General features: G+C 35.5%; 9 protein-coding genes, 1 long non-coding RNA gene and 3 pseudogenes across 10 annotated transcripts; 6 read left to right on the plus strand and 7 right to left on the minus strand.

The window, feature by feature from the left end:
* Positions 1 to 21,452: 21,452 nt before the first annotated feature.
* On the plus strand, positions 21,453 to 26,352 carry LOC125477359 (gibberellin 2-beta-dioxygenase 2-like). Its single transcript, XM_048584372.1, has 3 exons — positions 21,453 to 22,014; positions 23,791 to 24,175; positions 25,833 to 26,352. The coding sequence occupies exons 1-3, from the start codon at positions 21,629 to 21,631 to the stop codon at positions 26,097 to 26,099; spliced, it is 1,038 nt and encodes a 345-aa protein (XP_048440329.1). The 5' UTR covers positions 21,453 to 21,628; the 3' UTR covers positions 26,100 to 26,352.
* Positions 26,353 to 28,231: 1,879 nt separating this feature from the next.
* On the minus strand, positions 28,232 to 32,376 carry LOC125477374 (alkaline/neutral invertase A, mitochondrial-like). Its single transcript, XM_048584397.1, has 6 exons — positions 31,493 to 32,376; positions 30,511 to 30,676; positions 30,020 to 30,231; positions 29,237 to 29,730; positions 29,064 to 29,112; positions 28,232 to 28,881 (listed from the first exon to the last, which is right to left on the minus strand). Exons 1-6 carry the CDS (start codon positions 32,291 to 32,293, stop codon positions 28,555 to 28,557), a joined length of 2,049 nt encoding a protein of 682 aa, XP_048440354.1. The 5' UTR covers positions 32,294 to 32,376; the 3' UTR covers positions 28,232 to 28,554.
* A 7,788-nt stretch (positions 32,377 to 40,164) lies between these two features.
* Positions 40,165 to 42,663, minus strand: LOC125477375 (transcription factor MYB108-like). The gene is made up of 3 exons (XM_048584399.1): positions 42,275 to 42,663; positions 41,357 to 41,486; positions 40,165 to 41,166 (listed from the first exon to the last, which is right to left on the minus strand). Exons 1-3 carry the CDS (start codon positions 42,489 to 42,491, stop codon positions 40,461 to 40,463), a joined length of 1,053 nt encoding a protein of 350 aa, XP_048440356.1. The 5' UTR covers positions 42,492 to 42,663; the 3' UTR covers positions 40,165 to 40,460.
* Positions 42,664 to 45,257: 2,594 nt separating this feature from the next.
* On the minus strand, positions 45,258 to 45,660 carry LOC125477400. The gene is made up of 2 exons (XR_007258488.1): positions 45,498 to 45,660; positions 45,258 to 45,403 (listed from the first exon to the last, which is right to left on the minus strand). It is a non-coding gene; the product is annotated as an uncharacterized LOC125477400 (long non-coding RNA).
* Positions 45,661 to 62,089: 16,429 nt separating this feature from the next.
* LOC125477399 (E3 ubiquitin-protein ligase UPL6-like) lies at positions 62,090 to 74,382 on the plus strand. The gene is made up of 26 exons (XM_048584427.1): positions 62,090 to 62,558; positions 63,946 to 64,043; positions 64,156 to 64,283; positions 65,089 to 65,200; positions 65,785 to 65,965; positions 67,064 to 67,246; positions 67,382 to 67,564; positions 67,905 to 67,986; positions 68,135 to 68,250; positions 68,366 to 68,670; positions 68,829 to 68,925; positions 69,156 to 69,296; positions 69,483 to 69,566; positions 69,627 to 69,713; positions 69,818 to 69,958; positions 70,223 to 70,348; positions 70,976 to 71,074; positions 71,148 to 71,215; positions 71,312 to 71,378; positions 72,041 to 72,211; positions 72,295 to 72,384; positions 72,983 to 73,063; positions 73,230 to 73,303; positions 73,437 to 73,508; positions 73,631 to 73,720; positions 73,819 to 74,382. The coding sequence occupies exons 1-26, from the start codon at positions 62,400 to 62,402 to the stop codon at positions 73,883 to 73,885; spliced, it is 3,102 nt and encodes a 1,033-aa protein (XP_048440384.1). The 5' UTR covers positions 62,090 to 62,399; the 3' UTR covers positions 73,886 to 74,382.
* Positions 74,383 to 90,992: 16,610 nt separating this feature from the next.
* Positions 90,993 to 97,315, plus strand: LOC125477329 (annotated as a pseudogene).
* A 312-nt stretch (positions 97,316 to 97,627) lies between these two features.
* On the minus strand, positions 97,628 to 100,474 carry LOC103961261 (30S ribosomal protein S1, chloroplastic). Its single transcript, XM_048584297.1, has 7 exons — positions 100,094 to 100,474; positions 99,386 to 99,661; positions 99,095 to 99,175; positions 98,548 to 98,829; positions 98,349 to 98,459; positions 98,046 to 98,132; positions 97,628 to 97,924 (listed from the first exon to the last, which is right to left on the minus strand). The coding sequence occupies exons 1-7, from the start codon at positions 100,385 to 100,387 to the stop codon at positions 97,817 to 97,819; spliced, it is 1,239 nt and encodes a 412-aa protein (XP_048440254.1). The 5' UTR covers positions 100,388 to 100,474; the 3' UTR covers positions 97,628 to 97,816.
* A 6,211-nt stretch (positions 100,475 to 106,685) lies between these two features.
* LOC125477473 (galactinol synthase 2-like) lies at positions 106,686 to 109,175 on the plus strand. The gene is made up of 4 exons (XM_048584620.1): positions 106,686 to 107,011; positions 107,755 to 108,075; positions 108,225 to 108,359; positions 108,786 to 109,175. Exons 1-4 carry the CDS (start codon positions 106,721 to 106,723, stop codon positions 109,008 to 109,010), a joined length of 972 nt encoding a protein of 323 aa, XP_048440577.1. The 5' UTR covers positions 106,686 to 106,720; the 3' UTR covers positions 109,011 to 109,175.
* A 184-nt stretch (positions 109,176 to 109,359) lies between these two features.
* On the plus strand, positions 109,360 to 110,364 carry LOC125477367 (annotated as a pseudogene).
* Positions 110,365 to 110,992: 628 nt separating this feature from the next.
* On the plus strand, positions 110,993 to 112,191 carry LOC125477344 (stress-response A/B barrel domain-containing protein HS1-like). Its single transcript, XM_048584353.1, has 2 exons — positions 110,993 to 111,158; positions 111,846 to 112,191. Exons 1-2 carry the CDS (start codon positions 111,019 to 111,021, stop codon positions 112,033 to 112,035), a joined length of 330 nt encoding a protein of 109 aa, XP_048440310.1. The 5' UTR covers positions 110,993 to 111,018; the 3' UTR covers positions 112,036 to 112,191.
* Positions 112,192 to 112,878: 687 nt separating this feature from the next.
* On the minus strand, positions 112,879 to 114,179 carry LOC125477343 (pectinesterase inhibitor). Its single transcript, XM_048584352.1, has one exon. It carries the CDS (start codon positions 113,493 to 113,495, stop codon positions 112,956 to 112,958), a length of 540 nt encoding a protein of 179 aa, XP_048440309.1. The 5' UTR covers positions 113,496 to 114,179; the 3' UTR covers positions 112,879 to 112,955.
* Positions 114,180 to 117,194: 3,015 nt separating this feature from the next.
* On the minus strand, positions 117,195 to 118,605 carry LOC125477390 (annotated as a pseudogene).
* A 193-nt stretch (positions 118,606 to 118,798) lies between these two features.
* Positions 118,799 to 121,481, minus strand: LOC103938691 (laccase-7). Its single transcript, XM_009348720.3, has 6 exons — positions 121,255 to 121,481; positions 120,863 to 121,014; positions 120,525 to 120,769; positions 120,284 to 120,412; positions 119,230 to 120,183; positions 118,799 to 119,130 (listed from the first exon to the last, which is right to left on the minus strand). The coding sequence occupies exons 1-6, from the start codon at positions 121,342 to 121,344 to the stop codon at positions 119,000 to 119,002; spliced, it is 1,701 nt and encodes a 566-aa protein (XP_009346995.2). The 5' UTR covers positions 121,345 to 121,481; the 3' UTR covers positions 118,799 to 118,999.
* Between the last annotated feature and the right edge of the window lie 415 nt (positions 121,482 to 121,896).

The raw sequence follows: 121,896 nt of genomic DNA on the forward strand, positions 1-121,896 counted from the left end.
CATGGTTTACTTTTGGCATCTAATTTGGATGTGATATAAGGTTTTAACCAAGGATAGCAACTGTAACCAAAAACTCTAAGCTAACTGTAATTTGGAGGTTTTCTAAAAAACTGTTCCCATGGAGATGGTTTTGAAATGGGTGGCAACCTATTAATGAGGTAAGTTGCAGTGAGAAAAGCTTCGACCTAAAACTGATAGGGCACCTTAGAAGCTATCAATAATGTCCTGGCAATTTCGACAACATGTCGGTGCTTCCTTTCCGCACAACCGTTTTGCTGTGGTGTGTGAGGACAACTGAGATTTTGTTGAATGCCACAAAAAGCAAGATGTTTTTGAAAAGTAGAGCTAAGAAATTCACCCCCTGAGTCTATTCTTAAAGTACCAATCTTGAAACTAGAGACATTTTCAACCAAAGCTTGAAATTGGACAAATGTAACAAACATATCTGATTTATTCTTGAAAGGATACAACCAAGTATATTTGGTGAAATCATCAACAAACAGAACATAGAACTTTTAACCACTAAAAGATAACAATGGTGCTAGTCCCTAAACATCAGCATGAACAAGTTCTAGTGGTCTAGATGTAATACTAACAGAATCATGAAATGGCAATTTGGAACACTTGCCTAAGATACAATTTGAACAAAACAGCTCATCAACAGAAGTAGTAATAGGCAAGGAAGACTTAGAGATAACAGATCTAAAAGTCTTGAACGTTGGATGTCCCAAGCATTGATGCCAAATATGAGGAGAAGTCCTTATTGCAATAGTTGCAAGATACCTTCTGGAAGGATAAGGAGATGCATAGAAGGGATAAAGATCTTGGCGAACAGGACTTCTAAAAAGCATCTTCCCCATAGTAAGATCCTTGACATTGAAGTCAAAAGGATTTAGAGTCAAAGAACACCACTTATCCAAAGAAAACATATTGGCAGAGAGCAGATCATGTTTCAATTAAGGAACATGTAAAACATTCTTTAATTGAAAAGTAGCAGAAGGAGTGCGAATTAACGAAAAGCTAGAGTGATGAATTGGCAAACCTTGGCCATCTCCAATGTAAACCTTGTCGGGTCCATGATATGGTTGTGGATTCTGCAAATTCTAAATGTTATTTGTCATGTGTGAACTTGCTCCAGAGTCAATGAGCCATGGAGGAGATGAATTAACTAGAGGATTAGCATACATGGCAAGCTTAGCAGGAGGAACACGACCTTGAAAATTAGGATTCATACGATTGTTGCAATCAATGGCTTGATGGCCTGCTTCTTCACAGATTTGATAGGGAGTAGGCTTAGAATTGTTGTAAAAATGATTTCCTCCACGATTTCCACCGTGATTATGAGAATTGTTATTGTAGCGATTGAATCAATTTTGATTATTGTTGTTGTTGTAATTTCGCTGATTGTTATTAGAGCACTGAGAATTGCTGCGATTAAAATTAGGGAACTGTTGAGGATGAACACTGTAGCTTGATGTTGAGGTGGAATAGCAATGTAGGGAGCAAATGAGCATTGGTGGATGATGCTTGAACATTAAACGCCTGAAAAGGTTCAGTAGACGAGCCTTTAGTATGCTGCTTTCTTGCAAGCGCTATTTTTTTTCTGAGCAAGAAACCATGAAGATCATCAACAATTGTATCAGCAAGATGGAATTGCACAAAATCAACAAAGGAATCATAATCATCAGGTATTCCACTGAGGATTATCAGAAAAAGATCATGATCATCGACTGGTGCGCTAGAGCAGCAGCAAGAGCATCTGTAACTTCCTTGATTCACTGGAGATACTTAGAGATAGAAGAATTTCCTTTTGTCATAGATTGAAGATTTGACCTAAGTTGATGAATATGAGATCGCGAGACACCGCCAAATCGCCGTTCAAGATTCTGCCATAACTCCCGAGCAGATTGAACACTAACAGTGAAAGGAATCAAATCCTCAAAGAGTGTAGAGTTGATCTAGATGATGATATTATGATCTTTCTTATACCATAACTTGAAGGCAGGATTAGGAACGGAGGTCAAATTTCCTAAAGAATCATTGCGAAATTGACGCGATGCTGGTTCAAATCCATTAACAATTCCAACGAGCTTGTAGCGGCGGAAAATCGGATCAAAGAGAGACTTCCAGACAAGATAATTGTGGCGTTTCGGTTTTGTCTGGACCATGCTTCCAATATTTTGGATCGTGATGGAGTTGATCAAGGCCTAAGTAGAAGAAAGAAGTGGTGTAGCGCAGAAGGAGGATGCGCAATCACCAGAGAGGAAGAATGGGAAGAGTTAGCCGCCATTGATGCTCAAGATCAGAAAAGAAAATAACGGAAGAGATATGTTTGTGTACTGAGAAAATAACAAAAATGGAGAGCAAAAGCTAAAAGATCGAAGTCGGTAGACTTCTGGCGGAAGATACCATATTGTGAATAATGTTTTCTATCTTTTCTCATTAATCTCAAAGATAATATTACACATGTATATATAGTTACACTTTGGGTAAAAGTAAAAATAATATACCCTACAGTAACTATCTAACTGAATTGGTAACTATCATGAGTTACTATTGCAATGAGTCACTATTTTATCCTTATCATCAACCTCCCACGACCATCATAGTGCAATTCACCTGCGTTAGGAATTAAAATTATGACATATCCGTGTGAATACGGGCTTGAAATTCATTTCCAATCACTGGACGCCTGTAGTGGTTGAATATAACTCAACTCAACTACTATTATTTATCTTAAAATATTTATACATGCATGCATGTGGAATACATACATACGTAGGTAGCATGGATGGAGCCAATGAAGGCTCACTGGGGGCAGATGCCCCCACTCAAGTAATTTCATACCACTTATATATACGCCAGGTCAAATATTATATGAGCAAAAGTGCTCTTACTCTGTCATTCAAACTGAAAAACTCCTCTCCCGCTCATCATGTATTAATATTTTTCTCATCACTTTTCCACTTTACACTACTATACTGAAATTTTTGTAATATGGAATTGTGCTACATCATCATTTGAAAGCATCCCTATTATTATATTGAGTGTAAGTCATACTATAATAAGGTTTTCTTAGTTAATTTTCGGGATGTCCCCACTAAAAGAAATTTGTAACTCCGTCCCTACTAGGTAGAACACATTTTCTTCTTATTTTGCTTGCTTACCATACAGGAAAAAAACTCATCTTTTGACGTCCATAGATGATGAAGTTAAAGATATTATGCAAAGCATATATACATATGATATGTATTAAGTACGATATAGATATAAACTAGGAAATTTTTATACAGTTAGGATGTGCCGTCCATGAAATTGTCAAATATTTGCCTTTATTACTCGTCTTTTTTTATATGGTCTATCCGGGGATACTAAGTCTAGAATAAGTTTCAATCTATGGAAATTTCTCTGTAGTGGCCAGTTAAAGCTATCAGATATAAGAGAGACTACCTACTTCAAGTTCAAGACAGGTTAGCTCAGTTCACAAGTCCCTTCCTTTAATGTGCAATTCCCGTCATATAATCATTGAGATAGTAATTATATTGAATATGTTATAAATATTGTAGCCAAATTCATATAATTATATACAAAATGTGCCATGCCTTTCACTCACAATCAGATTGACGGAGACTCTCACCATATGCATATATGCATTAAATCTTTAGTCATTTGACTTATAGAATTGGGTGTCACAATTTTTTAGTTGGTCATAAATTAATGGGCAGCCAATAGCATACCTGCATGCTTTTGTTCATGTCAACAAATGCTCATAGTGCCATTACATTGGGTGTCACTAATAAACTTTAGCATCACCTCAAAATGAAATCAATGTATTATGTACATCAATGTTAAGGAAGTGTTATTGACACTCCAAAAATCTCATTTTACACTCCTCATAAGTGTATTTTTCTTTCCTAATATAAAAAATTTAGAGTGTAGAATGAGATTTTTGGAATACCAATAACAATTCCCCAATGCCAAGTTATACAAATAAAGTTTGTGCGTGGGTTTGGAATGGAATATGACATTATAGCCCCTGTTGGACCGTTGAAAATGACTGTTAATTTATATCAATGTCTAAATAGGTGGGCTCACATCAATATGCATAATCAGCATTATCTGTTGAGTCACGCGTTCATTAATTTATATTAAAGGAAAATTAATGAAAAATGCTTGAAAACTTTGAGTTTTAATGATAAGGACAAAATAAATGGTAAAATGAATAGTATCAGAATTGACTTTTTAGTGTAAAAATATGGGTTTTCGTTAAAATGAACTGTACCGTGGATTTTTCGTTAAAACTTCCTTATATCAATTTATTACTGTTGAATCTCTCATCTATAGTTATTTACATTTAATTATGTTTCATTCTCTTTTTTTACCGTGTCCCTCATCTTAATGATCCGCTCTGGTTTAGACTTTCGCCGAATTTGGTAGTTAAAAGATAGTCTAATAACCATCTTCAGGGCTGCTTTGGTATTATTTTAAGAGTATAAGAAGAATAATACATGATTTCCATGGCTACAATATAATATACACAACTGTGAAAATTGAATGAATAACCAAAGCACCATAGCAGTTATGGTGAGTTCTATGGCGCACGAAGCTTTGTGCGGAGAAAAAGGGTTCAGGAAGCAATAAGTGAATGAAATAAAAAAGGCGTGACAATAAAAATAAGGAAATCTTAACGAAACACTCATGTGTTGTTTACTTTTAACGAAAATAACATTTTTATTTTGAAAAGTCACTTCTGATACTATTCACTTACATCTTTATTTTGTCATTTTCATTAAAACTAAAATTTTTAAAGACTTTTCATTAGTTTTCCTTAAAAATAAGAGCATAAATTATCTACTGTCAAAGGAATGCATGTAGCCCAGTTATTTGATTGGTGCAATTGACAGGATATATATACGAACATCAAGTTGGAGATAAGTTTCAGATTAGAAAAGTTCATAAGAGAGGATGAAGACGAAAAGATCGGAAGTAAGGGGATTGTTTTTGGAAATGGTGATATCTTGTATAGTTCTGTTAATAGATGGATCTCTAAAGAATAATAGATTAGTCGCATCCTTGCCTGATAAGATCTTATTAATTGCCAGTTGAAAACATAAATATATTGATGAGAACGACTGCAAATCGAAGATGAAGATGGTTTTTGAGGCTTTGACCATAAAATAATCTTTTGTTGCATATCTTAATTATGTTTACACATTACATTTTAATATTTGTATATTTAAAAATAAATTATAGAAGTATAATAACAGGGCCATGAGGTCAACAATATCAGTATATCATGCAAATAATAAAATTATTAAATCACATTTAACGAGCGTCTAAATCAAACGCAAAAGAAAATAGTAACTTGAAGAAGAGTTGGATTGAGACATTGAGTAGGGTTTCCAATTTGATACGTAGGTCATTGCCATCAAATTATTAAAGTCAGTGCATTTGACGCTGACATATTTCATTTAGCCTTTTCAGGCCTACTATAACTAGTTATTTCAGTTTTCTACTAGCATCTTTGACTAAGAGGTAGATTGTCTGCCTTCTATTTGGATGTCCTTCCTATTTCTTTCTATTTTGAGCAGTCACGATTAAACTACATCAATATTTTATATTGATTTTTTTTATAGAAATAATAAGACAAAAAACAATAGGAATATAAAATGTTGACGTGATTTAACCGTGATCGCACAAATAAAAAAAAAGGATGAAAATGACACCTAAAAAGGAGGATAGACAATCTGCTTCCCTTTGACTATAACCTCAGCTCTATTTATCAGTTTGAGCAAGATACGATTTATTTGAAATTAATTAAACGAACAATTTATAAAAATATCTTTCTATGATAGTTCATGCATTCCCCAGTCCCTTACCAATTCTTGGTCATTGGGATGTATAGTCAATACAAAATTAATATTTAAAGAATGCAGATTATTGCTGATATCCTAAGGTTGAATCAATCACCTGATGTAATTCAAGTAGCATTAGTTCATTAATTTACCTGTAGTTTAATTTTAGTTTTGGAACTCTTATATTAGTTTTTTTTAGTTCTTAAATTTAATAATGTGTCGCACCACTAGTCTTGTCCTTTATTTAAATTTAGGGTATGCTAGGAACTTCATCCCACATTACTAAAAATGAATTTAAAAATAGAAATGGGAAAGAAAAAGAAAAAAAATCCCCCCCCCCCCCTTTTTTTTGTAAGAAAAATTGAATATATAGGAATTTTTTTCATAGTTCACTATGTGATCTAGTTGTTTAAGTCCAACCATAATTCGACCTCCTACCAACTTTGAAATCACATTACCTAATATTTACAAGTCACTAAAATCTAATCATTTTCGTTTTATATATTTATAGTTCAAATTTCATTTATATTTAAGTTTGAGATACTAATTTATAAATTTTTATTTATTTTTTAGCTTATTCTATTGTTTTTTGAAGTTTTGAGTTGAAGTTCCTAATACACTCCTAGAGTTAATAAAAGCAATAAGGTGTTCGAAAAATGTCCAAGGATGCAACACATTGTTAAGTTCAAAAACTAAAGAAATTAATATGAGAGTTCATGAACTATAATTAAAGTAATAGTAAAGTTCAAATGTCACATCCCGGCCCAGGGCGGATCACTTCCCGGGCCCGCTTCACCACCGTAGCACGATATTGTTCCCTTTGGGCCCCGACTACGCCCTAACGGTTTTGTTTCTGGGAACTCACACGAGAACTTCCCGATGGGTCACCCATCCTAGGAGTGCTCTCGTGCGCTACTCGCTTAACTTCGGAGTTCCCATGGAACCCGAAGCCAATGAGCTCCCAAAAGGCCTCGTGCTAGGTAGAGATGAGAATATACATATAAGGATCACTCCTCTGGGCGATGTGGGATGTTACAATCCACCCCCCTTAGGGGCCCGACGTCCTCGTCGGCACACCACGACCAGGGTTAAGCTCCGATACCAATTGTCAACTCCCGGCCCGGGGCGGATCACTTCCCGGCCCCGCTCCACCACCGTAGCACGATTTTGTCCGCTTTGGGCTTACCATTCCCTCACGGTTTTGTTTTTGGGAACTCAAGAACAACTTCCCAGTGGGTCACCCATCATGGGATTGCTCTAGCCCCCTTCTCGCTTAACTTCGGAGTTCCTACGGAACCCGAAGCCAGTGAGCTCCCAAAAGGCCTCGTGCTAGGTAGGGATGAGAATATACATTTAAGGATCACTTCCCTAGGCGATATGGAATGTCACATCAAAGACCAGTATTATAATTAACCTTATTAAAAAAAAGTCATGGGTAATCTTGACCTAATAAACTTATGAAGTGACTCATAATGATACACCAATGATTCCATTTTGTACACAATGGCAGAGTTGAGCATAGAGTGATGCGAGAATTACTTGACACTCAAATTAAACCCTCGTTTGACAATTGTAGTAGAATGGATAAGTGAGGGATCGTTCTAGACCGGGGATTAGGAGGGCTTGCTAAAACCTTCTAAATTGACTTAAAAACATAAAAACACAATATAAAACACTATTTAATGCTCGAAGAAAACAAAATTAAAAATAAGAAAGATTAAGACTAAGACTTCAACGAAATAGGGGGGAATTGGATTTGGACGAATTTAAACTAAAATGGATACTTGGAAGCAAAACAAATTGTAAATATGGATTTGACGGAAATGAATGGATGGGAAGCTAGCTAAGGGTTCTTTCTCCACACATGATATTTATGCATATGAATTAATTTCCAGTTATTCCTTCATTGAATTATGAACGACAATGCCCCAAATTAACCGTGACATCACTAGTTAACCCTCAGATTTTCCTTATATTATTGGATTGGATGGCATCATTCGACAACCCAAAATATTCTCAAAAGTTCCCTACATGTCATCATAATAGAGATACAATCGAAGATCATTAAGAATAATGAAAACCATAAGCATTGACAAAGCATTTGCAACTATGACATCATGTTACTCATGCTAAGAATTAAACTTAACGCGATCGTGACAAGCGACCTTCACTACTTTCAAGTATAAGTTAGTAACGATTATGTGAAACCTTCTTAAACTTTAGCCACATATTCATGCATGCTAATTAAGTGTCGACCCTCAATCAACAAACACAAATAAGTTAATCATCAAATAGTTAAGCCAATTGCATTCACGAATCAAGAGTTCATAACCGGAATTCATCAATTCATATTACATAAATAATCATGGTATTGAAATCACCCCTAGCCAAAAAGGGTTTAGTTCCTCATAACTTTGAAATCAAAGAAACACCTAAACATTCCAACAACTCAAACTTGAATTGTATGAACGTTTAGGCACTCTTCTCTTCCATTCCTCCTATTACAAAACAAAGAGAATTGAATTTAAACATTGAAATCAAAGAAACGCGTAAACATTCCAACAACTCAAACGTGAATTGTATGAACGTTTAGGCCCTCTTATCTTTCTCTTTATTGTGGCACAAGGACTAAGGGATGTTGTTGGTGTGTTGAATGGATTGGGGGATTATGGAAATGGAAGAAATGGAGGAGAAATGGAAGGGAAATGGAGAGAAACTCACGGCTAGGGAGAAGATGGAAGTGTTTGTGGTGTGTTGTGTATGAAATGAGATGATTTTTGAATGAATGAATGCAAGGGTATTTATAGGAGGAGTGGAGATGTATATGGCTATTTGTTTAAGGTGTTTGTGGTTGCAATGATGAAGAATTGCATGTGGAAATAAAAGGGAAAATGTGGTGAAATGATGAAGTAGGAAGGTGGAAATGCATGTGAGATGTTGGAAAGGAAATGGGAATATGAGTAGGCCATGGCATGCGAGTTGTTTTGTTGGTGTAAATGTGCCATGGTTGCAATGATGAAGAATAAAGGGTGCATGTGGGGTGGAATTGAATGAATGCAAAGTGAATGAATAATGAAATGAGTTAAAGAGGGAGAATGTGGTGAAATGATGAAGTAGGAAGGTGGAAATGCATGTGACTTGTTTGTGGAATAAAGAATGAATGGTGGAATGATGAAGAGTTGCATAAAGAATGCATGTAGGGTTAGCTAGGTTGGCTTTGTTTGGGTGCATGTGTGTTAATGGTGGTTTTGCATGTGAATTGATGGATTGTTTTTTATGGAATGGATGGTTCTTTGCATGGCTTTTGAAGTGATTGTGGGCTTTGGAATTGGAAGGAAATGCATGGCCTTGGGGTTGGTTTAAGAGAGAATGGGCTAGGCCCTTTGTTTTATGTCCAAAATGAATACAAGGCCTTCAAATTCGTCTAACACTTTGGCTCCAATCATATGCTATCCATTCCAAGCCCAATTTTGCTCCAAAATGCTCCAAAATGCATCTTTTTGCTTCCTTAGCCATATGAACCTAAAAACACACGAAAATGGCTTAAACTACTAAAACAACTATGAATTAACAACATAGATGCACGAAAACAAGCTAAGTAAGTCGCCTAAATATGCTCCTATCATAGAGCACAAGCCCTGACTATCTCATCCACTTCTTTTTATCCCTTTTAGTTCATATATATAATGTATAAGCACAAATGTGAAGATGGGATCTTCCTTGTCTCTGGTTGGAAAATGACTCTTTTAGTGTTTTTTTCGTTGTCAAATTGACTGATTTTGATTCTTCCTTGCCTCTTTGTACACAACGATCTATTTGTTTGGACCACATTCAAAAGATGACTTTCTATGCTTCTCACGTACATCGCGAAAGAAATGTCACGGACAATTTCGTTAACGTGGGCTTATTTTCTCCAACTTTGGTATGGCAAGATTCTCTTGCGCCGATGGTTCGTGCTTTGTTTTAGGACTATGTTGGCTGCCTAGCTTCTGCTTCTCAAATTAATGTGTATGTCGGTATATAGTTTGTCTTAATTTTTTTTTTTTAATCTTGTGGTGTTGTTCGACTTGTTTTGCATATTTAGACCTTTTAGGTTTAGGTTTAGAGGGGCTAGATTTTATGTCCCCCCTCCCCCTCTCTTGTATCTTTTTTTATTTCGTTTCTAGAGGGGTAATTATGGTTTATGTCCCCCTTCTTTTTCTTCCTTTTTTCTTGTATTATGATGGGTAATATTTATATCCCCTGCCCCTTCTCGACTAGCTAGGTGTAATTTTTTTTTTCGTTATCAATAAAATTCCCACGGATTGCTGAAGTTTTCCTAAAAAGAAAAAAGAAAAAAGAAAAAAACAAATGTGAGGATGGGAAGCTTTTAGTTAAGCTAATGTCCCTTCATTATGTACGGTCTAAAATCACATATTTCAATACTATATGTAGTACCTGCAAAAAAAAATTTTATATGTAGTAAATGAAAGAATAAAAAAAGAAAGAGATAACCATTCTAAACTTAATACTTTTGTAACTAATATATATATATATATATATATATATATATATAGATGTATATATCAACTTTGTATCTTATATTTGGCCCCTACTTTTGTAACTAATATATATATATATATATATATATATATATATATAGATGTGTATATCAACTTTGTATCTTATATTTGGCCCCCGAATATTAAGTATATGGCTCCACCCTTGAATTTGAACGTGTACAAACTAAGAGACTACTATAAACTGTTGAGATAATTTTTTTTCCTATTTTTTAATATTAGATATAAGTTAAAATCACCTATAAGTGAGGTTTAAGTAAAAAACAACAAAATTTGGTTTTGTGAAATTATATTATTGCTCCTAATTTTTTTGTTGTGACAGAAGATTAAACTTTTTTGGTTGATAAAGATAATTTTGCTAATAAGTAGCTTACATATATAAGTATTGTAGTTAAATTCATATAACTATATGCAAAACGTGACATGCCTTTCACTCACTATCAAATTGATGAAGACTCTTTCAATAAAAATAATTGATGAAGACTCTCACCATATGCATATATGCATTGAATCTTTAGTTATTTGACTTATACACAATTTTTTAGCTGGTCACAAATTGGGCAGCCAATAGCATACCTGCGTGCTTTTGTTCATGTCAAAATGCTCATATTCCCAATACGTTGTCACATTCCAGCTAATTTTCTACAACATTAGCATCACTACCCCAAAATCAAATCAATGTATTATTTATATCAATGTCAAGTTTTACAAATAAAGTTTGTGCGTGGGTTTGGAATAGAATATGACATTAGCCCCTGTTGGACCGTTGAAAATGACTGTTAATTTATATCAATGTCTAAATGGATGGATTCACATCGATGTGCATAATCATCGTCATCTGTTGAGTCACTTGTTTATTGATTTATATCAATTTATTATTAGTGATTTAGAATGTTTTTTTTGGTGCAACGATATATTTTACATTAAGAGAAGGGAGAGTTCGGCTAAGCTACACAATAGACAACATAATTTGGTATCGAATTTGCCATCCACGAGATTCGAACATAAGATCTTTCACTTACAAGTGAGGGGAATACCACCAGATCGTAGTGTTGAGTGGATAGTGACTTAAAATGTTAGAGGTATAATTTTATGTTTTCATAATTAAATTAAGAAACATAACTTTCCTCACACGAATATTTTTAATCAATTGATATAATATATGTACGTACACACACACACACACACACACATATTCCGAGTCAAATGTTAGATATGATACCTTGTATAGTTCTGTTAATACACGGACCTCTAAAGCATAAAAGAATAGTCGCATCTTTGTCTAATAAGATCTTATTAATTCCAGTTGAAAACATCAATATATTGCTGAGAACGACTGTAAATCGAAGATGGAGATGGTTTTTGAGGCTATAACCATAAATTATCTTTTCTTGCTTAATTTAAATTATGTTCACATTAAATTATATTATTGTGTAATTAAAAATAAATTATAGAAATAAATTATATAATAACAGGACGTGAGGTCAACAATATCCGTATATCATGGAAACAATAAAATTATTAACTCATATTCAACAAGCGTCTAAATCAAGCACAAAAGAAAATAATAACTTGAAGAAGAGTTGGATTGAGACATTGAGTAGGGCTTCCAATTTAATAAGTAGGTATCGGACTATCGAGGTCAGTGCATGTGGCGTTGACGACTGCATGGGACTGCAGATTAACACTGCTATTCTACTGTTGAATCAATGAATCAGCATTGTACATAATGGCAGAGTTATGCATAGACCACAAGTAACCCCGACTCCCTCACCACTATTTTTATCCATTTTAATTCGTAGATATAATGTCAGTCCTGCTCTCAGGTCCTCATTTTGAGGATTTGTGAGGACTAATTGTAAATTAATTGTAAAATTATAGTAGTTCATATTAAAAGTTCAATATATTAGTTTAAGTTCAAAGAATTATATAAGCACAAATGTGAAGATGGGTAGCTTTTAGTTAAGGTTATGGCCTTTCATTAAGTACGGGATACACACAAACACACACCCTTTAAGAGAAGCGAATCCTATTTTTTTTTCAAAAAATGGAGATTAGTTGTAAGATTCACTCTACATCGAATTTCAATGGTCCGAATCATCTATTTCGTAAGTCTTGATTCATAGATCATCTTTGCAAAAATTCAATTTAATCCGAAACAATTTGCTTATTCAATTTTCATAATGAAATTTCATTATTTCTTATAGTATAATGTGTTCGTCAATTTCTTTAAACTCAATTAGATATCTCAAATATTTTTGATTTGGTTGATATGTTGCAAAGATAATCTAACAGATGCAATTTAAAAAATAGGTGGTTCGGGTCTTTTATAAATATATATATATATATATATTAATCTTTGTATCTTATGTTTACCCCCTTAAACATTAAGTTATATAAGGCTTCACCCTTGAATTGTTGAGGGAAAAGAGAGGAAGGGGAAGAGATAGCAGCGAAAAGAAAGAGAAAGACATGAAATTAATTCGGCTATTGGATTTGTATCAATGGGTGAGATCAAAAGATTCTTATAGGATTGATCCGGAGAGGATCTTTTTTGAACAAACGATACTAAGAGGGTTGGAGAGTGAGTTAAGCCTAATAATGAGTTAGTAATAATGTGGTTCAAAATTGCTTATAGTGAGAATCGAACCCCTGTCACTTATAAGTGGAAAAAAATAATATCACTAGATCGTAGTACTAAATGCATTCAAAGAAAATAATCCTTTGAATTTGAACATATCACTCGTGATGTGACTCGACAATGAGAGAATGCTAAGGTTAAATCACTTGGTTATTCGGAAACCACCTATATCCGTTGATTTATGAAACTTATGAAGCGACTCATCAATCAATTTTGTATGTGAAGCTCGTGACGATAAACATTATCGTGAAGACTTTTTCTTTATTGTATAGTGACTTTCCTTTTCTTAATAGTAAACATCTTAACCTTGTAATGTGTATATTGGCGTGGCCACATCAAGTTATATAAAGTAATTCATGTACGAATTAGGATGTGTTTGATGCTTCATGTTAACAACTTCATATTATGCCTATATCTAGAGATGGATAATGATTTGCTAACCGTACTCACCTAGCTAGAGAAGCTACTATGAACTTTAACAAATCAAAAGATTCATTCTTTGGCCAAGTTTGGTATTGCTTTGTTCTACCAAAAATTGCTTCATTTTAAAATTAAGCAATAAAAAAGTGTTCGTTAAAATAAAATATCATGATTATTTTAAAAATTGTTTTAGTAAAAAGTGAAGTTGAGCCTTTAACGAATACTTTTAATTCTTGTAATACGCCCATTAATTTAAAAAATGACATTACTTATCATTCTAGACACATTTTATCCTTGAAGAACAAAGTGACCACCATCACTTACCACTACAAACCCTAACCTCTTACATGATGACTATTGCCATCACCACCACACCCCTTTTTTGGCACCATCACCACCACCACCACCATCACAACCATTGCCCTTGCCGCTGTTGTCGTCATCATCACCTACACTATCATATCTATTTTTGTCATTATATACAATTATCACTTTTACATTAAAATTGATCACACGTTTTTTCATTGTTTTTCATACTCACAACACTTTTAAAGTACAGTTATCAAAAAACACTCAACTGCTTTATTCCCCAACTGATTATTCTTAAAGTATAACAAAAGAATTTTTTTTAAGGCATGGTAGTTCCAAATTGGCCCTTAATAAAAATAAAGAACTTTCTCTACCACGTATGTAAGAAGGCCATACCTTTTTTGGCAAATAAGAATGCCAAATTTGTGACCACTTCATACCGATCATTACTCTCTCTCTCTCTCTCTCTCTCTCTCTCTTTTCAACTGATTATTCTTAGTATAAAAAAAGCATTTTTTTTAAGGGGTATTTAGATCCAAGTCCAAAAAATTGAGCTACTTTCCAATTGAGTCCAATTCCATGTGCCTTATCAGTTTAGGTTCAACTAATCTTTTTTATGTCTATTTTACCCTTCTATAATCTAAATGAAAATATATTTAAATTTCTTGATTTATCCAAATTTTGAATCATTAAAGCCTTTAATCTATTCAATATCCAAGGAAAAAAATTAAAATTAAAATTCATGGCATGTTTATCAACAACAAAATCTACTGTGATATACATTTTTGATAAAAGTAGATTACAAAAAGAAAAAAACCTATGATATAGGTACATAAATACAAAATATGTCATGAAGATATATTTAAATAATATCTAATTAAACTATGGTGTAGGTAGATAATGCAACTAATCTGTGTTGCAGGTATGCAATGCAATCAATTTGCGATGCAGGTAGTTAATTTACAAACAAAAAAACATATGACACATATGCAATTAATCTCTAATATGGGTAGAGTATTATAAAAAAATCTTGTGGTACAGGTAGATAAACACAATTAATCTTAAATTATCAACAGAATATAATATATATATATAGGTAGATAAATACAATTATTCATGATACATGTACATTATAATATAAAAACATAAAAAAAGGACAAGTGATATATGTGACATCTCACATCGCCCAGGGGAGTGATCCTTAAATGTATATTCTCATCCCTACTTAGCACGAGGCCTTTTGGGAGCTCACTGGCTTCGGGTTCCATAGGAACTCCGAAGTTAAGTGAGAAGAGGGCTAGAGCAATCCCATGATGGGTGACCCACTGGGAAGTTGCTCGTGAGTTCCCAAAAACAAAACCGTGAAGGAATGGTAAGCCCAAAGCGGACAATATCGTGCTACGGTGGTGGAGCGGGCCCGGGGAGTGATCCGCCCCGGGCCGGGATGTGACAATTTGGTATCAGAGCCTAACCCTGGTCGCGAGTGTGCCGACGAGGACGTCGGGCCCCTAAGGGGGGTGGATTGTGACATCTCACATCGCCCAGGGGAGTGATCCTTAAATGTATATTCCCATCCCTACTTAGCACGAGGCCTTTTGGGAGCTCACTGGCTTCGGGTTCCATAGGAACTCCGAAGTTAAGCGAGAAGAGGGCTAGAGCAATCCCATGATGGGTGACCCACTGGGAAGTTGCTCATGAGTTCCCAAAAACAAAACCGTGAGGGAATGGTAAGCCCAAAGCGGACAATATCGTGCTACGGTGGTGGAGCGGGCCCGGGGAGTGATCCGCCCCGGGCCAGGATGTGACATATAGGTAGATAAAACAAAACAAAAAAATGGGGAAGAAAAATGATATTGAGGGAGGAAACACTAGAGAAAATGCTAATTCGATAGAACTTCAAAAAAAAAAAAACATATATATATATATATATAAAAGAAAAAGAAGCAAAAAAAAAAAAAAAAAAAAAAAAGACGAAGAATCCAAAACACTAATGCAATTTTTTTTTTTTTTTAACCAATCAAATGTATCTTCATCATTCTTATGGAAGATGAGGAGAAGAGGAATATTATGGAAGAAGATTACTGAGCAAAATAACACAGGAAGAGAAAGATATTGTGAGGGAGAAACAAGAAAAGAGAAATTAACGGTTGGGGAAATGAGAAGAAAAAAAGAGATTTCAACCCCTAATCCTATAATTAAGGATAAGATTAACATTAATCATAAATTAAAAAAACAGTAATTACTTAATTAGTCAATTTGAGGGTAAATTTGCCAAGAAAATACAAATAAGCTTAAGTGGATAATAAATCACTGGACCTAACCCAAAATTTAAAATAAAATTGGACTATAACTAATAATGGCTCATAAAATTAGACTCATATTAAGTTTTCCCTTTTTTTAAAGCATGGTAGTTTCAAATTGGCCCTTAATAAAAATAAAGAACTTTCTCTACCACGTATGTAAGAAGGCCATACCTTTTTTGGCAAATAAGAATGCCAAATTTGTGACCACCACTTCATACCGATCATTACTCTCTCTCTCTCTCTCTCTCTCTCTCTCTCTCTCTCTCTCTCTCTCTCTAAAATACAAATTTAATCTAATACGATCATTGTTTGGATTGGCATTGGTGCATATATAATCTAATGAATTTTAGATTAATACGTAATGAGAAATTTGTGACCACTTCATGCGATATTGTAAGACATTCACATGCTATGAACTTTCACTCATGTTTAAAAATGCGCATTGGTTATCGCATGTTGTGTTATATTGCTTGTTGTGTTCTGGTATACGTACGAAACTATAATTTTTTCAGAAAAAGGAGTACAGTTCATCTTTTAATTCTTTTCAAGTAAGTCTCTTATATTAGAGATGTGATATGATAATGTGGCTTATTAACATTTTTCAAATTTAAAACAACAAACCGATTATAATTTGATTAGTTGAGAACTCATCCAAAATTTTCGACTATAATCACGACTAAATTCCTAATCAACCACTGACCACGTACATATCGGCTCTGTGCACTTTAATTCTGGAGCTTTCACAGTAATGAATGTATGAGAGTAACTAAAGTTACCATTATTCTCTATTATCTATGATAAAACACAAAATACAAAATTTAATACTGCAAGAAATTGGTATTCCATCTCTACTCAGATATGACCAACAGTGGATGAATGATGAATCATGAGATTCCTTGAACCCAAATCAAAACCCCAGAAAAACTAGATCATACCAAATTGTCATGGCCAATTAAAGAGAGTGAATTACCACAAATACGGACCAACACCATCCATTAGTACTGTCTTTATCACGTACCATACGATTGGACGTAGGATCTATATATGAGCTGAAGTTGGTACCTTTCGGGTAAGAATTGTTACCCAACAACATGTTGAGTTTGATGATCACAATCTGTGGAATGTCATGCTCATGTAAACCTAGCTCATCAAACCCTCGACTTCCAGAATAACTTACCTACACGGGAGAAGTATGTTCATATCCCTACACATATTAAGTGATACATAATATGTCATACGACGAGTGAAATAATGAGAATGTGAACATAACATCGTAGTATAAAATTTTTCTTGTTGATATTATCTGTAAATGCATCAATAAAATAGTCAACAATATTTAAAGGTGGTGTATTTTTAGTTTTGTTTATTTTGTATTTCTAATTAAAGGCATTGCTAAAACGCGTAGATGGTTATAAGATCAAAATCAAATTATACAAAAAGGTGTGCAAAATCGAAAAGATCACGAAAACACATGGGAGGGAGATGACTTAAATTGGTAAAGCTATAAGACCCAATTCATGAGCCAAGATCATGAACTCCATGATTTTCACAAACGAATGTGGAAAACATGAATCACATTCTTTAATAATTAACTGTTAAATGTCATCTACAATTTTTATCTTGATCGATCTGTAGATGAGGTGCTGGTGTGGTGAAAACTAGGTTTCTCTCTCTAGACTTGTTTGCACGTTTAAACTCTAATACGTGTTTTTTATTTATTAATCTACACATTAGATAGGTATGTGCACTATTATAAGCAAAAAGAAACACGTTTCTTAATGAATCATATAATTAATTACCATCCATCAATGTATTAAATAAGAAATCAAATCTCATAACTTGACCTAAGATTGTTTCCAAACAATAGTTCTTAAATCGACTATAGTATACTTAGACAATATCATGTAGGCCACAGAAATATAAAGAGAAGTCAGTTCCATGTGTGTGGAAAAATGAAGACATTAAGTCTGAAAGGAAAGTTTGACGTCCTGGCACCATAAAACGCATTAGACTCTCTCTCTTGTTTTTCAACCTTGCAAACATTTTTGCCGCTGGCCCTAACCTATGGCTTGGGTGCTTGTGGTTATACTTGTCCAAGTTCTTTGTTCTCTTCTTTCTCTCTTTTTCCTAATCCTCTTCTCTCTTTTTCAATTTTTTCCTGAGAATTTTCTTAGTTTCTTATAGGTATTTTTACCACATGCAAAAGTAGGGATAAAAACACTTAAAAATACTTGCAAGAGAACAAGGTAGTTGTAGTATAAAGGGCTCAAGCAAGGTCGTTTTCCGCAATGATTGAATGAATAATTTATGTAAACTAATTCTTAGCTAATTATTTGAAAACAAAGATTGGAAAATGTTGATTTTATGACCTAAAATATTAAAAACGAATTTAATTAAAAACAATTAAATAAATAGGAAAAGTAAAGAAAACAAAAGAAAATAGTTTGAAAACCAAATTGTAAAAGCCTAGGGTTCCGCCGTTCCCTTAACAATCCTATGTAGATTTATCAATTACTTATGAATTACCCATGCAACTTTGAAGGTTAGGTTTTCCTAATACATATTCTACTCGTGGTATTCAAGTTAGAACGTATATCAAACAAGCAATCCGTTCGTGGTATTCAGATCAAATATAAACATGCATGACTCATTACGCTTTGTGAAAACCCTTTGAAAAACCATGCAACCCCTAAGACGTGGTATTCATCCTAGGTGAAATTACAACTATCAACCACAAGAAGCAATACTCAATCCCCCGGTGGTATTCCGACCAAATTGCATCCAATTACTTATCTAAACATCATAATGGTAGCTAAGCATTAAGATATAGAGACAGTTTAAAGCACAGTGATTAATAATTCAAAGCATGCATGCATAATATTATAAGCAATTAAATAAAAACTACATATTCATGCTAAGACTCAAGGCATCGCCCTAGCAAACAAAAATTAGCTACTAGCAACCATAAAACAAAAGGAATTTATTGAAATAGAAAAAGGATAGAAAACACCTTCAAAATACAAAGCGTCAAAGTCAAGCTAAATTCTCCACGTACATTCCCCCCAATGTTGCGTTCTCCTCCTCTTCTAATTGCTAAAAGTCTTATTTATACTACTAGAAAATAAAACCCTACCTTGAAAAGGTCTTAGAATAAAACTAGGAAACATAATTAAATCATAAAACAGAAAATAAAAAGGTTTCCTATTTGAACTAAAATTCAGAGTTCTTAGAAAATTAGTCTTTTGACTGACCAAATCAACTCCGAATTGGTCCCAAAAAGTCTTTTTTAAAAGTTGAAGACGTCCCCTACAAATCCTCAGAAGGAATCTTCCTCAAAATGTGCCATCTTAACCTTCAAAATACTCAAAACGTCCAGAAATGTCAATCTGGGAAAGCTGCGCGCTGAGCCTTAATTTCATTGTCACGGTCAAACGACTTGGTAGAAAAAACTAGAATTTTGATACAATCATCTTGAAAGACTCACGAACATCCTCTAATTGGAATCACTCCAAAATTCATCCGTTTGATCACTTTTTGCTTCAGAGGAATTCGAATGTCCTACATTGAAAATATAAAACAAAGTATAAAAATTCTACCAAAATAATTACCAAAATATACTAAGAATAGGGTAAAATATATAATATGAAATCGACTCATTAGTTTCCTTGAGCTTTGTCTCAAATTTTTCTATGAGTTTGTCTCACTTTCGGACTTCATGCCCCACCTCTCCACCCATCCCTCTCCTCTAGTAGTTCTTTTCCAAACCCAAACTCCATCTCTTCCCCATAAATCATCCCCACCCCATCCTTTGCTCTGATATGCAATCTCCGGACCAAATATGGTTGCCAGCTTTATTTCCTTCCTTCACTGCCCCCCGCCCCCAAAACGCTTGCCGGATTTCCATTGAGGCCAAGTGTAATGTGACTTCGGCTGAAGTAAGGGTATTTTACATACCCCCTTAGCCTCACCTTCTATCCATGTGTTACTGTGTTTGTATATATTTGCTAGGATTCGTGAATGGGATTTAGATTTGGTGACTATCTTTTGGTTCTGCGTCTTTGGTGAAGAAATCTGGATGTGGTGTGCTTCTTGTTGTGGGTTTGGTACTTTTGTGCTGCAATGTCTTGTTCATTTTCACCACTCGGTCATTTTCTCTAGTGTTGCTACTAGTAAGGCTTTCATGGCGGTGACGGCGGCGAACGCTGCTTTTTGCGGTCGAAAATTAGGGATTTGGATTCCCGTTTTAGTTTATTTAATTGGGTTGAGCTTTTATGCATCTATTTCCACACCCCCCACCCCCCCCCCCCCCCCCCCACCCCCAATGTATTTAGGTTATTATAGGTCAAAAACTCTACTTTCTTTTTAATAAATGATATTGTCTACACTAAGAAGGTGGATGAGTGACCTAAACTTCACAATAAACTAACAATAATGTGATTTAAAGTGGAATATTGTAGTAGAAAGTTGTATTGTTTACCGGCGCCTCTTACACGACCGCGCCTCCTGATATGAATATTAATAAAATATTTTGACCATATAATAGATGCACACCAGAATTCATGCAATTTAAGTAAGAAATCAAGACATCCACAAAAAGGAGAAAGAAGAGGAAAATTTGTATAGAGCAATCAAATTGTCAGCTTTTAGATTTTTAAACCAAAACTATCAATAAACGCAAAATTAGACACCTACACGTTCATATAAAAAGAGCAATTAAATTCTTCAATTCACACAATTCAACGGCCAAAATTGAGAGTGATGTATGAGAAGTAAAATTAAGTGTGTGGATAGCATCACCCAATAAAAGTTCATAAGAGATCGTTAGATTATTTCTCTTTGACTAAAAAAAGATAATCACGCTTTCAATATTATGATGCAAAATATACATTCTCGTGTATGTTGTGAATCATATTTAATACCTCTGAGTAAAATTGATCCTACAAACCGAATAAGGTAATGCTATGGAGATTAAATTTCGAGACAAAATATGTAAACTAAATGATGTATCACTAATAGAAATGAGCGTGTTTATCAACGTTTAAGTAATAAACCAATCATCAACTTTTATGTCTTTTAATTTCCAATATTTTGTCTACAAATATAATCTTCTTAACATTACCCAACCTAATAAATTAAATAAAAGAAAAAAAGAAAAAAAGAAAACCTAGTCAAGGAAGAGTGCACAATAAGTAACTTAAGTTAACCTTCTTGTGTGACAGAAATTTGCTAGGTGTAAACGACCAGAGAAATTTGCTGGTTGTACTTCACCCAAAAGTCTATGGTTCCTGAATCCCCAAGTAATCCTTTTGTTTAAGGATAATCCCCAACCGCTTGCATAGATCCTCTCTCTCTCTCTCTCTCTCTCTCATAAATACCCCATTACATCTCACTTCCTCTCCAAACTTCCCTTGAACAAAAAACTCCTTCTTCTTTCTTTTTTTCTCTTTTTTTCCTTACACATAAAAACACTACAGATACACTTAGTTATTCACCATCTTCTCTTCTTAGTTTTCTGCACCCACATCTCTTAGATTATTAACCATGGTGGTGGTGGTGGCACCTCCAAACCCAATTCGCAACGAAAAGATCCAGGCCGTTGATCTCCCCATCATAGACCTCTCAGCCGAGAGGTTTCAAGTGAGAAAACTCATTGTCAAAGCTTGTGAGGACTATGGTTTCTTCAAGGTCATCAACCACGGCGTCCCAAAAGATATTATATCCACAGTGGAGGAGCAAAGCCTCAGCTTCTTTGCCAAACCAGTGTCCGAGAAGCAAAGAGCAGGACCTTCCGATCCCTTTGGCTATGGCTGTAAGAACATAGGCTTCAGTGGTGATATGGGAGAGGTTGAGTACCTTATTTTCGACACAAACCCAATTTCTATAGCTCAAAGATCCAAATCTATCTCAAATGAGCCTACAAAATTCAGGTACTTGTTCTTATTTTGTTGTTTTTACAAATTTTCACATTTTATTTTGTTATTTTTGCATGTTTTTAGTTTTTATATTTTTATTATTTACCCTCCTCTTGTATGTATGATTGTATATATCTAGGATTCTCTAGCTATTTCAGTAGTTATTATCGGGTTTCCATTTTATGGTTTTTAGTTAATTTTTCTTTAGGTAGGTGGTACCTGACCCGTAAAATTTAGCTAGAATATATCAAATGAAAGACGGTCGCAGGAACCGGTAACGATTTTGTGTAGGTTTAGGGATGAACTGTTCATTAACTAGCAATTTACTTTGTTTTTTTTTTTTTTTTCAAAGAAAATTATAACATATGCAATATTTTCTTTTTACGCAATTCTGTTTAACTATTATTGGGTTAACTTTATTTTTTTTGTTGGTTGCAAATGTGGATTTCGAACCTTGATTTTTTAAGCCTACTCCTGCTCATATCTCTATCACATAAACTAATTTAAAAGAAGATAAACTGATCAGCTGCAAAGTTGATTCAAATTCAAACTAACTTGATGATTTTAGTTTATCTAACAACCTCATCTTGTTTTTTTCTCATAATGTCCTAATTTTCCAATTTATTTTATGATTCGAATTCATTTCAAATACATTTTTTTTACACAAATCTTAAAGCAATGATTTTTTAGAGTCATCAATGACACTTTATAATAATAAGTTCTACAGAATAAAAAGTGTAAATAACCATTTAGAATGTTAATAACAATTTCTCCATTTTATATATATGGAAAATCAAAATTAAAATTAAATTGAAAAGTAAGAAATAGAAGAAACCATTTGGTTGTTCACGTGACTCGTTAAAATCAAAACAAACACTAAAAAAAACAAGGGAACAAAGGGACCTCTTCTCGACTCCTAGATGGTGGGATAAGCTGTCAGTGACACACTTACTCACTGAGTCATTCACTCCTCTTCCTCCTCTGCTTCTCTGTCGATTACCAAGATTGTACACATGTTAGAGAGCTAGCATGTTTTCCATTACTGAACTGGGAAGTCGGAAAGTCGAAAGATGGAATACAAATTTGTTGTTCCATTATTGTAATGAAAATTGGGGAATCAGAATGACAAGTCAGAAGCAGTGGCACATCAAGAGCGCCTAATCATATCATATAAAATAAAATATAAATAAATAAATAACTAATAATTAAGCAGTTCATTTGGGTGTTGAAAAATAACTCAAATAATTAAATAAATAGAGCAGAAGAAAACAGCTTCCAGAATTAAGGGAGAACTTGTCGTATAACTGTTTGTATAACTCCTTATATTTACCTGTTATTATCGTGTATATTTCATACCCAATTCCTAAAGAAATTTTAAGTTATATTAGATGCCTGTTTTTATCTATTTTCTTGGTTATCTTTATTTTATACATCGTAGTTAGAATATCTGGATGGGATTAGAAAGTGACTAGTTTTTAGACTTTGTGTTACTAACAAGCTAAGAAAACAAAGGTAACGGAAATTTGGTGTCAAGTCGGGAAATGAACTTTCATAAAACAAGTTTACACTACTATAATTTTTCGAGTGAAATAAACTTTCATGAAACAGTCCTTAATACTTAGCATCAAGTCATGTCGAAAGAATCTTATACAATGTCGTGTTTTAGTAATCTAAAACGCTATGATAGAGGTGAATCTGTTCCATGATCTGTCGGTTTCATGCAACAAGCGAAAGTGTTGCAAGCTAGTTTGTGGGTTCTGAATATCCTGATGAGTGGTATTGTCTAAACAGTTCTGCAGTGAGTGGATACATTGCAGCAGCAAGGGATTTGGCATGTGAGCTTTTGGATCTGATTGGTGAGGGACTGTGGGTCCCTGACACATCAGTATTCAGTAGGCTGATCAGGGGTGTCGACAGTGACTCCGTCTTCAGGCTCAATCACTACCCGCATCTGCAAAACAAGCAGGACTTCTGCAAGGATAAGGACACGTCATCCTCCTCCTTCAGCAGTGACATCAGCAAGGTAGGGTTTGGGGAGCATTCTGACCCTCAGATCCTCACCCTCCTCAGATCCAACGACGTGGGCGGCCTCCAAATCTCTCCACAAGATGGGGTTTGGGTCCCTGTGCCCTCTGACCCCACGGCCCTTTGGGTTAATGTGGGTGACGTGTTGCAGGTTGGTCTATTCTCTCTCTCTCTCTCTCGTTTTTCTCTCTCTAGATATTCATATGTCATGGTAATCACAATCTTAAAAAAGAAGACTTTGAATTGATCGAGTCTGACTTGGGAATTTAGGGCGCTTTGCACGTAGCTTTTGAGACTGACTTTGAGTAATCTATGCAATTTTGACTGCACGTTGCTTTTGCATAATCGGTAAGTAACAAGAGATTTTTTAATATAATCGATACACGAGATAGTACATTACGTGTCACTATACTAATGGTGTGACATGTGTGCTAAAAAGTTAATAACTTAAAAATAAAATTTTCCACTACTTCTATTAAAACACATGCTGTACCATTTATATTCTCGTCACAACTAAAAATTTCTTGTAAGGCCCCAGTATATCAGTTCTTAACCAATCAGAGTGTGACTTTAGTTAGGGAGGCTGGCCCATTGGGTAATTGATGACTAACCATGTTTGAAGCATATTGAAACTGAAAAGTGCTTCGTTAGTTGGACCGCATGCCATTTACGGTGTGTTGGGACAACCTCACAAAAACAAGGTGAATTTTCCTATCAACTTAATTTAATTTCTCCAAGAAAAGTCAAAGAAAAACTAATGAAAATAATTTGAAAATTTGAAGTTTTAATGATAAAGACAAAATAAAGGGTAAAATGAATAGTATCAGGATTGACTTTTTAGTGTAAAAATGTGGTTTTTCGTTAAAGTGAACAGTACCACGACTTTTTCGTTAAAACTCCCAAAAATCAAAGTAATAACACACCTAGTCCCTTTATGTTCCCTTTGAGTTGGTTGCCCTTGTATAGGGTAGTCCTAGTACTTCCTTTGCAAATGAGTTTTGTGGGATAAATCTTGACTGTTTTGAAAGTTGTTAAAGCATGCGGTTGATTGTGAGTCCTTGATAATCTCACAGTTCATCAATAATTGACAATTGTATTGTGTGATTGTTAGTCACTGATGGAAGTGAATCCTACAACTTATCAATAGTTTACAGTGGCATCGCATGTTGTGTTTGATATAGTGTATTGATATCTATACACCTATTTTTACTTCTCACACATCCCTCTCAATTTTCGATCATCAAATCAAATTGAAAAAGATCAATGACCAAGAATTAACAAAATTGTGTGTGAGGTAAAAAAGTAAGTGTGTAAATAGCATCATCCTTGATATATATACATATATATATATATGTTGTAGAACAACTAATGTATCTATCCGTAGAACAAAAGAGGGCATGAAGAATGATAAACCTTACCTTAAGAGTAGTCATGCTTCTTAAAAATTTAAATGTAGGTTTCCATACCTTCTTAAAGAACCCAATTCAACCTAAGAAAAGTTCTCATTAATTATTCACGTCTCAAGATATTCTTTTTGGTTGGATAAAAGTGCAATGAAAACAACTTGTCATACAGAATTGAAGCTTCTTGTTGGGTTGAGTAACTTCATGCTTTTCCAAGTACAAATTTCTTAAAGGTGATAAAAAAAGTTTGTTGATTCATAGATATCAATACAACTGTTTTTAACACACTTTTACACGAACTTCTGAATCATATCGATAATAAAGGTGAGACAAACAGACTTATATAAGTTCTTAATGTGTTTTAGTTGAATTGTGTTTTAACTAATTTCTCCCTTAATTTTGAAGGCCATGACAAATGGAAGATTTGTGAGCGTTAGACATAGAGCCTTAGCCAATTCATCGAAGTCTAGATTGTCAATGGCGTATTTTGCAGCTCCCTCCCTAAACGCATGTTTGAGTGCTCTTCCAGAAATGGTCACACCGGAGAAGCCTCGGCTCTACAAACCCTTCACTTGGGCTGAGTACAAGAAAACCACGTTCTCTCTAAGCCTCGGCGAAAACCGTCTTAATCTTTTCAGAATTTCTTCAAATGATGAATGCTTCATGGATTAAGGAGCAGCAATGAAAAGTTACAGAAAAAAAAAAAAAAAACATAGGATAGTGAAAATTCTGAAGTTAAGCAGCTTATTCCACTCAAGAACTTTTTCCTTTCTTTCTTTCTTGTTTTTCATGAATGCAGTTTTTCTTACTCATAGTGAAAGTCGTAGACTTTGTACCTATAAACGGGGGAAATGTTTAGTACTTAATTAGGTCATTAATGAAAAGAAAAATTATGCTCAATAAATTTACAGGCTTTATTTATTTATTTATTTTTTTTTTTTAAACAAGAAGAAAATCGAGATAAAGAATCAAACTCTTGTCGTGAATGTGTTTTTCGATATCATTTTTCTTTTGTTTAATTGAAAGACAAGATAAACATCAAACTTTTATAGCGAATGTGAGCCGATGTATGCTCTATTATTTGAGATTGAAACCCCACCATGAAAATGATTGTGGAGATCGAGACCTTAGGTTTCAAGCTGTGTACGTATTCGTTTATCTTCCAAAAAAAAAAAGTTGAAATATCTTTCTTGGTCCAAAATGTCCACTACGGAGAATTTGTGCTGCATGCAAGTGGGATTCTGTGTACAGAGTCCAGCTCATGGTCCATTTTATTTTGGTGCAAGAGTCCAGCTCACGGCATCGAATGATAATCTTTGGTAGGTAACCTACTCAAGATTGTTTTTCCTCTCCTACCTTACAAAGTGGACCAGACTGCACCGTACTATTCTTCACTTCAAATATGGCTATGTGTTGGGATTCTGATGTATCACTGAGATATATCCTCAGTGAGTTTACGACTATATATAGGGCACACGGTGATTTTTTTCAAGGATCGGTTGTCTAGGTTTTAATTCACTATTCATATATAAATATTGGACCAATACAAAATGACTAAAACATTAATTTGTAGTTGAAGAAAATGGATAAACACAGTTTTGTGAGGAAACTCTAAAATAGGTATCATTTAATCCGACTGTGATATGATTATGGATTTGAAGGGTTTTTAGTAGACATAATATTTGAGGAAAAAAACGTAAAAAATATACAGATGGATTATTGAAATACATTACAAAATAAGCTCTACATAATATATATTTAGATGTTATATCGACAATTATAGGTAAAAAATTTCCCGCTTGACTGGAGTGAGCTTAGTATCGTTACAGATATAGGACCAAAGACTGATGTGAATAAGGTGGGCGGAAGAATCCAACCCAAAACCATCAAAATCAATTTCTAGGTTTGTGGGAATATGGAAATAATTGAAATAGGTAAAAACCAGTGTGGGAGTGTGCCCCTACAGAAGGGATTTGGATCCTCTTCTGAGCCCAAGGAGAGGATTCTCCTGACTAAGACACGTGGGCTGTTGGATTTTATCCAACAGCTACAAACAAGGGATTTCTTTAAAGTTATAATAATTATAGACATTGGATAAAAATCCAACGGTCTACATGTCTTGGTCAGGAGGATCCTCTCCTTGGGCTCAGGAGAGGATCCAAATCCCTACAGAAGGTGAGTGGACCCCAACTGCATCCTCCAATCTAATTAAAATTACATAGAAAGTTGCGATGTTCATAGGAGTAGGATTCTCTCTCCTCCTATTCCCATCTATTTCCCTCCCTTCCTCTCACATTGTTTTTTGCCTTATTGTCTCTATAAAAAAATCAATATGAGATGTTGACGTGGCTTAACCATAATCGTTTAAGTGGGAGGGAAGGGAATGAGAGAGAGATTAGCAGAAGAGAAAATCTTCCTCCATGTTCATCAGCAAAACAAAAACTACTCTAATTTCTGGAAAATCATTTTTTTTATTTTTTTATATTTTATATGTTTAGCTTTCCTAAAGTTTCAAGCTAAAAATCAACTTTTCATATAAAATTTGAATAATGTTGAATCAAGTTTTTTTTTACAAAATAAATCAAGTTAGGTTCGTAAAAAAAAAGAAAACAACTCCTATAAACTCCGGTCATTGTAAAAATCTGAAGTCTTAATGCAATACTATTGTAAAATTGCAATACCGGTGAGGATTTCTTCCTCTTTCAAAAGTTTCATTTTTCATTTGATTTGCAATGATATTAATAATTGTCATGGTAATAGGAAATCTACTCGATCGGATAAAATCTAATTTCGACGCGTAAAAATTAAACGAGAAAATTAAGTTGCTAAATCAAGTAAATGGCTAAACGCCGTTCAAATTGGTTACATTTTCACCGACGTAATACATGTAAATTTTCAACAACATACAATGAGACATGAGTTAAAAGGCTCTCCTAAAACTCAGCCTTTTAACTACAATCAGTCTGTACTTCGATTAATGTTCGACAGAATATGCATTTCACACCTGCTGGCTGTTAGAGAAATTCTAATGCCAATTATATTAGATTGAATCATCTTCCAGGGTTTCGTTAGTTACCCACGCTCACCGCCTTGCCCACAAGCACCGAGCACAAAGACATCCTTGTCACTAGACCGCAACCTGAGATTTTGCAGCAGAGCGTGAACACTTCTTTCGACTAGTTTTATTGAGAGCACAAACGCAAGTTTCCAGAAGTTCATAATCCTCCTCCCAAAACAACAATGATGCCTTGTCGGGGTTCTCCAAAAGCATCTTCGAGGTTAGGTAACCAGCAATTGTCCATGTCTGGTGAAGCCGGGATTGCTTGCCTATAAATCTCCCGCTTTTTGTGTCATAGTATTCGGGCCAGTTATCCATAGAAAGCCTCTTCTCTGCCAAAGCAACTGCCTTTCGCGCTAATTCTGTCCTCCCCATCTTGATGCAAGCCAATGTGAACTAGGATAATTATAGAAGACACAGTTACAGAAATCAGATAATCGGTTGCAGCACATGCTATACAGAATATATAAAACCAAGGACAATCGATAGGTGCACAGAATAACCCTCTGGACCACCTTTGCAACATAAACCCAAAAAGAAAGCAGAAAAATTCAAAGAAAGTACTTTTATGACATTACCTGCCACAGGAGGGTTGGCCAAGATCCGCCATTATGATATGACCAAGGCCTACAAGTGGAGACAATAAGTGCATAAGCAATAAATTCAACCGGGAGAAGAGCTTGTAGTCAGAAGATTTGCAGAACAATGAGGTACATGAGTAACAAAGAGAATAAAATTTAGCGAGCCTCACGTGTTTTTTGGGTCACCACCAGTAATTATTCGCCATTCTTCATACTCCAGAGCAGGGTAGCAAATTTTAAGGGGCATTTGAGCTACGAAATCATCCCATTTGGCCTCAATCAAATTCAAGATGCCCTCATTCTGTTTTTGGGTACCGAGGGATGATACAATGGACCAAAGATTTCCAAGAGTGAAGAACCTAAAATCCATATGTGCAGGTTGCAGATTGCCAATGAGGTAACCACCTTCCTCAGGAATCCAATCAACCAACCAAGATGGAATTTGATCTGGATAGATATTGAATTTGTTGACGGCATCTGTGGAATATTCCTCCGTTTTGTAACGATAAATCTCATTAATCTTCTTCATATCCGCCCAATAATACTCTCTGATATGAAACGAGAGTGCACTAAGTCGGTTATTGACTGCAGCCACCAAATCTTTGGTCCCGTCATTGACAATGAGCATTTCACGGGAGCATCGTAGAGCTGAATAAAACAAAGCCTGTATAACCAGATTTGTTAAGTAAAGTATAAACCAGAGAAGCAAGCAAAATAAGGGGGCAAGCAGAGGGCTAGTATTCTATCTTATTTATTAATTAACCAATATAAGCCACTGTTCCCTGAGGGGACACTATGACAGTTAGGAGTTCAGTTTTCTCCTAAGAAATATTGGACTCAACCGATGGTGTGACTCTTGTATAGAAAGGAACAATGTAGAAGAGAACCCAGCTAGAAGCCTAGGATATGACATGTATAAAGGAACTAAAACATTTGTACATTTTCAAACGTACTTGGATTTCAAGAGGGTGTCCATGAATACCCATCCGTCTATCAATCATACAGGACCCATCAGTGACCAACAGGGTCGGAAACATGTCAAATCCATTTTTTAAACACAGATTAAGAATCAGCCTTATGCCTGTCTGGAACTCCACCCTTTCTTGCAATGCATAATCACCTGTGATCTTTCCATAAGCTCTCAACAAGATAATCCACCACAACCCTGTCAAAGTAATTCTAATATAAATCAGATACTATCAATACCAAGTGTAAGATTGTAATGTCAATATGCTCTCCAACTTTCCCCCTCCTCCCAAATATGTAACAAGAAGGTTTGTTTATTGAACATCAAGTACGCAGCAGTTATCCCAACCCAAAAATGGACAACAAGAAAAACATAGGCAGCAGTTGAACACCAGTAATTTGCCGTTACGCGGCAACTCTAATCTAACTGAACTAGTACTTTATATGTCACAATAACCAGCAACTAACTTTAAATTACCTGAATCAACAGGTGCTACACGACCGATTGCTGATTCACCAAAATCAGGATCTAAAACTTCCTCAAATGCTCCAGGGTTTCCATCAAGAGGAACAGTCCTCACTTTAAAGCTTGCCGGCATCAACCCTTGCCCAGGGCTGTGGCAGTCCACTGTCTTCTCCCAGCTCTAACATATGACCAAACAAGAATTAATCAGACGAGCTGTCACAAAAGGGAGCCAATGCTCAATGCAGAACCAGATCACCAAAATATATTTTAATTTCGAACAGCGTGCCCATTTCTATTCTTACATCACCACAGATGTCATTGGGTATCAATTGAAGAATTAAACTAGTTAAATCTGCTAATAGGAGGAAACCATGAGATCATATACAAAATCTCAAAATTAAAACTCTAGCAACAAGGTTGCATTAGCATTGGTGTAGAAAAAAAAAATTGTGGGAAGAAGAATAATTATTAACATTACCATTTTAACAGGACTAAAAGTTGTTTTAGACTCTCAGGCTGAGCATTACCATGTTAACACCAAGAGTTGTTTGAAAGTCTTAGTCTGAAATTATAGTTCATACGCACAAAACTAACTTAGATTTGTCATCAGAGACTTTCAAGGCAAAAGGAAATGTGTAGGAATTCAGATCAGTGACCTCAATGATACCAGATTCATTTGCTGATTCAATTTCACAAAAACCTTTGCGCTTTTAAATGCTTGGTTGAATATAAACTCTTTCATTTTACGTCAGACAGTTCAATAAGCACATTTCTCGTTATGCCATTTGAGTTCTACAACATCAACTTAGTTAATGTTATTAATTCCTCTAATGCCCAACTTATGGATAAAAAGTATTAGTTATTACAAAGAAACAGTATTTTAAACTGCAGAACCATATGATTAACATGAAAAATGTATATTCCACTAATTACATTAAAAAACTAATGAATTTAATGTAACATTATACGCAACTGTTAAAGCTTGTGACATTACCTGTAACTGCAGAGTGTGAAGCAGAAAATTCTTGACAATCTCCGCATCCCCATTGAGCAAGAAAGTGAGTGCGGATGGGACAAAATCTCGAATAAAGACCTGATCGTAATTGAGGGGTGTCTTGTCAGCCGGATCAGTAGCAGCAAGAGTTCCCACCGGAGTCCCACAGTAACTAACAACGGAATCTCGAAGTAACCTCCAGGCCTCCTTTTCAATATCAGACAGCTCTCTCTCGATCTTATTGTCATTCAAACCCTTGGAATTACCTACATTTACATTTACATTTGAGCTATTTACCTCTACCCTAGACTCTTCATCCTTAACTAAATCACCACGATCCGTCTCGATCCTCTCTATCACTAAAGGTTTCACATTCAAGCCACCTTGAATGTAAATACTCTCGAACGAGCTCTTCCCATTTACCTGAGTCTCCACCGAGGTTGAATGGTTCTTAATATCCGACGCTACATTCGGTATCACCAAAACACACCTTCTCCTACTACTACCACTACCACAACCAACACGGCTACTCGCCGTATAAACCCTAGACCGCCCCCAATTCGAATCAAAAACACTAAAATCTCTCTGATTCGGATCAATTACACGCATGAACCCTACAATCTGAGAACTACAGCCACGATCGTGACTTCTCGATCGCAATTTCGACAAATTACCAGTAACTTTTCTATTCAATTTCGGCTGCCCAGAACCGAAAATTGAAGAACCTCTATAGCCATAGCCCATGAGAATTCTACAACATGGCCTCACGGTACAGATTCCAATACAATTGCTGCTACTCATTTTATCTATATTTACACGAATCACTAAATACGCAAATTTTTTTTTCACTTTTTTCTTAAAAATTAAAAAACAAAAACAAAAAACAGAAATTTGTATTGTATTTTGGTAATTACCGCTCCGTTAATCTCGAAAAAAATCAGAGAAACAGAGTTCGATCCGACGAAATTCTTGGATTATATAAATTTTCAGAAATTTAAAGCTAAAATTAATAGAAAAAAAAAAATTAGAAAGCAGACGTTACTTACAGTTGATCTGGGCGAAGAGTTTGAATGAATTTGAATGCGACGAACAGAAGAGAGAGAGAGAGAGAGAGAGAGCGTCTGAAGGAACGTGTAGATTGGGAAAGTCGGTTGAAAGCCGCGCTTTTATAACCAACGGAAAGGTCAAAGATGGCAGGGAGCTGGACACGGAATTACAAACATGCCTCTGCACGTGCTGAGTTAGGTGTGTAATCGAGGAAAGGGTGGTGTTCCAACGAGGGTGATTTTGTCTTTCTAGCAGCTATTAGAAATGGTTCAGATGGGTCGGTTGTGGGGACCCCATGGTGTCCCGGTCATTGGGATTAAACATTGTGCGGAAATCGAAAAAGCGCGCGTTTGCGGGTTTGTTTTTTGAATGACGTGGAGGGTTGGGATTGGCGAAGAGGCGAGGTTCCAACATCGACGGAGGAAAATCTATACGGAACGCGTGCGTGGGAGTTGGTTGAGGTTTTTGACCAGAAAATCTGCCCAACAACTCTTGCACGTTAGGGTTAGAAAGCTGACTTCATATTTGGGCCACGAATATTGGGCTTGGATGATTCAAACTTGGTTTAGTTAAGGCCTTTTGATACAATTGGGCTTCTCTGGCCTTCAAATGGGACGGATTTAGTGGGCTCAAAATTGGTAACGTCAATAAGTGGAGTGACGGAAACGAGGAGTTTGTGTGGACTGATAGTTGCATTAGGGCCAGAGAGATTTGGGCTAACCTACATATTGATGGGCTAATCAGCGTGCAATTTGGTATTGAATTCAGCATTTATAGAAAGAGAAGTGACGGGTAAAGAGAAATACGATTAAACAGTATTTAAGGCACTAACTATTATTCCTACTTTTGGCTTTGAGTTTTGCTAAGGCATACTTCTTTAATGTGGGTGTTGTATTAAAAAACATACTCACAACGGGTAGCTCTTACATATAGGGGGTCTCAGAGTCACACCTTTTATGAGTGTTGTCATATCTTAGAATTTCTTATCATTTACTCGTAACAAATAAGAAATTGCCACAGCATGCATTACATAAATTGATAATCAAAAGTTTAGATCATATTTGGTTACTTTAACATTATTCAAGGGAAACATCTAACAGCGTACTAGTTAACGTTATTAGAGGTTATTTGTATTCTTTTGTTCCAATTTTTTGTTTTTGTAATTAGTGAGCAAGTAATGTAACTACAATCATATGTGTGTATACACACACAGACACAGACACACATGCATTTGCCTACACATTTTTTTAGAAAATAAGAAGGAGAGAGGGAGAGAGAACGTGAGTGGAGTGGGAGGTTTTTTTTTTTTTTTTTTTTTTTAATATTGGAGGTATTTTAACATCACTTGTAAATGAGACTTCAATAAAAAAACAACAAAAAGTTGGACCTCTGAAATTACATTATTACCCATCATTTTTTTGTGTGATAGAATACTAAGTAGTCTTTTCACCCTCTTTTGATCGACAAAGAGAGTTTCATTAATTAATAGAAATATATATATACACACACACACACTATTAATTATTTCCAAATTGAATGCCAAATAGCTCGTAAATTTGTCTCGACATGTGCTCCTACAATGTATATGAAAGATGATATGTTCTAGATTCATATTGTAATTAGACTCATCGATATATGGAGAGGAATTTGTATGCCACAGGTATACCGTTATAGTTGCGTCTTATGTCAATAATACAATAAGATGTGTTAATTTCTCTTCATGTGTCTTTGTATTATTGGCGCATGACGTCATTGTAGTGTTGTACATGTGTATAATTCTCTCCACATGTATTTATATTATTATCATAAGTTGCCACCGGTTACCCATGCCATACAAGGGCTCATGCTCTTATTATTCAATTCAGGAATGGAGCTTGTTACCTTTAGAGAAGCACATGAAAGCTTTAACCCTAGGCCAAGCAAACTTGGTGGTTAAGACAATTCTGTGTTTAAATAAGTAATCCACTCTCTAAGTCTATAATTGTCCAAGTGCTTTTTAAGTAAAATAAGTAAATTTCATGTTGAAAACCGTCACTGATGGCGTAAGCAGTGATTCCATTTACATTCGTACTTAATTATGCCGGATGCCACTAATTGTGTTGTAATTAAAATATGAATAATCAAAAGATTAATGATCAAACTCAGCTGCTGCTTGACCCGTGTTTTACGTGTATATTAATGCATAAACAATTTTAACTTGCGTTTCCAGTCAAGGCACTAGGTTGCTAAAACTCGTTAATAATCATTGTTTAGTTTAAAAGAAGATCAATATTTTCTAACACACTTGTCACTTTGTTTACGCTTAAATCATGTACACTTAGTGGGATAATTTTAGCCCGTAAATCTACATGTACCTCCTTTGATTAGGAGTTCGTACAAATCGTTATGCATGTACATCATATAGTTGTAGTTTTGATATTAGAAGGCAAAGCATGGCACATCAGCCACGTATTTGAAGTTGGAGGTGTCTTACCAATGAATAAATTTTTGAGTTTGATGGTTACACAGTTATGAGGTGTTTGCAAATTTACGTGCAGTAAATACATGTGTTATAACATGAGTTGATTGATAACATCACATAGCACGATGTTTTCATAACAATCGGAAAATAACAACAATCAACAAATGATCCACTATTATTATAAGGTTACTTTAATATACCAATGACCAAACCTTATTTGTTGCTCGAGTCATCTAATCCATTATCATCCCTTCCTAAAAGTAAAAATAAAAAAATCCACTGTTGTAATTCTTTAAGCCACTAGGGTTAACCCAGTTGTGAGAGCTGGGTAGGTTGATACACGAGTAGGAGTAGTAGACTATATATAAAGTTAAAAACTCTCCAATGAAAAAAAGAAAAATTCATCCACCATTTAGTATTCATGTGCGTGCACAATTCTAAACCATTGACTGATGTGAAACTTGTTATGAAACTCGCATTATCTTAAATAATGCACTTTGCATTGTATTTATCAACTAGCAGTTAATTTGCTTGCTATTCCTATTCATCTCTTAGCCATCCCTTTCCAAACGTTAAGTTTATTAATGGCTTCACACTTTCACATCGCCGTACGTTGACATTCATGCTTCTTATTCAACTCTGTCCCTTTAAGACAATGGAGTAGTAACAAGAAGAATCGTCAAGTTCCGCATGTTTGGGCGCACATTTAGTCAATAATTTTGGCAAAATATATAGCATGTCCACTGTTAATGGTTCATGACGGAACAAAAGTATGTACTTGGCCTTATCCAATATACATGACAGGTGATCAAGAATCTGGACATACAAAGATCATGCATGCTCCAATATATACAAGTCATGCACGCATCTAATCGTATATGGTTTAGGTTTAAGTACATTTTCGTTTAGTAAGGGTTTTGTAGCTCATCAATTGGTTAAGAGCATTCTCCGTTACACCTGAAGTCTCGAGTTTGAATCCTCATTCCTTTATAGTTTGTTTTAAAAAGGTACATTTCTCTTCATATATATGTAGTTTCATTCTGAATCTCCCCTCCCAAATATCACTAGTATTAGCTTATATATCATTGAAACCCAGTGCTGAATTTGTAACATAAGTCACAAATGCACAAAGCTGTTGAAAAATTAACGATCTTTTTTGGGTGAACTCTCACAAAACCAAGTGCTAAATGGAAGAAAATCATCTTTGCTAATCACAAATGTACACGAAAATTTTTGAAGACTCATTAATTTCTATGGAAGAAGTTTATCAACCTCAATTATTTTGAGGACCAGGAAGGTACCCACGTCGTATGGCTTTGTAGTTCGTAATCGAGTTTGCTTTCCTTAATTAATCTAATTTGTTAACATGAACATGAATTAAAGAACCCTAAATATGTAAGCATGAACAAATATACCAACCTAACCAAACAGGATAAGTACAACGAGTCAATGGCATATATAATCCAAGTACTAACTAAGATCTCATCATATAACTCAAATGTGGAACACTAACAAGGGCACTTAGCTTATGTGTTACGGGTAGGAATCATCTTCTACACAATTTAGGGCATAAAAACTAGAAAGACATGACACATTTAATTAATAGCTAAGTTTAGAATCTATTAAGCTCATCATCTCTAAAATTTGTGGCTGTGAAGGACTTTGACAAACCCTAATTAACTTAAGAAAGTCGTTTTCAACAGAAAGCTTCACGCAATTGATATCATCGGTGAGAGATTTAAAGGGAATGGGAATGGATACATCAATTAACTCAAAAATGCTTTGCAAAAGAGAAGAGAAAGTGCTTCAAGGTGGTCCAGAGTTGTAGGAACTGGGAAAATACATGTGGGCTCAATATATCTGTTTGTACACGGCTCCGGAAATAATGATATTTGTCTCTGTTGGCATAGCTATGTCACCGTGTGGTTTTGTCTGAGAGGTTATGATTCTTAAGCAACATGCGTGGACCTAATTGTTCTCTTATTGAGGAAGTAAACACTAAAGAGAATGCTTTATAGGATGATCTCTTGATTAACGAGTTCTTTTGTTTGCATAAAAGGAAGTGGTGAGACTTTAAGTCAATCTCTTTGTAAGTTTTTGTCATTCGGGAATGTGTGTGGGTTTACGGCTATTAAAGTTTTACACTTAATGACACTAGTAAGATGGTTTGGTGGTATCTTTCTCCACTTATAAGTAGAGGGTTTTACGTTCGACTTATTAAAAAAATGTGTTTTGTAACAAATTATAGTTGACCTATTATGTGATTTAGCTCAAATCCCCACCTTTTAATATCGTTGTAACTAAAAAACTTTTACAGTTGAGACATTAATTGGATAAACCTAAATATTCACAGCTCGTATATATTAGTATGCTTGAGAATCTTGAATGTTATGTTTGAAAACAATTACACTTCCATGTTAACAAATGACGGCTATTAACAATATTCTATATACTAACTAACAAACAAAACATATGTGTATGCATGCATGGCAGTTTGCACTAATTTCAACCTAAGCTTGCTTACTATATTCAATGTTATGAAGAAGAATGAGTTGAAGCTACATAATGTCAAATAGTAGTGGCATGAAAACTTTGAAAATAAAAGCATTTTGATTCTTCCCCACCGCCCTATTTGGTTTGTTTTCACCAACTTGTGTTCTATACACACCAGAACACCCTCCACAGAGGATGCAAAAAAAGGCTATACTAGTTCAAAATCAAATTGTCATCAAACTTTGAGAACACATATGCTTAATTAGCATTACATATACGCATATTGTACAGTACGACTAGTTTTCCACCGACAACTCAATTGTTTTTTAAATGCGCCAAAATTCTGATGATAATCTTAAGTTACAACTCAAACTGAAAATCTTAGATGCTTGTACGTAAATCCACACTAATCTGATCAGGAATTGAGTTGTCAATATGCAACATCGGTTTTCATTTTTTATTTTAACTTATCTTGAATTGAGTATTTATTCATTTCAATCCAAACAAAACAAACTTTTTTAATCAATTTAGTTAACATGCGATGTGTAACTAACAAACGGGCAGTTCAAATCATTGATCACGTCTCTTTTTGTTCTTATTAAAATGAATCTCTCTCTAAGGTTCTATATGTATGCCTAGAGTGATCATATAGATTTCTTTTAGGGTTTTAGGTGGATTATACAATGCATGCGTTAGCCAACTGAATAACAAAGAACCCTACCACCCTCGCGATAAGAAGAAATTTTTCGGTATGCCGGAATTTAGGATAGTATACCACATGTTGTCACATAATTAGAGAGAATTTTTTTTTTTTTTTTTTTTTTTTTTATTCATTCTCTCCATTTGGACAATAAAATGTAACGTACCATTTCATGTTCCAAACACATTGAAAAATTTATCTACAATAAGATGCAGTCAAGGTGCCGCCGCGTGAGCCAAAATTGGTCCCACATCTTGACTGAGAAGTCGTTGCCGATGGTCTATTCTGGAAGCGGGAGCCACTCATGGTAGCTTTGCGTTGAAACTGAAAGTGGAAAAATTGGAAATCAAGGTGGCGGAAAGATAAGTCTCCAAGACCATCTGTGATTGTGGAGTCCAGTTGTGAATTCAATTCAATGAGTACCCCGTACCGTATAAATCCGTATGTGCACCGTATAAACATATACATATAGGTTTTTCTGTATGTATAAGTCATACATTCACTTGTTTGTAGGGCAATTTCAATGGTTGCGGCTCTCAGTGCTTCTGCCCAGGAAGCCTATGTCGACCTAGCCATTAGGCACTCTCCTTCCTATTCTAACACGTGGCAGCTCCTCAACCCCGTCACCGACGGGGACCACTCTGGTGGCTTCTCTTATGGGCACGCGGCCTACAAAGATTCCCCGCCGCCATACCCCCTCTTTTTCTTTTCTCTCTCGTAGTCTACCATTCAATCACGTTTTTTTTCGACTTTTTTAATCTTTGCACGTGCCAACCTAGATTGATGTCCCTCCAATTAAGATTTGTTTTCTTTTAACGAAAACGAATTAAAAATAGTTACTAGCTTTCCAATAAATGCCAATAGTAGTTCTCTACAAATTATTCATGTTTTTATTTTTCCAAATAAAGGAATGATGTTAAATTTAATGATATTAAATAATCAAGCACCTCTTAAGAATCTATATTACAGCACACTTAAAAGTACTACAAAATGTGTCGTTCTATTATAATAAGTATGGACATATGAAAACATTACAAACCTTAATAATAGATTCGCTAACCTTCAAAACAAGACATTTCTAACCATCATTCAACATGTCAATAAGCCCATTTAAAAAATATTTCAACTTCCACCTTGAAGTGAAAATAGCTGTAAATTGGTGTTATTTGAGCCTTTTTCTAGAAGTATAGGAGAAAATTATTGCAAATTTTAGCATAGTTAACAGGTAGTATCAAACAAATCCGTTCCTAATTGTAGTAGCTGAAGATTTGGATTATATGGATAATGGAGGTTCTAATTAAGCACCTTGTCACGTCCGTACGAGGGTAAACAAAAAAGAAATGGAGCTTTGGAATCGTACTTAGGTGGCCTTTGATATGGATAATTAGTACAAGAGATAAAGCTCAAAAAATAAATTAATTAACTTGTGGAAAGTTGTCCTTAATGGCTAACTTAAGATACAAGTCTACAAATCCCACAACAACACGTATGGAAAATCATTGCAAAATACCTTTTAGCAACTAGAAACTTTGAGGGGACTTTAATCTGGTTCAGGTCCCATGGACAAGGCTTTCAAAAGTTTGCAGCACTTAATCAGTGGCATATTAGAACAGTTTAACAAGGACATATATATATATATATATATATATATATGTAACTAAAGATGGTGGAAGCAATTATGCACTTCTTCTAAAATGCAATCAATGGTTAAACAATTTTTTTATGTTTTCTTATTGATATAAGAAACAAATTACAAACCAGATTCTTTAGAGATCTTTAAACTTTACATTATTTAATATAATCATTATTTGACGATAAAATATAATGCACATGAATATATATATATATATATTAGGAAACAATATATGACTATTAAATACCTATAAGTATTATAGTCAAATATTAAATATTGTTTATCATAGAAATTAGTAAACAATACACCGCAATTATGTGCCAACGTAACAAATCTGATTAAAACAACTTTGATGTCATTCATTCCAAAGAAAGAAGAAATTAAAAAATAAAATCTAAATTACAGATTTCCTCAACGAAATATAAAAAGGAACAAAATACAAACCGGATACCAATCCACAATTAGATCTATGTCCTTCACAAATCCTATATCTAGATTATTAATTATATTTCATGGGTTTTTCTTCTATTTCCCATAATATATTTTCTCTACATTTTTGTTTTGTTTTTATCGCTAGCTACAAATGAATGCATCACTTTCACCCTCTTTTACAGTAATTTCGTACGTTCCATCATCAAATGCTGCTGAGCTGCTGTTGTAAGAACCACATGTCCTCAACATTCCACCAATTGTCCGATATGTCCCCGCCTTCCACAGTGCCCCACTGATAATTGTTGTTTTGCTCGTCCATGGTTTGGAAATGTTCTAATCCCAACCCTTGATTACCGAAGGACCCCGAGTAGTTGTCGTAATTACCAACTTGATGATTGTCTTGGACGAAGTAACTATTATCCGGGGTAGGGTTATTGTTAACCGAGATAGCAGCAGCAGCAGCAGAAGGGGTGTAATAATCAGTGAGGTCGGAAACAGGTGACACCTGAGTCCCAAATGAGTCCGATGAGGCTGCCGTACTAGAATTCTCCGGGGTATTGTAACTCGGTGTGAGTTGCGACTGTGAGGAAACCCCGAAGTGATGATGATGACTTGGCTGTAATAACATTTGTGCTGAAGACTGGAAGTTGTTGCTGAAGTGGTGAGAGGTAGCCGGGGCGGTGATAGAGGAATCTGTTGCGGTGGCGTTGGTGGTGGTGGAGGCAGCCGCGGCGGCTTGAATTCTTTCAACCAATCTAGGCATCCAGAGGTACCTCATGGTGTCCTTGAACTGCTTGCTGTTGACATCACATTTGAGTTGCTTGGCGTGTTTTTGGACACGGGTCCTCCAATAGTTTTTTATCTCATTGTCAGTCCTTCCCGGCAAGTGCTGTGCAATTTTTGACCATCTGTAGTGATTGGCACAAAGGAAGAATAAAATGACCTTTTTTAGTATTTACTCATTAGGGTTAATTTGAGAAAGCAAAGATAAAGGATATAAATCCATAAATGTAGATCGATTATTTTTTTGAGGTAAAAATGTAGATAGATTATTAGAATTATTTATTATATGTTTTGATGATGATTATGTAGAATTACCTGTTACCCCAGCGAGAATGAAGCTCAAGAATCAGAAGCTGTTCTTCAAGGGTGATGTTGCCACGACGGACATCGGGGCGGAGATAGTTGAGCCACCGTAATCTGCAGCTCTTTCCGGTTCTTTTCAGACCTGGGTTCGGTTGCAAAATTGAATAGTTTTGTCAGATATTATGTATCTAAATAATCTAAGTAAAGTTCTTTTAAGAACGTATATAAATTAACTACTTAAATAATTAATAATTATGATCCTTCATTTTGCTCATATTTCCTGGCAATTGGGTTCTCTGAAATATATAAGCTTTTGTGGCATATGGGGATAAGGCTCACTAATGAATTATCAAAATCATCATGGAAGATATAGCTCACAACATCATCAATATATCTAGCATATCCCAAATCTTTTTAAATTACGCACTAGTTTTTTTTCTTTTTCAAGAAAAAGTGAAGCTTTTCACACTAATGCCAAATCCTTTTCAAAGGACCCAATATGGAAGAGGAATGATTTTTTTTTTTTTTTTGTCAAACAATTGAAATCAAAGAAGCATATAGATTTCCACTCACAAGTAATTATACAAAGACAGAGAAACATTTGGTTCGGTGCAAATTATGGAGTTTGTTTCACTCTTTCCCACGTAATTTTCAGTTTAAGGAAAAACCCATCTCAATAAGCTAAACAAAAAGGTGGGAAAAAAACCCCAACTATTAAGCAAATATTTTTATTTTTTTACGATAATTTACACTAATTTGATATGATCATAACTTTAAAGTGATATTATTCACACACCTATTTTTACCTTTCATATATACCATGTTAATTTCGATCATTTGACCCTCTTCAATTCGTTAAATAAATTGAGAAGTATGTGGAAGGTAAAAAATGATGTTTGACAGCACTACCCTAAATTGATGATTAATTACCTGCGCTGCGAGCGAGGGAGTTCCAGCGGCCTTCGCCGTGGTTAGCAATGTAATTCATGAGAGCTAGGTCCTCCTCAACCGTCCAAGGACCTCTTCGCAGGTCCATCATCTGATCCTCAGCTTCCTCATGATCATGAGAGCCAGTTTCATTGAGAGTTTCTGCCGAGAGTTGTGATGATGAGAATTTGCAGCCTCTGCTTCCTTTCGCCATGTCCATCTCCAAATATCAATTCCTCCAAATGGACACACACACAAAAAAGGGGTTTGTTTATTGCTTTCCTTGCTTCTTTTTGCTTGCTTTGTTCTTGGAGGGAGAGAGAGAGAGAGAGAAAGAGAGAGAGAGGAGAAAATGAAGAGAGAGAAGGAAGAGAGAGTTAGATGGATGTACGGGAAAGAGAGGGGTCGGCTTTTATAGATGCAAAGATGGGTTTAAAAAGAGAGAGCAAGTTAAGCATGTGAGAGATGAGATAGGATAGATGTAGGGATAGGACTGACTAACAAAGCCGCAATGGGGACTTGGTGGAGTTGGGAAGTCTAATTACTTTTTAATTAAATAATTAAGCGCACACACTTCAGCTTGTTTAACTTACGTAATTAAATTTATATAGTTAGAAAAAGAGGGTTTCAAGTTTGACCCTTTGACTTTATTACCTCTCCTCCTTGTTGAGCCTTTGTAAATGAATACGTGCGTGCATTTTGATTTTAGAAATGGTTTTTTAAACAAAATGATACTTGAGATTGACATATTTCATTTTGGTGCTTGAAAATGAAAACTCTTTATTTTGGTCATTGATAATGAAAATCGTTTGAAATGGTCATTTGTCTACCGTAACTCATTTTGGTCATTCTGTAAAAAAATATGTCAATATTCTCGTTAAGTGGGATGGCTGGTTAGACAAAAATACTCTTAAAAAAGTGATCACGTGGTTGTTCATGTTACAATCTAACGAGAATATTGTCATATTTTTTACGGAATGGTCAAAATGATTTACATTAAACAAACTCAATGACTACTTCTATAAATTTTCATTGTAAAAACCTAAGTGAGAAATGATGTTAGTCTTAAAAAATCATTTTGGCTAAAATTCTTTGAAAAATAGTTTTTATATCGTCTCGGAGCATGTTTGCATTTTGTTGTAAACTTTTAATTTATTATATGGACCTGCCACGTTCTACATTGTGATGATGATAAAGACACAATAAGGTTTTCTAATAAATTACTATGCTTTTTTCTTCTTTTCTATTCATATGCTTATTCTTTTGTACATCATGATTCTCTGATAACTTTGGCAATGAATCTTCTGCCTGCTAATTACAAATTCGAAATTTTCTCTATATAATATTAAAGAAAGAATATTAATTTAGAATTGACACACCACGACCGAGATCAGGGCATGCTGGCCGTCACGTGGAAGTGACGTAGCCATGTGCACAGTGCGGAAGCTAAAAGAAGTAATATAAAAGTACAAATAATTTAAAAACTAGCATACACAATGTGATAAGATAAGTGCTAGCGTAAGTGAGACGCTGAATTCAGAGCATAAATCTACAGCAGTCCAAAATAAATGATACGACAATAGTGCACCCGAAGGTGACCCTACATCGGTGAGTGTCTGTCAGAAATGCCGGGACGCCCTCTGGGAAAACCACCGAAACTGCTAGACCACTAGAACCTGGAGGGGCGCAAAACAAAAGCGTGAGTGGGCAAAAACAAAGCTCTTTGAAAACCATTTAATAAAATACATTCTAACCCCTCGCCGTAAAACCTGTATACTTCCTAGAAAATAAACATATATAGGTATGTAAAAATATGCCAATCATGCTCAAGGGTATGCCATCTTAAAGCCTCATAATGATATGCAAGTGCTCAGGTAAAAATCACATCAATAACATATCACTGGCAGCCGGAGTCACCTATAGTGACCTGTACGGCTGAATCTAGAGCTCAAATCTCAATCTCAATAACTAAACCTGCCCACGAGTCGGAACCACCTAAAGTGGTCTGTACGACAGGCCTGGGTGTAACATATATAAACGCTCTAGTGCTACGATCACGTGAAGACTGTGCGAATAATCGCGGGTCACCTACGAGTCGGAACCACCTAAAGTGGTCTGTACGACAAGACTGTGCACCTAACTTGGATCCAAGCTGAGCGTGTGGTGCGGGAGGTGAACGACACGTGAAGGACTGTGCCCTACTCTGGGCGGGAGCACTAACACCGGGGGTGCAGGTTATGAGCTCTCTAAGCATCTCCAACCACTATTGAATATATAAACATGAATACCACTTACCTGGCACTTACCTGTGCGTCCACAGCACCAAATATGCATATGTATATGTATGTCACTACTAATGCATGCAATGATGCATAAACGATAATAATATGGTGCATGGCATAAAACAATTAACCCTTTTTAACAATTTCTGGGAAAATACATGTATATAGGCATATACGGAAATCAAAAGCCCACTCACTGGTATGTGGAAGGGTCGTAGCCCCCCTGCCTCGAGTGCGCACGCTCGTCCTCGGGATAGGAATCACCTATATGCGAAATAACTATAAAAACGTTACTTTTAAAGCACATAACCTAACTTTCGTAATAACTTCTCATACATTGCTCAAAATGGACAATTGAATATACCATCGTGCTCTACACAACCTCAGGATCACAACCATATTTTTAGAAAAATTTTCCACCGCCGCACGCGCCGGCCACGCGTAGGCACGTGCGGTGCACACGGACGGCGTCAACTGACGCCGTTAGGAATATTCCGTCAGTTTTGACAGATTCCGTTAACGGCGTCAGGAATATTCCGTTAGAATTGACGGAATATTTCGTCTCCTTCTCCGTTCAGTCTCCGGTGCTGTCGCCGGCGCCGGAAACTGGAAAAACTTCTAACTTTATTTTCTCACTCGTTTCTCAACCGTTTTTCATGATTTTTGCACCAAATTGAAGCTTAGGACTAGTAGAACCACGCTATACTACTTTTAAAGGCTAAAAACCACAAGATCATACCTGTCCACAAACTCCAAAACCGGCCAACCTCGAACCAAGCTATCCCGACGTCCAACTTCGTCCAACGAGTCACTCCGAGACTCCTTGGGACCTCACCAAGCCACCTATGAGCTTCAAAATCCCAAAAACGTGGTGAAAAAAGTTTGCATGAATAGTACCCCAAACGGAGCTTGTGAAATCGACGTGAAAACGTCGGAGTTCTTACCTGAAAATGGTATGATCGTGCTCCCCTCGACCTCACGATCACGACTGAGCCCTTAGTTTCCTCGATCTGCTACGGTTTGATGGTTCTTGGTGTGTGTTCGTACGTTTGAAGGAAGAAGAAGAAGGAATGAGGACTCGGGAGAGAGAGAGACAGAGAAAATGACAGAGGGAGAGGGAGAGTGAGACAGTGTGTGTGTGTGTGGCCCAACACTTGCCAACACCACACAAACAACCACACAACATAACAAAACAAACTAGGGTAAAAGGGGTCATTTCACATATGTGTTTCGATAGTTTCAGGACGGGATGTCACAAGAATCACACTTATATCATCAGAAAAACAATGCCGGTGCGTAATGATTTTTTTTGAAGTAACAGGTCATTAAACTTTATTTAATCTTCTTCTTTTCGCTTCATGGGTTGGAGATTCTAGGTTTTTTCGTTGTGTTTCTTAATTGGAATTTCCTTGATCGTACAAGAACAAATTTGTCCATCTCTTGGTGGATGCCTAATAAAAGGTTTTGCATATATCAATCTACAAGTTTAAGCTGACAATTGCAGAGATCATAGGGTGATTGAGAATCCTTTTTTGTGGTCCTATATATTAATATCACCAACCGATATTGTACTGGCTCAGCTACTTATATACCTAGCTAGCCTTATTGCCAAATGGAAATAGATAAACTTATCTGATCAGAAATATAGCTTGCTATGTGAAGGGACTCCATAAATATATACACTAATTCCAGCAACTCAACCAATAGGAGACTAATTCTCATCTTATTGATTACTTTTATTTAGATTACTAGATAATATTCATTGAAAATCTTACTCAAAATAGGTAAGGCATATGAAAAAAATAACTTATTTTTTTTTCGTTTTTAGCATCAATCAATTTATAAAATAAATGAAAAATCGAGAACGATTATATGATCACTTAAAATTTAGGGCTAACTACGTTTCACATTCGACATGTTTGGAGTGATTTTTAAATGAGCCATGACATTTCAATTTTTTCACTTTGCACCGTGATGATTTGAAATTTAATCAATTTCGTGATCCTTTCTTTAAACTAATAATGACACGTAGATCACGTTTGCACTAATGGGCCAAAACTAATTATCATGGAGCTTCATCTTCTCCTTAATCAATACTTCATATTCCAAAACGACAATCAATTACACAGTTTGATTCCACTTGTGTAAGTGTGGCTGTTCACGACATTGAAGCAGGTTCCACAAATGCTACAAAGCGGTCATACTTTCTTTGTTTTTCTTTTCTTTTATCCGAGCACCTCTTTTCTCTTTTTCCATTTTCCCCTTTTTTGGCAAATAATTCAAGTACCTCGCATAGCCTCAGGCTACTAATTAATAGTCACAAACCCCAAGCTACATTCTGAATCTCTGATGAATAATGAGAAGGTACAGCATTTGACAGCTCACCACCCGATTTCCCAGTGAATATGAAAATTAATCACAATTGTTAGAGCTCTAATCTTCTTATATTATTTTAGGGTGATACGAGAGAAACCATCTAATTGAATCATATTTTGTAGACAATATAACATGGGCGGGTTGATGATTAGATTTTTTTTTGTTTGTCAAATTATAGATTTTGTTAAATTAAATGTTAAATTAGCCACCGACGGAGTTCGAACCCATACCATCATGCTAAACCCAACTCCTTTCCACCACTGTCAATTTCTTCTTTAAATCATTAAAAAAAAAAAAATCCAATTATCAATTGGCACGGTACCGGTACGTGGTCTGCAAAATATAGTTAAACACAGACTCCTTGATATTTTTTTTTTCTTGAGCTATCAGTCCCCACACCCTACTGTCTCCGGCTAGTAGGTCGGCTTTTGTTCACCGCAACTTGGCATTGGTCCAATAATCTTGTATTATCGGCACGTTTTATTTTTAAGTTGGATTTATGTAGTTATACTTTTAATGGTTTATAACACTTAATCTTTTTGTAAAGGAAGTTTACACATGTTTCTTATACAAGTGAGAAGGATAGATTTGGACTCAGGGATATCAAGGGTAAGGGTAAATGCTCTTCATTAATTGGGCTAAAAGTTCATTGAGACGGAAGTTTAATCTCAAACGCGATTCGAGCTTCGCAAATTAAGCCTAGACGTGGGATTGTAGATGCTCTTGATCACCAAAGTTACATGCCATTGCAGTTAACTATGAACTTTACAACCGTCAAATGTACATATAATTTTGCCATTTTCAGCAGGCCGATAATAGTTAGGAAGTAAATGCTCTGGTTACCTAGCAGAAAGGCTAAAACTTTAATTAATTCCCTGTATTTAATTTTCATCCCACTTATATTAAAGCACAGTAGACGGTCATCAAATATCATAGCAAATTGGTGATTAAAGTTGCTCAAAAGTTGACAATGTGCGAGTGATAATTAAAGAAAGGGAAGTAGATGTAGTCCTCCACTGCGGTTAATTAGTGCAATTTTAATTAACAGGAAGAAGTTGTAGCCTACTAAACTAGATTATGCATAGTCAATCTTGCAACTAAACTATTGGTGTATTTAATCAACTAACTGTTGATATACTGATATTTTTTCCACTTTGTTGAAGAAATCCAAGTTCCAGCCTCCCTTATTAGATAAAAGTTGCTGCATATATGTTTAGCCTTTTGAAAAGTTAACTGGTTATTAGCAATTTGGTTTATTATTATGTAAGTGCATTTTGGTATTTTAAGTATTAGGGTTTTGTAGTAATAAGCTATATTTTATGAATAATTTTCTATTAGTTATTAGGGCTTTTGTAGCCTTTCCTATTTGTTCAGACTTCAGTTCTTATAAATGCACTTCTTATAACTCAAGTTTGGCGAGATGTATACTAGTCTTTTCGTGTTACGTAGCTTTCTTGATAATTTTGTTGTATTCTTTCTGTCGTGTATATGAAATAAGATTCAGAGTTTTGCAGTAAGTTTTTTTTTTTTCTTTTCTCGTCTTTTAGTTTTTTTTTTTTTTTAAATAACACTCCTTTGATTCATAGAAAATTATGGCGAATGGAAACAAAAAAATATAGTTTGCCTTCCAATAATACATTTGCATTACATATGTAACATATAGTATTACAAATTTACATTTATGGTAATTTATTAAAGAAAAAAAAAGAAGAATTTATCACGTAATGAGAAAATACTTCTCTATATATAGCTGGGTTTGATAAATTCATGTGGCATTGTTCGTTCCCATCATTGGTTTTACCAAATATAAGAATGATTTCATGTACATAATCCGCAACTCAAACTATTTACTACATTATTTCGGACACTAATACTCTTATTTCTAAGAAGAAAGAAGAAAAGCAACCGGGGCCGGGAAGGGAAATTTAATCATAGCACTAGATACATGCATGCACATTGCACACATACACTTTGATTGATAAATTATAAAATTAGGACAAACACCAAATCTCTGTTTTTGTATGAACTGATATATACAGAACTAGGAGGATAAATTAATAATTCATGGCATGATCAACACGTGAGATCGATGTTTATGCAATATATGCATGCACCTTGGTAATGTAGGGTTTTGATTATTCCTCAGTATCCAATTCCGGCTTTGTCTCTTTCTCATGTCAGGGAACATCTTTTGTGTTCTCTAAACTTTATGTCAATTTGGTCGGACATTACATCTGCGTTTTCAAGTTTTTTATTAGGACGGTTGTCACATTTGCATATGTTTTTCCTTGTTTTATATCTAAATTTATTTTTAAAATATTTTTTTATAACACTCTAATGAGTATCAATGCCATGGCCCTGCATCACTAAAGCAAAAATTCTATGGGGAACCGACCGAAATTTAAAAAGTACAGAAAATTATAAACTAAAATTAAAAGAAAATTAAGGAATTTTGGAGTCACCTGAAATATCATATAATAGTAGAGAGGTCAAATCAATACACTGAGTTATTAATGGTACCATTAAAATCTATTTAGTCTGATTGCACCTTAATCATCATCCTCACTATCAATATTACCTCTATATTATGGTGATATCAATTTACATGGGTCTTAACAGGTATTCATTAACAACCTAATGAATTGAGTTGCCATTTCTACATAAGAGCATCTCCAACAGCTAGCTAATCAAATGACTGGATGTTAACTTGGCTAGCCACCATTTCCAACAAAACTAGCTACTTTAGCTTAAGTTAAAATATTTTAATATTATTTGTTTCTAAATTTATCAATCCAAGCCTTTTTTTTCTTCTCTTGAAGCCCACAAACAATGCATTTTATAGTTTTTAATGTTTAGCAAATATTTTAACTTTTGCTTTCCTTCTAACTAAATTTAGCTACTTACTATTCACAAAGTTAAGATAGCTAGCCTATTAAAGTTTGGTGTTTGTTTTACATTTTTTGTTAAAGTAGCCAAAAAACCTCATTTAGCCTGTTGAAGATACTCCAACCTCGTCCCATCCATGAGCTTTAGAATTGTTGGGACTTGGGGGTTCAGGGCTATGATTCAAAGGAGCCAATCTGGGTAGTGTGAACTGCAACCAAAGGTGATGTTTATTAATACTATTATTATTTGAAGTTTACGCAGAATTATGCGGCATAAACCAAAAGAAGAAGAAAAGTTAGTGGAGGCCTACAGAATGAGTTGGATATGACAATGTTGCTTATAAAAATAATGATATGGTTGAAGTGCCTAAAAGCTAGTTTAATTAGTCATAGAGCCTATAGAAATACTAGGGGCATACATTTATATAATTATATTCACTTCTAAAATTGAAGCATACGTCGATCAAGTAGCTTTATTTATATATAGTGAGAAAGGAATTCTACAAAACCAATCATGGCTTCTATTATCACGCCCTCTCCAATACAAGAAAATAAGGAGAGAAGAAAAAGGGAATATAAAACCGTTTTGTTTACTTGTTCTGGTTCAAAAACCTGGGTCTTACAACCCAAGTGTTCAATTTATTTAGGAACTTAACATTAGCTACTTGGTTCACCTTGTGTTTTATGAGGGCTTGTTTGGTAGGTTGGACAGAATTTTGCTTTAGGAATAGAATGAAATTGGTAGGGACATGTAAGACAAGACTTGTAACCCACCTATAAGGATATGTTAGATATAACTCACTCTATTGTGAATTGATAAGTCATCATGTTCACCTTACATTTTGACATAACAAATAATGGATTGGACTAAAGTTTATTTTAATTGATCACAACCTAACCCACCAAATATACCCCAAAGGTACTCAATAAACATTTATGACTCATTTTGGTGGGCTGGATGAGATTGGGTCTTAAGAATATGATTGGATTGACATAAATTTTAAGATAAGATTTGTAATCCATGTATAAAGATAGGTTAATTAAATAACCCACTATACTATAGATTCATAACACATTATGTTCAGTCATATACATCTCACATATGGATTAAATCCATTTTAATTGATCACAACCTATCATATTCAGCCCAACAAACGGAACCTTAAGAAAATGAATTTTCTAAACACAGAGAGAAGCTTTCCTATCTCGATGTCACTGTTGCGTCTCTTTCTCTAAACCTGAGGGGGAAGGAGCAATGAGAGGGTAATAAATCTCGTACACTATATACAATTACTACCATTATTTTAGCGGTTCCCGGCACTAATGCCAGGTAGTATTTCCAATCAATGAGAATTTGACACATAAAGTTTTTAAAAACTTATTTAATCAAAATATAGAAAATTATATCTAAGTGTCAAATTTTTGTTGGTGAAAACACCACGTGACGTAAGCAAAATTTTCCATTATAAGGAGGAAAAACAGATGTCATCTGTAAAAACCTTTTCCTACACTAGTAAATACTCAATGGTGAAAAAACATTCTCTATGCCATTTTGCAGGGTTAAAAACAAGCAATTACTGGCAGAACACCTTAATAATTCAGTTAATACTTCTGTTCATGATTTTTTCCTTTGATTTATAAATTATATGAGTACCAGCATGATCGGAATATAATTATATAAAGGTCCAACCGTAGCTGTATATACACACACACACAGAGTTTGAAAACTTATGAGGCCTTTCCTTTAAAGCTGAGGCCTTTGGAGGTCTACACGGGATCAGGATCCTCTCCTGAGCAAAGAGTGAGGATCTTCCTGACCAAATCCATCGAGCCGTTGGATAAAATTATTATAACTTTTAGAGGGGTTCCCTGTTTGTAGTCGTTGAATAAAATTTCAACGGTCTGATGAGCTTGGTTAGGAGGATCCTCACCCTTTTACTAAGGAGAGGATCTTGATCCATCTACACTAAGCCCTAATTTGGTACTGAGGTGATTCTGAAATAAGTGACTATCAAAAAAAGCTGGGAGCTTTTTTATGTTTGGTAAACATTCAGCTCAGCTTTTTTTCACAGTTTTAGGTGAAAAAAAGCCAAAAATACAAAGCTGCGAAACCCAACTTTGAAAACCAGCTTTGAAAAACCAGCTTTTTTCACATCTGATTTACATAAAAATTTATCAAACACTATAATACTTTTTTTTTTTTCAAAAGCACTTTTACAAAAAAAATTATCAAACACTTTACTACTTTATTTTACAGCTATTTATTCTCACAGCATAGTAAAAACAATTTTTTTTCAAAACACAGCAATACTAAACTAACTCTAACTCTTAAAAATCAGCTCCTACTCCCGTAAAGGAAACCAGGGGGAGAAAAGCACAACAAGAAAAGACAACTTTAACACTGTAACCCCTTGACACGTGCCCCACCACTTCCAAAATATTGCTTCTCAGACTTGAAAACCTTCTGCTTTCAGCCTATAACAACTTCTTTAGGGCTGGTTTGATATTGTTTTGCTTCGAAAAAAAAAATTACTTCTGTTGTGCTATAAAAATAAGCTCATTTTTACTACTTCACGTTTTCAGTTTTTTTCACCCAAAACTGTGAAAATAAACTGTTTTTAAGTGTTTACCAAACATCTTTTTTATCTCAACTTTTTTTTATACCCTTTTTTATAAAAGCATATCAGTATCAAATCAGTACTTAGTTCAGAATCCACAACTAATTGCATGTCTATTTCATAATTTTGGCACCAAATTCCAGTTTAAATGGGTTTTTTCCCTTAATTACCTGCTACCTAACACTTGTGGGATTTATTTACAAAACATCGACGTATTTAGAAATGAATTTTTTTTTTCTTTCACCGGATTTTCTACGGATACTGTTCAAGTTTAATTTCTCTTTCATTTACTTCACACCATTATTGAATCTATCTGTTGTTAAATGCATGCAAAGTCTTGGATATTTAGAATACTTCTTAGGTTTATATCGGTTAGCATTAGTATATGATTAGGTCAAGATGATCGAAATGCGTCATCATCTACATCTCAATCTTCTCGACCTATATCACAATGCAAGAAAAAAAGAAAGTTGCATCTCAAAAGCCGAATCGTGTCTGGAATTTGTATTAACAAAGTAACTATGAAAGGAAGATGTGTCCCTTCTTGAGTTCACTCTGGCTACTTTCCACTGTTACAAATCGTGTACTTTTAAAGGGCGCCGCTCAGAAGTTACAATTTTGGTTTCATCCATCCCAGTCCTCGAAGTCATGTTTTAGTTGAAACTCACACTTCTTGCAAGTATAATTAACAATAAAAAAAGTCTGTACTTCCAATATTTTTAAATAAATAAAGGAATAATATGGGAAGTTCACGATGAAAGAGACACACTGAACAGATGACCATCCATAGTATGTAGGTCTCTATTGTCAAAAGCTAAGCGGGTTTTAAGGGCTTAATGTGGTTGACATTTCCACTAGCCATTCTTCTTCTTCTTCTTCTTATTCTGTATCTCTCTCTCATTTTTTTCCTTAAACCTGTTTTATTTAGTCTCTTTGAATGTGCCCTAAGTATCTCTTTTTCTTCACCGTGTGAAGCGTCTTTGACCCAATTACTTAGTTTTGTAAACCCTTTTTTCTTCTCACCCTATTTCTTTGACCTCTTTGAAGGCATATATATAATAGGCATGCGTATGTGTATATTTTTCTTCACTACAAGTATACATGGTGCATATGTTAGGTATAAAAATTAGTTGAATATATATACACACACACACATATTCACACACAAACATATATGTAACATTGACATGTTTAAAGAGGTAAAAAGGTGTGCCATGAAAATTGAACCAATCCCTTGTATCTTTACATTGTGCACGCTTGAAATGTCAAAAGAACCAGAAAAAGTAGAAATAAAGAATTATCTAAAAATATCCTCTTTTGTTTCTAATCTAATAATAGAAACAAGCACTGTTAAAACCCTAGCCCACATTGCCAAAACAAATCTCAGATTTTGCATTTGTATATCCAGAACTCCATGTATAAAGACTTGTAAACCTTGGAGATATGCTATACTCTTCATAGGCAAGACCAACCACATATTCACTCCACTAGATATAACGGTTTACTTTTGGGAAGGTGAGGGGGTATGTATTGTGTATGGCATGCCCAGATTGACCTTATTGTATTTCTTACATGTTATGCTCAAATGGATGGCTCTGCCTCCGGCAGTGCCTTTATGCCAACCCCAAATTAGCCCTAGCCGATTAATGTCCTCATTTTCATGCCAAAATTTCCATATTAGCTCTCCAATAAATTGTTGGAGTCAAATGGGTTACATATTGCGTAAAAATTCTTAATTAGGGTTACTGTATAGAGCAACTCTCTAGTAGTGGGGTATGACCATATGTATTTGAGTTGCTTGCATGTTGGTCCCACCTTATTGTGTGAGAGCTTATCTAATGCGGTGCAGTAACCCATCGCTCTCTCCCCATCAACCCTAACCAGAAAAAAATCTCTCCTTGCTCTTATGCGTCAAACTGAAAGGTTTTGAGTTGGTGAATGAGTAATATTCAGTATTTCAAAATTTAAATAGCGAGGTTTAGTGCATGAGAGAGTGCAAGAATCGTACGTCCTGAGGACCAACTACTTATGTCGTATTAGGTAGCAAAGAATAAGAAATATTATCCAAGAAATTAACTGTTTCACATTTAGGTTTGCACCCCTAGGAATTAGGACCTTCAAACAACTATAAGATGAATTAAAAAAACTACAGAAGTACATTTTTAGTATATAATGCATTACAATTGAGCTGAGCAGCAATTAGTATAATATTTTGGACCTATTAATTCCTTTGTGACGTGGAAGAATGTAGCTAAGCCCGAAGAAGCCTCCAAAGAGACCAAGAAAAACAAGAAAAAAGATGACCACCAGTGTCTCATCACTTAGATGCACGCCATCCCCCATTTTTAGGGTTAAAAATACAAAAGCTAGGGTTTCAAAGAATAAATTAAGAAAAGTGTCCTCGGTGATCCCTACAGTCTCTGCTATTTTTTGTTTATTTGCGTAACTATGTTGTTCTCTAACCCTACAAATAATAATTAGTGAGTTTAATAATATTACTATACATAATTAGAGGGCTAATAAGATTGCTTTTCCTCTAATTAACAACTGCATTATGTTTTTAGACAAGCGTGTTGTTGCCCCACTAGGCACAAGATGGTCTATCATAAGCTTGTTTAGGTTAATGATTTATTTCAAAAGAATGAAAAACACGATTGATTTGATTGTTCAAGGCTTCCATTGAGCTGCTATGGTGAAACGTTTCGCAATCTTTCTCAATCGGATTTGACACTGGTGGCGGACGGAGGAGATCCGATTCGATGGATAACATTTTGTCATTCACGTCGACAATTTTAGGAGAGTGTATTCAATTGAGATTTTGAAGGATTTTAATTCTTTTAATGAATTTTGGGGTATTTAATCAGGAATTTAAGGGATTATCTGAAATTCAATGTGTATTCAATCAGGATTTTAGAAATCCAGGTGTATTCAATTAGGATTTTAAAGAAGTTTATAACATTCTAGATGTATTCAATTAGAATTTGATTTTAAAGAATTTGAAAAAGTTGAGGAATTAGAGGGAATTTGAGAGATTTCATAGTGTATTTTAAGCATCCACAAATCTCATCTCTTCCCAAGAGATTTCGAGGGAATTGAAACTAATTTTACATAAAATCTCTACAAATCAATTAAACTCCATAAAAATCCATGGATTTATAAATCCACTAAAATTTCTCAAATTCCCAGTTGAATACACCCCCCCAAATTGGTGATGTTTATAAGGTTTATCTCAAAAGGAAAACGTTTGGCTTGATCTACATGTATACCGTCATTTTATCTTACCTACTAATCATAGTTTGACATGTACATATACATTTTTTTAATTTTTTTTAAGGACCCTTTTATATACACGCCACTTGTGATTAAAAAATATAAGGATGATTGACTCTTTAAATACGGGCAAATAATGTTATCAAAATTGATGATAAATGTTTCAAAATTTCACTAGTATACTCCGTTGTGACGTTGTCAGTCTACATGCGCATGAATAAGTTTGAATTGGATAAAAAAAAAAAAAAAGATTAAGTTTGAAAAATTTTAAAATATTAAAACTCATGTCAGAAGTTAACATGGGCAACTGATGTTAGCATTTCTTCTATGTAATAGTTTCCAAGTTGTTCCATGCATTGACAAGCAGTAGGTCAAGTCTTTTTCATTGTTTTCACTTGTTATAGTAAAATCCCACTTTGGGGTTGGTGACCTTGCGTGGAAAAGACCACCAAAATCGAAGAAGGATCATTAGCCACGGATCACTCAAACCGGCAATTCAAATCTTGATAATGATTCGTTTTAGCTTATACATGTTTCATCCATACTCTTAAACCCTAAAGTTAACTAACTTGCACACACATACGTACGTGGGGCTTGTAAGCAGTACTTTGCACAATGTGGGAGCATCACTGTGTCGAACTACGATTGGTGCACGTATGCAGTTATGGACTCCTTATCGTTATCCTAGCTAGTTTACAATTGTAAGTGTCAATTCTACTATTTTCTTCAGGTTAGAGGAGAATCCCAATAGTGAGATACGTGATACCGATTTGGTCACAGTCCATAGTTACGTTTTGATGTGGCGGATTGACCCATGCGTGTACTTACAAAGTGTCATTCATATATCTTTGTTTTATCAATGACCCAAATTAAGCTACAAAGACATCTGTGAAGGTGATGGCTAGAGGAACACCATCCAAAGCCTGCTGAGGGTACTTTGCTTGTTATACGGTTCGTTTATAAGTGTTTTTAAAATGACTAAAGTTCTTTTGGTGAATATGTTTTTTAAATCAATTCTTAGTAAGAATTCAAGTGAATTCTGGAAAAGCACTTTAAGTACTTCCTGCAAGAAACACATATTTAGTGCTTCTTCCAAAAAATACTTAAAGTGCTTTTGAACCGAAAATCAATTTCATCAAAACCTCTTTCAATCATTTTAAAAGCACTTATAAACGAGCTCATAGTAGTTTACTATTAGACTGCACTAGTCAATAGCGTTCGTAGGAAACAAGTGTATAATCGGGACATGCAAAAGTTCATTAAGCATGTATACAGGCACATACATGGTATTGGTATAACATTTGAGGCTTCGAGCCAATTGATGAACGATGGTCAACAACTAATAAAGTGATCGGTTAGATCCAACAAGCAAAAAAAGGCAAAGGGTTTTATGATAGGATGAGAATGAGAGTATTTTTGCTCACCATCATTTAGTAGTCAATAGCGTTCGTAGGAAACAAGTGTATAATCGGGACATGCAAAAGTTCATTAAGCATGTATACAGGCACATACATGGTATTGGTATAACATTTGAGGCTTCGAGCCAATTGATGAACAATGGTCAACAACTAATAAAGTGATCGGCTAGATCCAACAAGCAAAAAAAGGCAAAGGGTTTTATGATAGGATGAGAATGAGAGTATTTTTGCTCATCATCATTTAGTGTGATGTATGCTTATCATCCTATTGATCACTATTATATGAGTATAAATTTTAAGATTCGTGTAGTGGATATAAACAAATCTTAAAATTTAAACTCATCTAACGGTGATAAATAAGGTGATGACATATACGCCACACTAAATGATGGTGAGCAAAAATGCAATTGGATTGCAATTGGATGAGAATAGTGATGACGATGAAAATGACGAGGATATTGACGAGATGATCAACAGCGTGATCGAAAAGGAAGGCACTTATTTGGCTTCAAGATTGCGATGTGTTACATGGAACATCAATTTAGGACGAGACAGTTGTGATAAGCCAACGATTGATGCAAATTTTGAGACCAGATTCAATGGCACCTCAAGTCCTCAAGTCCTCAAGTCGTCCTTGTAAAACGACGTCTCTTTGGGATCTTTTCTTTGTCCTACTTTTGAAATTTCAACAGCTTGTATTACTTCCCAAAATTATTAGTTAATTGGCCATTATTCCATGATTAATTAAGCTTCTGCTTTGTTTTTTCAAAGCTTTTGACCGTCCATATAGAAATTAGCATTTGGCTTTAAATAATGCTTTACTTAACAAATCCCACTAACTTCATTTTCAATAATGTTAGAAAATTAGTACGGCCGTGTAATTTGAGTAAACTCCATTGTCATGTCCAAAAATTAACCTAGATTAGTCCATTTGGTGATTGATTAAGGTTTAACCTTTAAACCATTTTAAGGAGAGGAATAATCATCATGCACATGTGTTAAAGTCAAATTGATGAAATTAACAATGATTGTGATAGTAGTAATAATGGACTTCTGGAGACTATGCATGTCATTTCGTCCACATGCACATGGAATAGTTTAGTTGGGACATCAACACAACTTTTTGTATTACCTTTATTCTGTTGATTAATAGGAGGTGATACAAATTGTAGTATGATGAGTTACACGTAATTGTTATTAGAGTTTGGCACAATTCATCAAGCGCTAAGAACGGGTTGTCGTATTAAAGAACTGACATGAAAAATTGTATTTGATATTGCCATGAGTATAAAGAAATTTGAGTGCGAAAAAGTAATAAGAGGCAAGACTTCAAGGACTTAAAACCTGCACCCTTTTGAGCTCCAATCCCTCCAAAACTTGAAAAAGCAAAGAACTTGTCGTATACCTTAGTGGCTATAGTTTTGGGTTTCTACACATGCATCTCAGAAACTCCCTGATTTCTTAAATCATTGTAATAGTTTCGAACTTTCTCATGTCCTTAATAATTGTAAATTAAAAAAATTTGTCACATAGTTCTTGTCTTATTAAATCCTTAGTATTAATCTATTAATATCAGAGACATTTTGTTGGATAAAGCACAGCAGCATTGATCCATTGTGTTCAACACAGACATGGGGCCTGCAATGCTCATCCAACATTTGAACCCTTAAAATACTTTTTAATTAACTTAAGCAAGCAAGCACCACCAAAATGTGAACGCTGCAAGCCATCCCTGCTTCTCATTCTAAAGCTCTCATGATTTTCTCTTACTTTATTGTACCTCATTGTTGGTAAAACAATAGTACAGCCATCATGCTCTACAGTCTCTAAACGAGAAAAGAAGTTTCAAGTTTCAACAATTATGTTTAGAGCATTTATCATGTACCGTACTGAACGCTCATTTATATATACAGATGATTCTCGTGTGTTTTAAGATATCAATCGATATTTGTATACGTTTGATTCTCAATGTTTTGTATCCAAAATCAAACACACAAACATTATACGTCTACTAAGTCATCAACAATGACCAATTATTCTTGCGCCTTCGCTTAGTTGCTTCTCCACTAAGAAAAGCTTTCACATATCAAGTAATTTAGCTAGAAAAATAATTAAAGATGATCAGTTCAGAGTGACACCCTAATTAAAGTTAATTATCTAAACAAAGTTTTAGGTAGGAAAAATAAAAGGAAAACTAACAAAAAGTTTTCAAAAATTTTAGTTTTAATGAAAATGACAAAAGAAATGTGCAAGTGAATAGTACCAGAAGTGAATTTTCAAGGTAAACATGTCATTTTCGTTAAAAGTGAATAGTACCGGATGTGTTTCGTTAAGATTCAAAAAAAAAAAAAACCCATGTTTTAGGAGGTAAAAAACTGAGCTTTAATTACCACACCACTGCACCAACCCCCCCATTGAAAAACAGAGTTAAAATAACACAGTCAAATAATCAAAAATGCCAACTAGCAACTTGCCATACAAGTCAGCCAATATTATAAGTTCAATTAGGGTTTAATTATAAATTTATAATTAGTGAATCAGATCAAGAAGCATTTCGCATAGTTTGCACTAAACTAATCAGGCAAAGATGGTTCTGATATTTTTAAGGTGTTCATCTTGCTCAATGTATTAGACTTAATTAAGCACTCGATATGAATTAATCAACCGCTAATCCAAAATTGCAGAAAAACCTAACTATAATTACAAATTTAGGTTGACACACTGAAGGAAGAAGAAGAAGAAGAAGAAGAAGATGATGGTGGGGATGCAACCAACTTTTTGTGTTCAACTTAGCATATATATGTATTTTATATATATATATATGTAACTGTGGCAAAGATGGTTTAGGAGTGTTTTCTTCTTGTCTGTGGTCTTCTTCTTGAATGTTTGAATACGAAGAGTCATGACTCTTCAGGATAATATGAACACGTTGGTCAATGTTTTTGACCTTCTTTTTCTGCTTTTGTTTTTCCGTCAATCCATTTTTTGTCACTGTTTTTTTGTCAATTGGTGGTTGGACCACTTTGAGACCATCAATTGTGTTTGGGAAGTGGGAGGGAACAAATATTTTGTAGGACATTCCATTGGGCTATGATAGGCTAAAAGTCAAAACAAAGATCAAGTCCAATAATTGTCCAATTTTATGGTGTGAATTTGGGCTGGGCTAGTTTAGGACCCATCTAGTCCTCATTATGTAAGCCCATTTCATTGTTTTATTTTTATTTTTATTTTTGCTTATTTTTATTTTTATAGAAAACGACATTATCCACTAAAGGGGAGGGAGTGAGCGTCATCTCACAATGGATTAGTAGTAATATATTTCAAATTCGCATTTGACAATAATCAAATCTAAGATCTCTCACTTACAATTGAAGAGGAATAACAGTAGACTATATTACCAAATGATCATTTCATTGTTTATTTTGATAAGTGACATGGCCATTTTAAAAATGTGTCGCCACGAGAAAGATATGAAACATGATTGTGAAGATGTCAAATGGATCTAGTTGAGCTGGGCTGACCCGTTGTACTCCTTTATTTTTTAAGGACTAGAGGTACGTATTACGTAATGTATAGGGGTAATAGTAATTTGAGTTGGTTAAGCACCAAAGATGTACTTAAACTGTTTCTCATAATAAGAAATCAAAGTAAAAACATAAATAAACACAATGCAAAACCAAATTATTAATCCAACTAACGAAAACAAGATGATTGATGAGATTTAATACAACGTGTGATGGTTCGCAGAGCAAGTTATCCCGTATGGAATGAGAAATTCGCACCCTTTGTATTTAAGTCATGAAATAAAACCGTTATCATCAGAATTCAAATCAAGGAGAAAAAAATTGTAATTTGAATATGATAATTCGATTAGTTTACAAATTGAATATTGATTAGATCAATTTGTTTCACACAATAAGACGACAACACCAGGTTAAGGGGACCTCATAAAATGACCTTCCGTGACACAAGAGGTTTAAAGAATTTTAAAAGTTGAGTAATTTGCGGGAATTAGAGATTTCGTAATGTATTTTAAGCATTTACAAATCTCATCTCTTGCCATGAGATTTCGAGATAATTGAATCAAAATTTTACATAAAATCTTTACAAATCAATTAAACTCCATCAAAATCCATGAATTTATAAATCCATTAAAATATTTCAAAATCTCAATTGAATACACCGTTCTTACAACTTTCAAATGGATTTTCAAGGATTCTTATTTTGATTGAAGATTTGAATAGATTTTGTTTAAAGATTTGAATGAATTTTGAGACTTTCTTTCATTTAAAAACTATTTTTGAATAAAAAATAAGATTAAAAAAGAAAATTGAAAAAAATAATGAAAAACTTTGTCCAGTCCTCTCAAGTAATCCCAATCTCCCATGGTCCACCACCATCATAAAAGTAAAATACCTTGCCATCCAACATGAACCGAGCCCCATTCCTCCCCACAAAACTCAACTTCGTTTCGTTGTCAAAATTCAAAATAATTTCTGATTGCAAGATGTGTGATGAACGTTTAGGATGAACTAATTTCTAGAATCCTTACATAACGCTTCCAAAAAGGATCTTGTTCCCTATAAATGGGTTGGATCATGCTAGGTTAGAGAATAATGAAAATTTTAATGGAATTAATGGAAAATGACAAAGTGATGTAAAAATTAAGTTTTGCTTTTGTTTTTTGAGTACATGGATATTTTTACATTAAGAAGAGGGGAAGTTCGGTTAGGCCACACAATGAACAGTCAATTTTGGTATTGAAGTCGCCATCCACGAGATTCGGACTTAAGACCTCTCACTTCCAAGTAAAGAAAAATACTAGATCGTAAAAGATGAGTTTTAAAAGAGTAAATGATGCAAATTGGGTTTTAGGGACTAAAGTGAGATCTGGTAGGGTTTTATGGGCGTGGAAAGAATAAGCCTTTAATTTATTTTATAAAAAGTTACTAAATTTCTTTCGCGGCCGACGTCTCCATCCTCCAGTAAGTCCAGCCGAGAAAATCCAATAAGAAAATAGCGAGAGAAAATACACGCACAGTCTCTCCATTTCGCTCCTAATTTTCTCGATAACCAAACGCAAATTCCTCCCTTTCCCCACGATTACACCCGCCAATCCCCTCTCTTTATCCAAGTTTCTCCGATTCTACTTCCACTCAATCCATCCGCTCAAACATTCACAAGCTCTGAAACCAGCCTTCTGAAGCGTTAAACCGAGCAACACAACCAATCCCCGTCGCCTGGGATTGGATTGGAACTGACGGACTCGACGCGGAAGGATGTTCTTCTCGGGCGATTCATCGACTCGGAAGCGAGTTGATTTGGGAGGGCGGAGTACGAAGGAAAGGGACAGGCAGAAGCTTTTGGAGCAGACAAGGTTGGAACGCATCCGCCGGTCGTGGATACGGCAGCAGAACTTCGCCGCGTTGAAAATCCAGGTTTGGACTTCTGCATTTTGCTTTCTATGCCGTTCGAATTAGCTCGAAGTGTGTGAGAGTTGAAAATGTACGGAATTGGTGAAAATTTCATCAGTTTGATCGTGTTTTTAACCTAATTAGTTGGAGGTATGTTGCTGCATTCTGCAGTGTAGTTTCAATTGTAAAAGAAAGTAAATTGAGGTTCTTTGGGTAGTTATTGGTAATGGTTTGTGCATTGGATGATAGTTGTTGAAAAATGTGGAGTTTACGGAGTATGAACACGTTTTTAATTGTCTCGGAAATACAAATAGATTATTTGGAGGTCGAGAAAATAGGTGGAGGTTTATATGTTTGGTCATCTAATCTCTATTTATCCTGAATGCCTGTAACTGCTGAAGGCTAATTATTTACTGTTGTTGATTGAGTGAGTCGTGCTTTCCAGGTTAGTATATAGCTGAATGTAGCGATTTGTGGGTCGAATGTCAACTAGTTAAATCTCAATGCAGCTAAACATGAGTTGATCACAGTGCACACCCTCAAAGTTTTCAACTTATACAAGTGATCTTATGCTTGGAATGGATAATTATGTGAAGAATGAAACTTTGAACACGTGTTGAATTCCTAAAACTAAACACTTACCAAACATCTTCAATCTATATGAAAAGGTGTAATGGTGTATACACAGCTTACACATGTCTGAGGCATAACTCAGTTTTTAGTTTCACGAAGAGAAGATACCAATTTTAAATCCTTCTTCAATTGTTGCAACTGGAAAGAAGAAGTATACATAACCGAGACTCGAGAAATTCATATTAGCTTTATAGAATGTGTGCTAAAATATATATTTATGAAAGCTAAGTAGACATAAGCACAGCTGGAAATAGTGCTAATGTGCCTTTCCTATGGTATTTAAAGGGGCTTTCCTTTTCTTTCCTCTCATTTAATGTAGGTAGAGGAGAAAGATTCCCATTCTTCTGTCTCTAGTCACCCTTTCTTTGTTGCGTTTTTCTATTTGGGTTCTGAATGGTCAGTAAAGCTATAAGTAAATTTGCATGACATAGATTTGATGTCATCGAGGTAATAAATGTAGCGATCATCTATCCTTTAGTGCTGTATTTGCGAAATTATTACATGTAGCTATAATATCTATTGAAGCATATGAAAAGGTGAATTTTCAGTTAATTAGACAATTCAGACTTATATTGCACGTTACTGGATATCCATATACAAATGATGTCTCTACCCACTCACTTATGTTAGTAGTCGATGAGTACTTTTTGATTGCTTTTTGTTTGAAATAGGTTATCTCGGCTGTTTGGCTAAGATCAAGTGTAGCATGTCTTACTATCCATTTGAGTTTTTTTTTTTTTTTTTTTTTTTTCAAGTGTTGACTAATTTCTAGCTACAGAAATGCTTTAGAGGTAGGAAGGTGGCAGCGGCTGAACATTCTAAGGTGCGTGAGCAGTTCTATGTAAGATATGGGAGGCATTGCCAGAATGTGGACAGGTTAGATTTGGATCCTTTTTATCTGTTATATTCCACTTTTGTCTTAGTTATTGTTAATTGAGGCTCTGTTTTAAGCATCATGGCCTTCTTCAAATTGTCCCTATGCATTCAGATTTAGTTTTGGTCCCGATTCAGAGTTTCTCCGCCAGTTACTTTTCTTCTTTGATGCTCGAAGCGTTGGTGATTTTTCTATCCTTGTGGAGACGTGCCGGTTGCTTCATCAATTTGTCAGAGAGACAGGTAAGTTTATTCTTTTATGAAGAGCTGTCTGTACAAGAAATTATGTGGTAAATATACCTCACATAATAAATTCTTTTTCTCAAAAAGACGTATACTCAACTAGTAAATTCTGTTTGGGGGTGATCTTTCTCTGGAACTCTCATTTTAGTGTAGGGATTGTTATCACGGTTTCTCCCTTCTCATGTAGTTTTAAGACTTAACCCGAAACCCGTCCGTCTCCCCCAAATGCCCAAGTAATGAATAATTGACAGTATATGTGCAAGGCCGTTGAATAGGCTTGTTTTGGTTTTTAAGAGGGGTTTAATGACCTGGTTGATTGTAAGATAATAAGAATCTGACAAAGATAAAACTAATTTATAATGACTTTTTATGATTAAAATCTGAAACCTTCAAAACTTTTCTATAGTCCAGAATTATTTAGATTGGAAATCACTGGTTACCCGAACAATTCTCAAAGGTAACATGCCAATTCTTCCGTTAAGGATCTTCAACTGTCCATGGCTTCGTGCATTTGACTGTGGTTTATAGAGATATGACTAGCCTGTCTTCACATTAAACCCTGATCCATGCTGTATTTGATAAGTACGGAGCTGACTATATGTGTGCTATTGATCTGGTTCTTATCTGATGAATAATTTCAAATTTGACTATGAAGAGATAGTCAAGGAAGCACATCTTTTTAAGTTTTGTACAATTATATAATAACATTGGTTTTAAGATTTAATGAAGATGTCTAGAGGTTCTGCTTGTTTCACACTGCTTAGCACATTTTGGGTGTTGTTGACAAAATCTGATCCTGAAACAGGGGATATTATGAGCCTCGTTGCAGGCATGGATTATTTGTCCAAGCATGCTTTGGTGAAACACAGAGTGAAGCAACTTGCATATATCTGTTTGAAGGCTGTTCATCAAAACAGGTTGGCTGCATCAACATATTTTGAATTTGTTTTAAATTTTTGGTCATTTGCTTCTGATTTAGACCACTAATTTGGTGTTTTTCTCGATTTCATGTGTTTTTTTTTGTTATGCCTAGCTCAATTATATTATAAGCATCTCATTTCTTGATTGATTTCTTATATAAAATCACTACTCAAGTCATTATTTTGGTTCTCGTTGTACTCTTTTCTATTAATGGGTGGGTTAAGGAATGATGACGTCTCTTTTGCATCTAATAGCACATGAAGTCATGGAAGACATTCAAATTCTAGTAATTTTGTGTTTACAGATATATTTAACTTTGCAAGTGTATAGCATACTATACCTATGTCATTTATAATGGCTGAACTGATTCTGTTGTTCTGGTTGTTGGGTTAGAGGACATGACAATATGCATTTCACACGACTTTCATGCATGCTAGAAAGGAGTCATCTGCAAATTTGTTTTAGAAGTAGCGTATAAACTTTAATTCTATGGGTTTGTTGGTTTCTGATATCCTATACATATATGGTTTTTGAGTTGCTTGATACCCATAGCTGCTTATTGAACTGTGTTATTGGACAGAAATCAGTTGAAGGATCAACTTTTTGCAGCCCCTGAGGAGGCCACCACGTCAACAACTCTACTGTTAGAAGCATTAGTTTTATTGATAGATCCCAAGCTTCCATGGGCTTGTGAGACAGTTGGCTATCTTTTGCAGAGAAAGGCTTTTATCCTGTATAGAGAGATTATTTTAACAGGAAAGGTATGCATCTGATTCCAGCTCTTTGTCCATACTTAATAGCTTTTGTTTTAACAGGAGAGGCTTTCCCCACAAGCCAAATCACTTTTCAAAGAAAAATGATGTAGCAAACCCCCCTTTCTTTTTATGAAGTATGAACCATTAAGGAAACTATAAAGCTTTGGCCTCATGTCGGTCAACAGTAACCAAAATTATTAGTTCTAGAGCTGTTTCTAATTGTTGGGCTAAATTTCTGAATTTTCTGACATTTTGATATTATCAGTTTCTGCATTTGGCTTCGGATTGGATCCATCCATATTTCCCTACAGCTGCTTCCACACAAACATATGAAACTGAAACTCAAGAAAAATAGTTCTTTGCATTCAATTTGATGGGCTAAATTTCTGAATTTTCTGACATTTTGAAACCCAAGATAGATCAAACAGAAGCCAAGCAACCAGAAAATCAACAAAAGATTACTGAAAAAGATTTTGGCAACTGGACACCAGAGTTCTACCATGATGCATCGACTCAAAGAAAACCTAGAACCTACTCTAAATCAGATAGGCTCCACAACAAAATATTACTAAGAATGTTTTCTGTATATTCTTCTCTCTAAGAGGCTGAACTTATTACATGATATAAAGCTGTAAATGGAAACTAATACAATATTCCCAAACTAAAGGCATTTAAATCAATCAAGAAATTATCATCATTTAACACCTACTGCTATCCCGAAATAAGTTATTGGTGAATCTTACACCCAACCCCAAACCTAGTTGTCAAGCTTTGCATTTCCCTACAATATTAATTCCTGAAACTAAGGTTTCTCGCAAAGAAGCTACTCAGAACATCTATAACAAAAGTGAATACGGAAGATGACAAGGGAGCACCTTCTCGTCCCTCAATTAGCTTCAAATCACCAATCTGCTTTCCCATTATTATAGAAAGTTAGCTGAAAGCACTTGTTTAATATTTTTTGTTCAACTTACTTGGTTATGTATGTTTCCTGATTTTTTTTTTTTCTAGTTTTATCTGTTTCTGGATATCTGTCATTTACTCGATGTTGGCATTCACACATGAGTGAACTCATCTCCTAAACCTGCGAGTAATGGGGTGCAGGAAAGTATAAAGACTCATAATTACATTGGCAGAGTGTCATCGTTGGAGCGTAGTCTTGCTGTTGTAATTTCTCACATTGGTCAGGAGCCATGTACGTGCCCAAACATCGATCCACATTGGAGTTTTTCATCTCAAATTCTTACAGTTCCATTTGTATGGAAGCTATTCCCCTACTTAGGAGAGGTAAAGTTGAATGACTTGGTCCCTATGTCTTTTGAAGCCTTTTTTTTTTTTTTTTTTTTTTTTTTTTTTTTTTGTCTGTATTAAGATTTCCTGGGCATATACCATTCTGCAATTAAGGTAATCTCTTTCATTTAGGTTTTTGCAAGACGAGGGCTGAGCCAGCATTACATTAATCAGATGTCACTCTTTGTGAAAAATCATGCTGATGTACTTCCGAAAGATGCATCAGTTGAGTTACCCGGTTATGCATGCCTTATTGGAAATGTATTGGAATCTTCCGGGGTCGCTCTGTCTCAGACTGATTGCTCATTTCAAATGGTAAATACCGGACTGCTATCAGAATTAGAAATGGCAACATGTTGGTTGTTTAGCATGTTTTGTTCAAGTTGTTGCATAAATTTATGTGCTCAAAAATCAGGGAGATCTTAGGTTCAATTTTAGCAACAGGTCTACTTTGTGATCTACTATTGCGAAAATTGGAAGATTAACTTTGTACAAGTGATAGGTTTTTAACAATGCATAATTTTATCTCATATGTATGTAAAGTTTCTCATTGTGCTCACTCATACACATGCATGCATTATATATATGTATTATTTTTAATCCATCCATTTTCACGGCTTTGATCCCTGATTGAATGTATTCTTTCTAATATCAGGCTTTAGACCTTGCTGGCATCGCAACATTCTTGTTGGAGGCCCTTCCTTCAATGAAATCATCAAATAGAGAAAGCAAAGAAGGTATGCATTGTACTTTATTGCCCTCTTACTATTTTTTTTGGTACTTTCATTTTTCTAAGTTGTCTCCATCTATAATCTTCTGTTCAATTTTTAATTTGTGTAGCATACTTAAATTCTCTATTTATGTACAACATATGGTGATTTTCAGATTCTACGGGTGATGATGATATGATTGAAGGAGATGATGCAATGGAAGTTTGTTTGAATAATGATTTAGAACGACAGATATGTGATGCCATAGATCTGCGCTTTCTTCTGCAATTAGTAAGCCATCTTGGTATTATGTACTTCTATTTTCCATGCAAGTACAATTATATTAAGCAAATTTGTCTTTACCAATAAACTCTAACCAAGATTTGTTGCTTAATGCTTTGAGCAGACAAATGTTTTGTTTGGAGGGATTTCACTTTCCAGTGGCTTCCACCAGAGACCGGATGATAAAGAGGTGTCAGCTGTTGGTGCGGCTTGTGCTTTTCTACATGTTACTTTAAACACCTTACCTCTGGAGAGAATCATGACTATACTGGCTTATAGAACGGAACTTGTTCCGGTGCTTTGGAATTTTATGAAACGGTGCCACGAAAACCAGAAATGGCAGTCAGTATCTGAGCAGTTGGCATATCTGCTGCCCGGAGATGCACCTGGCTGGCTATTACCTTTGGCTGTATTCTGTCCTGTGTACAAGTAATAGTCCCTGCTTAATTTTGCTTGGATCTTTGTCTATATATATTTTAGTGGTGTGAAGTTAGTTTTATGTATTCTGGGTTGATCCTAGAGTATTGTGTAGCAGCTTGAGATGGGATTACCTATGATTCGTCTGTTTCCCTTTTGTTATGGATCAGGCACATGCTTACAGTAGTTGATAATGAGGAGTTCTATGAGCAGGAGAAGCCACTATCATTGAAGGATATCAGATACCTAGTTATCATACTCAGACAGGTAATTCTTTAGTAAAATGATCAAAAGAATGATATTCATTGTAGAAATGACGTGTGGTTGTCCTTTGGTTAAATGTAGTCTGTAAGACTAATCAGTTGTTTTCTGTGTATGACAAACAAGATGTACAAAACCATATTGATTGCTAATTCTACACTTAGTGTTGATTTGTGATGTTTACTCTGTAATTTCAAATGAATAGATGCATTATCTGGACTTTCTTTCTTCTGCAGGCCCTTTGGCAACTGCTTTGGGTGAATCCTATGGCTCCCAGTAATTCTTCAAAACCTGTCACAACCACCTCTTCTAAGAAGCACCCTGTGGAGTTAATTCAACATAGAGTTAGCATTGTAGCTTCTGAACTCCTTTCCCAGGTATTAACAAGCTATATGTGTTATGTCTGTTTTCCTTGGAAAAGGATGTACCCTTCTTGTTGTGCATTTTGTGTTTGCCCTCTCCTTTGCAGGTTGTGTATTTTTGGTTCTCTTTGTAGAGATATGCCCCCCATACAATGAACAGGAAATCTTACGCATTTTGTTTTTCCAATTTGTTTTGTGTAGTTGCAAGATTGGAACAATAGACGAGAATTCACATCCCCCAGTGACTTTCATGCTGATGGTGTTAATGAGTTCTTTATTACACAGGTAAACATTTCCTAGGACCAAGATCTTGCTAGCACTGGTTTTAATGTCTTTATTTTTCAGGCCGTAATAGAAAATACCCGAGCAAATGACATCATGAAGCAAGCTCCCTTCCTGGTACCATTCACAAGCAGAGTTAAAATATTCACTGTAAGTATTTAAGTTGTAGAGGAAAAATGATATGCCGATCTTTATGCGCTTAAGTCTTGTCATGTTGAAAAAAATTAATCAGTTTATTCAAACCACTTTGTCAGTCACAATTGGCAGCAGCTAGACAAAGACATGAGTCTAATTCTGTATTTACCAGAAACCGATTCAGAATACGGCGGGATCATATCTTGGAAGATGCTTATGACCAAATGAGTGCGCTGTCTGAAGATGATCTTCGGGGACCGGTAATGCATCTGTTTTTGTTTGTATACATTCAATTGATGAAGGTTGTCGTTAGGAGTGTGTTTGACAATACTATGAATGCTATGGTTGCTACCAAACCAACAATAGTTACCTTGTAATGTTTTACTGATTGTTTTTTGGGGTCAAATAGGCACTGAATTTTCGGAGAAGTGATTGTCCGCCTATTTTTTGCAAGCACTTATCCTCTCCTCTTCTTATCCAATACCACAATAACCGCCTTACCACCTTGATCTGTCTATTTGCAGATTCGTGTAACGTTTGTAAATGAATTTGGGGTTGAGGAGGCTGGAATTGATGGTGGCGGGATTTTCAAAGACTTTATGGAGAACATAACTCGAGCAGCCTTTGATGTTCAGTATGGATTGTTTAAGGTTAGAAAGTTTTCTTTCACTCATGCTATTGTTTTAATAAATGTTATCGTTTCTTCTTAAAAAAATCTATGTTTCTAAAGCCTGTAGTATCTATCCACAGTTAAATTAGGCACTTGTTGCAAGCTATGACTCTGAATTATGCAAAAGAACGTACATAACAGTTGCACATTTCAAAGTTACATTCATCAAACAATAGAAACCGAGGGCTCGTAGCTTCAGCGGTAGTGAACATTTATCCCTACTTTCAAGACAAAATTTAAATCCGTCCTCCAGTCCGAGTAAACCTCTATGTAGCTGAAACAATCACTACAAGAACATTTGATGAAAGTCAAGTGATCCTGTGTGGCGTCGTGTGAGTGTGATGTGTCCGAAAATTAAGTGGAAACAGAGGTTAGAACTGCATATCATGCTTTCTAATAAGATAAGCATCGTCCAGTACTAAAAGAAGATATGTCTTGAAATTCTGGTAGAAGCTGACTCACAATTATCAGACAAGAGAAAGTGTTAGATCTTTATTATGATGTTGGCAATATTATATTCACACCTAGACAGGTAGACTTAGGTAAATTATATTTATGCTGATTTTGCTTATTTGTTTTCCTCCTCCTGCTTTGCTTGGTAATCCAGGAAACATCCGATCATTTACTCTACCCTAGTCCTGGTTCAGGAATGATTCACGAACAGCATCTCCAATTCTTTCACTTTCTTGGGATTCTTCTTGCAAAGGTATAAAAAATTTGTATACTGTTTTAGTTCATATGGTGCTTCTTCATGGTATCACATGTTTGACTCCTTACAGGCCATGTTCGAGGGGATTCTTGTTGATATACCATTTGCAACGTTTTTTCTGAGCAAATTAAAACAAAAGTAAGTGCATGTTTTCTCTGAGAAAATCTTGTTGATATACCATTTGCAACATGCTGCAATGTTAATACTAGAAATCTATTTCTTTTTGTTGATTAGGTACAACTATTTAAATGATTTGCCTTCATTGGACCCAGAGTTGTACCGTCACCTTATTTTCTTGAAGGTAACCCAGTTTTTGTAAACATACCTCCTGATACATTGTAGCTTTTACTGACTGCTTGTTCTTTTTTTGACATGATTCTAAGAAAAGACTACACAAACCAACATCTTGTTGCAAATACTCGGTTTAAAGAAATTAATTACATTCACATCTAACTTCTTTTGCTGTATGAGCAAGCATTCCATTGATTGATAATATGGATTTTAACATAGTCGATGAAATGGAATTTCATAAATGCACCAAGCTTTATTGGAACCTCAGTATTGATAAAGTTCTCTAATATTCAATTTATAAACAAAAATACTTTCTAATCTTTATATTTGTACAATGTACTGTTGGATTTAGAAATAGATTTGTCCTATGGAATGGATATTTCTTTTAGGAATCCAATGGTATGAATTGCAAATTTGCTTTCAGTTATGTCAATTTTCACAGTATCTGTTTATAAATTTTTGTTTTTCAAAACTGAATTTCACCCTCCAGTCATTGGCTTCGACGAAAGTTTATTCTTGGTCTACATATTATTGGATTGGATACTATAATCATGCTTGATGGAAAGCAGTTGACTCAATAACTCTCTCTCATCTGCACTTCAGATTAAAGTGTGGCTCCTGTTTAGTTGCATGTAGAGCTGACTCCTTCCTGTTTGTGATTTATATCTGCAGCGTTATAAAGGTGATATATCAGAATTAGAATTGTACTTTGTCATTGTAAATAATGAATATGGAGAGCAAACAGAAGAGGAGCTGCTTCCCGGGGGAAAAGACCTACGTGTCACTAATGAGAATGTCATTACCTTTATTCATTTTGTTGCCAACCATCGTTTGAACTTTCAGGTAGTGCAACTTTCCATTTTGAACCCTTGTTCCAAATGATGACGTAGCTTCTTTATGTGAACATGACAAATGATCATTTTCAGATACATCATCAAAGTTCACATTTCTTAAGGGGGTTTCAGCAGCTTATACAGAAAGATAGGATAGATATGTTTAATGAGCATGAGCTTCAGGTATATTCGTATACCCTTTGGCTTTGTTGATTAGGGTTTGTTTGCATGAAATCACCTGAGTATGCTCACTTCTTCTTTGCCGGTTCTCTAAGATCAATAAACTAAAACAAGCTTAAGTCATTCTGTCCAATTTGACAATATAGTTGTGATGTCATTATTGCATTTAAGAGTTGCCAGTGATGCTACAAATGCTTACTGTGAGGTTTTTGCAAGGGCGTACCATGTGTGCTATTTTTTGTTATGCTTTCCGGTATTGGAAACTTAAAATGGTTCTTTTTTGTAAAAGGAGAATATTTTGGTACACATTATGCTGTACAAGAGTACCACCATGGCAATGCAGGATGTTGTATGTGGCATGCTCCGCCCAACTTTAGAGTTTCTATTGGGTGGAACCTAAGATCCACGTTGTTCCATTCTGATTCTGGACCTTTTCTCCTAGTCAAAGGCTGAAGAATTTTTTTATTAGGAAGCGAAAGTTTTATCATTCCATTGTTTGAGAAGTGGCTGCATCTGTAATATACACTTAGCATGCATTTTCCACTGTCACAGGCAATTATGCATAACTGTCCTCTTCTTTTGACCCGCTTTGTTTTTATAGCTTCTGATATCAGGTTCACTTGACAGCCTGGATGTCGATGACCTACGGATGCACACAAACTATGTGGGTGGCTATCATAGTGTAAGTTCCTTCACATTTATTTGGCTTATTTGTGTTCTTGTGGGACATATAAAGTCACCGTTTGCATGGATAAATGTAGCTCTAGATGAACCCAGTCATTGGCTGTCAACCTTTTTCATTACATTTTCACGCAACTGATTTACTGCTGGTTATTTGTTTTTGACAGGAGCATTATGTCATTGACATGTTCTGGGAAGTTCTGAAAAGTTTTTCATTGGAAAATCAGAAGAAATTTCTAAAGTGAGTTTTTAGTATCCATCACAAAAATCCCTTGAACGTATGTTTATGTTGGCTATTGCGAGTTCCTGTATTTAATTGGATTTGAAGTTAATGAACATCGGGAGAGATACTGACCACACTATTTTTCATCCAGATTTGTGACTGGGTGCTCTCGAGGACCTCTGCTTGGATTCAAATACTTGGAACCATTATTTTGCATACAGAGGTAAGAGTTCATGAAAGATTTATATCATTTTAGATTTTTTTTTTTTTTTTTTTTTTTCCCTTTCATCTTGGCGAAATGGCTGATAAAGTTTGTTTTACTAAATTTTTCTGCTCTTTCCTTAGGGCTGGTGGCAATGGAGCTGAAGGAGCTCTTGACCGATTACCGACTGCAGCCACTTGTATGAATCTCCTAAAGCTTCCACCATATAGAAGGTTTGCTGTTTCTCTCTTTATTTTTTTCGTTGTAGAAGCAAATAAGCTGTTTGTTAGTTGTATTCTTCTTCTAAAAGTGCTTCCTTGTTATGATGCAGTAAGGAGCAACTGGAATCAAAATTGATGTATGCTATAAGCGCAGATGCCGGCTTTGATTTGAGCTGATCGAAACTGTGCATTCTGGTTGTGCACCTAATCCTCTGATGCGTCATTCTGTGGGGCGAACCATCCGCCAGGGGCAGAGACAGTTCACATCATACCCTGTTTATGTCCCTGCTTTTAACCCGAGCTGCGTAATAACCCAAAGGACTTAAAAAGCCGATAGAGCGAAGCTCAAAACTTGATGGCATGTAGATATTTGTATTTCAGGCAAGCTCCCGATTTGACATGTAAATATGTGGGTGGTGATCTGCCAAAGTTATTACAACAGCTTTTGTTAAGTTTACAGATTATACATACAGATCTTGGCCAGTCCTGAATGGCTTTCCTCCCCATCGATAGGCTTTTGTATAAATAGAAAGTGCTTTTAATTCCTCTTGTTGAACATGATCATTCATCTGCAGAAATAATCAGAGCTGGGCTGTGTTGCTGCATCCTGCCATGAAGTCGTGTTTTGTAAGACGAGGAATGTAAAATTTTCTGAAGTTATTTCCTTAGCACCACTGTGTGTTGTGGTTAAAGCTGCGGAATGTCGGGACTGCTCTTTAGAGATGTGCCATAGTTGAGTTTTCACCTTCCATCTCTTGACGTTATTTTTTTCTCTTTTTACGCGCCGATACTTCCAAACCGGACTCTTGTCTGCTTTGCAAATTGACGTGTAAATCAAATGAGAATGTGGTTTCCATGAATCCATCATACAAAGTGAAATTCGGATTTTACTAAGTTTGTGATGTTATTTAAATGGGAAAATATGTGTTTTTCCTAAATGTTAACTTAAATGGCACAAGAGTCTACATAGGTACATGCCTTTACAAAAACCAAAACTCAGCTAAGACTTACGAAATGATAAGTATTATTCTGATTCATATTATATCATGCATTAATTAATATTTAAAAAAATGAACAAATAAGTGAATCCTACATTGATTTTGGGTATGATAAACCTAAATCATTAAGTATGCAATTGGCGAACTGGTTGCTTAAGGTTGTTCATCACATCCTTCACATCTCCATCATTTTATACCGATTCATGATTCCTTCGATTTCAAGTAATTAAACCTATTATGAAAAAAAGACTAGTTTAAGCTACACACCTCTTTTTATCTTTTGGCTATTGAATTAAACACGTCAAACAAAAATCAATCGATAAAATTAAAACATAGGTATATGCGGGGAGAAAAATGAGGCGTGTATGTGGTTTCCTAAAAAACCCTAGTTGTATCATTGTCACTGATCACACACCAAGTAAGCAAAGCACGCATAACGCGCGTGACCAGGAAAGTAGAAGTGCCACAATACTAATCCCCACTTAGTATTACTATAATTACCTAAAAGCCCTTATTCTAATTTTCCCATAAAAATTTGAGTAGAAGAAAAGCTCTCTCGCCTTGCACGGAAAGCTAATAACACTACCGCCGACCACGCAACACAACACCACAGAGATAGGAGGAGGAGCTTCATCGGCGAAGATGCTGAAGGTCCGGATGAACACCGTCGATGTCGCCGCCGAGATCAAGTGCTTGCGGCGGCTCATTGGCATGCGCTGCTCCAACGTCTACGATCTCTCCCCAAAGGTCTCTTCTCTCTCCTCCATTCTCTCCGCATTCTCCCTTAAATCAATCAAAATCAATCAAAATTCATAGTCGTATCATCGTGTGATTCTCAAATGTCTTGTGAAATTGGGTTTTCTGCATACGTATATGTTCAAGCTTATGAACACCAGTGGAGTCACAGAGTCCGGCGAGAGCGAGGCAAAAGAAAGGCACAATTAATGAGAGAGAGAGGAGGGAGGCACAATCAATGAGGGACAGAGAGGGGGTGCTCGAGAAGTCCAGCAAGCTCTGAATTCTTTTCAGACGCTGACGAGAAATGCGAGTTCCAAAATCCGAGACTCTACACGCGAGGGGCTTAACGCAATTCTGTCGAATGCAGCGTGGACAACGGTGTAGTCTTCAATTTTAGCAAACGTAATACGAGGGATACAGGAATATAAGAAATTCAAACTATAATATAAGAAATTCAAACTATGGGCAATTATTTCATTTTTCTTGAAACGTTATGAACTTATGAGTATTCTCTGCTCATATGCCACACCGCACCCAGAAGAAACCCACTCCCCTAATTACACAGGAGCTATCGGTTCAAAAAATAATAATCAAGAAGGAATCGGTTCCTTCTTGATTATTATTTTTTGTACCGACTGCTAGCTCCGGTGCAGGGGTAGAGGGGCTTCTTCTGAGTGCGGTGTACCACAGAGAGTGGCACATGAGCAGAGAATACCCATAACATTGCAAGAAAGCAAAACAATTGCCCATAGTTTGAATTTCTTATATTCCTATATCCCTCGTATTACCTAATCGTTTGCTAAAATTGAAGATGACACCATTGTCCATGCTGCATTCGACAAAATTGCGATGAGCCCCTCCCGTGTAGAGTCTTGGATCTTGGAACTCACATATGTCGGCAAGATCTGAAAAGGATTCAGAGCTTGCTGGACTTCTTGAGCACCCCTCTCTCTCCCTTATTGATTGTTGTGCCTCCCTCTCTCTCATTGATTGTGCCTCTCTTTCCTTTTTTCTGGAGCAACTAAAAATTCCCCATAGTTGAAGAGAAGTTAATACTTCTATGAATTGTATATCTTCCGTTTCTATAAATATATTCACAAGCTTCACAAAAAATAATTGAACAAAAATGTCCATCAAACAAAAAACTTCAAAAGCAACTCAAAATAATGCATCAAATGTAGCAGGGGTATTTTCGTTATTTTAATTATATTTTTTAATAATTAATTTCTTTTGTACAATTTTTGTTTAACTTTTAATTTTTAATTTTTATAATAATTAGTGTCATATCCCAGTCCGGGCCCCCACCACTCGACTTCACTGTAGCACGATATTGTCCGTTTTGGGCCTCGACCACGCCCTCACGGTTTTGTTTTTGATGGGTGACTTAGTGGAAGTTCTCGTGTGAGTTCTCATAAACAAAACTATAAGGGCGTGGTCGGGGCCCAAAACGGATAATATCGTGCTACGGTGGAGTCGGGCCAGGGATGTGGTAGGGGCCCGGGCCGGGATGTGACAATTAGTACCTCATAATAAGTTAGTAATAATGTGATTCAAAAGTACCTCACAATAAATTAGCAATAATATGATGCAATGAATCAAATAAAGGCTATGCATAAGAGCCTGCTATATCACTTTGAAAACAACTTTGCAAAGGCTATGCATCAGAGCTTGCTATATCACTTTCAAAACAACTTTGCACATAAGAACTAATTAAACCCTATAGGTTGAAGGTGAAATTTGCAAGTTCTACTTATTCTTCTTCTACTTATCTTATCTACTTATAAAGTGAAAATCCCAAATAGTACTTATAAAGGTGGAAATAGGTGAAACATTTAAAAATTTTAAAATGCCCTCACTCTATAGACAAAGATCATGTCCATAAAAATAGGTCTAAATCGTAATATAGTGCAATTAAAAATCTATTTACATTTTAATACTAGCCTCTTGCTGCACGTGAATGCGTGTGGCAATTGGCTCTTATAATTTTTTATTTAAAAAAAAAAAACAAAAAACAGAAAAACAAAATAATAATATATTTAAAAATAAATAAAGTTGGTTATGGGAGTGGGTTTTTTTTTTGTGAAGTTCTTATATTATTTGAAAATTTAATAAGAGAGGGTAATTTTGGAATTATGAATGTTCCAACAATTTTGGAATTATGAATGTTTCACCAATTTTGGAATTATGATTGTATAAGGTTAGAAAGTTTTCTTTCGTTCATGCTATTGTTTTAATAAATTGTTATCGTTTCTTCTTAAAAAAAAAAATCCGTGTTTCTAAAGTCTATATTATCCATCCACAGTTAAATTAGGCACTTGTTACAAGTTATGACTCTGAATTATGCATAAGAAAGTACATAGCAGTTGCGCATTTTAATGTTACATTCATCAAACAATGGAAACCGGGGGCTGGTAGCTTCAGCGGTAGTGAACATTTATCCCCGCTTTCAAGACAAAATTTAAATCCCTCATCCAGTCCGAGTAAACCTCTATGTAGCAGAAACAATCACGACGAGAAGATTTGATGAAAGTCAAGTGTTCCTGTGTGGCGTCGTGTGAGTGTGATGTGTCCGAAAATTAAGTGGAAACAGATGTTAGAACTGTATATCATGTTTTCAAATAAGAAAATCATCGTCCAGTATTAAAGGAAGATCGAAATTCTGGTAGAAGCTGACTCACAATTATCAGACAAGAGGAAGTGTTAGATCTTTATTATGCTGTTAGCAGTATTATATTCACACCCATATAGTAGGAATGGACAAATACTCATTGGTTATGAGTAACCGCGATTATCCGTTCATTTAAATTTGACGGTTACGGTTATAGGTAACCATTTAGATAAATAAACGGTTATAGGTATAACCGTTTACCCGTGAAATTTAAATGGATGGTTATGGGTATTACCCGCGGTTATGAACGGATACCCATTTAAGCCGTTTATTTTAATATATGTAAAACTAGAAATAAATAAATTAATAAATAAATTAATTTCTAACTAGGTTTAGTATCCCGAGATATATTTGGTTATAAAGGGCCATAATATATATATATATATATATATATATATATTTATGCCTCACTTGAGAGAAAAATATAGTTGATAGAACGATCTAATATTTAATATATGTGATTGAATGTGCTAAAACATTAGAGTGTTCGACAATTTTGTTTTAGAGTCTTTTGGAGTTTTAACCAATTCAAGATAATGATTACCTTGAGCATTTAAAAAATGTTATTATCAGATGATGCGTACCTATATATATCATCAGAGTTGTTAGAGATTGAAGTGAAACGAGAGCTATGTATTATTCTGTTTATTTTCTTTACTAGTATCAGATAAGAGAAATGAACGTAGAGAGGGACAAATGAGGGAAAAATGATTATTACCTTCTGCTTTTCATCTTTTTGTACTACCCATATGATACAAATATACGTCTCTTTTAATGCATATAAAAGGCTTACACACCAAAACAATAAAAACCAAACTTCTACCATTTAACCAATATAATTTTGACTTCTATTCTTCCACTTTCCACCCTTAGCCATATGTGGTTATTTTCTTTATGTGGGCATTCACACCAATTTCACAACAAAAATCATTACTTGAGTATTTATAGTCTCAAAAACTACTAATGTTAGTGAGAAATAATTCAAGAATTAATTACAAAAAAACAAAAAGGTACAACTTTGTATTTCTTGTAGGGCAAGTAACCCCATTATTTTTCTTAAAAAAGGCACAAGGTACGGATAAATATCATCACAGTAATTTCTAAGACTATCTTTTCTCTTTATGTAGCTCCACCCCTCTCTCTCTCTCTCTCCTTCAATTAAATTTAGGCCACAACGCATTGTTAAACATGCTCCTGACACTGAGCTAAGGAACTGAATGCTTGTTTACTACAAAGCCATTCACAATATTCATCAAGCAATACAAGTAATCCATAAAACATGGTTTCAATTTTGTTATTTTTTCAGCAATGATTGCATGAAACATTCACAATGAAGCATGAACTCTAATTTTACGTTTTTTTTTTCTTTTTCAAATTATGGATTCAACTTAAATTTATTGTTCTTATAATTGTGGTGAATTAAATATGCGTGAATAAGAGAAGAAAAAAAAATGAGATTTTTCAAACCCTACACTCATGAGAGTCGTAGCTTGAAGCCGCGCTGCCCGAGCCACCAAGTCGTTCCTGCTGCAAAACTCTGAGGTCCAAAACAAAGCTGTTTTGCATCACCTTTCTTACGGACTTGGGCTGCTTGCAGTCAACCCATAACCCAATTGGGCATATGCACCAATTCGTCCCACTTGTTTTTTCTTTTTTCTTTTGGGCCTTGTTTTTTTTTTTTTTTTTTTTTGGCTCGCATGAAATAACAAGTCCATGGGTTAGGCCTTATTTTTCACTCTTCCTTCTTAGCCCAATAATTGAGTATATAATCTGTTAACCCATTTACTTCTCTTTTATTGCCCAGCAACCTAACAACCACTTTTTTGGGCCTGCAAGCCACGACAGCCCCATATTTTGGGTCGTCACTCATTCTTTTCACACATAGGTTCTGAACCTATTCTCGTTCACTACATATGTATATTGTGTTTGTTTGCAGGTATCATGAACCTAGAGTTTGTACTTTGACTCGAACTTGAAGTTTTGAAAATAAATGCCAAAGAAATTCGAAGTTCCATAAAACAATACACCCATAAAAATCCGAAGTTCTTGTAGGTGATTTGTTAGGATTACATGTAGATGATGCTTTTAAAAACAACTGTAAAATTTAGTTTGTGCAAATTACTTTATTGTCCATAATTTTATTTTGTGATAGAAGACAAAAATGTTTTTTCACCCTCTTATAGTTGATAAAAAGAGTTTTATTAATATGTGGTTTAAATTAACTCTTCCTTATAAATTTGTTATGTGTAAATAAACTAACTTGAAATAGGTCCAATTTTATAGAAAGAGATCCTCTCCGGATTCCTTCTACCAAATCCACCAAATCAATCAATCCAGTTCTTAAAATTTGATCCAACGGCTATAAACAAGGGCCCCTTTAAAAGTTATAATAACTTTAGCCGTTTGACTAAATTTCAAGGATCCGAATTAGGTGATTGGGTGAATTTGGTGAAAGAGATCTAGAAAGGATCCCTTTCCCAATTTTGATAGCCTAACAATTAGATTAGTAAAACTTTTAGTTATTTTTTTATTTAGGTCAATGAATAGTACTCCATTTGTCAGCACTTTTTGTTGTTAGGTTGATACTTTGCATTGTGGTTACTATTTTACTCTACTATATCTATTCAATGGAAAAAGAAAATAAAGAAAAAAAATAGAAAATGATACGATCGGTACTTTGCTAACTATTCGCCTTCAGGATAATCGCTAAAACATTAGCGACCGATACCCAAAATAGTCGCTATCTTCATACCGATCCCTCCCTTTCAATTTTTTTTAAAGTTTTTTAGTTTTATTTTTTATTTTGTTAATGTTTCTTTTATTTCTTTTACCATAACAACAAACTATCATATTTGTGTTTTTCAAAATATATTTTTTCCATGCAAAATATATTATAATTCATTTTTAAACACTTGTAATCAATGATTTAAAACCTAAATTTAAAGATATTTTTCTATTTTCTTACTTTAAGAATCAATAAAAAATAGTTTGAAGACCTAATAATCGGAAGGATCACATCCAAAGGTTTTGCAATATTTTCCTTAACTCTAGGGCAAAATATTTCTTAAAGCTAAAAATTTCAAATTTTTTTTTTCACAAAAAGCTGTGTGCTATAAGCCAAAGTTAGATTTAGGACATTTCCAAAATTTTGGACACCTATAAATCTCTTGGGAGGCCTTACTATTAGTTATATTATTTTTTTAATTTTTTTTTATCTCAGGTACCCTATTGGTCGACGTAAACCCAGATTTCAGTTGATCTTTTACAATCTAAACTACCTATCATATAAGTACATTTACAGTCTAAACTACATGTCGTATAAGTACTTGTACAACCTAAACTACCTATCATATTATAATATTAGTCGGCATAAACTTACATTTCAACTGATCTTTTAAAATCTAACATATTATATAAGTACTTTTACAGTCTGAACTACCTGCCATATAAGTACTTGTACAAGCTAAACTACTTATCATGGAGGAATAAGTAATTTTACATTATTCTAACAGTAAGATGTAGTCTTCCATCTTGGTAATGTTAAAAGCCCCCGAAGCTAACATAATCAATGTCAAAAGCCTCTTGAGCAATTACTTATGTAAAACAATCAATGTATAATGCTCACAAATCATGTAGACTAGAATCATATAACAAATACCAGCAAAAATGAAACTTATAACAAATACCAGCAAAAATGAAGCTTACTGTTGTAAACAACTCAACAAAAACATGTAAAATTACTTGTAGTTCTCATAACTTTATAAGAATTCAAATTCAAATTTGGATACTAATGTGCAGGAATCGAGAGGAAAATTCAAAACAGGAGTCAGATAGAGTTTTTGATGAAACGACGAGATTTGATGAGTAACTTTTTTTTTTTTTAATTTTTAAATACAATGATATATTTTACACTAAAAAAGATGAGAGTTTTTTTATGAAATGATGAGAATTGATGTGTAACTTAAAATTCCATGTTAATTCTAGAAGAGTCATGATAAAACATTCAACGGCTGTTGGTGTAATTTTGTTTTCAAATTATGGACACTTTAATTGCTTTACTTATTAGATCCTACCTATGACTGTGCAATACATTAGACCATATCAAAACATGCGGATCAGAATCCTCTCCTGAGCAAAGGGTGAGGATTCTCCTGACCAAGCCTATTGGACAGTTGAAATTTTATCCAACTGCTACAAACAGGGGGCCTCTCTAAAAGTTTTAATAATTGTAGCCGTTGGATAAAATTTCAACGGTCCGATGGGCTTGGTCAGGAGGATCCTCACTAGGGATGGGCAAATACCCATTGGTTTTGGGTAACTGCGATTATCCGCTCATTTAAATTTGACGGTTACGGTTATGTGTAACCGTTTAGATAAATAAATGGTTATGACTATAATCGTTTACCCGTGAAATTTAAATGGGCGGTAATTGGTATTACCCACGGTTATAAATATGTATCTATTTAACAATATTTTAATATATGTAAAACTTAAAAAAAAAAAAATTAGTTTCTAACTAGGTTTAGTATCACGAGATATATTTGGTTATAAAGGACCATCTTATTAATATATATATATATATATATATATATATATATATATATATATTTATGTCTCGCTTGAGAGAAAAATATAGTTGATAGAACGGGCTAATGTTTAATATACATGATTGAATGTGTTAAACCATTAGTGTTCGACAATATTATTTTGGAGTCTTTTGGAATTTTGACCAATTCAAGATAATGATTACCTTGAGCATTTAGAAATATGTTATTATTAGATGATGCGTACCTATATATATTTAATTGGCATTGAGTTTTCAATAAACATTTGACCCCAAAATTAGAAATCGATTAAATGGTTTGGATCGATGAACATATGTTTCTAAATAAAATTCAAATATTTATCAAATTAGTCTATTAGCAGACTGATGCGTACTTACAGACACACACACACACACACACACACACACACACACACACACACACACATATATAGGTCATTTAAGGGAAGAGATCCATATTTTTCAAAAAAAAAATGAGGACACCATCTTGATCATTAGATTTAATTTTAATGAAATTCTGTGACTGAGATTAAATCACAGGCCACATAATCTCAACTATAATATTTCATTAAAGCAAAATACTAACGGTTAAGAAGATGTCCTCATTTTTTTTGAAAAATGGGGATCCCTTCCCTTAAAAGCTTCATATATATATATATATATATATATTTAGACACACATACAAGAATATTAATTAACCTACAACCATGCATGATTCTTGTAATAAATTGACCGTCAAATAATTGGGAGACATCGCATATATTCATAAATAATATTGTCATTAATATAAAAATACATGTTAAATGTACTTATAACGGTATTTAATAGTTAGAAAAAAGAAAATTATGACAAATTTCTTTTTAATTTTTAAGTTGTTAAAAAATAGGTAGACGGGTTAAAAAAAAAAAGTAAACGGGTACGCGGTTATGGGTAAATGGGTATGGTTAATCATTTATAAACGGTTATGGGTATAGGTATACCCGTTTATGTAAATACCCAATGGGTAAACGGTTATGTGGGCAAAAACTTAAATAGTTATAGGTAAATAACCATGGTTACCTGCCCACTATAACCGTTACCCATCCCTACCAGACAGGTATACTTCGGTAAATTATATTTATGCTGATTTTGCTTATTTGTTTTCCTCCTCCTGCTTTGCTTGGTAATCCAGGAAACATCCGATCATTTTCTCTAACCTAGTCCTGGTTCAGGAGTGATTGATGAACAACATCTCCAATTCTTTCACCTTCTTGGGATTCTTCTAGCAAAGGTATTAAAAAATTTGTATCCGATCATTTATGCTTTCAACAATTGGTCACATATAGAAAAAAATACTGTGCATTCTAGTTGTGCACCTAATCCTCTGATCCGTCATTCTGTGGGGCAAACCATCCGCCAAGGGCAGAGACAGTTCACATCATACCCTGTTAATTTGATGTCCCTGCTTTTAACCCGAGCTGCGTAATAACCAAAAGGACTTCAAAAAGCCGATAGAGCGGAAGCTCAAAACTTGATGGCATGTAGATATTTGTATTTCTGGCAAGCTCCCGAGTTGACATATAAATATGTGGGGGTTGATCTGCCAAAGTTCTTGCAACAGCTTTGTTAAGTTTACGGATTATACATACAGATCTTGGCCAGTCGTGAATGGCTTTCCTCCGATAAGCGATTATATAAATAGAAAGTGCTTTTAATTCCTCCTGTTGAACATGATAAGAGCTGTTGCTGCATCCTGTTAAACATGACAAGGTACGGAGAAATATCATCACAGTAATTCCTAAGCCTATCTTTTCTCTTTATGCAGCTCCACACCTCTCTCTCTCATTCAGTTAAATTTAGGGCACAACGCATTGTTAAACACGCTCCTGACACTGAGCTAAGGAACTGAATGCTTGTTTACTACAAAGCCGTTCACAATATTCATCAAGCAATCCAAGTAATCTATAAAACATGGTTTCAATTTCAATATTTTTTCAGCAATGATTGCATGAAACATTCACAATGAAGCATGAACTCTAATTTTACGTTTTTTTTTCTTTTTCAAATTATAGATTCAGCTTAAATTTATTATTCTTATAATTGTGGTGAATTGAATATGCGTGAATAAAAGAAAAAAAAATGGGATTTTTCAAACTCTACACGCATGAGAGCCGCAACTTGAAGCCGCGCTGCTCGAGCCTACCAAGTCGTTCCTGCTCCAAAACTCTGAGGTCCAAAACAAAGCCGTTTTGCATCACCTTTCTTACGGACTTGGGTTGCCTGCAGTCAACCCACAACTCAATTGGACATATGCACCAAATCGTCTCACTTGTTTTTTCTTTTTTCTTTTGGGCCTTGTTTTATTTTTTTGCTCGCATGAAATAACAAGTCAATGAGTTATGCCTTGTTTTTCACTCTTCCTTCTTAGCCCAATAATTGGGTATATAATCTGTTAACCCATTTACTTCTCTTTTGTTGCCCAGCAACCCAACAACCACTCTTTTGGGCTTGCAAGCCACGACAAGCCCCATATTTTGGGTCGTCACTCATTCTTTTCACACATAGGTTCCAAACCTAATCCCATTCACTACATATGTATATTGTGTTTGTTTGCAGGTATTATGAACCTAGAGTTTGTACTTAAACTCGAACTTGAAGTTTTGAAAATAAATGCCAAAGAAATTCGAAGTTTCATAAAACAATACACCCGTAAAAATCCAGAGTTCTTGTAGGTGATTTGTTAGGATTACATGTAGATAATACTTTTAAAACAACTGTAAAATTTAGTTTGTGCAAATTACTTTATTGTCCATAATTTTATTTTGTGATAGAAGACAAAAATGTTTTTTCACCCTCTTATAGTTGACAAAAAGAGTTTCATTAATATGTGGTTTAAATTAACTTCTTCCTTACAAATTTGTTATGTGTAAATAAACTAACTTGAAATATGTTCAATTTTATGGAAAGAGATCTTCTCCAGATTCCTTCCACCAAATCCACCAAATCAATCAATCCAGGTCCTTGAAATTTGATCCAACGACTATAAACAGGGGGCCCCTTTAAAAGTTATAATAACTTTAGCCGTTTGACTAAATTTCAAGGGTCTGAATTAGGTGATTGAGTGAATTTGGTGAAAGAGATCTAAAAATGATCCTCTTCTCAATTTTGATGGCCTAACAATTAGATTAGTCCAATTTTTAGTTATTTTTTTATTTAGGTCAATGAATGGTACTCCATTTGTCAGCGCTTTTTGTTGTTAGGTTGATACTTTGCATTGTGGTTACTATTTTACTCTACTATATCTATTCAATGGAAAAAGAAAAAAAAGAAAAAAAAAAAAGAAAATGATACGATCGGTACTTTGCTAACTATTCGTATTGATGATAATCGCTAAAAACATAGCGACCTATACCCAAAATAGTCGCTATCTTCATACCGATCCCTCCCTTTCAATTTTTTTTTTTAGTTTTTTAGTTTTATTCTTTATTTTGTTAATGTTTCTTTTATTTCTCTTACCATAACAACAAACTATCATATTTGTGTTTTTCAAAATATATTTTTTCCGTGCAAAATATATTATAATTCATTTTTAAACACTTGTAATCAATGATTTAAAACCTAAATTTATAAATATTTTTCTATTTTCTCACTTTAAGAATCAATAAAAAATAGTTTGAGGACCTAATAATCGGAAGGATCACATCCAAAGGTTTTGCAATATTTTCCTTAACTCTAGGGCAAAATATTTCTTAAAGCTAAAAATTTCAATTTTTTTTTTTTTTTTTCACAAAAAACCGTGTGCTATAAGCCAAAGTTAGATTTAGGACATTTCCAAAATTTTGGACACCTATAAATCTCTTGGGAGGCCTTACTATTAGTTATATTATTATTATTATTATTTTTTAACTCAGGTACCCTATTGGTCGGCGTAAATCCAGATTTCAGCTGATCTTTTACAATCTAAACTACCTATCATATAAGTACTTTTACAGTCTAAACTACATGTCATATAAGTACTTGTACAACCTAAACTACCTATCATATTATAATATTAGTCGGCATAAACTTATATTTCGACTGATTTTTATAATCTAAACTACCTATTATATAAGTACTTTTACAGTTTGAACTACCTGCCATATAAGTACTTGTACAAGCTAAACTACCTATCATGGTGGAATAAGTAATTTTACATGATTCTAACAGTAAGATGTAGTCCTCCATCTTGGTAATGTTAAAAGCCCCAAAGCCAACACAATCAATGTCAAAAGCCTCTTGAGCAATTACTTACGTAAAACAATCAATGTATAATACTCACAAATCATGTAGACTAGAATCATATAACAAATACCAGTAAAAATGAAGCTTACTGTTGTAAACGACTCAACAAAAACATGTAAAATTACTTATAGTTCTCATAGCTTTATAAGAATTCGTGGATACTAATCTGCAGGAATCGAAAGGAAAATTCAAAACAGAAATCGGATAGAGTTTTTGATGAAACGACGAGATTTGATGAGTAACTTTTTTATTTTTATTTTTAAATACAACGATATATTTTACACTAAAAAAGATGAGAGTTTTTTATGAAATGATGAGATTTGATGTGTAACTTAAAATTCCATTTTAATTCTGGAAGAGTCATGATAAAACATTCAACGACAGTTGGTGTAATTTTGTTTTCAAATTATGATCACTTTAATTGCTCTACTTATTAGACCCTACCTATGATTGTGCAATACATTAGACCCATATCAAAACATGCGGATCAGGATTCTCTCTTGAGCAAAGGGTGAGGATTCTCCTGACCAAGCCCATCGGGCCGTTGAAATTTTATTCAACGGCTACAAACAGGGGGTCCCTCTAAAAGTTTTAATAATTGTAGCTGTTGGATAAAATTTCAATGGCCCGATGGGCTTGGTCAGTAGGATCCTCACTAGGGATGGACAAATACCCATTGGTTTTGGGTAACTGTGATTATCCGCTCATTTAAATTTGACGGTTACGGTTATGGGTAACCGTTTAGATAAATAAATGGTTATGGGTATAATCATTTACCCGTGAAATTTAAATGGGCGGTTATGAGTGTTACCCGCGGTTATAAACGTGTATCCATTTAACAGTTTATTTTAATATATGTAAAACTAAAAAAAAAAAAATTAGTTTCTAACTAGGTTTAGTATCACGAGATATATTTGGTTATAAAGGGCCATACAATATATATATATATATATATATATATTTATTTATTTATTTATGCCTCGCTTGAGAGAAAAATATAGTTGATAGAACGGACTAATGTTTAATATATGTGACTGAATGTGCTAAATCATTAGTGTTCGACAATATTGTTTTGGAGTCTTTTGGAGTTTTGACCAATTCAAGATAATAATTACCTTGAGCATTTAGAAATATGTTATTATTAGATGATGCGTACCTATATATATATATATATATATTTAATTGGCCTTGAGTTTTCAATAAACATTTGACCCCAAAATTAGAAATCGATTAAATGGTTTGGATCGATGAACATATGTTTCTAAATAAAATTCAAATATTTATCAAATTAGCCTATTTGTCACATCCCGGCCCGGGACGGATCACTTTCCTGGCCCACTCCACCACCGTAGCACGATATTGTCCACTTTGGGCTTACCATTCCCTCACGGTTTTGTTTTTGGGAACTCACGAGCAACTTCCCAGTGGGTTACCCATCATGGGATTGCTCTAGCCCTCTTTTCGCTTAACTTCGGAGTTCCTACGGAGCCTGAAGCCAGTGAGCTTCTAAAAGGCCTCGTGCTAGGTAGGGATGAGAATATACAAATAAGGATCACTCCCCTGGGCGATGTGGGATGTCACAATCCACCCCCCTTAGGGGCCCAACGTCCTCGTCGGCACACATGCGACCAGGGTTAGGCTCTGATACCAAATTGTCACATCCCGGCCCGGGGCGGATCACTTCCCGGACCCGCTCCACCACTGTAGCACGATATTGTTCACTTTGGGCTTACCATTCCCTCACGGTTTTGTTTTTGGGAACTTACGAGCAACTTCCCAGTGGGTCACCCATCATGGGATTGCTCTAGCCTTCTTCTCGCTTAATTTCGGAGTTCCTACGGAACTCGAAGCCAGTGAGCTCCCAAAAAGCCTCGTGTTAGGTAGAGATGAGAATATACATATAAGGATCACTCCCCTGGGCGATGTGGGATGTCACACTATTAGCAGACTGATGCGTACTTACACACACACACACACACACACACACACATATATATATATATGTCATTTAAGGAAAGAGATCCTTATTTTTCAAAAAAAATGAGAACACCCTCTTGATCATTAGATTTAACTTTAATGAAATTCTGTGACTGAGATTAAATTACAGACTACATAATCTCAACTATAAGATTTCATTAAAGCAAAATCTAATGGTTAAGAAGATGTCCCATTTTTTTTGAAAAATGGGGATCCCTTCCCTTAAAGGCTTCATATCTACACACACACACACACACACACACAAGAATATTAATTAACCTACAACCATGCATGATTCTTGTAATAGCTTGACCGTCAAATAATTGGAAGACATTGCATATATTCATAAATAATATTGTCATTAATATAAAAATACATGTTAAATGTACTTATAACGGTATTTAATAGTTAGAAAAAAGAAAATTATGACAAATTTCTTTTTAATTTTCCAGTCGTTAAAAAATAGGTAGACGGGTAAAAAAAAGAAGAAAGTAAACGGGTATGCGGTTATGGGTAAATGAGTATGGTTAACTATTTATAAATGGTTATGGGTATGCGTATACCCGTTTATGTAAATACCCAATGGGTAAACGGTTATGTGGGCAAAAGCTTAAACGGTTATAGGTAAACAACCGCGGTTACCTGCCTGCTATAACCGTTGCCCATCCCTAACCAGACAGGTAGACTTCGGTAAATTATATTTATGCTGATTTTGCTTATTTGTTTTCCTCCTCCTGCTTTGCTTGGTAATCCAGGAAACATCCGATCATTTACTCTAACCTAGTCCTGGTTCAGGAATGATTCACGAACAACATCTCCAATTCTTTCACCTTCTTGGGATTCTTCTAGCAAAGGTATAAAAAAATTTGTATCCGATCATTTATGCTTTCAACAATTGGTCACATATAGAAAAAAATACTGTGCATTCTAGTTGTGCACCTAATCCTTTGATCCGTCATTCTGTGGGGTAAACCATCCGCCAGGGGCAGAGACAGTTCACATCATACCCTGTTAATTTGATGTCCCTGCTTTTAACCCGAACTGCGTAATAACCAAAAGGACTTCAAAAAGCCGATAGAGCAGAAGCTCAAAACTTGATGGCATGTAGATATTGGTATTTCCGACAAGCTCCCGAGTTGACATATAATTATGTGGGGGTTGATCTGCCAAAGTTCTTGCAACAGCTTTGTTAAGTTTACGGATTATACATACAGATCTTGGCCAGTCGTGAATGGCTTTCATCCGATAAGCGATTATATAAATAGAAAGTGCTTTTAATTCCTCCTGTTGAACGTGATAAGAGCTGTTGCTGCATCCTGCCGTGGAATCGTGTTTTGTAAGACGAGGAATGTAAAATTTTCCCAAGTTATTTCAGTAGCACCGAAACTGTTCTTAAAGACGTGCCGTAGTTAAGTTTTCACCTTCCATCTCTTACGCTTTATTTTTTTCTCGATTTACACGTAGATACTTCAAAACGGGCTCTTGTTCCGCTTTACAAATTGACGTGTAAATCAGATCAGAGTATGGTTTCTATGAATCCATAATACAAAGTGAGATTCTAATTTTACTGTGTTTGTGATATCATTTAAATGGGAGAACTTAAATGGCACAAGAGTGTACGTAAGTACCTGCCTTTATAGAAACTAAAATTCAGTTATGACTTAAGAGAGAATAAGTATCATTCTCATTCATGTCATATCATGCGTCAACTAACATTTACAAACGAAAAAATAGGTGAATCCTACGTTGATTTTGGGTATATGATTAACGCAGACTGGTTGCTTCATGTTGTTTATCGCATCCTTCACGTCCCCATCCTTTCTATACCATTTCACGACTCATCCGATTTTAAGTAATTAAACCAGTCATGAAAAAAAAAAAAAATACTTTTAACATCTCACATACCTATTTTATTTTTGCCATCGAACTAAACACGTCAAACAAACAACAAATGAAATTAATGTCACTGATCACACCAAGTAAGCAAAAGCACGCGTAACGTGCGTGACCGGGAAAATAGAAGCCACCCAATACTAATCCCTACTAAACATTATTATAATTACCTAAAAGCCCTTCTTCTTCAAATTTTCCCATGAAAATTAGGAAGAGAAGAAAATCTCCCTCGCCTTGCACGGAAAGTTAATAACACCACCGCCTACCACGCAACACCACACCACGCCGAGACAGACAGAGGAGGAGGCTCGTCGGCGAAGATGGTGAAGGTCCGGATGAACACCGCCGATGTCGCCGCCGAGGTCAAGTGCTTGCGGCGGCTCATCGGCATGCGCTGCTCCAACGTCTACGATATCTCCCCCAAGGTCTCTTCTCTCTCCCTCCCCTCCATTCTCTTCTCCTTCTCCCTTAAATCAATCAAAATTCATGTTGTATCATCGTTTGATTCTCAAATGTGTTGTGAAATTGGGTTTTCTGCAGACGTATATGTTCAAGCTTATGAACAGCAGTGGAGTCACAGAGTCCGGCGAGAGCGAGAAGGTCTTTCTGTTGATTGAGAGTGGCGTCAGATTGCATACGACTCAATACGTTCGGTAATGCCAATGAGTTATTGCATTCCATTGAAATTTGCAGATGATAGGTCAAGGGGAATGGATTTCCGCAATCCCTATCGATTCCTGCTTTCTTTGTTTCTTCAATTTGTGCAGTCACAAGAGTAATACTCCATCTGGGTTTACCCTAAAATTGAGGAAGCACATACGAACACGAAGGCTCGAGGATGTACGCCAGCTTGGATATGATAGGGTACAAGCTTTTCTGTCAATTGGGTTCATTTTTTCACATTTGGAGTTTCCTACTGTTTTTACTTTCTGGGTTGTCTAATTTTTGTGACATTCTTTGCAGATTGTTCTCTCTCAATTTGGGCTCGGTGTGAATGCGTACTACGTTATATTGGAGCTATATGCCCAAGGAAATGTTATTCTCGCAGATTCAGATTTTATGGTCATGACCCTTCTTCGCTCTCATAGGTCAATGACTACACTCATTTCCTATTTCATTTTACTAATAAACGGTCTCACATTCTTGTACAATGACTTGGCATGTTATGATTAAAAAGCTTTCCAGTTCTTGCTTGATTACAGATGTGCTAGTTTTTGTGTTAGCATTTGTAACTTTAAGAATTGACTAGAAACATCTTTATTTGCTTCTGATTGTGCTTACTGTTCAGTAAGAGACCCCACAAATTTCTGATTCTTTTGTTTTCTTTTTAAGTTGAAATATTAATTAGGTGGTAAATTCTCATTTAACAGGGATGACGATAAAGGGGTTGCAATCATGTCACGTCATCATTATCCAGTTGAAATTTATCGAGTTTTTGAGCGAACAACTGCTGAAAAGTTACAGGAAGCTCTTATGTTGTCTAAGGAACCTGATAACAATGAACCCGTTAAGGATCTTGAAGGTGGAAATAATGTGCCTGATGCACCGAAAGAGAAAAAGGGTAAAAGTAAAGGTGGGAAGCCTGCCGAGTCAAGTAAGAGTACTGGTGATGCTAAAGCCAAACAGGCCACCTTGAAGAATGTTCTTGGGGATGCGTTGGGATATGGGCCTGCTCTGTCTGAGCATATTATATTGGAAGCTGGCCTCATTCCAAATACAAAAGTTTCTAAAGAGAACAAGTTAGATGATAATGCAATTCAGCTATTGGTTGAAGCTGTTGCGAAGTTTGAGGATTGGCTGCACGATGTCATTTCAGGTGATAAAATTCCCTAAGGATACATTTTAATGCAGAAGAATTCAGGAAAAAGTGGTCCCCCATCTGAACCAGGAAGTTCTGTCCAGGTACCACACTACCTTAACATGTTTTAGACTAGAGTGTAATTTCCCCTTTTTCTTCCCTTGGTTGGGGGAGGTCTGCCTAGTTGGGTTTCCATTACATGGTGTTTTAAACTTTAACACTGACTTCTGCATCCATTTTGCAGATATATGATGAATTCTGCCCCATATTATTAAACCAATTCAAATTGAGGGAGCATGTAGAGTTCGAAACATTTGATGCTTCTTTGGATGAGTTCTATAGCAAAATTGAGAGTCAAAGGGCTGAATAACAGCAAAAGGCAAAAGAGAGCTCCGCCACCCAGAAGCTTAATAAAATACGTGTTGATCAGGTTTTTCCCTGTTTCCTCTACTATGCTATTTGCAATTCAAAGTCATATTTGAGTACAGTCTTTCTGTGTTATGACTTAAGCAAGGGGGATGGGTATAGGGGTCAGGGGTTTGGAAATATTAATGTTTGTATATATTACATATTTGGTTTACATTATGCGTTGTACGTTGTTGGACCATGTGTGCTATTTATGCTTGGAATCTTTCATCTCAATCATTTCAACCCTATGATATAGGAAAATCGTGTTCACATGCTAAGGAAAGAAGTTGATCAGTGCGTTAAAATGGCGGAATTGATAGAATATAACTTACATGATGTGGATACCGCTATAGTTGCTGTTCGTGTAGCTTTAGCAAAGGGCACAAGTTGGGAGGATATTGCTCGAATGGTGAAGGAGGAGAAGAAATATGGAAACCCTGTTGCTAGCCTCATCGACAAGCTTCAGCTTGAAAAGAATTGCATGACATTGCTGCTGAGCAACAATCTTGATGAAATGGATGATGATGAGAAGACTCTCCCTGCAGATAAGGTGTGTTCTAAGGTTCTACTTTTCTACATCTTCTCTAGGAAAAAACGATGAGTCTCTTCATTTTACCTTCTACTTCCATTACCTTTCTTCCCTCTTATAGGTGGAAGTTGATTTAGCACTTTCAGCAGATGCCAATGCTCGGCGGTGGTATGAACTAAAGAAAAAACAGGAGAGCAAACAGGAGAAGACTGTAACAGCACATGAAAAGGCATTTAAGGCGGCCGAGAAAAAGAATCGTCTCCAGCTGTCACAGGTAGCTTCACCTTCCATAGTCCTATGATATAGTTTTAAATGGCTAGCTTCCAACTATAGATCACGAATAAGTTGTTTAGCCTTTTAGGTCCAGCATGGCCTTCTTGTATTTTCTGATGGTATTCATTCAACTGCCAAATAGGAGCTCTAGTATGTCAAGCACAACCATGTTTTTCTTTTTAGTTAATTCAAAAGAAAACAAATGAGTTTTCAAGGCAGCGATGCCATAAATATTAGGACAGAGCAAAAGGGAATCAGAAAGTACATACTGTGTGATGAGCAATATGTCAACATCATTGCAACCAAAATGTTAAGCATGTACAAAAATATGTATACAGAAAAACAGAATTATGTTTAAGAGGCGAAGCAGAATTAGGTGGATGTTTGTCACCATTATCCAATATCATCTTAGAAGATAAGCTCTCTTCGAGTTTTTAATTCCACTTTGTTACATTTAACTTGCAGGAAAAAGCTGTTGCTAGCATTTCACATATGCGCAAGGTTCACTGGTTTGAGAAATTTAACTGGTTCATCAGCAGTGAGAACTACTTGATTATCAGTGGATGTGATGCTCAACAAAATGAGATGATAGTCAAGCGCTATATGTCAAAAGGAGATCTGTAAGTCAATTTAGTTTCGTGGACATAATACGTTGTAATTCTTTTCTAAATGAAGTTGGTCAATTTCATGTTTCCAAAAATCTGGTTACATGAAATTTTACTTTACCTCAAAGTTATTACAAATGTGCCAGTACTTATCTTGCCTATCTCGTCTAGCATGAAGCCAACTTAACATCTTCTTTCTCTTGATTGATTTTTTTTTCCCTTATGTAACAGGTATGTCCATGCGGAGTTGCATGGGGCTTCCAGCACCGTGATAAAGAACCATAGGCCTGACCAACCAGTGCCTCCACTTACATTAAACCAAGCAGGATGCTTCACAGTAAGTCTATGACCTTCATGTAATGCTTTTGTTTTCATATAGTTTATTGTGTTATTGTTAGTGCTTCATATCCCTGGATGTGTAAATTGTAATTACTGAATAGTTTACCGATATTATACTCTAGGTTTGCCACAGTGCAGCATGGGATTCAAAGATTGTCACCAGTGCTTGGTGGGTTCATCCTCACCAGGTCAGTAAAACTGCTCCTACAGGGGAGTATCTGACAGTTGGAAGTTTTATAATTCGTGGGAGGAAGAATTTTCTTCCTCCACACCCTCTAATTATGCGCTTTGGGTTGTTATTTCACTTGGACGAAAGCTCCTTGGGCTCCCATCTGAATGAGAGGAGGGTAAGAGGTGAGGAGGAAGGGACGGATGCTGTTGATGAAATTGGACCTCTAGAAGAGGTATCTGAGAATGAAACTGCAGAGGAAAAACTTGCAGAAGAATAAAAAACCGCTCCTCATTCATCTATACATATCACTAAACCAGATCTGAAAGACCCATCTGAGAATGGCTTACTTACAAGCAATGCTGAAGCAAAAGACTCACATGAAATTTCCATGAAAGACAGAAAGGCCTTGAGTGATGCTGATATTTCTGTAAATGGTGTTTCATCTGTCACCCCAGAACTTGAGGATCTCATTGATAGAGCTCTTGGGCTTGGATCTACAGCTATGTCTGCTAAAAAATATCAAATTGACACTTCTCCAGTTGATTTGGTAGTGGAACCTAATGTTGAAGAGAATAAGGCTACAGGAAGAGATAAACCTCATATTTCAAAAGCCGAAAGAAGAAAGCTCAAGAAAGGCCAGACTGGTAGTGCTCATGAAGAACCAGCTGAGGTGCAAAACGAAAAATTAAAACATGATGGTTCAGTCAGTCAGCCTGAAAAGGAAGTTCACGAGAAGAAGCCAAGTGGTGGAAAAACCAGCCAATCGAAACTACACAATGTTTCTTTCAGCCAGACTGAAAAGGAAGTTAATGATAAAAAGCCAAGTACTGGAAAAGCCAGCCGTGGACAAAAGGGTAAACTCAAGAAGATGAAAGAGAAGTATGCTGATCAGGATGAGGAAGAAAGAAGGATCCGTATGGCTTTACTAGCTGTGAGTACAGTTACTTGCACCGTCCTTATATTGTTAACCAATTGATTTTCTCTAGCCTTGAATTCATCTGTTCCAAATTGAGCTTTGATGCCCCTTACACGTGATGCATAATGTTGTGCTTTTCCTGTATGTCATACTGCATCTGCATATTTGCATGTGTGCCAGTTATAGAACTTTCATTCTAATATTTTCTCACGAATGAACGGCAAAAGTGTAACAACATCCTACAGAATTTTCCTATGAATTTTTGGGAGTTACTCACATTATTTTGCTTAAGAAACCTGATAATTGATCGGAATGACGATACTTTTGAATTTTCCGTCTACTGGAAGAGTAAAGAAGAATGGAGAGTCCCAAAATGAAACCTCAGCTCCAGCTGAAGATAAGAAACCAAGTATGTCATCGTCATTTTTCATGTTTCATTAGCGAGGCCATCCTTTGGTGGTTATTCTCTCTAGTATCATGTAATGGAAGTCCACTGATTTTTTGCAGTTAACATCAATTCTTATCATCTAGCAGGTCCTGAAGATACTCCAAAAATATGTTATAGATGTAAAAAGGTAGGTCGTCTGTCCTAGGATTGTCCAGAACATCAAGATGGTACATTACATGGTCATGCAAATGGCGGAGTTGAAGATGACCCTCCTGTGGATTTCGATAAATCTACTTCTGAAGTTGACAAGGTGACAATGGAGGAGGATGATATTAATGAGATAGGTGAAGAAGAGAAGGAGAAATTAAACGATGTCGATGACTTGACTGGCAATCCACTGTCCAGTGATATTCTCTTTTATGCGGTACCTGTCTGTGGCCCTTATAGCTCAGTCCAGTCTTACAAATATCATGTGAAGATAGTTCCTGGCTCTGTGAAGAGAGGGAAAGGTAAAGAACTTCTTCGCTTGAATTCGTCCGCAAAATTTTAAAGTATCTGTAATGCTCGGATAGAAATTTAATTATTTTTTCTTTTCCCTTGCGTGCGGTTTTTTGGTTCAAGAGCTTTCTTTTATCACATAGACTGACCTCGTTCTTACAAATTTTTTGTAGCTGCAAAAACTGCCATGAATCTGTTTAGCCACAGGCCAGAAGCAACGGTTAGAGAGAAAGACTTGATGAAAGCGTGTACTGATCCTGAACTGGTTGCTGCCATTATCGGCAATGTGAAGATAACATCTGCAGGCCTTTCTCAGTTGAAGCAGAAGCAAAAGAAAGTCAAGAAGAGCAGCAGCAAAGCTAAGTAGGAAGCTTAAACAGCTTCGTGCTGCGTCAGTTTTGTAAGCACAGACCACCCTCGTTTCTTTGTTTGGGGCCGTCTTGGATATGTTACGCTAGTATACTCTTCACTGTACAAAAGCAATCATTAGCAGAATCTTGTTAGGAAACTTGAATGTACGAGGATTTTTACGTGTTAGAGAGAAGATTCACATCAGTTATCAAGGATGTTACCATTTTCCATAGCTAGCATCATTTCATTTGGTAAACATCTGATCGAGATTTTATCGGGTCACCAATTGGAAAAAATAGCAGAACAAGTAGAGAATTATGATTTATGAAGCACGCTTACAATCATTCTGAATGCTATATATGTATGTATAACCACCACAGAGTGGCCTAGTGGTTGGAGATGAATTTCAGGCTCGTATTTCACACGGCATGTTAACGCTAATTAATCACACGATGGTGGCACGCTAATAAATCACACGATGGTGGCTTAGGAGGAGTTGAAATGAGTTTTCTCGGGGCCTCCGGAATGGTACGCTGCCTTGACAAAGCCACAAATTGATTTTTTTATTTTTTTAAGAAAGCTATATATTATTCAAAATGAATAACAAATATAAACAGTCTGGTTAAAGCAATGTATTCGCATTACAGGCTGTCTGTGGTATGAGCTTTTACAACAATTTCTACAAGATAATCAAAGCGGGAAAACCCCAAAAGTGCTGAAGAACATTTATGTCTCAGTCAGTCACTTCAGCCGGAGGCACATCGCTCAAATCTAAACCCTCTACTGGCAAGTCTGAAGTAAGAGGACCCAAGATTCCGTCGGAGCTGAGGGTTAATCCGCTCTGCATAATTAAGGAAAGAAGCATATGGTCAGGTTAATGAAAATGAGAACTTTCGTTTTCCATTTGACATTCAGATTAAGTCATAGAACTTGTTATAAGGAGATAATGGCCCAGTAACTACCTCTGGTTGGAAACGGAGCATGTCCGCACGAGCCATAGCTTCTGCTTGAGCAATTCTCTGCCTGAATGTCTGTGCCATTTCCTCCGCCTAACGGAACAGAATCACAAGCATATATTCAGTCATTTATCTGGTTTCATTGTTTAGTTAAACTACGAGATCATTGTCATGCCAAAACATCTTATAGCAGAAATGAACCTTGGTGGTAAAAACACATCAAGACGATAAGACTGAGATTCACTACTAGAATTTACCATCCAGCAAGTGCAACTACTAAATGTTTGGGGTGTATTATCCAGAAAATACCTTCTCGAAAACAAGCGTTGGGTTGCGAATCATGTCACCAGGAGTGGGTTCTAACTTCTTGGTAGATAGACTTACACGGCCTCTCTCACGGTCATGGCTCAATATCATGACCTACACAAAAGAGTATCAGTTTAGAGATGTTTAACGGAGTAGAAAAATACTATGAGCAAGTAACAAGATAAGGATATAGTATCTATACCTTGAGAGTGTCACCAGGTTGGAGAACTGTTGCAATATCCGAGACTCGGTCATGACTGATCTGGCTAACATGAAGAAGACCATTGATTCCACCAATGTCGATAAAGGCACCATATGGCTTCAGGCTCTGGACAGTTCCAATGACAACTGATCCAATTCCAAGCTGTGCTTGGTTGTCTGCCATGGCCTTGCGGTTACTGAGAACAAGCCTAGACTGTTCTTCATCAACCTCCACAAACTTCAGAGGAATCTCCTTTTCAAGAAGATCTTCTGCGGTTGATTTCTAGTACATCCAGAAGTAAATGTGACTCAGATACTGAAACATTTAGTTGTAAAAGTAATTCAAACTCAGAGCTAGTATTCCTTGCAGTTGTATTCTTTCGTATTAGGTTAACAAGGGCAAAAGGCCAACACGAAAGAAAATGAGAAACTACATAACAACTGTATTATTTTACTGCACAAATAGAGTAATCAGAAAGATAGAGTAACTGCGTAAGTATCAAGCTGAGAAGAGACTGGAAAATTAAGAGGCAGGTTAAAGAACTAACTGTTGATATCTGTGAGAAAGGAACAAAACCTCTAAGGCCTTCCACCACAGCCACCACTCCACCTTTGTTCGCACCAACAACCTGAACAAATACATTTTAAGGGAGCTTTCTAAGAATAGATTGAATAAAAAGTTGAAATCGTGAACTTGTCTGCAAAGAAGAAGAATAAATGTCTGAAAGTGTACTAAATATCAAACTCTTGATGCTTGGAAATATACCAATTCTTGACAATAATAGACAAAGACCAATCTACTAACATTACGGGCAAGAAAACTTGAAGTGGATACCTACCTTACCCTTGACAACAACATCCTCAGCTTGGAGCTGTCTACATCTTTCCCACGCAAGGTCATACTGGATGGACTTCAAGCTCAAGATCAAGCTGTCGTCAGCTTCATTTTCGCCTATAATCACAAATTCCTCTCTCACTCCGGGAACTATGCCCACTTCTTCTACACTCTTTATTTTGTGAATGCATGCCTCTTGCAAAGGCAAGTATGCTGAAGACTTTGCAGTAATGTCAACTAATGCTCCATTGTTATCTATATTGAAAACTGTCCCCCTCACCTGAAAAAAAACAACAAAACAAAACCGTATGCGCAAAATTATAATCTCCCACGGAATCACAAATAAATTACATATGCTGTATGCAGTTACAGTTCCTCACTCGAGCTCACATTGTAAACTTATGTACCAAGTGAAAAAAAAAAAAATTAATTAACTCAAAACCGAAATTTTCGCACACATTGCCAATGTAAACTTACAAAACCACCAACAAAATAGTCCCCATTTTCCAACACTGTATGCAATTCTAGATTCTACACATAAAAGAAGAAGAAAAGTTCTTCTGGGTATGCTTAATGTGAGCCAATGACACAGACCGAGTCTTGAATTCGACACAAAGACATAATTTATTCGTTTCAGCTCATACCCATCAAATTTGCACTGAAAAAAAGAAACAAAAATTGAATTACCAAAAGAAGAGGGTGATAAGCGGACCTTAGTTCCAATCTCAGAATTGAAGTCGTACTTCTCGAGAGCGTTGTAAAAGGAGTCGAGAGTGAAAGAGACGCCTTCCATGGGGGCGGTACGACACCGTTCGTGGGCGTCTTCGAAGATTTCCTTCAGCTTGAGGCGCTCTTTGGTCTGCGCATTCGAGATGACCGCGGCGGAGAAGATGGGGAGCAAACCCGGCATTTTGTTTTGCTTGGGAAGGATTGAGGGCTTCGAGAGCCGCGAGGTGGAGAGCGGTGAGCATCTTAAGCCTGTGAATTGCTGAGCCAGAGACGCCATGTCTCTGTTGCTTTGCTCGCAGTGTAGATTTTGAGGAAGTTGAAAGCTTTCGGTTTTGCTTTAGATAAGGCACTGAGGGGGAGAGAGACTGTGAGAGAATGGCATGGATTTTTGGATAATGTGATTTTGTTTGATTTCATGGGTAGTTATGAATATAGGCCCATTTAATTGGATCAAGATCCTCCCTCAATTTGGGCTTTCATGATCCACACACCATTTTGCCTTAGGCCTTCCACCAAGTCGTAAAAATTGAGTATGATATCAATAATACAGGAATAAAACTCCTATAGTAGACCAGAAACGAGAGATTCTTATTTTTGAGTTCAATTCACAAGTGTGATTCTTATATTTTAAATGATGAGAGAGATAAAGAGGTAACTAATCATAAGATAAGATAGAGAAAAAAAAGTAGACTGACTCCCACATTTAATATCTAAAACTCCTCCTATCAAACCAATATGATAATCATGTAATATGAATCAAACTAATATATATGGACATTACACTCATTATTTCACTGTGAAATGCCTTACTAAATTACTAAGAGAAATGCTAAGGAGACTCTTCATGGACTTTTCGCCACCTCATGTTTTTGGCATAATATTTTATAATGTTAGCACGGGGATTGTGTTATATAAACATGAGGTGGTGAAGAGTCTATAAAAAATCTCACTTTTAAGAGAGTCTCCTTAGCATTTCTCAATTACTAATCATAAAAGTGAACATAAGAGAGAGACTCGAAAAAGATTTCCATGCACCATGAGACGTTATTGGCATTCGAAACCTGTAAATGTAATACATTATTAGAGTCAAGATACATGACATAGTATTATAATTATTGACATGATTATTAGGGTGGCGTCTCGAAGACTGTATAAATCATTTCATGCATTTTAGACATGGACAACCTTGAATACAAATTTTCTTTGCACACTTTATCTTCGTTGATTTTCTGTACTTTATTTGATCTAACAGACTAAAATAGTGTGCATCTGAAGAAAAAAAGGGCATGTTGAAATTGATTCCATGCAAGTATAATCGCAACAAAAAATAAAACTTTAGAAGTGTTTGATTAGAAAGAAGAAAGAAAGAGTTTATTGCCCGCACATTGAAAAAATGATTCTACGAATACGATTTAGTATAGAATAGATGTCTGAATGCGATCAAGAAACGTGCTGCATTTTTTTTGTATATTTTTATACTTAAGTTTGATACCTACAATACTTAACGAATTTAGTAGTTCAACTATTGATGTAATATGTCTTATGTAGTTTATAGTCACAATTCTTTTAAAATCCTGCATAGCGTGTTGAGATAAGAAAAAGGCTCATCATATGTGCCAAATGTTTGCGAAGAGGTTAGTTATTTTATCAAGTGGATGTTTTTTCTTTATTTTGATCCGAATCACTAATTTTGTCGTTTTAACTTTTTTGGTTACTTGGGTTTTTAATGTTTTTGTGCTTTCTATATTTCTAATTTTACTTTATTATTTTGTTGTAGGAGAATGATGCTAACACTGAGCAACAATGTGAAGTGTGGATAGAAGAAGCCTTGGTGTTTTCAGACTCATTTGGAAGTATTTTTAAAATGACTGACAATATTTTTATTGAAAATGTTTTTAGAACCAGTTCTTAGTAAAAATGCAAATTAATCCTGGAAAAGCACTTAAGGTGCATCCTGCAAGAAGCACTTCGAGTTCTTTTGGAATCCAACAACATTTTTTCTAAAAAGCGATTTCAGTCATTTTCGTAGCATTTCCAAATGAGTTCTTCTAATTTCTAGTCTGTGTCATGTGCGTCCTCTTTTTCTAACTCTAAAGTTTTGTACTAGGTGATTTTTTTCAAGAAGGTTTTTTACTTCCTTTGATACTCTTCCGACAACGTATCTTTTATAAGATGCAGCTTTTGTTCTTAACATTCACATTGAGTTTGGATTTTCATTTTAGTCATCCCTTGTACTATCTTATGGTATTTTTAATGAAATCATCTAATATTCCAAAAAGAAATTTATTTTAAGGGAAAACATCAACAACATAATCAGATCACACCCAATAGTTAAATAAATGTCAAAATTGTCTATTAAAAACCGTATCTTCTGAGTTTTGATAAACTATAATTCCTGTTGATTACGTACAACACAAACAGAATTTTTTCGTATTTCTATCTCGTCACCTTTTTGTATTTTTTATGTAAAATCAAATTTTAAACATCAATCCATACAAAAGATAAAGGGTTAAACTCTATTTACTACCCTCAAGTTTCGTGGTTTTCAAAATTTAGTACATCAAGTTTTTTTCATCCCAGAGTTATACCTAAAATGTTAATTTTGGGACAGTCTCATACATCCGTTAGTCAAACTGTTAATTCTCCCGTTAAGTGATGACGTGGCGCCCAGGTGGACAATGATTGGGCGCCATGTGTCATTAAAAATATTAAAATAATTAATTTAAAAAAAAAACAAACAATAAAAACCCAGTCCCGCCCCCAACCCAAAAGAAGAAAAAGAAGAAGAAAAAAGAAGAAGAACTAGAAGAAGAAGGAGAAAAAAAAAACCCCAATTAGTCATTTCCACATTAATGGAGATCTACCACAAAATTAGTCCAAAAATTATCTCAAACTCAAACTCCCAATCTCAAAGTATTTTCGAAATTCACCCACACTGAAAATCCCAAAAATACGGAGTTCATGGTCTGGGTTCGCATTCGCAGTCGCGGGGCGAGGGAGGAAGGCAGGAGGATCGGCGGGGGGGGGGGGGGGGAATGAACTGGGTTTAGGCTGCTGTTTTTTTTTCTTCTTCTTCTTCCTCTTCCTTCTTCTTTTGGGTTGCAGATTCGGTTTTTTTTTTCCTTCTTCTGCTTCTGGGTTGCAGATTTGGTTTTTTTTTTTTTTCCTTCTTCTTCTTCTGCATTGGGGGCGGGGGGGGGGGGAGAGAAGGGATGGTTTTTTTTTTTTTAAATTAATTATCTTAATATTTTTAATGACACGTGGTGCCCAATCATTGTCCACTTGGGTGCCACATCATCACTTAACAAGAGAATTAACAGTTTGACTAACGGTTGCATGAGACTGTGCCTAACACTTTAGGTATAATTCTGGGACGAAAAAAACTTGATGTACTAAATGTTGAAAACCACAAAACATGAGGGTAGTAAATAGAGTTTAACCCAAAAATAAACCAAATAATGTGAAACGCATTTCTAAGTTTCAACTATGCAAAGTTGAAATTAAATTATAAGGCAATACCAAAGTTTAAATAAACTAACAAAATGCAAAAGCAACAATGTCATTCATTTAAAGTGAAAACCAAACAACATACTTCAAGTATAGTCCTTCCAAACTTGAACCTATTACATGAATATATATATATATGTATGTATGTATGTATGTATGTGTACATATATTTCCATGAACATTCAGGATATAAGTCGGGTTGAGTTTGGGTTGACATGGGACGGACAAAGCATCAACCCAATCCACCCCAATAAATAATCGGGTTAAGGTTGAGTGGGCAGATTTTTGTTACATTCTAACCCATCCGATCGGATTCGAAATCGAGTTAAACATGAGCGAAGCCGAGTGTACCCAACTCAAATTGCACCCCTACACCTCACCCAGAAAAGTTGCATCAGAATTATTTGGGCAGATTCCCACTATGTTATGCCACCCTTTACACTTGTTTACAGAATACTAAAAGAAGTATCTCCGTGTCTTAGTTAGAAATGGTAGGAATCAAAGAATAAAAAAGAACGTGACGTTTCAAAAAGTCATCTGCATGCAGAGTTTGAAACTGGATTATTTTGGTGTTAATACTTAAATTTATCTGTTTAGTTACTAATCTTTGTATAATACCCTTCATTGGCTAATCTGGCTCTGACCACTGATACTAAAACATTTTGTAAAAAGTTAACATAACCTAACAACTTGCTCCATTAACTTATAAGTTAGAATACTTTGGTGTTTCAACCGTGTGGAACATCATTTCTTCTTCAAAGACAAAACACCAAAAAATTATTCTTAATCCGATTATCTTTTCCTTTGCTTTCATCATGTTTTCTGCTACCTACTTTCATTTGTTATATTTGTAAATGACAAGATTTGATTCTCTTACCAAATCAACCAGAAAGAAATACTTTTAGGGAAATGAGGATATATATTTTCCCCTTACTAATTGATGGAGTGTAACGCTTCAAATCTTCTGTACCTTGAAGCACCCATTATTTGTAAATAAATATTCAAATAACTATTAGGGATTCAAATTAGCTTTATAGTAAATATAATGTCCAAAAAGTAACCCAAACTAATTACATATCTATGTTTTATCGAAAATGCTATTCGCACACTTTTTTTACTTCTCACATACTTTGTTAACTTTTAGCCTTTAATTTTCTTAAATTCTTTTGATCACTCGGCTGAAAATTGAGAAGAGTGTGTGAGAAGTAAAAATGGACGTGTAAATATCACTCCCCTATTTATATTTAATGGCCTTTCAATTGGACCAAGATTGTCTCCCCTCTTACTTTCCATCCCCTTCCATCCCCGCCTACTTTATCTACCATTCATTCCATACCAAGTTAATTCAAGGTTCTAGATTTCGCCACATCACCAACAACACTCAAGTTTCTTTAATGCCCAATTTTTCTGCCTTTCCCTCCCCCTCCAATCTGCCTTAGGCGCGCTGCCTTGTTTCTGAAATGTTTTATATATTTGGTCTGTTATATACTATGTTTTTGTTGCTGAGACAAAAGTAAGAGTGCTTTTGCTGGAAAACGAAATTTCATAAGCCTATACTGCAACACCAAAATCTGCAGAATCAAAATTAAACACATGGACTGAAGCACCAGAAACTGCAGATTCAAAATTTCACAAAAAATATTTGTTTTGCAGAACCAACAGTTGAATCTCTCTTCCTCCTCACATGTGGTTCCATAAAAGCACCATAAGGTGCAAAACTGTGCACACAACATCTTCACCATCATCAACGGTACTTTTTATTCTTAAATCAAGAGATTCCCCATATTGTTCTTGAAAATCCTCAAATATTGCTGCTAAGACAAAAGAGTGGTTTTACGGCAGGAAAATTGGAGTGGGAGGGAAAGGCAGCGGGAAAGGCAGAAATGTAGCATATAGAAAAATCTTCCTCGATTAAGTAGCCATGAACGAATTTCTGAGTTAAGACGGAAATGGAAACAAATTAAACATTACAATTCTGAACTATCTTTTGAAGCTTCAGCTAGAAATAACAAAATTTAATTTGTGTTATATATTAACTTGGAAATAAGGAATGTCCGAGATCAAGAAAATCTCTATAATTTAAACCAATGTACATCCTATATCGATCGAGGATCAGAAATACGATCGGCTTTAATTTCATTTCTCACCAAAGAAAAGAGAAGTAAAAGATAAAGAGGATAAAAAAATGTATATACAGATTGTGCATGCTTACGTCTAATAAGAGCAATATTCTTTGATATATGAAAATTGTTTTATTTGATGATATTTGCATGCATGACATATGGCTTCTGAATTTGCATGCCATGTTGTATTTCTCTCTGGTTTTCGTATTACTCATGCCCTACGGTCTGACACAAATAGATCGGACAAGTCAGCTTTTTTTAGATGACTTTTTAGTTTGAAGTACCTCCAAATCACACTCATGATATTTAATTTGAAAATTTCCTTCCTAATCATCAATAAATCGCTATCGTTTTGTTTAAAAAAATTAACATAAATAACAATTTGTGTCGTTTATGTTAGAACATAAAGAATATCTGCTGTGGATACTGACTTTCAGTACATATACATAGTTGATACTATCATGTATTTGCCAAATATCAAATCGTTAATATGTTGTGGGTTGAGTATTGAGCTCAAACAGGAAAAATTAAGCCTCATAAGCATCATATATTATTGTTATGTCATGTTACAAGTTTATGTGTTAGAAAATGAGTTGTCGAAGTAATTAAGAAGGGGACTGTCCTAGTGGTTAGGTTTTCTTTCTTTAACTCATTACAACTTGACTTCAAATTCTCTTACTCTTTAAAATAGATTGGTATAGAATATCGTTTGTAATAAAAAAATAGTAGACAATAAAATGAATTCATAACACCATATTGTTGCAAAATTTAGAAAGATTACGAAGAATCATTTACTTCAATGAAACTTTCCACCCTTGGCAATTCTCCCATATTCATGCCACCGCATACACATGCTTTTCGTTCATGCCTCTATATAAACTGATAACTACTACTACTCCTCAACATCTAATTTTCTTGTTCTCTACTTCTAATAATCTTCTCAAATTCTCTGTAATCTCTTGCCCAACTTTTGTCCAAATATGTCACCTGCAGAGACAAACGGTTCAAAGAGGGCCTATGTGACCTTCTTGGCTGGCAATGGAGACTATTGGAAAGGTGTAGTTGGCCTAGCCAAGGGCCTAAGGAAGGCCAAATCTGCATATCCTCTTGTGGTGGCTGTTCTGCCTGATGTTCCTGAGGACCACCTTCAGATTCTTCAGTCTCAAGGATGCATTGTTCATGCAATTGAGCCTGTCTACCCTCCTGAAAACCAAACCCAATTTGCCATGGCTTATTATGTCATCAACTACTCCAAGCTTCGTATTTGGGAGGTAGTATTCTCTCGTCAAATATATGCAGCTTAAACATGTTTGTTTGTGCAATGAAATAAATTGTTGGTGTAATTGTGTTGTCGGTGTAGTTTAAATTGATTGTCGGTAAAGTAAGCATGTTTAACATGTTGTCGGTGAAGTAATTAAGCATGTTTAACATAGTCAGTACAATTTAAGAATGTTTAACATATTGTCGGTGCAGTTAAACATGTTGTTGGTAGAGTTTAAACATGTTATTGGTGGAGTTTAAACATGTTGTTGATGTAGTTTAAGCATGTTTAACATATTGTCGGTGCAATTTAAACATATTGTCGATGCAGTTAAACATGTTGTGGGTGCATGTCATTGCATTTTAAGCATATTTAACGTATTGTCAGTGCAATTTAGGCATATTTAACTTATTGTCGGTGCAGTTTATCATATCTTTTGTACAATTTAACATATTATCAATATAATTTAAATAGATTGTTGATGTAGTTTAAGAAGTCAGTTTATTTGTCGGTGTAGTTTAAGCAGTTAGTTTATACATATTGTTGGTGCAGTTTAAGCCATATGTTTAATCAAAATGTTACATAATTAGTGGTTCAGATTATATTCTATAAGCGCAACATATGAAATTGTATGGTGAGGCAAAAGAGAATACTTTTCCTAATTTAAATGATTTACAAGTCGTAAATGCATTTCAATCATGCAACTATCTACCATATGTGTAAACTAATTTGATTATGTGTATCAACTTGTAGTTTATGGAGTATGAGAAGATGATATACTTGGATGGAGACATTCAGGTGTTTGATAACATTGATCACCTTTTCGACATGCCTGAGGGCAGTTTTTATGCTGTGATGGATTGCTTTTGTGAGAAGACATGGAGTGCGTCTCCACAGTACAAGATTGGATACTGCCAGCAGTGCCCTAAGAAGGTGCAGTGGCCGGCCGAGTTGGGTTCACCACCACCACCTTACTTCAATGCGGGCATGTTTGTCTTTGAGCCTTGTGTTCTAACTTACCGTGATCTGCTAGAGACCCTTGAAGTTACCCCTCCTTCCTCGTTCGCCGAGCAGGTAACAAGATAATCTGTTTATATTTCTGTGTTGATATTGCACTTAATTGGGCCACAAACGCAAGACATTTTGGGGTTTTTTGAAGGAAAAAAATTATAATTGTGTGCGATCGATTCGATTTGAAAATTAATTTTGATGATCATATGCAGGACTTTTTGAACATGTTCTTCAAGGACATATACAGTCCTATCCCACCTATATACAATCTTGTTTTGGCTATGTTGTGGCGCCACCCTGAGAATGTGGACCTTGACAAAGTGAAGGTTGTGCATTACTGTGCTGCGGTATGTTATAACCGTAACTCATCTATGCATAGATCAATTAAACATCATTCAATTTTCATTACGAATACAGAAATATTCTCTAATTAGACTATGAATCTCGATCAGTCATGAAGTTGGATTTACCAAAATAAATCATTAAACTGATCACTTAAATATCATTCAATTTTTGTTATGAGTGAGGAAATGTAATTAGATAGTGAATCTTGATGGTGGATGAAGTTGATTTTTGCCAAAACAGAACTTCAAATTTACAGCCACATACAAAGATTGCCTAAATAATTCAGAAGGAAATGTTCTCATATGAGATTGTGGATCATTTATCTAGTCCAATTTTTCCATAATAAACACTTTAAATTCACAATCTAACAACATAAGTATGAGTATATGATGCAAAACCGAAGTTTGATTAAATTGAGTGGGATGTAGGGATCAAAGCCATGGAGATACACAGGAAAGGAAAAGCATATGGAGAGGGAAGACATAAAGATGCTGGTGAAGTGGTGGTGGGACATTTATGATGACACTTCACTGGATTACAAGAATGATGGTCGTGTGGTGAAGGCTGAGGAGCATGTGAAGCTTCCACCCTTTAATTCCGCATTATCTGGGACTGACGATGATGACCAAAGAAGTGTACCATCTGCAGCTTGATCAACTGGTTATGGGGTTTAATGTGACGCCGTTCCACACCTATATGTAAGAACTATATAGCTATACCAACTTGTATAGTGTAGGAAACTACACCTATTAATACTCTATATATATATATATGGGTTGTGTTTGTAGTGTGAACCGAGTTTGCGAATAAAATAGTAAGTGGTGTTATCTACACACTTATTTTTACTTTTATACACCGTTTATTAATTTTTATATTTCATTTGGTAGGTTCACTTAATTAAACAAGGAATGGTTGCAATAATTGTGAAATGATTGGCAGTTGACTAAGAAAGGGAAAAAACCACAGAGAGAGAGAGAGAGAGAGAGAGAGAGAGAGAGAGAGATGGAGGAAGCAAAGGGAGTGGTGAAGCATGTATTTCTAGCAAAATTCGAACAAGGAATCGCAGAGTAAGATTGAAGAACTCATCAAAAGCTATGCCAACCTCGTCAATCACATCGAACCCATAAAGTCTTTCAATAATACCGACTTCTTCCACTCTCGAAAATTCTAATATATGTTTCGGTATATCCTATACCCCTATATTTCTGTCCTTTAAATCTTGTTTATTAAATCCTTAACCAAAGAATTTAGCGGCCAAAAATCCCAGCATATAAGTTATATGATTGGTTCTTGAGCAACTGATGGGTCCTCAAAACGCTAATTCTTTTGGCAAGTTTAGCTGCCTTTTTTTGGGAAAGCACAAATTTGACGAAATTTTTATGCTTGAAACAGGTTGAAGAATAAAATATAATGTATATTCTGACACGTCTCTTTGAAATCTTGACAATATATCACACACGTAGTTGATTGTATCATCCTAAGCAGATAATACATGTAAGATCAAAGAGCTGAATATCTGACTTAAACGTCAATCTTTTACCCGAAATACTTCCCTAGTTTTTTTTATAGACTATTTGACACAAATTTATCGTCTTTGTTCGTGTATGGCTGAAGAATTTTCTCACCCACACTTAACCAAAGTTTTCCAGGAATTCAGAGAAGTTGCTGCTAATTTGTGTGTCAAGCATTAGTAGCATAACTTCTCAATCCATTTTGTTTGTTAATGTTTCGTAATCTGAGGAAAGCTAGTGGGCATTGAGAACCTGCTGATAAGCTAAGCCCGCTAAAACCAAATTCTCCTATCTCTTCCAATCCATCGCAACCGAAAGTTTTCAACTCAGTCTGAATGACTCATTGGTCCTGTCTTTGAGTCTACCTTTGAGAGCGTGGAGGCTGTTGCAAAGTACATAGCTCATCCTGCTCATGTTGATTTTGCAAACTCTTTTCGATTCGCATTTGGACAAAATCTACGTGTTTGAGTATAAATCACCTACAGTTGGTATATAAATCGGAACAAGAACTGTCGAAATCATGCCTATTATTGCACTGATTGGAACTTCATTAGCTTTGTAACAGAACACTGTGTTCTATCTGATTTTACACTGCTTGCATGATGCCATTGAAAAAGGTGCGGCCTAACCAAGGGCCTTATGAAGACCAAATCTGCATACCTTCACTCTCAAGGATCATTTTTTATGCAATTTAACCTGTCTAGTGTCCACCCCTCCTCAATACTAAACCCAATTTTCCATGGTTTTTTAGTTATTATGTCACAAAATACTCAAACCTTCGTATTTTGGAGGTAATTGATCTTATCAGACATATTGTTGACGCAGTTCAAACATATTGTTGATGCAGTTCAAATATATTGTCGGTGTAGTTTAAACATGTCGTTGGCGCAATTTTAACTGTATAATCAAATAAAATTCTATATACTTAATTGTTCGGATCATATTCTACAAATGTAACATGTCAAACTGTCTATGGAAACGATATAATGTTCATCCTAATTTAGGGAAATTTGAATAATTTAAGTAGGTGACTAATGTTAATACATGAATGTAAAAGAACGTTAAGTCCACACAATCACACGACACGTCGTTTTCTTTACAATACATGTACAATACAATACGAGGTTTGGCGAGAGAGAGAGAGAGAGAGATGGAGGAAGCAAAGGGAGTGGTAATGCATGTAGTGCTAGCAAAGTTCAAAGACGGAATCGCAGAGAATAAGATCGAAGAAATCATCAAAGATTTCGCCAACCTCGTCAACCTCATCGAACCCATGAAATCTTTCAAGTGGTAATCATCCAAGTTACTTGTAATATCTGTTAAATGATAATGTTTTGTGTTTAACTTCAATTCTTCTTCTTGTTCCTGCTTGGAATTCAAAGAATTGAATCCTGATGCATTTTTTACCTGATATTTATTGCAATTTGATCTTTGATTTAGACTAGCTTTTCCCCAGTCTGGTCAATACAGAGTTTTTGGTGCTGATTTGACTGTGGGAGTCTGATGGGTCCTCAAATCCTAGATTTTTAGGCAAAATTTAGCTGCCGTTTCTCCAAAGGGTGCAGCTTTAGTCAAAATTTGATGCTTGAAGGGGGTTAACGCTTCAGCTATTGGTTAAAGTTGCAGTTTTTCTCTTGAAAAGAGTTAATTTTATTGGGTGGATATGTTTGCCAAAAACTCAAATTGGTAAGATAAGGTTCACTGTTTTCACATTTGGCATATCACACTAGAGTTGCTTGTATTAAATATAGGCCTCGTTTGGCTTCTTGGATTGGATTTGAATGGACAAACACGTAAATTCAGTCCTCTAGACCAAACGAGGTCGTATAGTATTATCATCAAAGAGATGGACATCACTGCTGCAATTCCCCCTTCCCTTAAAGCTGTCGAACGAGTGGTAAATTCAACTAGCGTTCTCCTGAGTTAGACAAGTTTCTGTTAATGATGTAAGTATTTGGTTCATGTTTTTGTGATCAGGGGAAAGGACGTGAGCTCTGAGAACCTGAATCAAGGTTTCACTCATATCTTTGAGTCGACCTTTGAGAGCACGGAGGGTGTTGCAGAGTACGTAGCTCATCCTGCCCATGTTGACTTTGCAAATTTGTTCCTTTCACATGTGGAGAAAGTCATTGTGATCGATTACAAACCAACTGCAGTAAGTGTTTAAATCGGAAGGACTATCCCGGGTGTCATATATCGTCCTATTTCTCCGAGTGGAACTTAATTTTCTATGTAAGAGTTTGATTCAGGTCTGTTTCACCTGATTTACAAGCCCTATGTAGAATGAAATAATGAAAGAGAGGAGATAATGTTTTCTAAGTCATTGGTTTTGCCTCAATTTTTCACTGCATTGCTTTGTATTCGTGTTGATGCTATTGAATTGGTTTAATAGTCAGTTAAACCCTACTAATAATGTCTTTAACCTCTTCTATGCTGACTCCCTCCATAGCATTATGTTAGAGCATCAGAGGAGAGATGGGGAGAGGGAGATTTGTAACGCATTTGGTGCCTCAGATTCTATTGGATTGGATTGGACAACTCATTGTACTTCAGGCAAGTGACGCATGAAGAAATGGAGGCCAACTGCGAAATTGCAAGAATGGAATCGATCTAATTCCTTTAACTTGGACAAAACTTGGAATTTGACCGTCCTTTCTTACTTTAACACATACCTTGAATCCTGTGAGTTATCTAATGCAATTCTAAGCACCAAACATTGCCCTTGAGGAGTTGGTTTCCGAGTAACTTTTGAAATTTTGATAGAGCGTTTATCAGCCACCAACGCCGAAGAAGTACATTATTCGTCCCATGGTAAGATAGGATCTGAATTCTGATTGTCTTATGTTTCACTTGACTGTAAATCAAAGTCTTTTTCCATGAATCCGAAAGTTTAATCTTCTATTTTTGTGTTTTATGGTGAGGGAATCGGATCGTTTTCACTAATAAAAAAGAAGAGATTCTTAGATGTACAGTACTGTTCAATACACAACTCAAATTGAAAGTCTATAAGTAAAAACAAGACATATAGAGAATTCTTTCATTAAAAGTAACCGAACTCGACATCCATGAGATCAAAGGAAACATAAATCATTTGTGAAGCAAAGTATTAGAAACAATTAATATAATACTAGAAAGATTTAGCAAATCCTTAGTATCTTGCCAGAGACTTGTTGGTTCAGATGGTGGCTGCTTAAAGTTCTCTGAACACCCATTGAACTCTCCCAAGGCACCAGCTGCTGCATTTCTCACACCATTGTAGTCACCAACCTTCGCTTTCTCCTTGGCCTCCTTGAAATTTGCAACGGCCTCGTTGTAATTTCCGGCACAAGATGTGTACCTCAGCCGCAACGCCGGATTGTCCGTCCGGTTCTTCCACTTTACTATGTGATCTCTAGTGGCTGTAGTATTGGAATATCCCAAATCTACGGTGACACCGGCCAGGCTGCGAAGAAGTGCCTCAGTCACGCGGGGATTCGAACTTAAGAGCAGAGAACAGAATGACGGGTTCATGGATTGTTTGCAAATAGAATTCAGATCAAATGCCTGAGAAGGAGTCATGATCAAGAAAGAGATTAGCAGAATGCAAATGGAGCTAGGGTTACAAACTGAAGAACACATTTTTCTCATTTCTTTGAGGGTTTCTAAAGTGTTGAAAGTGTGAGTTGTTTATATAGTGATTAATGGGAGGTAACGTTTCCTTGGTGAGTAAGAAAAATATGAAAAATACTGATTCTTCACGTGAGGTCTAATTTTGTCTTGTAATTTAAAAGCAAAGCGGCAGTTTTTGCAAATTGGTAATTCGTAATTAAATGCAGTCAAGCATTTTGGTGAGAGTCGGTGTGTACAGCCAATTGTTAACATTGTAGTAATTGGATACATTAATACAGGTAAAATTTGAATAAGTGGACTAAATGTCATTCTGGCACGGTTACACGTTGGAGTTTCACGAGTTTAAATACAGGTAGTTCAATAGACAGGAGACAATTTTCAGCATGCCGAGAACATAAACAGTACATAAAGTCTCATAATACAAGTGTTAATTTTTTTTTTTTTTTAAGTATCCAATCACTTGTATTGTGACATTTGGTGTATCTATGTTACTGACACATTAAAAAAATCTCTTGTGAATAAGATGTTGGGTTCTACACATGCATCTTGGGTTCAAAATTTTTCAATTACCTTAATTATTGTAATAATTTTAAACCATGCACTACCCCTTAATAATAATAATAATAATATTTTTAAAAAAAAAAACATGCATTTAAATGTTGAAAGATGAGTGTAATTTAAGTTGGGAATGCATGTATTTCATGACACCTTCACAACGTAAGAACATCGTGTAGTCAAGTGGCGTACCTAGAAATTTTTCCCCAGCGGAGCCAATGGCACAATGTCAAGTTTGTGCCTAAATAGGATTAGGCCTAATTAGACCTTATGAACCAGGTCAATGTCTTACTTAATAGTAAAATAACGTTCATATTAATATCAATCAAACATTTGTCACATCAAATTTTACAGTACGAAGTGCTCTTAAATTATTAAGTTGATGCATTTAATATACATACAAGCAGACCAAAACAAAATCTATTTTATTTTTTATTTGGAGGAGACAAAAAACAAAGTTAAATTGTAGCAGGAATGGTGAGTTGAAAAAGGATTAGATCAAAACAAATGATCAGAGAAGTTTGGGAGATGGAGGAAGCAAAGGGAGGAGAGTTAAAGAATGTTCTGATGGCAAAGTTCAAAGAAGGAACTTCAGAGACCCAGATCGAGCAACTCATCGAATCCTATGCCAACCTGGTCAACCTCGTTGAGCCCATGAAGTCCTTCCACTGGTACACAGTACCTCCTCCACCCTAATCTCTATCTTGATTCTTTTACCCAATTATAACGAGTGAAAGAATGAATGAATATGATTCTGTTTATTTAAAATTAACAATTTGAAAAAAACGATTATGATTCTCATCATTTTTTTTTTTGTCAACATTCTCATTAATCTGTTTACTAATAAGTAAGGAATTTAAAAAAAAAAAAAAAAAAAAAAAAAAAAAAAGTGAAGGTATCTCGTGCCGGAAAATCAAGGTAATGAGATTATCAAGATAGGGGATGTTTATCTCATCTCTAATCCTTCATATCATTATTCCTTCTCATGATAAGTAAACATTTATTGAAGTATATTTTATAGAGGTGAATGTTTTTTTATTTTTTATTTTGATGGGATAAAGGGCTAGTTTTGCTACACACCCCGACCCGGAATGTCCACCTGGACTCCGAATCGAGCTGTGTTAGCTGACACCAGGAGGGTGATGAAGTCATAAAGTGTAGTGATGTGGAAATGTGAATAAATTTAAACCTAAAAGTGCCTAAATATAAGAGTGCGTTGTAAGTGGAAATGAACCCATTTCACACGTGATGACAAAACATAAGTAAAGTACAGTAAGGTAGGATAAGGATTATACCCTCAAAGGTAGCCACCTATACTGAGATTTTCTAAGAATCCTCGTCGATACAAAAGTTTAGCAGCTAAAACCTGGAGAGGCGAAAAATAAGGGTGAGTGGGTCTGAAATAAAGTTTTATAAAAACGTTTTTGAAAACATTGTAACCCCTCGCCGTAAAACAAGTATAGTTTCCAAAATATACTTACTATGTATAGTATAAAAATACTTACCGTAGCCTGCAAAATCTCAAGAATTCATTACGACACAATATCTCGTAACTAAGGGCAGGATATCCAAAATCACAAAATTTCACAGTAATATAAGTAAAATCAGGTGCTCAAACAATCTATGCTAGCACACAAGTTGGAGTCGCCTAACACGACCTGTACGACTGAAATGATGCTCATCAACCTATGCTAGCACTCGAGTCGGAGTCGCCTAATGCGACATGTACGACAGGACTAGGTGTAATCATAATATACACTTTAATGCTACAATCATGTGAATAATGGTGCTATTCGCGATCACTTATGAGTTGGATTTGCCTAATGCAACCTGTACGAATCAAAAGAAGACAAAAACGACAGAAAAATATTACATCTCATAAGGACAATACAGATGAGGAAGGAACACACGTAACAAACATATTTGTTTTATATAACTGATAAGTTGATGCATGCATAATGAATTAGTATAAGGAGGGTTCGGTAAATTGAATAAAATTATATTATATATCAAGTGTGTGTATATATATATATATATATAATGGGTCGGATTCAGGGACGGATACAGATTGTGGACCCCTATAATCATATCCAAATCCATAACCGAATAAAGTTCATGGTTTTTCCTCATATCCATACCATACCCGAATTTTCATATCCAAATCTAATCCATTTGTACGGTTATCCACGGTTATCGGGTTTAGCAATTAGAATTGCCATTCCTTACTCTTTGTAATTGTAATTACTTTTATTCTTTGGGATTTAGCATTCTCATCTTACACAAGGAGTTCAAATTTGCATGCTTGCCAACCAATATCCTATTTTCCCCCTTACTAATGTAAGTTGTGCATTTTGTCTTATTGATATATTTGAATTGCTTTTGTGTTAGCTATTGAACAAATATTACCTATTGTAGGAAAACATGGCTTTGTTATTGGGGCTCAGTCAAGGAGGTCATCCAAACCCGTTGTACAAAGAGTCTGAGATTGGAAATATAAGTTATCCTATTATGCATGGAAATTATGTCCAGGTAAACATTGAGAGGTTGCATATAATTTTGTTGTTGTTATTAATTAAATATTTATTTACATCATAGAGTATAATGCTATATCTGTAGTTCTTATGGGGTTTTTTCTTTCTCTTTATTTAGGGTCAACAATGCACATACTGGAATGGAGGTTATAGTATGTACAATATGCAAAGGTCTACTTCAAGAGGAAATGATGACCAGGAGCTCAACTAAGCAATGGAAGCAAAAAATGAAAGCAATTTCTTTATGCAGTTTGAGTTTTTGTGGATTTAGATCATATTTCTTCTAAACATAGAGTTCAATGCATTTCAAATATTTTGTAACAGCAGCCAGTATGCAGACATGTTACTCTTCTAATTTTTGTTGTATAGAAAGCGGAGTGATTTACATTGTGCTTGCAATTCATATTCGTGTCTTTAGGATTGTACAAATGGTAATGTAGTCTCCTCAGGAGCTCGACAGTTCTTCAGTAAACAGATGGCATATTTACAAGAGTCAAGACATTTGGAGCCATATTTGTTCTGTTTTCTTTTCAATCAATTAGTCAAAATATTCAAAAGTATTGGATGAAGCTTTGTTATGTTGCAACTAACACATTCAATCCCTGCAACGAAGCGTGGGCACATTTTCTAGTTACCACCTAAGCCAAGGCAGACGGTCGACATATACTATGCATAACAGAAATCCCAATTCGACATTTCTAATGTACTTATATGTTTCTTTTGCTTGTTCCAAGAAGTCAATGTACAAGTAAAGAGGAAATTTTTTGTTTGATGACATTGAGTGGATAATGGAGGATGGCGGCCTGATATGAACTGTGTCGTTGAAATGGATTGTCTGATTCACTATCTGCGTATTGCCATCATTCTTGATGACCATTGTATTACTATAATGGAGGTCTTGAGTTGCATCAGTTGTGATATTCCCATAGGAGGACTTCACCCATCCAGTCGATGACACAGACCTGCCGACCCTTGTCAAAAATGTGCCATTTAAACCCTTGAAATCCAAAACCAATGAAACAACAAGGGGCAAGCTACTATGCTCCGAAAGCCCTCCTTCAGTTTTTGTGCTCCGCTTGTCCAACCAAAGATGCAAATTCGCGTCAACACACCAAACATTCAACGCATTTGTGACACTAAAACCAAACTTGTGGCTCTTCCCATCCAATATCTTCCCTAAAAAGGACGTGATTTCAATATCATAAGAAGGGAGATTGTACGAGCCATTCACAGTGATTGGACTCCACAGGAGGGGATTGAACCATCCAGTGAAATCACAGTAAAAAGCCAGATTGCACCAACAACCTTACCATCTAAACTCACCACAACCTCCCTAAAAGGCCCGTTTCCAGGTGTACCTCTAAGATTGTTTACAGCAATGTACTCATTCGGAGCATTTGAATACCAAAACTCATCATTCTCATGAAATGAAACATATACCTCCAACACAGCCCTATAAGCATTCTGTGGAATCTTAAATTCCTTCAACTGTGTATCGGTCGAATAATGGATTTCAAACCACAACCCATCATTCAAAGGCAGATTTCTCGAAATGGGCAAGATCAAATCCGCCCAATACTGGTACCCAGAATCCAAATTTCCCAAATTTTGCTCATAGTTATAATTTAAATTTTTCTCAGCAGGGTAAAAATGGATGCTAATATTCACATGGTAAATCCCTGTGCATGTTTTATCTACCAAATTCCCAAGATAATTTGATTGTTCTGAAGCAAAGAATAGTACCTTGTGACGTCCTTCTTGACACTCCAAACAATCCCATTCTGCGTTGACTCAGCCGTGTAGCTCCTGAGAAGCTCAACGCCACCGAGCCAAACCCTGAAAATCCGATCATTGGTAGTCCACACTAATGTGAAAAAAACTGGGTGAAAAAAAAATGACATGAAAGAACTAGCGTGGAAGAAGAAATGGGAGAAGAAGCAGGATTAAACGGGGAAGGAAAAAAAACTGGGTGAAAAAAATATGACGTGAAAGAACTGGCATGGAAGAAGAAATGAGAGAAGAAGCAGGATTAAACGGGAAAGGAAGAGGACTCCTGTATGCCACAATCACCATTTAATTTCAACTTTTTTTTTTTAATTATTGGTTTATTAAATGGTTTTTAATTTAAATAGAATTCTGATTAATTTAAATGATGTGTCTGTTCATATCAGATGCCACATAAGTTAGTATATAAATGTGATATAAAAATATGGTAAAAATAACATTACTGTAACCTAACAGACACCTCAATTATTAATATTTTATAATTTATTTTGATTTTAGTCAAACAATGATGACCAACTTATACAATACATTTTGTCACAAGGTTTATTACAAGGTGATTCACTTGTAACCAAATGAATGAAATTGACCTCGTTATTGTAATTTCAAGAATACAAAATGAAACAATATTTTGAGGTATCTTCCAAACAACTTCTAACATTTGGGTAGATCAAGTGGTGGTGGAGGCAAAGTAGATTCTGGCGTCCCTCCATTTTCAACCTCAAAAGCCATGGCTAGCCCCCACGGCAAATGAACGTCTAAATGACAATGCAGGTACCAGATACCTGAAACAATAATTTAAAACAAATAATCAAAACTTAATTATTTATAACATATTTAAAATACAAAGAAACTTAATTAATGAGATGATTAAGAAAACTAACCAGGATTATTTGCTTGAAACCTGATCACAGCCCATCCTCCGACCGGCACACCAATTGTGTTGCGTACTTGCGGATTAACGAAGTTAAATTTTTTGGGGTCATTAATTGGGTCATAATTTCCAAACCCTTGTGCCAATACATGGAAATTGAAGCCATGCAGATGCATCGGGTGGTTCTCGAAGACCAAAAACGCTGTGTTCTGAAACACCAATTGTACTGTCGAATTGAACTTTAGCGTCTTGACCTTGGTTGATTTTGGCGCAAATATCAGGGATAGGTCGAGGCTAAGGTTCGTGTCTGTGTAGTCAAACTTGACCGGAGGCTCGCTAGGAAAATCTCTGGTATAAACCCTGCTCGCATTGTTAAAATGTGCTTCCAGCATGGATGTATTGGTCTGGACCATGAATGATTGGTTGTTCATGCTCGCGGACAATCGGTCATTGAATAAACCTTGACACGTGGCATTTTCGGGACACATCGCCAAGTTAACACCGATTGTCACGAACATGTGCTCATCCACTTTGCGTGGGACCGGGACCCAATGGGGCCCATCAGGGAGGCCGGTGAGATTGGTGAAGAACTTGTTGGCCAACGGCGTGTCGTGAGGGTTGGGCATGGGGGGCATAATGGGGGTTGATGACTTGTAGCCCTTGTAGACGATGATGCCTCTGGTTGTTGAGTTATCAAAGGCGACGATATCGTCAGCACTAGCGTAGGGAGTGGCGGCCATGTAATAAGATCCATTAAGTTGATTGAATTTGACGAGAACGTCGGTGGTCTGACCGGGTGCAATAACCACCACGTCTGTGACATAAGGAGTCGTGTAAGCGGCGTCGATGGCAACAACTGTCATGTTGTGGTTGGCTATCTTGAAGAAGAGCTGGGTATTTAGTGCAGCATTGATTAGGCGTAGCAGGTAAGTCTTTCCTCTCACCACTCTGAGTTGATATGTTTCTGATAATTTGATGTCAATTTGTTAATATTCACCATGTAAAAATGACATATAAACTAAATTAATAAATTTATGAGTATGCATGCATGCATGGTTACATACGATTTGAGGAGCAGCCGTAGAGATTGCCGGGAAGTCCATTGATGGTGTAAGCATTTGAAAGGTTAGGAGCTATTCCTTTGGATAGGCCTTCTCGCTCAATGTCGACCACATTGCCATTGTACCAATCTCCTGCAATTCCATCAAACAGTTAATATATAATTAGTCATCAAATTTACCATTTGAAGTACGTATTAAGATTAACGTTAAACAAGTTGAATGGTATAGTTTAATCGTTAATTACCTAATATGATGGGAAATTCTTTGGCGGGCTTGGGAAAGGGGAAGGATCGACCGGCTTTTGGGTGTATTATAAGCGCTCCGTGGACAGTTGCACGGAGCCACGAAATGTGGGCATGCCACCAAAGGGTGCCTTCTTGTCCAGTGATATTAAATTTGTAAGTGTAGCTTTGTCCGGGGGGTATAGGACATTGAGTTACGTATGTTGGCCCATCTGCCCATGCACTCAGAAGCTGAAAGACTCCATGCCTACATTAAGAAAGAAACTATACAATGTGAACAAAACATAACTCAACATTCCCCTTAGGGGTTGTTAAATGGTTTTAGATAATTTGTGTTTACCAGTGAATACTAATGTTATAGGGCGACTTATTTAAAACATGGATGATAACTGTGTCTCCATCTCGTGCATATATGGTTGGTCCAGGATAACTCTCATTCACTGCAGTAATCGATTGATTTTGGCACAATCGGGTAACAGTCAGGTTGTTCACCTGAAAATAATGAAAAAAAAGTGTCATGACTACTATTATTCAAAGGAAACATTCAAACATTTGGTGAGGAAATATGCATGAGAAAATAAGATTCCCAAAGGACTCTTCGAAATTGTCTCTGAAAACCTCTTCAATGACCCAAAAGTACTTAAATTATTTTTGTTAAATTGAATCAGATGTATTGCTTTTAGCCATTCTAGAAACATTAACGAGTGTTACCAAAATTGAGGCAAGACTTACACTGAACGAGTGCTCAACAATTGCACCAGAGGCTACTGAGGAAGCCAATAGAGCTAGAGCACAAGCTAGCACAAAGGCCAACCGTGCCATTTGGGGAACAAATTAAAAGAGCTATCTCGAGGGGGAAAAGAGAAGTCTGAGAATCAGCTATTGTTATGGAGATATTATATTACTCTTCTGATATCTCAGTGGTCTATAGATGCTATGTTTATATAGGCATTTGGAAGGCATTTGCTAACCCATTTTTTCCCCACTTGCGTGACGAATTAGCAAACAAATTTGCACTTATTTTGATAAGGACTTTGAAATTTTGAACATACAGGCATATAAAATGACTTTGGTATATATTAATATCTCCAATAACAGTTTGATCAAATCGGTGACTCATCAGAGAATGCTAGCATAAAGATATGAACAAAGCCAGAAACCTGGTTCTTCAAGCAAAACAACCAATAACATCATTTTGACTGTGTCCAACCACAGTTTACAGGCTGGCGAACTAAAAGAAAAGGGAACTCCCGCGGTTTACTAGAACACGTTTAGATTTGAGTATTACTCAATGTAAAAATATTAAGACATGCATTTTCCCAGTAAATAACTTAGCTCTGAAGAGACTTCAATAGAGTCGGTACCATTTGTGTA

This window comes from the organism of the source record quoted next, unplaced genomic scaffold, assembly GCF_019419815.1.
Source record: "Pyrus x bretschneideri cultivar Hongxiangsu unplaced genomic scaffold, Pyrus_bretschneideri_v1 Contig21, whole genome shotgun sequence".
NCBI lineage: Eukaryota > Viridiplantae > Streptophyta > Magnoliopsida > Rosales > Rosaceae > Pyrus > Pyrus x bretschneideri.

Excerpts from the sequence above, each read along its gene's own strand:
- LOC125477344 (XM_048584353.1), top strand. The coding sequence starts at position 111,019 with ATGGAGGAAGCAAAGGGAGTGGTAATGCATGTAGTGCTAGCAAAGTTC. Across the intron at positions 111,159-111,845 it reads CCCATGAAATCTTTCAAGTG|GGGAAAGGACGTGAGCTCTG; the intron begins GTAATCATCCAA and ends TTTTGTGATCAG.
- LOC125477343 (XM_048584352.1), bottom strand. The coding sequence starts at position 113,495 with ATGAGAAAAATGTGTTCTTCAGTTTGTAACCCTAGCTCCATTTGCATT.
- LOC125477359 (XM_048584372.1), top strand. The coding sequence starts at position 21,629 with ATGGTGGTGGTGGTGGCACCTCCAAACCCAATTCGCAACGAAAAGATC. Across the intron at positions 22,015-23,790 it reads AATGAGCCTACAAAATTCAG|TTCTGCAGTGAGTGGATACA; the intron begins GTACTTGTTCTT and ends TTGTCTAAACAG. Across the intron at positions 24,176-25,832 it reads ATGTGGGTGACGTGTTGCAG|GCCATGACAAATGGAAGATT; the intron begins GTTGGTCTATTC and ends TTAATTTTGAAG.
- LOC103938691 (XM_009348720.3), bottom strand. The coding sequence starts at position 121,344 with ATGGCACGGTTGGCCTTTGTGCTAGCTTGTGCTCTAGCTCTATTGGCT. Across the intron at positions 121,015-121,254 it reads TTGTTGAGCACTCGTTCAGT|GTGAACAACCTGACTGTTAC; the intron begins GTAAGTCTTGCC and ends CATTATTTTCAG. Across the intron at positions 119,131-119,229 it reads GTTTCAAGCAAATAATCCTG|GTATCTGGTACCTGCATTGT; the intron begins GTTAGTTTTCTT and ends TTATTGTTTCAG.
- LOC125477473 (XM_048584620.1), top strand. The coding sequence starts at position 106,721 with ATGTCACCTGCAGAGACAAACGGTTCAAAGAGGGCCTATGTGACCTTC. Across the intron at positions 107,012-107,754 it reads CCAAGCTTCGTATTTGGGAG|TTTATGGAGTATGAGAAGAT; the intron begins GTAGTATTCTCT and ends ATCAACTTGTAG. Across the intron at positions 108,076-108,224 it reads CTTCCTCGTTCGCCGAGCAG|GACTTTTTGAACATGTTCTT; the intron begins GTAACAAGATAA and ends GATCATATGCAG.
- LOC125477375 (XM_048584399.1), bottom strand. The coding sequence starts at position 42,491 with ATGGACATGGCGAAAGGAAGCAGAGGCTGCAAATTCTCATCATCACAA. Across the intron at positions 41,487-42,274 it reads CTCCCTCGCTCGCAGCGCAG|GTCTGAAAAGAACCGGAAAG; the intron begins GTAATTAATCAT and ends AACCGAACCCAG. Across the intron at positions 41,167-41,356 it reads CATTCTCGCTGGGGTAACAG|ATGGTCAAAAATTGCACAGC; the intron begins GTAATTCTACAT and ends CAATCACTACAG.
- LOC125477399 (XM_048584427.1), top strand. The coding sequence starts at position 62,400 with ATGTTCTTCTCGGGCGATTCATCGACTCGGAAGCGAGTTGATTTGGGA. Across the intron at positions 64,044-64,155 it reads CATTGCCAGAATGTGGACAG|ATTTAGTTTTGGTCCCGATT; the intron begins GTTAGATTTGGA and ends CTATGCATTCAG. Across the intron at positions 72,385-72,982 it reads TTAATGAGCATGAGCTTCAG|CTTCTGATATCAGGTTCACT; the intron begins GTATATTCGTAT and ends TTGTTTTTATAG.
- LOC103961261 (XM_048584297.1), bottom strand. The coding sequence starts at position 100,387 with ATGGCGTCTCTGGCTCAGCAATTCACAGGCTTAAGATGCTCACCGCTC. Across the intron at positions 99,662-100,093 it reads ATTCTGAGATTGGAACTAAG|GTGAGGGGGACAGTTTTCAA; the intron begins GTCCGCTTATCA and ends GTTTTTTTTCAG. Across the intron at positions 98,133-98,348 it reads CAACGCTTGTTTTCGAGAAG|GCGGAGGAAATGGCACAGAC; the intron begins GTATTTTCTGGA and ends CTGTTCCGTTAG.
- LOC125477374 (XM_048584397.1), bottom strand. The coding sequence starts at position 32,293 with ATGAGTAGCAGCAATTGTATTGGAATCTGTACCGTGAGGCCATGTTGT. Across the intron at positions 30,677-31,492 it reads TTCACACTCTGCAGTTACAG|AGCTGGGAGAAGACAGTGGA; the intron begins GTAATGTCACAA and ends GTCATATGTTAG. Across the intron at positions 29,113-29,236 it reads GGTGGTGACCCAAAAAACAC|GCCTTGGTCATATCATAATG; the intron begins GTGAGGCTCGCT and ends CTCCACTTGTAG.